We start from the raw sequence: 125,177 nt of genomic DNA, 5'->3' as shown, positions 1-125,177 counted from the left end.
GTGTAAAAAGAAAGTGGGCTAAGCTTAACCCCGTACTATAGGTAGGGCTAAATGGCAATTTAGCCCCAACTATAGTACAGGGTTAAGGAAATTTTAGCATGTGTAAAAAGGGTAATTGATTTGTGGTACTATCTTTTGGAAATATACGAATTCCTTGCTTCTACATTGGTATTTAGTAGTACATGTACCTGGTGTTTCTGATTGAATTAGAATACCTGATAAGATAACATGTATTTATGTTGATCGGGTAGGTCTAAACACTCCTATAGGAATCAGTGTCCTTGTGGGATCAGAGGACTCTGAGTGGGTCTAATGAATGATAATGATCGATGAAAGCTTTTTGATAGTTCACTACCTGTACAGACTATCGAATGTATGTGGAATGACTACAAAATATCATCTTAAAGGTAATATATCGTCGTAAACCCTGCAGATAAAGTGCATTAATATCTTGGTAGGAATATAAAGGTTGGTAACAAGATTTATATTAGTTGGTTATGAGGTACTTATGGTCTTGCTGGACTTTTTATGTGTTTTGAAGTACAGAACAATGGTCCAATTTCCAATCGTTCTCTTAACTGCAGGTTTCACAATGATGCAATTACCTTTGACTGAAAAGGTGTGAATTGTCAGTTTGTTATTGGCTAGGCAGAGTCCATCCCCAAAACAGGTTGATTTGAAATAATGATAGAAAACTATAAAACAAGAGTTATGCTTGAATTAAAGAGTTCATTAAGAGCAGATGCAAATAAGAAATTTATGACATTTCAGAGATATGCTCTTTTCATAAACTTATTAAATACATTCCCTAAAAAGCAAAAAAGGCTTATTATGCATGTAGGTGTATGCAAATGAACGAACCAAAGAAACCATCCATTCACTATTATGTATTGAATAACAAGGTATATGAGCTATGAAATTTAATACAAAAGAAATAGTATAAATGTTTTGTAAAAAATAAGGCCAATTACATGTACATCTGATAGTTTGCTTGTTACCTATTTATTAAAACCATCATAATGTTTAGGTGAATGTGAATTTTTAAGCAGAGCAATAGCAAGATTTTCTACACACCTCGAAGCAGTAACATTCAGTATATAACAGAAATGCTTGTGGTACAGTCGGAACTTTGAATAACAGCCAGGAGAAACATACTGAAGCTTTATGGTGTGCACTGAATGTTTTTGATGCACTCAGAAGCAGAACTTAGAATGGAGAAAGGCTTTCTATTTTTGCACCTTCTTTCTCCATCCCTTTGTTTCATTCCCAGGTTCTACTCATTTGTATACGTCAATGCTCTTAAGCATGTGCATCATTTATGAAGTTTATGTTTCTGTTTCTCCAGCTTTGAATTTGTACTGCCCAAAACAAGGTTTTGTCATGAACACTTTACAGTGTGCTTTGTTTTGAGTGATACACCTTGCGGTGGTGATATGTACCTCAGAAAAACACGAAAAACTTACGAGGAAAATCATTATGATCAATACTTTTGTGTGTTTATGGTCAGTGTTCAAGACCTCAAGATATTTGCTTCTAAAAGAAATACAAAAATAAGAATGGGTGCCACCTTGTAAGAAGCAATCGCATATCTTTTTTAGCTCATTTCGTATGCCTCTATATTTTTATCAAATATTTATGGTTACATGTACTATTCTCTCAATGGTAGACACCATAATGACATAGTTAGCACTAGCAGTTGTTTTATGAAACTGCTCCCTGCCCCCAACCCCGACATCCTCCAGCTACCCCAACTGCCCCCACCTCAGGAAGAAATATATTGGTGTACGTGTTATTAGGTAGCAGCAACTCTCATTCAGAAGTTAATGTTTCTTAACAAAATTTGACTTGCTTTATAAAGTTGATCTAAAAGTTGGCAATTTGCAGATAAAACTTGAAGTAGGTTGCAAATATGTTTCTAGCAATACCCCCTTTGTCTGTCGTCAGAGTGGCCTCTCTGAAAAACCTGCTTCTTCAATGTATGCTCTCATACTAGAGCAAACATTGTTGGTTAATGATGTCTTATAGGAAGAGATGACTGATGCCGACACAAGGATTGCCCTAATACAGCCACTGCAGACCACAGTAGACCACAGTAGACCAAAAATAACTGCTCTTTTATTTCTCTCAAAATTGTTGCTTGGGGGTCTTGTAGAATGTCTTTCATTGTTGTGGAGACAGTATAAGTGCTAGACTGTAATACATCTGAGGACCTTTAATCAACCAACATTGAATAATGTTAGCCATTGCTCTAGAGTGAGAGCACTTTAAGCTTGATCTACTTGGTTGGGAGGATGATTAAGAATTTTAAAAAGTGTTGAATACCAAAATGGCACATGTCACTATGGCTGTCAAGAGAAATGATGTATTGTAGTATGGTGAATTTGTTCAATGATCCTTTCATGAAATGAGGCATACTGTGTCCTTGAAATAAAGCCTGCTACCACATCCATTTTGGCTGACATTTTAGAATATAAGTATTGCTTTCCTAAATTTTTGCTAATGATGGCCCAAGTGTTTATACTGAATAGAAATTATGTGTCGCATGATTCTGGTACAAACAGTGTGTAATGATCAAAATATGCATAGCATTCTGTTGTAATAGATGGCACACTGAAAACCATGCATATTTTTCTGATAATTCAAGCAAGCTTTCACAGCGCCGTAATATAGATGACAATGTATTCATTTTAACTAGGACATATTATACATCAATATTGTAAGTGGATGTCAATGGCATTATTGATCTTTATCTGCTGTCCTACCAGTTCTTAAGTGTGTTATATGATGCATTCATGTCTGAAGGTTACTCATATTATGTACATGGAAAATTACATGCTCAAATTCAGACAATGGTGATTCTAGCGCCATAGTGACATAAGCTTGTATTTTTTTTAATGTGATGAGCTATATGACTGATTGTAAGTGCTTGTTTGTTAGAGTTTTATCTAAGTCTGTCTGCTCTTTTTTTTTAGCAGCTATGATACTGAAACTCCTCTACCAACAGACCATGTACATGTTTGGCATACATGTAATGTGCTATCCTTCTCCAATCTTAATGTTGAATGCTTAGCATGAAGGCAGAACGTCCTGTTTTTGTAAGTCATTGGTATGACTCAGTTGGGGATCAAACCAACGACCTTTTTATCTTAAAAATCTTATGGATCAAAGAAAGAGGAAGAAACCAATTGTATCAATAAATGCTAATGAAAAACATACATGATAATTTTATCTACTGATATATCTATTTTATTTATCTTGGGGAATTTTACACTTTGTTACCATAATATGCTTTTCATACGTTCTTGATTATTAACCATTTTATTTTTTTATCTGCTCAATGAAACACATCATATAATTTTATTGGATTCCTTCAAGGTTGCTTATAAATAGATCTGCTTACATCACAACCATAACCTTGGGTATATTTTTTTCCTCCAAAATTTTCACATTATTTATAATCAGAGTGCATGTAGATATACATTCAAGGAATGTTGTATAATTAATATTAAACCCAATAACGAATTGCAACCTCCATACGCATACAGGTGGAGTTAATTTTAAATTCTTCTAAATTCAGCTCTTACTCTACACAGGCCTCACATTGCATCAATTTAACAGCAATCAAGTTATTAAGAAGCAGTTTGTCCACAGAGCTAATTAGCAGTAATTCTTGAATAGCAATTAGCAGGGTATAAAAGCCTTTATACCCTAGCCCCTAGGGGATGATCAGAGCTTAGGAACTGACCTGTTTGATATGATGCTGTGCTCTGAGCCACATCGACCACACTGAGAAGCTTTATGTTCTCATAGACACAGATGGTTATAGAGTTGTCAATAATACCGCAGAGAAGAAATTCATGGGTCAATGAATGGTCCAGTCTGCAGATGGCATCCATGTCGGCTTGTCTCCAGCAGCCAACAGCCAAAATTTTCCAATATTTCTGGTATCGCAAATTATCCTGATCAGAATCTTGTCAGTATTCACTGATGATAGTTTACAATTGTTTTTACATTTTTGAACAGAATAAAAGAAGTGGATAAAATTCAAGATTAGGCTGATAAGCCAACTTTGGCTGATGGAGAACCACTTGTTTTCAAGATGGCTTTTCTCAGAATTTGACCAAACTTGGTCGTTTGTGGTATGCCCTCAATTTCCATTCTTTCTCTGACAGGAAATAGTGCAAGGTTGATCACTGTTTCCCTGATATATTCGATAGTAGAACCCGCACAGACGGTTTCATAATTTGTTTTCGAAAGTAACAAATAACTTTATAACATCTGAAACATAACAAGCCAGATCGTTTATGCAAACTGTTTTATTCAATGTGTCATATACCCTCGTGATTATTCATCATAAGTAATATTAGTTTTTGAGTACAGTAACTTTTGACACTCAATTTAAACATAAGGGTGATTCCCGCACAAGTTTTGTCTATTAATATATTGTAAAAACGACTTTTCTCACTGCAACTACTTTGGTTTTCATAAACTGTCGTCTCGATGAAACTGATTGACTCTACTGTGTACAAAGCATTTCCCTTGTGTTTTGAATCATGTGGTGAAGCTTATCTTCATGGCCTGTGAGCATGATTGTGTCATCCTCTTTGATCAGAATATTGGGATGAAATCTAATTAACCCATTCACTCCTGGAATTGAGTGATCCCCTTGTGAGGCCTGTGGAAATGACAGAATCTTATAGTCAGATGGTAAAGTGACATATGGAGTTCACAAACATGTTTCATGGCAAAAAAAGGTCTAGCATACATGTCAAGTTTCACTTCCATGAAATATTTTCAACACTTTAATATTTTTTGTAAATAAATTATTGTGAAATGCTGCTATCATGCATTTTAACTGATGGTTAAATTCACAATGTTTGATTCACAAGTGCCGATACGACGGTTTAGCTGACCGCGCGCATTGAAATCGCAGTCAGTCAAAACGTATCGCTCTTTTACAGTACACGTTTCCAATGGTGTTTGGGCATTTTATTAAAAAATTGTATGGCATCATCGTGAAAATCCTTTCATATCTCAGAAAGTAAAATAAATTGCTGCCTATAAATTTAGTTATGAATAGAGTAGGACTTGTACTTTCATTTTATGCAAAAATCTCAAAATCAAATTTTTGACCAAAACTGATACGACGGTTCGGATGACGGTCAACGACATGTACTAGTAGGTTATGATAAAATGATTTTATCAAGTATTGACCGGCATTTAATTTTGTCCCTGTTGCGATCCCAGCACAAATAATAAATCAATCCTCTCAAGTACCCTCATGGTACACCCTGTTAATATTCGGGTCGTGTGGTCCAGTGGTTAGAGCATTGGACTCATAATCGTAAGGTTGTGAGTTCGAATCCCAACTCTGCCATTGTCTCCACTTTGATAAAAAGGCCCGAGAGTGATATCTGTCGTCTACCAGCAAAATACTGTCCTGCCGAGTTCCTACAGGAGTTACCAGAAACAGAAACAGAATATTGTTACTTTGAAGTCATATCAAAAAAGAAAAAAAAAATGTGTCACTGTGAATGAGCAGATCATGATAATTCCTCCTCCTGCCGACAGGTTTTCCAAAGTTTGGTCATTTAATGTTGTCTTCTGATATAATTTGATGCATAGTTAGTGATCAAGTGGAGCATGTAGGGCATTAGCATCAGCCTGGCTAGCTCATGAATCCATAAATACATGAATGTTCGGATCCTCTTTTGAGCTATCTGAGTTAGATGTGAATATACTTTGCATTTAAATCCTGAATATTTATGTGCAAATTTAAGTTACTCGAATTTAATTGTCAAAAGCGTAAATCTAACTCATGCATCCATAAATACATGAATGGCTGAGCTCCTTGAACTGTCTATGTTAGATATGAATATACCTTGGAATTAGTTTAAAATCCTCAATATTTATTTTCAAATCTTAAATGATGTAGGTTTGAGTCTTTAAAATTCAAATTCAAATACATACTTCAATTTGTTACTATCACAGTCAATTTGGATTTATTTTGAAATCCTTCAGTTTAGAGTGTCCATCCATCTTGCAGATGAATGAAGATTTTTGCTCTGAGTCTATCTTGTATTGTGGTGTTTATAGCAGTACTCCATCTGTTGGTGAGAGATTGCCATGCATCCTCCTTACAGCATCTGGGATTTGTTGTGAATGTAATACAATTTTTCTTACACAATACTTGTGATTTGTAAGCTATGTGATATTACTTCTTTAAATAAATGGAAATGATTGAGAACATTGACTCTTGAAGGAGTGATGAGATTCGTTACTTTACTCTTTCTTGGAATGACAATAAGGATAACTCTTAAAGATTAAATCTATATTCTCCCTCTGTGATGACCATCTACATATAATGATCTAGTTCATCTCCTTGTAATTGAATAAGATTGAATTGCACCCAGGAAGTGTGATACATGTATATATGAATCTTAAGAACTTTTTATACAACAAATTTTCTTGCATGTGGATTAGTTCACAGACCACCTGGCCATAACTCTTGTCCTTTTGTTTATCTTTATAATTCACACTTATTTCCCGTTTACAAGACTATTATAGATTAGATATTAGCTAAACATAATTTTATTCAGACCTTGCATACAGTATTGGAAAAAAATGAAAAAACCTTGACCTGATCATCCAGAATTTACCCCAGTCATGAGGATCAATGCCGCTCCTGTGAGTCATCAGTTTGTGTAGTTTGTTGTATACTTGTGCTTTAAACATTTAATTTTACAAGACTAGGTATAGTTGCAAGAGGTCAAATTTTGCCTTGGCATCGATTATAGTGAGATTATATGAGACCAAGAACCTACAGGTAGAGGTATGAAGATAGGAATAAGATTATGAGATGGGGTATTTGACATGTATAACTAATGGGTACTTTGCTCCTGTAAGCATTCATAAGTTGCAGAATTTCCATCTTTAATTGCTATTATTAAAATTACTTTTTAAAAATCCGTCTGACCAAAAAAAGTAGGTGGAAGTGTATTTTGTTTTCAGTTGAGAATTACATGCTTTGAAATCAAACAGAAAAAAGTAAGAAAAATGGGGAAAAACATGGCAATTTAATAAAATCAAATACACTGTAGGCAAGGTAACGATTATTATTTTGGCTTCAGCTCAAACCAATCTAATGTAATCTGGGGATAATAAAACACTCATTCCCTTATACAAGAAATTTTTATATAAAATGTTTTTAAGAAGTAACGCAAAGGAGGATAAGGTGCTGAATGAGAAAAGAAAATTTAAGAACATAAGTATTGAAATTGATTCTTCCTAATTGTAGGTATTACAAACTGAACTATAGTATGTCTTGTGTGTGTGTTCAGTTTGTATAATATGTTCTGTTGAAAATAAAAGGTGCAGGGATAGAATAGAATCAGGAAATCTACAAATTTTGTGAAAAGGTCCCTAGTTCTTTGAGGTGAAAATGTCAGACTATGTAGGTTCTTGAGCAAGAGAAAAAAAAACATTTAAAATGAAAGGATATTAATGATTGATTGCAACTTCTTGTACATGGCTTGCCATAGCCGAATCAATAAAAAAAAAGAATAATAAATTTATATTCCCCCAATAGGGAAGACATCCAACTTTAAAATACAGTTGTCAAGAGGATATGGTAATTGCCCACAAGTCATAGATCTCTCCTCCTTACACCTTGAACCATGAGCCAATTTTCAGGGCAAGTGGTTCGTAAATCTCCAATCACTATCAAGTCTAAAGCTTGTCTTCCTGAAGTATGGCTTAAAGACGCTTGTGTCATTTAGCAGGCAGTTGGGTACACCCTCAAAGACGTATTGTTGTACGGTATCCTTAATGAGGAGACAGGAGGATAAAGATGTTACCTCAAGGAACCGAATGACGACAGCCACTTGGCACTCCAAATCTCTGTTGCCATGGCTGCATGGCTAAGTTTTTCCCTCATCAGCTCCTAAATCTCAAGACTTTTTCCTTCTTCCCCCTCTTTGTAGGCTTGAAGTTTCTTCGTAGCCTGGATGTGGGAAGGTAACCGTTTTTTCTGTGTCTGCTCCTCTGCGTCACACCCTCTCGAGTGGCGATCAAAGAAAGGGTAGTTTACTTCAAGAGGACGAAGCTCTCTCTAGTCATTACCTTTTGATTTACTGTCATGTTCTGCTGCCTCTTATATTCAGCTTCCTATCAGGGGCTACATACATGGAAATCAAGCTAGTTCCGTTTCCTGCATAATATGAGTGGTCCAAAAAAAGAACTAGAACATATCTCTTGAGGGGAGGTTGAGGCTGGATTTGCTTTAATAGTTTAGAAAAAGATGCAATTATGTTATAGTACTTTTTTAATTATCTATAAGACCTTATAAAAAAAAACCTCACAAACACATAATTACAAAATGAATAAGCCATTTTGTAATGCTAAATGTTCAATTCTATTTTTGTTTTAGGTATGATGATAAGGATGAAAAATTCATTGTTTCCATTATTCTTTCATGGTGAAATTACATCCTTCTAGTTTTCTGAATGAATAAGCAATCAAGTCCTTTTCTAAAGTTAAATAATGTTCAACTTTATTTTTAGGTATGATGATCAGGATGAACAATTAATTGTTTCCATTGCTCTCTCATGGTGTAATTATATCCTTCTAGTTTTCTGTTAATGTATTTTATGTATCATTGTATTTTGAGCTAAAGCAGGTGTAATAATAATATAGGCCTTTGAATTAATCATATCTAGATAGATGGTGCTTTATAAATCCCAATGGTAATTATCATCTTATTTGATTTATTTGAAAAGTTATCTACTTACGAATCATCCTGGATGAAAAAAACTACCTTAAATGCTCACATTCTGTGACTTTATTGTGTGTCTGAGTTTTGGTTTGTGATTTTACTATTGTGATTATAACTCAAGAAAATTGATTGAATGCACACAATAAGTAGTCTTCAGGCACAGACCCAGATTGAAACTTTTGTCAAGAAGTGGGTCTTCACACAAGACTGGCACAAAGAAAACTTTCTCATTCAATTTCATAAGAGGAACCACCTGTACGCAAGTTATTGGCACAGACTTTATGCTGAGTATTCAGACCCAGCAACATGCATTTCCATGGATTTTCCTTAAACTAACACAATTGTTGGCTCAGAAAAAGCCCCATCTATTTTACCTTTCCTGCCAATCAAAGTGCCTCATATCAATTTTCAATCTTCTCCACCTCAATGACATGTTTCCAATTCTTGCATGAATGATGCACAAACCTTTTTCTCTATTTCCTATCTTTCATAGAGGCTCTTTTACCTTTTGGAGTTTTCAAGCATAGAATGTTGCCTCCTAATCCATGTGACTTCTTGAAGTTAACCTTTAAGCATGATTGCAACATGTATCACTTACTCTATCCATTCTCACCTTATACATTCCTTTTTTTTTTTACAAAATTCTCTCCAACATTTTTGCTTGGAGAATTCCAATTACATTTTCATTTATTTTTGTAGATTCTATTTTGTATTTTGTAGGAAAAAGTTTGAAGAGCACATTTATTTGGTAATACCCCATACTAAATATTTCATTGGTTGGAAAAAGTTTGATCGTAATTACATATGTGACATCATACTGCTCTGAGAGTAAAAAGAAGAAAAGAAAGAATATTAAGACTTTATTTTGTATGACATGAGATCCAAATGTCTGTTTTCTATCACACAAGATTAAATACTGAAAATTCCTAAAATAATAAAAAAAGGCCTTTGATAAATGTAAAGAAATCTAAACAAAAAATTGAAGGTGTTTTCTACCCTAGGACCCAGAGTTGTTTGTTTCTAGGCTATCCTGAGCTTTGGACTCATCAATTTTTCTCAGCGATGAGTTTTCTTCAAGTATCTATAAAGCATTTAACATCTCTGACGTGTCAAGTGTTTGCAGCATTTTGCATGACGTCGATCTCCTGTTGGTATACACCTAAAAATACTGCAAGTTCACTCACTTTTGTGATGCTGAATGGTGTGTTTGTGTCTCTTTAGCTGTTGAGAAATACCTTCCCTTTGGCTTAATTTGATAACGCTCTCCGTATGATTAGGATGAGTACTCAAGTCAGCTGTGACAGACCTTAACAATCTTATTTGTTGTGGGCCCTTTTACGTCAAAACGCTCTTCTAGACGATTATGTTTTGTCATAGATTCACAGATGTGATTTTAACTGTTTTTCTGATTAATGATACATACAGTTAACAGTTGACTCAGATGAATTACCAAGCAAATATTTATCATTTTTTAAAACGGTTGTTTTCTAATCTGCTGAAAAACAGGTGTTGTTTAACTAAATTTGTTGGTAATAATATGTTTTTTCCACCCTTTGAATCGAGTTGAACTCTTCACATTTATGATTTAGAAAAGTAAACTTCATCTTTGCAGTTTGAAAAAATACCAAAGTGTTTCTGGTTGATATATATGATTTTTTTTAAGAAAGGAGAAGAGGAATATTTGCTATTTCTGTATGAAAGTCTTGAATTTTTTCTGGGGGGATGTTTCGTTATTTTAATTCTCAAATGATAAGAAAGGTGGCAAAATATGAATATAATGTATGGTGTTGGGATATGAGATACACTGGAGATATTTTAGAAAGAGAAAGAGATCAAGAGAGTGATATAATGCAATAGTGTGGACATATTGATGTAGAAATTAGAGAGGCAGATTGATACATAATGAAAAATTAAGCAAAAAAAGAGAGAAATAGTTGGAAATAGCACAGAAGTTACATTGCAACAAAGATATCAACAAACAAATCAGGGAAAAAAAGAGACAGATGTGGGGAGGTGGAGAAAAATCTTTAACCAGTAGAATATTAAGCAGAGACACTGATAGAATATAGTACTTAAAATCATATATTTCATACAAAATTCATAGCATACATTCTGTTGATAACTAAAGCCCTAAAACATATTCTCTTTTAAAAACTTTCATATGAGTATACAGTTGAAACAGTCCAAATTTCCAGTAGGTAAAGTGTGTGAAGAATATAACCTTTTTAAAATGTTAACTTATCGAGTAACTAAATTCATATAATTGTATATGAATATTAATTTGGGACACCCTTTCTTGTTTATCAGGGCTAATTGATAAAATTGAAAATAGCAACAATGTCATAATTGATTCATAATTCTTTTTTATTTCAAAGATATGACATTTAAGACAATGTTAATATTTTTTTAAAGAAACACAGTTATAGATTTTTTGAAATATCTTTTTATTAGAATAATTATTGGATTCAGAGTTTTCTTGACCTACTTACACACACTCTAACTAGTGAGGATTTGAAATAAATCTAGAACTATAGTGACCAGACAAATATTTGATCGAGATTAAACCTTGTCAATTTAAATTTAAAGCTTAAGTATTGTATTTGTAATTTGAAATCAAGTATATATGTCATGCAATCCTCATATATGAGAAGAAACTGTAGAAATTTTGTTCATATAAATCTTGAAAAAAAAAATGTTAATGAAATTAATGATCTGTCACCTTTTGGAATGTGTAATCTTTGAAATTTCTGTTTCATTCCGATGGTTTCATGTGTAATATAATTTGTCTTTTGTTTGAAGCCTTATGATAGGAGAGCAAACATCAAAACTGCATTACTATTCACTACTAAAACAGGGATGCATGTTCCATTCTGGTAAAATATTCACACAACGCACCCAACCTAATATTGACATTAGATTGACAAATCAGATCGCAGCAGAATTTAATAAAGTTTCAGACTTTCAAGTATTCTAGCTCTGCGGTGATTCATTCAGTCAAGCATTAGAAATGTTTCGTAACACATGGCGGTTTGCGGAATACCCCTCCCTTCCTATCCATTTTTGCATCTGCCCTTCTGGTTCATTTGTGTTTGGCTATATGGGGGGGGGGACTTCTGATGTGTTTGTAATGCAAGCGCTGGCATCTTTATTTGAGCTATCACTTGAGGAGTAACTAAAGACAGAGACAGAGGAGTTCAAAACAGGGACATCCCTCTTAATGTGGAAGTAAAAGAGCCAGTAGCTTTGAGAAAGGAATGAATCAAGGATAAAGATCTCACGTTACAAGTAGCTGGATGCAGGCTTGTTCCATTTCTGGCTTCTGAAATGGGGTAGGATTGAGAAAAATTGAGCAAGAGAGGAAGGAAGGATGAGGGAGTGAGAGAGAGAGAGAAGGAGAGACGGAAAGAGAATGAGCTGGTAACGCATCCCCCCTGGCCGTGTTCTTTTGGAGATAAACACGCTAGTTACGGAGTGCACCACCTCACTGTGTTGACGTGATTATTCTGAGACGCAGCTTGCAACCAAGCTCATCTGGCTGCACGCAGCTCTCCAAAGATTTTTTCCCCTTGTTTGCAAATGGAGAAAATTCCAAGTTTGCATTTTAATGTGAAGCCATATAAGTGGGATTTGATAGAGAAAAAGCTGTTGTTATGTCGACTGGAAGGGCTTAGTCGGTGGACGTGGATGCGCTGCAGCAGCGCATGTGTGGGTTAAATAAGACGAGTGGGCTCCAGCCTGCAATTTTTCTTTGGATGTATCCTAAGAAGGTTTTCTTCTCTGGCCTTAATTATTTGTTACAAAGGTCGCTCTCAGAAAAACAGTGGAACGCCGGCGAAAGGAAGACGGTTGTGAGTGAGCGGCTATCGGATATCACCAAACTCTGGTGGACGGATGGAGAGAAGTTAACTCTCTTTGTTTGCATGTAGTTCAACTGGTAAATGAGCTGTCAGTGCCTTCTTACTCCAGTGCTAAGACAATTTTCTAGCTGCATCTTGGTTATGGGGATGCGGGCCACCTTACTCTTCCCTAGATGACACTGTTGCTATAGTGATTGAGATGCTTATGCTGTTGCTCTGCTAAGGCATCATCTTCTTCATTGCTCGGGAGGAATGGCAACTGATTTGGCATTCGACCTCACTTTTTACGAGAGGCGTCGGGAACACAGGTCACCTTCTTTGCCAGTGATACGTAGTGACCTGACAGTAGAAGCATGCCTTATGCGAAAGTACTCACGGGGTGTAAGTACCACTAGACGCTTCTCTTTATGATCCAATTCGTGAAGGATTGAAGCAAACAACTTCCTAGTCCATTAACCACTCTTCGCATGCAGCTGTCTCCCAGGCTTTAGAGCTAGAAGGCTTTTTGTTTCAAAAGTATTTAAATTTGTTAATGCCATCTTGTTCCAAAATGGGTGTTATCTTGAATTAAGTTTGAGATCCAATCAAAGATTTCAGAATACAAGGTTTTCTCTCATTGCATGCTCTAATTATATTTTATAGAGAAAAAATATTAACAGAGGTAGTTTTATTTAGTTCTTTATTTGTTTTCACTGAATATCCCTTTTTTTGTGGCATTACCTTAGGATAGGACGACAAGTATGTTTATGCTCATTATCTTGATTAATCTCTTGCTATCCAGAACCAAGTGATCCCTATACAGAAGCTATTGAGCTTAAGAAATTCAAGAGTCAACAGTTAATATAACATTAAGCAAAATTTTTAATTAAAAAAATCCTTATAAAATGGGGGGGGGGAGTTCCCAGCAAATTCCAACTTATCACTATCAAGACAATGGGATATTTAAATTGGTTTATTTTAATTTGAAAATAAAAATATTGGAACTGTTAATTTTGCATTACACATTTTTTGATAACCATAATGCATGTTATCTCACTAACAGCATATATTCATTTGTATATATTCGAGCACATATTCATGTGTAATTTGATCTTTATGAGACTCTATTGTATTATACTCCATCTACATGGAATGCCCTTCCAGGGCACGCTTCTCCACACCTTGTATTCTGACGTTAGTTCCCTGCGAATGCAACAAGAAGTGTAGCTCCTGACATGTCCCCAAAGGCCCAGCTGTTTCCTTTCAATGCGTGCAGCACACGCTTGCATTGCAGATCTAATTACAGCTCTGATAACTGTCAGTTCATCAATTAACTACTACAGAGCAGCTCCTCTGAGGCTGCTGCGGCTCGCCTGTTGTGTCGGCCTTTATCGAGGAGTGGAAACTCTTCTTGCTAAAGTGCTAATTTTGCAATCGGCATTGTATCCAACCAAATATTTTTTTCCTCAAAATGGTTTTAACATTTTTGTATGTTCTGTGGATGGTTCTGCTTCATTCTGTACAGAGAATTGGCACCTTTCTCAAAGTACAGAAATTGGAATGTTATAGGTGAAAATTCTTTGATTTTGGCTTTTAATGTGAATTAATCACGTCTCTCTTCTAATTGGCCAAACAATACACCTCTATTTAATATCAACAAGATTTAATTATTTGAAGAAGCTGTTGCCTCTCTTGTGCTGCTTTAGTTTGATAAAGTAAATAAGTGCATTATGATGTCTGGGTCTTTTATTGAAGTTTTTTGATTTGACGACATGGTATTCATATTCGATGAAAGGATTTTAATGAAACACTATGAGTAATGCACTCGTGAAAAATGATGTTTTATTGAATTGTGTATTTACCCACAGAGACGGAGATTTACGCAGTGGAGGGTGATTTGAGATGGAAAAGAAAAGGATATGTAGACAGAGAGAGAGAGGGGGGGGGGGGGTAGAGAGAGGGGAGCAAGAGAAAAAAAGGAGAGAGAGATAGAACATGAGAAGTCAAGGTTTTGCGGCGATATGTTAGAGGTAAAAGACAAGAAGCGGGTATATGTTCCAAGGGATGAGAGAGAGAGAGAGAAAAAGAGGGAACAATGCAGGAGAAAATAAGATGTAAGAGTGGCACATTCTGACTTCAAGCACAACACAGCCAAGCTCGTTAGAAACGATATCAAGGCCCTTTTACTCTGCTGTCTATCCCCACAGGTGGTTTCTTTTACTGGGAAGGCAACCTGCCCGATCTTCTCCAAGGCACAAAGATCCCATTATGATCCTGCTCGTCCATATCTAATACTATTAATGGAGCAACAGTCACGTACATAGTCATATCATTCCAAAGATAGAAAATCTGTGCAGTCAGACATGTAGTGCAGATCCTTCGACTTGGAAGTTAGATTGAAGCATTGATTAGGGGCCCAATTTGCATTTCCTTGGGTTTTTCACTGTCTTCAAAAGTGATATTTTTTATTTTTCTAAATGGGTGGGTAATAAGATAGGTTAGACCGTAACATTTGGCTCGAGTCGGAGGTCTGTCAGTGCATATCATGTACATGGTATACCAGCCACATCCCTTCCTTCCTTCCTTAAAAAAATGGTAATGAATTGCATGATATCTTAAAATCTTTTGAAAATTGGTCTCAAATAACTTTTCTGGATTTCTGATGACCCTTTATTCTAAATGTGGACGTATGGGTAGAGTACTCTATTACTAGATGGTTAATGAGCGTGCAATGTGTACTGCAATATGAAGTTATTTTAATTTATTGTACTTTAAACATTAAATCCTCTTTAAAGTGTAAAAGTAATATTTAAAGCTCAAATTCAAACAAACTACACTGACATTGAATGTGTAAAATACAGATCAAAGTTTTACATATTGATTAATGTAATTAAATACAAATTTGATGTAATTTTCACTCACAGATTAAGATTCAGAAATCCTTTCTCCCCTTTTCATGTTCATCGCATTGTTTAAACTTAAAATTTTGAAATTTAAGGTAGATGTCAACCTATTATTTTACATATTGATTAATGTAATTAAATACAAATTTAATGCAATTTTCACTCACAGATTAAGATTCAGAAATCCTTTCTCCCCTTTTCATGTTCATCACATTGTTTAAACTTAAAATTTTGAAATCTAAGGTAGATGTCAACATATTATTTTACATTGAAATCATAGTTCATGAAAAGTAACAAAACGACTTTGTTCCATTTTGCCATGCTTATTAAATTGCATTTTATTTTTTATCAATTAGGGATAAATATGAGATATGTTTTTAAGGCTCTGAACTATATATTCTGATATATTGAAAACATCTCCCCATTTCTCATGTTCTTTATTTATTGCATTATGTTGATTCTTAAAGTGTATATGAACATTGCTCGAAATAACAGATTACCATCAAACCAATACAAACAAATACTGAGAACAAGTTATAACTCTGTTTTTGTTATTGCTTTATTTTCTTAGACATTTGGTATCTAAGGTAGATGTCAATATACTCTGTAATTTTTTTCAGTTTCATTTCATTTCTTTATAAATAACTTTCAATAAAAGATACATGCAAAGTAAAATGACAATTTAGAGCTAAATTAGACAACAAGTAAAGCATGATACATTCCTAAAAAATAATTCTATCTATTGCAAACAATAATATTATAATGTATACCCATCTGTTAACCAGAACATTGAAAATGCATACAAGACCCTCTTTTTTGTGACAATTGCGAAGGAAGATATGTCACAAGCTGCCTATTCTAGGCAGCTAACAAATGTGCTTTTCACAGGCTGGTGGTTTTACCAAGGTTTTGATATACAAACTTGCTAGTAACTTACCGATTCATAAGGATCGTATATATCTTCAAAGGGCCACAAAATTTTAGTTAGAGTTATTTAGGTAAACGTGTGCTAAAGATCATTGTTAGCGACATGTTTTTTTCTGAAGGTCTTTCTTCGTGTGATTGTGGTACTATTTGTGATCTTTACTACTAGTAAATGAGTATCAGATATTGCATCAGCCACCACCCCCTCCCAAAATAAGAAAATAGAAAATGAATAAAGCAGCCAATTAGTCAATAATCACTTTATTTATTTTCCTTGATAGAAAAAAGAAAGGGAGAGACAGGTAGACAAATCAAAAGTAGAAAATGAATAAGATTATAGCTCGTACCCAGTGGTTGGCTTTGTTGATTTGGTCTTGTGTGATATTTTACATTGATCAGTCCTTCATAAGTCATTCAGAGTATTTAACTCTTCAGCCCTGAAAAACGATGTGATCTCCTGATGTAATCATTTCGAAGGGATAGTGTTACATCGATGAAAGGAGATCTGAAAAAGCTTCCAATGATCGCTCAATCAGGGTTGGGTTCATAATCCCGCTAAACGCCGTGGTGGAGTCAAGCGCATGAATGTATAGTGTCCCTCTGTACTTTCAAGGCAGGGGCGTACTACTCTTGACATTACCGTCTCCAGTGAAGCAGATCGAAAAAGGAATTCTCAGTGTACTTTATTATGATGCCCATTGCTGTGATCAAACTACTCACCGTTAAGGGAAATTGGAAAAGGATTAAATGAGGGACTATGTACAAATATAGATGTCTGTGGAAGAATCAATGATTCCTCGCCTTTATCAAATGTTAGGACTCCAGTGATGCTGACAGACATTTCAATCAAATATTGTACATGTATCTTGTTGCATGAATGCAGAGATGCCATATGAAATAAGGATATTAAACCTGTTTATTAATTACCAAGTTTCTTCATTTTGATTAGGAAATAATGTTAGGCCACTGTCCTTGATATTATTTATTTATTTCATTCAAATGTTTGAAATACACCTTTCACAAGAAAATGCATTTTCACAGTGAGAATATGAATGAAATTCTACATATTTCAGCTTGAGCTAGTGTGAATTATCAGGAGGCTTGACATACTTGAGTCATTCGTTAGTCATTTACCAACTTCAGTATGATCCCCCTTCAATAGTCAATTGGCAACAGAGCTAATGTATACACCTTGACAAATTAGCACATGCAATGATATTGAAGTGCTTGCCTCATAATCCTGGTACCTTAAGAGCAGGAAAATGATGGGGGTATGACCAACTTATCCTTGCACCCCTATGCTACGCCTCCAGGGGTAGTGTTTGACTTCTTGATGCCGATGTTTCCAAAGATGTTTGCACAAACTGCTCCCCGGGACTCTTGGAGCATCCACAGCCAGACCCAAAGAGTACTTAAAAGAAAGACAAGAGGCAATACCCAAGAGATAAAAGAAAAAGAAGTCTTGTCTGAGAGAAGTGCAGTGCCATATAAACCTTCCTGCTCAGCACACAGGCACGATCTTTGATTATCTCGATTACTGGTCTATCAAGGCAAAGTAGCCTCAAGCAGACCAGCATATGGCTGTCTTTAGAAAACCTAGATCGCAACATTGGTCAGACTGACAATGATCGAGAAGTCATTTTCTTGTAGTGTTTGCCCAAATAATCTGTTAACCAGTACCTCAACTTTTAGAGTCAGTTATTGGATTGAGCAGTTTTTAGCTAAATCTGGTCATCGATGGGAAGACTGCATGTACATTCGTAGCAAATACCTTGAAGTTCTTTATCTAGGGTTCGCAGTATCGAGGGTAACGGTGTAGGTTGCTTATTTGTACATGTGTATGTCGGGAGATTTCAACAGGTCCCTGGGGAAGAGACATGTATGGGTAATCGACATATTATTACAAGATAGAGCTGATAATATAAAGAGCCCTGGTTGTCATGGTTATCCGGAAGAAATTTTACCTGGCTGGCTGCTGGCAGGGCAAGTTCATGCCTGGACTGAGCCGTGAATGAATTGGTTATTGAAGGCTAGACACTGAAAGGCATATTCAATGCAATTTATTTTTTTGCCAAGTGTAAATGTATAAGAACTGATAGTTCAGATCATTATTGGCATTTATTTGACCGATTTGGCATGAAAATCAACCCTGATTTGTTACCTTATTGCAACTGACTTCTTTTAGTTACCAGTACCGTAAGGGCACTAGTATTCAACCCGTTTGGAGGGTTTCCTCAAATATATAGAAACATAGAATTTACCTGAATTTCAGACCCATCTTATTTCTAAGAGCAAATGCTGGTTATTCTTTTTCCGTTATTTTTTTCTTCAACCAGTCGACTGTGTGCGCGGGCGATCGAATTATACGGCGACGGTTTTTTGCACTAGTATTCAACCCGTCTGCACTAGTATTCAACCTAGCGATGAAAGATGGTCCTGTCTCTTAATCTGCCCTTGTCCCATCCGACTATGGACTAGACCATTTGAGATGAGACCAAACAGGGAATTAATCAAACCAGAGACTTACATAGATCTAGATGTAATTTACCAATATAAACCCTTTTGAGATTTGCTATCTATCCTAACTAGGTTGAATACTAGTGCAATTCAGTGCAAAAGGCCATCGGCGCATAATTCGATCCTACGCGCATACAGTCGACAGATTGATAAAGAAAATACCGACAACAGATTACCCTGGAAATAACAAAGGTATGAAATTAAGATAGTTTCCATATTTCTAAATATTTTTGGAAATATGTCAAAATCTTTAAATTATGCCGGGTTGAATACTAGTTCCCTTACGGTACTAAAGACTATTGCTACCTTGTGTTATTAGCATGTTATTGTCACAATGGCAGCAATAGACAATTCAAATATGTGGCTAATAATATAACTTTGCATGCTTGTGTGTCTTTTTGACATCGGTAAGGATTAACATTAGATCAAAGGTCTATGTAGGTCTATAGTTGAAAAACTTAAGTTTTACTCTCCATGAACCTCCCTGTGACCTTTATACAGGAACATTCAGGTAGTCAAGGGTTTCAATTTCAAAGAATACATGTAGTTCCACCAAGATTGTTAACAACCCTTCAGTATTCTACACATAAATCACCTGTTATGCCAACAGACTTTTCACAATATCTCCCCTGTTGCTTGGGCAGACCTCTGCAAGCCCATGAATGTGCCTGCAGCGACTTTTGCCCCACGAATATGGATGAAATTGAATCATCTCACTTGGGCCAGTTTGACCAAAAAACCTAACCATCTTTTTCTTAGCATTGATGGATGATCACCAAGACTTCCTCCAGGAAAACATCAAAGTCGATCCATCATTGCAGTAAAATGAGATACTATACATATTTTTTTAGTATCATGTATCATGAGGAGAAATGCTTTTGCAGTTCAATATTTATCTTTCTCTGCCCTCATTCCCACCTTGCCATCCATTTTTTTTCTTGTCCTGTCAATTAATCTGTCTATGACTTTTTATTTCTAAACCCTGTTTACATTGTTAGATATCAAAATAGCTTTAGCAATTAAGATGTTTATTTTTAGTAAATGAATATTATTCATCTAGAATTGAATGAAGTGATGAGACTGAAAGAAAGATCTAGCCCTTAAATCATCTAATTAGTAAATACAGGTCTTGTTGAAAATAGACCAAATTCTCCCTGAATGGAGGATTTTGTGTTTAAATTTTCTTCAGTTGCACCTCCAAGGCTTAAAGCCTTTATATGTTATTTTAAAGCATTCCAGACATAGAATGGAAGGATTCACTTGTAGACTGTCCCTTCAACGCTTTCCATTATTTCAGTATATCCAGTGTGCCTGTAAGCCAGTATCGATTGACAGAGACTGACAATGATCCCGAGTTGTAGGGTTGCTGAGCCACTCGGTTTTCCCATAGCCGTCACCTCGGCAGATCAATGAACCCGCCTCCATGCCAGCCCATCCCAGGGTTCCTGCCGGCTCTTCCCACGTTGCCTCAGTCTCTCTGAGGTGACATTTAGGGAAAAGGCAGTGCCTGGAAGACATCCATTGTGTGGTTAGTTTGCATACATCTAGGAAATTAATACAAGTTCATTACCAAGGAGTGGTTTGTCCATGAACTGGATAAAAGAATCCGAAAGCACAACACTGGCAGCATAAATAATGAAAATGCTGATGAAAAAAGATGTATTTCTGTTACGTATCAATACTATCATTCCATCTTTAAGGATGTTCTTGCTCCGGCATGTGCATATTTATGTATTAGCCCTGTTCACACATATGCAGTGTAAACTGTCAATACAGGATAGAGCTGCTGGGTATTTATTGTCTACCCTGGGTGGAGAATGGCAGCAATCTGTATTCCTTTCATGCCAAGATATGGCAAGGTTAATGCTAGAACCACATATCATTTACAAATGACTATATAAGCACAGACTTGCTTAGAGAATTAGGAACATTTGGGGAGAGGTTCTCTGAAAACTGGAATATCTTTGATGAGAAAGGGCAAGAAAATAGAGAATTATTCAATATGATAAAGAGAGACAGAGTGGGAAACAAAAGTAAGTGAAAAGGACAAAAAATGAAAATGAAGAAGAAAAGGTAAGTTAAGAAATAAAAGATAGAAAACAAAAAAGTAAAAAGAAGAACAAATAATACAAAACTATTAAGAAAAGAAGAGGAAAAATTGATAAATGAAAAGAAAGAGGGAAAGGGATATTTGAAAATAGTGGCAGGTATTGTAATACAGATAGATTCAATGACATCTCCCAATGCTCTCTTTCTATGTAAGTTTACTTCTATTCACAGATTGATGCTATTGCTACTAGCTATGTGAAATATTCAAACTAACATTTGGACATTTGGTTCTTTGCCATCCTTGTCCGAAACAAATACACCTTGGTGGTCAGCATTAAGTGGTCACCCAACTTCAGATTGTGTCTTCTAGGCCATGTGGTGTTTATTCATGAGCGTTTGGTTTTCTCATCTACATTTTGTTTCGTTCTGTCCGTCCCTGATAGAATCTGATGGCTATCGGTCATTGACTGGCGGAGCTTTACAACTCGATAGACTCCTAATATAATAAGAATGGAAGAATGCTTGCTGGATTCACATTTTTACTAATGTACTTCAAAAACAACTTATTCATGAGTTCCTTTCATTTGTTTTCAGTCCTGATCAGATATCGGGTGCTCTAGATAGCTTATCCATATTATTACTGGATTATGTACTGTTCAATGTTAAACAAGTTCTTGATAACAAATTGAATGATGATCTGGGTGATAATCATTTTAAGCAAAGTGCATTTTAGCAAGTGTCTTGATGCTTTTTCGACTGACAAGTGATTTTGCATTTTAGGCAAGTTTTGAATGAAAGATTAGAGGAAAGGGTGAAAGAGTAAAAAGAAAAAGAAATATGGGAGACAGGAAGAGAGAGAGAGGGAGACTGATTGATTGTGTGCTTAGGCAATACAGAAAGTGAGAGGGGGAGAGAGAGCACACTGTATTTCCTATCCTTGAATACATTCGTTTTCCAAATATGTAACCAAAGGGAGATAACATTGTCAGGTTAGTCCTACCCTTCCCTCTTCCCTGCCGATCTAATTCGATACCGCGACAATATATTTGATTTGTATGCACAAGGCCCGGCAGTAATCAAGCACCTTCGGAATACTTGCCATATATTTTTATGCAAAAGCGGTGGATTGGGGTGAAAAGTACAGAAGATACGTTGAAGAGATTTATGACCGATGGTAAACCCCATGCTGCAGTGGAAAAGGTGAATGGAAAACCAGGCTATATGAATATATTCACTTCCTCTTCCCATCTACATCATGTATAATCAAATAGCACTGTGCTTAGATCACTAAGGTGCATTAGAGCATTATGCTTAGTTTTTACCTACTTTTTTTTCACATGGCATCATCTGATAAACATGTACTTGTGTCACTTTATTTCTGATTTGCCAGGAGTATACTTCATTTTCATAATATCCTTTGTTAAGAATTGCATCCATCTTATATAGGTCGAGACAGAGAACATTTATTTAATATATTTGTAGACAAATATTGGCTTGGTAATTTGTTAATTTGTTATAGTATATCATTCTTGCGGGATTTCCAGACACATAATTTTTACAATAAAATTCTTCCTTACCATCAAATCTATCAAAATTCGATACATTTGGTATTTCAAACAGTAACATAGTAAAGGAATGTAGTAAGTGAATGACATCATCAACTTGCTGAATTGAATACAAACCAGATTATCACTGTTTTGTTAAACAAAGCAACGAATCATATATTCGGATAAAATCATGTGTTATACTTGTTTGATAGTTTAATTGTATCTACATGTAAATGAGCTTAAGACTTTTTCTAAGACTTCTGGGATATAGGAACACTGTGTGTGTTATTACAGTAGAATTATGTCTGTAGCTGTGTTTCTACATCAGACAGTGTGAGCTTCATTACCTATGGCAAAAAAGAACACTTATCTCATTACATTGCTGTAAAAGGGAGCAAGGTTGACTTTCTGATGCTCGGAATAGGGATGAGAAGGCATGGGGGTGGGGTGATAAGGTTCTTGTTAGATGAGTTTCCCCCACTTGACATGTCCAAGATGTAACGTATTGATGATCTTATCAGCTTAAGAAGAGAGTAAAGTAGAGATACCTCGGAGACCTTGCTCATTAACTGGGATATTTGTATCATATTGGATTGCTCCGAATGGAATACCAGAAATATTCCAAGAGTTTGGGCAAATATTCCGCACATTGCAGATGAGTGGAATATTGGCTCTATATAGATGATAATAAGCGATATCCGATAGGAATGCAACCCTTTTCCCCCATAAATGCTTATTCTTCATGTTCATGTACATGTATCCTTTAAAATGCTCATTATTTAATCTACATTTTCTACCGATGCCATACTTCATGTGATTGCCATTCCAAATTTGTGAATGTTCTTAGCTTCATCAACAAGTGTTGTAAATCATTTTTCCTGCAGGAACTGCAAGACACATATTGCTTAATGCTTTGACTAGTCCACTGTAAATAATGCATTACAAATGAAGTGGATGAATATTTTAATGGGGAACATGAAAATAATAATTTTCTATTTTATTTCCTTTGATTTCTTTTCTTTTATTCAGTCGCTGGAGAGCACCCGGCGTATGCTGCAGATGGCAGAAGAGGTAAGATGCATTTGATAAACTACTCCACTTTAGATAAGTACTAATGTGAAGCTATTGCCTACTGAGCCATCCTCTCTTTCTGCTTAGACCCTTTGCAAAATGAAAATTATTAAAAATAGAATTACAAGAAAGTTGCTGCCCTGGGCTTGGCATTACTTGTAATGCAAGGATTAACTTTCATTCACTGATTAATCTGATGGTGTTGATCGGACCTTAGATTCATCATCGAAAGGATTACTTACATTACTTGGGAAATAAAGCGAACATGATACACTTATTTAATGTAGTTATCATTTCAGCAATAAAAAGTATGAAGGGATGGTACCAGGTATTACAAAGTAATAACTAAGAAATATACAATTCTCTTGTTGTTAACAACCCTGTGCAAATAAGTGATATACATTCACTGAAGCCCAACATGTCTTCTCCTTTGCTGCAGTCAATGATTGACATAGTTGCTCAAGAACCACTTGGTCGCCCAACATCGTTGCGAAAATTGAAACGTCTCGGACTTGGCAAGTGACTGCATTCGCTTTATTGGACTTGCAGCAAGGCCCTGGAAATGCACAAGGCTTGCATACTAATAGCAACAAGCCGGAGATCGTTATTGCTAAATGCTGTGAAATAGACCGCCTCGGGGCTGAGTAGCATGCGCTCAAAGACAGCCGGGGATCATGGGAGAGAGGGTCAAATGCCTCGTAAGACGAGAAGTCGATCAAGAAAGATGTGGTCATTTTGTTCCCTGGATTTGAGCCGATGAGGTTGAAGGGCCAAATAAAGAGCGGCAGATTGTGACTCGCCAGATTGTAGCATATGGAGATGCCATGCAGGGCTTGCACTGCAATCGTACCTGGGATCAGCGTAATTTCACTTCAGTCACAATCCCCAATTACCATATTAAAGTTTTAATTGGTTTTCTAGGCAGATTGACTAGGATGGCTAATATACAGTAGGTTTATTGGTATTTAAATCTTATCTATTGCTCATTTCAAATGCTCAGGACTTTGTTTCACAGAAAGTTACAATGAGTTGATTTAACTAGGTATGGAAAGCCATTCAAGCCACTGGGTCCTCCAATGGTTCTCAAGGAATACCATTGATCAAAGACAACCAAAACTGCCAATGGAAATGCAGTTAACCCAATTTGTGAATTCAGATTTCTTTGGATATAATGAACTAACAAATCTGATTATTCTGTTGGTTATACTCCAAATGAGACCTTTTCCTCATCACAACCATTGACTTGATTGGATTTCCATACATAATGTATGTTTGAACTTTGGTAAATTCTCAGTCTTTATGAAGCACAAGAATATTGCCTCCCATGCCACACACAGAGACCACCCTTCTGTTTTAAGCAGGTGTACATATGTTTTGACACTTGTGTTGTTGCCTAAATATTGGTGTGGTGGATGTATGATGAGAGTTGACTATGATTCATTCTTTTGTTATGTACTCGTTTTTCTTCTTGTCTTTGTGTGTTCCTTGTGTGATGATTTTTATTATGTATGGTCTACCCTGTTCATATATGCCAACTATCTGCAGAAAAGACACAAGTTGTGACAATTTTGTAGATATGCTCCTTTTAATGGCATTTGGGGTCGTCCTCGTGATGTAGAAGAATAATGCTCCATCTTTTTTGTAGGTGACTTGCATTGGATGTATATCACAGCTTTCTGTCTGACCTTGGCCATAATCTTGTCAAAATCTACAATTTTGTAACACTGTTGCTATATTGAGGCCTATATGAACTGGGGTTGGAAGTACTTACTAGGGTGTGCTGTTGGTGTGTTTTTGTATTTGATGTGATACTTTTCTTTCTCTTTTCTTCTTTTCCCATCTTGTCTTCACTTCTCCCCAAAATGACAGTTCAAAGCTTCAAAATTTGCTATGAATATTAAGAGTTATAAAAAAAAGTCATTACCCAACCAGAAACATGCATCACTTTCCTTCAAGTTTGGTATTTTGATAAAGTAAAACATTCTTACATTTACCAAAGCATTATGTAGCACCATATGTTTTGTTTGATTAATGATCATTTTTTTCCTGATTCCACATTCCCTTAGCACTTTAGTACATGACCAAAACTATCTGTATCTGTACAAATATTGTGCATAATCAAACTTCACAGCTTTTAATACATTAATATACATTAAAGTCTGAAGTACTTTGTAGCAGAAAATTGTTTAGCTACTGTTGACAAAAATAGCTCCACATCTTTTTTTTTGTTAAATAAGTTTACCTGTTATAGATTTATCATGAAAATCAATGAAGGGTTCCTTAATTTCTCCTTTCCATCCAATACCTTTCCTACAATACATCCTGTATTTTCAGCTTACATCTCAAGTCCGGGAGGAGGAGTCAATTATTCCATCTTGTATTATTCTAACCTAGATGAATATTACATCAGGGATGCACTCCACCCACCATCTCAACATCATCTGCCTCCTCATCATCACCCTCTCTCCTTTTCTTTTCATACCCCCATCTTATCCAACGTTGGTAATTACAATTTGTTCTGAGAGGATGAAATGTCAGAGCAAATCGTTTTCATACAAGCAGCAAGTTTTTATCCAAGATGATCCCCATATGAATATGCATTTAGAAGTTAAGGGCGAAAGAGATAACAAGTCAAAAACATGTTTGAAGGTTAGTTCCCTTTGAAGCAGTTTTGGTTTCAAATGTATTGAATATGGTGTCAAGTCACCATTTCATATAAAGATTCATGTGAATGAAATCACTATTACTGAAAGGAGCACAGTTTATTCCAAAACTAACACAACTTGACCCATGCCTTATCTTCCATGCAAAATCACTCTGATTCATTCATTTTTTTGTCTCACCTGCATAGCAGAGTGAGACTATAGGCGCTGCTTTTCCGATGGCGACGGCGGCGTCAACATCAAATCTTAACCTGAGGTTAAGTTTTTGAAATGACATCATAACTTAGAAAGTGTATGGACCTAGTTCATGAAACTTAACCATAAGGTTAATCAAGTATTACTGAACATCCTAGTAGAGTTTCATGTCACATGACCAAGGTCAAAGGTCATTTAGGGTCAATGAACTTAGACCATGTTGGGGGAATCAACATCAAAATCTTAACCTGAGGTTAAGTTTTTGAAATGTCATCATAACTTAGGAAATATATGGACCTAGATCATTAAACTTGGACATAAGGTTAATCAAGTATCACCAAACATCCTGCATGAGTTTCACGTCACATGACCAAGGTCAAAGGTCACTTGGGGTCAATGAACTTTGGCCGATTTGGTGGAATCTATTGAATTACAATCAAAACTTTAAAAGTTTTTGGATCTGATTCATGAAACTTGGACATAATAGTAATTAAGTATCACTCAACATCCTGTGCAAGTTTCAGGTCACATGATCAAGGTCAAAGGTCATTTAGAGTCAATAAACTTTGGCCGAATTGGGGGTATTTGTTGAAATACCATCATAACTTTGAAAGTATGTTGGTCTAGTTCATAAAACTTGGACATAAGAGTAATCAAGTATCACTGAACATCCTGTGCGCATTTTAGGTCACATGACCAAGGTCAAAGGTCAATGAACTTTGGCCATAATGGGGGTATCTGTTGAATTACCATCATAACTTTGCAAGTTTATTGATCTGACTTTTGAAACTTGGACATAAGAGTAATCAAGTATCACTGAATATCCTGTGCAAGTTTCAGGTCACATGATTAAGGAATGAATTTTGGCAACATTGGGGGTATTTGTTGAATTGCCATCCGATTTCTGTAAGTGTATTGGTCTAATTCATAAAACGTGGAAATAAGAGTAACCAAGTATCACTGAACTTCTTGTGCGAGTTATAGTAGTTTTCAAAGTCAGCACTGCTGCTACGTTGAATCGCGTGATGCAGGTGAGATGGCCAGAGGCATTCCACTTGTTTGCTATAAAAATCCCTCATTGAATACAATAAGTGTAGTGAATAAAATATATTCAAGGTGAACAATTTGCCACTCTTGATTAGTTTTAGAATTTAGAACAAAAACTTAAACTAGATACATGTACTTGTTTGCTTCCCTCCTGGATTGGATACAGCGTACAAGTAAACCAATTCCTACTTCCCAAGTTGTTCAGATCAGATGATTCAGTTGTCTATTAGCTACTTTCAAAATAATCTTGCTCATAGAATGTGTTAAAAATACACAAAGCATTAGGCAACATACCCCTACATTTTGAACAATTTTGAGTGCCCCCTTAAAAATGCCAATAAAAGATGTAACTTTTAATTACCAGAAGGAGGAAAAGTGCATGTAAAGGTAGAAAAGGTAAAAAAAAGTTTTTTAATAAGTCATTCTGTGCTAAATAAATATTGATAATAATGAATATGAGCAATACATACTAAAACTTGACAAAAGAAGGATATGGTATGAGAGGGAATTAATCTCACCCCCTTCCTTACATCTACAGTAGATATGAACATAGCACATATCTAGACCCCATTTCTTACTACTTGTTGTAATTACAAATAGGCAGTAACAGTTAAAAGCTACTGAAATCAATCAATTTGATTGGCTGATAGTGAACTTGTCATAGAATTTGCTTAATTATTATTATTATAGCAAGTCTTTTTAAAACAGGATGCTTTTGGGTTCATAGCAAACCATACCATCCCTCAACAGAACAAGTGGCTCAAATTTTGAAGCAGATAAGCAAAAAAAGTACCTTGGATAAGCCACAGGATTGGAGTCAATATTTTGCAGATTTCTTGCTGAAATCCATATTAAGATTTTCATTTCTACTTATGATAATCAATGAAAACACCTCAATATTCAGCTCTTGCTAAAAAAAATCTTTCCTCCTTGTGTAATAATACAATTGGAAAATTGAACGGTAAAAACGGTAAAAAAATAATAAGATACATGTAAATTGTTTGCCCTGCTCCTGAACCCAGAATGGTTTATGAATGCTGTATTGAACAGAAAATTCTTGATGCACCTAATACATAGTCAACAAATATCACAGCTTAACCTGCTTCAATAACAAGTCTCCCTTTCAGTCTGTTTCTCTATCCGTATCTCTCTGTATCTCTGTCACTTCTACTCTCAGTCTCTCTGTCTGTGTCTCACTGTCTCTTGTCTCTAAGTTCTTTCCCTGTCTCTCTCTTTCTCTATCTCTCTCTCTCTCGTGAACCCTGGCTTTTATTGTAAATCAAGCCCCTTGCACTCTCGCCAATCGCCGTCGCAGGTCGGGATAAATACTCCTTGATTCTCCACGGATATCAATATTTCACACCGGCTGTAATGACACGGGACTCGTGTGAATAGAAGTGTCAACATTAAAGTTGCACAGGGGAGGCTAGACATCTTAATACAGGCCTGGAGTTTATGGGGCATCTGAAAGGTTGACATGAAAAGCCAGCAAGTCCAGCTTTATTCAGTGAGCAAAGATAATTTCATCCTTAGCTTTGGGTATCCCTTGTAAGATTATATGTATTTCGAGTGCTTAATTGATTAATTTGTCATTTGCAATTTAGTGATTGTGTTACCTGCAATCCCCAATTTTGCATTATTAATGGCTAAAATAATGTTCACTTTCATAAAAAAATCATTATTTGAAAGATGATAAAGCATGAATGAAGCATGATTTAAGAAATACTTAATACTCCTTTCAGTCATGAGCCAATGTATTACCCTATGTATGTCAAACATTTATAGACATTTAAACAGAGATATCATTAGATAACACTATCAGTATTGTAGAAAATGTAAACTACAAACATGTTCAAAATATGTGCAGCCTCCCCCCATGCCAAAATTTATAAATAATAATAGATGAGTAACAAAATAATAATATAACATGAGAAAAAGATGAGCTTTGTAGTATTTAGATGATGATTGCATAATGCCTAAAGCCATTGTCCTGTTAATGAGAGCATTTGCTCCATCATTTCTGCATTGTGGAGACCTCGTACTCGAAATGAACTCGTGTCCCCTGTCAAGATGTCGGGAGCTAGCATAAAGATTCAATTTTACTATTTGTGCATGAGTAGGGAGTAGTTTCCACCAGCTTGACACACCAGCATCAATGTTTGCAAGGAGCGTTCAAACACTAACCCTGGCTAAGCAGGCATAGGTAAATTTGAGAAGATGTCCAAACAGCGTTCATTCTTCGATTGAACCTGGCTCTCTGGACATGAAGCTGCTGCTTGTATTACTCTCACTTTCTTCTCCGATCTCATAATCATTTTTATTTTTGCTTATTTTTCCATTTTCACTCTTTACTTAAAATGAAATATTCCTATTTTTTTCTTCTCTTTTTTAACTTTCTTTTCCCTCTATTCCAATCTTATTTTTTCTTAGTTGTTTATATTGCCCTCCTGACACCCATTTCCTTCCCTAGCTGCCTCTATTTTTTCATCTCTTCTCTCTTTCTATTTTTGCCTATCCCTCCGACTCACTTTCTCTCTTGCTTTCCTTCCCCCCCCCTCCCCTCTCTCCCATTCTTTCCTTAATGCTCCTGCTACCTCTCATTCCTTTTTTCCCTGACTCTCTCTCTCTCTCGATCCAAGGCTTTGTCATCAGGTCATAATGCTGATGTTTCTTTGAATTAATTTTCTCCTAGAGATGTTTGAATAAGATGTATAGCTAGCTAGCTTGAGCAAGGCAATATGAATAGCAAAGCATTCCCACAGGCATTATCCTCATGAACTTGATTTTTTTCACACACATTTTTTTCCCGTAAGACAGTGATGATACAGTCCTTTCATTCAGAGCCATTCATTTTTTTATTTTTTGTGTTCTCTCTTATCTTATTTAATGTATTCTGTATTCATTTCAATTTTTCTAATAGAGTGCAGGAGGAAAGAATAGCTTTGTTTATTTTATTTGTGTGTATATGTGTGAAGGGTGCATGTTTCTGTGTGGGTGCGGCTTTGCTCTAATAATCATGACAAAAGAAAATCAGAATTTAGAAACAAAAATATTGATATCTTTTTATATATAGCGAGTTAGGATATTCCATTTATGGTAACAATTCATCAGCATTCATCCAAACTGTCATTTCAGTCAATTTTGAGATTTTGCAGAAAATGAAAGTACAAGTCCTACTCTATTCATTATAAGTAAATTTCTAGGCAGTAATTTATTTTAGTTTTCAAGATATGAGGGGATTTTCAAAGTATAGTAAATTTGAATTCGATTTTCTCTGAAATGGGTTTCGCACTGTCGTATTGTGATACAACGGTTCGGATGACTGCCAACGAATTGTGTGGTTATGTAATCTTTGATATTAATAGGCTTTTCTTGTCAAATAATACCCATGTTGATATTATTCCAGATCTCGAGCCTTTCATATCTAGGCAAAAATAATGTAAGCAAATGGCAAGATTGTTAGAGCAAAAAAGACATGACATTTCATTTATTTAACCTGCCACCAAATTGATTTTACAAAAGTATAAAAAAAAATGAAATGAGTTCAAGATATTCAGCACAAAAAAAGAGGAATACTCCAATGATGAATATTCCCGCCTTGTCACGCTTTCTCTATTTGCCTGTGATGATTTCATGTCTTGGTTGGAGTGCATGCATTTATCCCTTGAAGCCAATTCTATGTATGTTACGTGCTAGTTTTTTCCACTCAGTCCCATAGGTGTGTTTCTGTGTGTGGTGGTATTATTCTTGGTGTGACATCTTATTTCCATCTTAGAGTCAAGATATGGGCATCAAGACATTAGTAATGCTGGATGAGCAAGGAGGTAAGAGAAAAAAAGGGGGCTCAAGGGCTCCGTTTAGAGGGATGCAGTCTGCTTTTCAACATTTTTATCACCATGTTTATCCACTTATTCTTCACCGGGGTTTTTTCCCCCAACTCTTATTCATTCTTGTTTGCATGATGTGGTGAAATGCATTGTTTTCAATCTTTGATCAATTTTGTTACAATATATTTCACTATACGAGGGAAGTAAATGTAATGTTTTGAAGCAATAAGGTGACTGGACATGCACTGTACCTGATTCATCGGGAAAAGGCATTCCCTTTTCGTATCAACCACAAGCCGATGATGTATTACACCACAAAGTGCTCAATATCATGAAATGTGTCCCATAATCAATTTCTTACAGTGTGTTTTCAGCTCACTTTCTTGCATTACAACCTACATTTACTTAACAGGGATTGGTTAGTTGGTTTACCGCTGCGGAGAATGATTCAGACAGTCCTCTTTCTAAGAGTAAATCACATACAAAAGAGTATGTGATTGTATGAATAAAATATCAAGAAATTATCCATGATAATAATATTCGTCCTTGCCATTCACTTGTTCTGAGTTTTATTGATCAAAGATTGCAAACATGCTGTTGGATGCATTTTCCTTTGAAGTTCAGTGCTTCCATAATTTTCTCAAAATATTTATCAGGAAGAGGACTGCATCATTCTTTGTGTAGCAATAATAAAAGCTAACCAATCAAAAAGCAACCTCAAAGCATGATTAATGGTATGAGGAAGAATTTTTTTAAAGTGATATACTTTTTAAGCAGACTGCAACATTAGGCAATGATGAAAATTATGCTGATGCTAAGAAAAGAGCTAAAACAGTCCAATTATTTCCATGAAGTAATGAACATTTATTGCAATTGTTATTTCTGTGTTGATTTCTTTTCTTAAAGGACATCTCACATTGTTATTTTTAACCAATTTTCTGAAAAATTTTACCCATTTGTATTCATGCATTTTGGAAACATTGTGCAGTGGTACACTTGCATGAGATCCATTGCCTGACATTGCAGTTTGCTGGAAAGGTTGCAAAGATTTTGTGCAGAAGAAAAAAATTGTGTCAAATCTCAAAAGATAACCCATTAACATGACAATGCTCAGCAACAAAAAAAACATAACAGCTTTATTCCAAGAATTAACTGTGTTATATTGCACAAAAGCGAGAACATCTGTCATGTTATATGCTCTGCATTCATGTGAATGTAACCAATACTAATATCTATTTATATAATGCTGTGTTTTAAACCACTAAATCTTGACACATTCCATTTTCCTTTTTGCCTGTAGCGAGTAGAATCATGGTAACAGGGTTTATTCTATTCAAATCAGTTGTATTTTTATTCATTTTTTGTTCTTTGTTCTTTCTTCACTTCTCTTTTCTCCCTCCTCCCACTCTCTCTCTTTCTTTCATTTCTTTGTTCCATTACATTGTTCTTTTTATTGACGTGATTGCTACCATCATCAATGTAGAGCAAGGAAGCGGGTATCAAGACATTGGTTCTCCTGGATGAACAAGGAGGTGATAAGATAGTGACTGTGCTTGTCCCCATGCCCCCATCACACCACTCCTTGCTCCTCATCCTTACCCCCCATCATTAACCCCAACCTTACCCTCATCATTAACCCCACCCTTACCCCATCATTAACCCCACCTTTACCCCATTATTAACCCCACCCTTACCCCATCATTAACCCCACCCTTACCCCGTTATTAACCCCACCCTTACCCCATCATTAACCCCAACCTTACCCTCATCATTAACCCCACCCTTACCCCATCATTAACCCCACCTTTACCCCATTATTAACCCCACCCTTACCCCATCATTAACCCCACCTTTACCCCATTATTAACGCCACCCTTACCCCATCATTAACCCTACCCAACTCCTAAATCGTAGTTGTGATGGCGTAGTCTATAACATAACCTGTACAGTTACAACCATTCCCAAATGTAGTGTAGTGTAGCCTAACATGTATTCCGTAATCATTGCTAATCAAAGTGTTGTTAATTGAAGTTTAGTGTTAGTGCTTAGTGCTCAGAGTGTGTATTTATTAACACGTGTGTGTTGCTGTGGACTTAAAATAACATGTTTCCAGCTTAAATCCTTTTTTTTCTTCAAAAATACTAAACATGTTTTAATGTATTTATTAACACGTGTGTGTTGCTGTGGACTTTAAATAACATGTTTCCAGCTTAAATCCTTTTTTTTTCTTCAAAAATACTAAACATGTTTTAAGATGATAGAAAATTGTAGGTGATTTTAGAGAAGAGGATTTCATAAAACAATTGAACAAATAAAAATTCTTTTGATTTTATAAAAGTAAAATATGTGCATAATATTTTTTAAAATGTGAGGCTATTGAAATGTCCTTATATTACATACAAATGTAGGTGTAATAGGTATGCATGCATGTACATGTATGTAGTATGCTTAGACTATATAAGAACCACATTTCCCTTGAAGTTTTACTAGTAATTTATTTCAAAATAATGAAATTCCTATTTTTCCAATATTTGCTTTAATATGGAATCAGTTTAATTCCTCAGTTGTTTGTTCAAAAGAAAAAAACATATTTCAAAGTTTTATTTATGTTTTTTAACTTGAAAATTGAAATATAAAAAAATCAACAAGTAATCTTTTCAGAATTCAGGTTGATAGATTGAAAGGATAAGATGACGAAAATTTATTAGTCAACAAGAAAAAAGAATCAACAACATATCTATTGGGTATTCAAGTTGGAAAACATTGCAATGTTTCTAAGTAGAATTGATTTTTTTGTTGTGTTTGAGAAAGTTGATTATACTTGTACATGTATAGAATTTTGAATTAATAATGACGCTCCCACATCATTTTCCAAGAAACACGATGTTCCTTATAGAAACAAAATGTTTATTATTCTTCTATCACCTCTTTCATATAAAGTAAGATTAAGCTCAGCAACTCACAATCACCTCACTTATGCTAATCAATGAACATTGCATGCATCAAATCCCCAAAATTGTTGAGTTGAGTAGACTAATGTGTGTAAGTTAATGTTATGAATTTGTCCCCAAAACCTGCACAACTCAAAGTTTATTGATGCTAACTATCGTTCTAATGGGGCATTGCAAGAAACTTGCGATCAATTGCAAGTCTATTTTTGTTCTTGAAATCAAGCATTTGCCTTGCAATTAATTGCAAATTTGCGATTGATTGCTAATCTGCTCCATGAAACAAGGATTGCAATCTGATTGGCTATAGTTAAAAGTAATCAATCAACTGTAAAATTACAACAGAATATTTGCGATTGATTGCAAACATTTTCTTGCAACACCCCCTAAGTATGATCGGGCAACAGCTTTTTTTTTTGCCTTGCTACCAACAAAATCTTTCAGTCTAATTTTAATGCTTTGTTTTTCCAGAAAATGTTGCTGGACTTTGTTTCTAAGCATTGCACTATGTCAGAATGAAGCTTAATTGACCTGATAATAATATAGAACGTTCACTGAGCCGACTAAATGCAATATCCAACCTTATTCTAATCCATCCCTGCAACTAACTTCCATTTGATATTAATCAGTTCTCTTTTTTTAAAGTTTTTTGTAAAGATAGCATTTTTTAAAACATAATTTAGTTTATCACAAAGTTATCGTCCATGAATTGCAAAGTCATATAAATGCTATATGAAGTTTTTGAAAGACATAAATTATTAGCATTTTCAATCATGTCTATTTTCTTCTTTCTATATATTTGTTTTGAAAATTTATAGAATTGCAAAGTGCTCTCAAATATGTTTTTCCCTTAATAGTATTCCTATTTGGAAATAAAAATATTCAATATGTTACAAGAGAAATTGGTCCGTTTAATGGACAGTATATGCTATTCAGAGAAACTTTCTAATGTTATTGATTTCATTTCATTTCATTTATTCAATACTTTCATTAAAAAACATATACATGTAAACAATGTAGATATACATACACACATGTAAAGGAGTATAAAGAAAACATATAAAAACAAACAATACAAATGTACAAATGAAAGCATTAGGAGAGGCAGAAAGGCAAAGCCTTATATAAAAGCCAATCTCCATACAGATAAAATATTAAAAATTGAATTGTTGATTAAGAATAGCAAATTAAAATGAATTGAAAACAGTACATTTAAATCTAACACCCATACATTCACATCAGCACACATACACCATTTATAATCAAACACCAGCAAACACACACACACACATACATTCTTATTTAAAATATCAAACTGTTACAATTTAAAGGTACCTATGTAATAGTAAAAATTTCACTTTTCTTTTAAAAGTATTCAGCGTTGGACTCTGTCTTATTGTTAATGGTAATTCATTCCAGATTAATGGACCCTTATAAAAAATTGTATTTTGGTAAGTTGAAGTTTTTGTTAAGGGAAAATGAAAATTGTTTGAATGCCTAGTTTGATATTCATGAATATTTCTGTTCAGTTGGAAATATGATATGATAGATGTTGGTAATAATTTGTGGATACATAAATACATGAATATTGCACATTGGTAAACATATATATCAGGCATTTTCAGAGTCTTTAGAGTAAAGAATATAGGGCTGGTATGGGCAAGGTATTGGCTATGATAAACAAGTCTTATAATTTTCTTTTGCAGCACAAAAAGTCTATTAGTATTTTGCATACTAGAGCATGCCCATGTAAGAATACAGTAATACATATGTGGCAATATCAATGTGTTGTATAAGATCATTAGAGTTTCTTTGGGAAAAGATTTCAGTTTATAAAATAAACCGATACGTTTGGATATTTTATTGCAGATGACACTAGTGTGTTCATTCCATGTTAGTTTATTGTCAATAGTTACCCCTAAAAAAGTTGTCTGTTTGACTTGACATATGAAAGAGTCTTTGATTTTTAATTTTATTTGGGTTGCATCAATATGTTTTTTTGTGAAAGTCATGAAATTTGTTTTTTTTATGTTAAGTACAAGTTTATTATTATTAAGCCAGACAACCAGTTTGTCAAATTCAGTATTAAAGTTATTTTGTAGAGTAATGATATCATGGTGGGACATAAACACACTAGTATCATCCGCAAATAATATTGGCTCAAATTGTTCAGAAATATTGCACAAGTCATTTACAAATAAAAGAAATAATAATGGGCCTAATATTGAGCCTTGGGGCACTCCACACCTTACTGTCATCATCTGAGATTCACATTCATCTAATAATACATACTGTTTACGATTACTTAAATAATTTTTAAACCATTCAAATACAACACCTCTAATTCCATATCTCTCTAACTTTTTTAATAAAATATTATGATCCAGAGAATCAAAGGCCTTACTAAGGTCTAAAAACAACCCAATCATTATTTCTTTTTTTTCAAAGGCAATTGATACTTTGTGTATTAACTCGATAATGGCAGAAGATGTAGAGTGACCTGCACGAAAACCAAACTGCTTTGGAGTAATGATATTGCACTTGTCCAAGAATTTATATACACGTATATACACACATTTCTCTAAGATTTTAGAAAAGAAGGGGAGAATAGATATAGGTCTGTAATTTGATATACTATCTTTTAATCCACTTTTATGAACTGGAATGACTTTGGCGATTTTTAATTTGTCAGGTACAATACCAGTATTCAGAGATAAATTGATTATCTCACATAAAGGATGACATAAAATATGAATAACACTTTTAACCAATTCACCACGTACTCCATCATAAAGCTAAGATGCAGTTTGGAAACTAAAAGGATCTCTTAGGGAGAACATTTGAAATGTTGAAACCACAAAATAAAAACCTATAAGTTATGTTCAGACATCCAAATCACCAAATTCTTCCCATATAACTCACGACATCCATAATGTTTCCTACTTGTTAAAACCCTGGTGACAATGATTTTGTTTCCACTTGAGAATTCACTCACTGTCATTGCCAATAAACATGCATGTCTTTGAGGCGTAGCTGGAATTATCGATTTCAAGATCACTATGTTAGATTTAGTTCAGTGTTTCCACACGAGGGTGAGAAGTCTTCATTGCAATGAAGAAGCATAGTCGTTATATTTGATCGAATACCAAGCATCACCTAATACCACATTTGGCTGAAATATGCCATTTAGTATTCCTGTACATGGCTTGTGTCTAGGTATCTACCCAATAAAACATGTATGGAGTAATAAAGCAGAGATAGACCAGCCCATGGGTGTACAGTTCATGGGAGTATGTGGATAGAATGTTGGTCCCACTAATGTTAGGGTGTATGTATGCTTCCTATTTTCAAGCCAACATTAGGATTTTGTTGCACATTAAGTTAAAACATGATGGCTTCTTTTCTCATTTTCATTTAAATGCTGATCATAAATTTGCATAATTTATGATCAATGTTTTTCTAAAGACAGTCACTTGGGAAGCATTAAACAAACACTTCTGTGCTGATTTTGTTAAAGACTGTTCCAATTTATTATGATTGCTTCCAGAGCTGGAATTTACACTTGCATATAAACCTTGATAGTACAATGAAATATTCTTATTTTACAATTGCTCTTGTGTGAACAAACTCAAGAGTCCCATTCATCCCCAAAATGGATGACCTTGGCCTTGCATCATACTAGGTGCGCAGCTTCTCACATCAGGAGTCTATGGGGGAAACGATTGGGGGAGATCAAAGGATGTGCAAAAAATAGGTTATCAGATTAAAGCCTTTTAAAGTTTTGGTAAATCCCTCCAAAGTGCATGTCACTATTCCAATTGATTACCAGATGTGCCTGCCCTACAATAGTTATGTTGTGAAGTATGAAAATTCAGAAAACTTAATTTATTTGATAAGATTTGTGATTTTACATGCAAATAAATTCATTTATTTGGAGAATGCTGTCACTAATTTGCCATACATTTATTTAATTAATAAGTTGATCTGTTCAACACTTTGTTTTAATGGTGATAATAACTTTTACAAAAATAACGGGATTCAAACCCTTGTTATTTATTTGTCTCAGAAAGACAATTCCTGAAAAATCTCAGAAAATTGTCAACATAGTATAGACTTTCTTAATCATAACAGGAAACGCGATACCCTGATAATGATCAATGGATAATTATACACTTCAGGCTTGAAGACAAGCAGCCTGACTGAGACTGATAAATAATGAAAGGAAAAATTCTCGGCCTGGTTGAAGTAAGATAGTATTTCTGACATGCGTTACCCTCAATTCATACTACAAGGCTCTCATATTTGTGATGCCAAATTGGTGAATCAGTATGTGTTTTGAGGATGCATTCTCATTCATTCTATTCTAAGATAATCAATAATTTTCTTATCTTCCTGTATCTTGGCTTCATATGCTGATTTAGAGAAGCTTAGCGTATGTATGATCACCGTAGAGTAGTGAAGGATATATTTTAGGACAAATCCAGTCAATGTATTGATATGATTATTATTAGATTTATAAGGAAATACTTCCAGAATAGTATTAGTAATGACAGTCGTAGATGTGAGTAAAGGGTACAATGATTATTTATACACTGATGTCTTTTATTAACGAATATTTTAGCTTGAAATAGTCTTGGTGTAGAGCTTCTATTTTAACAGTTAATGTCTACTTCAGTATGTATCTAAAAATGGGTTCACTTGAAAAGTACATTTCCCTAATGTAGGATAGAGCTTCTTTGTCAGTTATAGTTTTGCTATTTAATTTTCCCATGAACTCTTTCACAATTATTTTTCTTTACAACATTGTTGTGCAACAGATGGTCAAGTATTTATGAAATATATTCTGAAATAGGTTGCTTATGAAAGAAAATTTGGAGATAATGCTGAATATATAGAACTGCTGCTTAAAATGTCAAGAACCAATGTAATAACCAAGTAGAAGGCATAAACACATCTTTATTTCTGTTTTGGTAAAATACTATAGCCTAATTTCATCTCTGATAATGATTGCTATTTGTTCTCTGTCAAGATGAATTAAAGTTTAAATAATTAATTTTCTGAAGTTCCTTGAGCTTTTGCAGTCACAATGGATCCTGACATAACAGAATGTGATATTTCCATGTGTTGTTTATAGTCTGTCCATTGATAAATGGTTCATTCATCTCATTGTTCACTTGTTCTCATATTGTCTTAAGTAGTCCACATTAACATTTGGCTTATCATTAATATCCTTCAATTAATTCATTTAGAATTATGATTGTGATTTAATCTATCCAGGTTACATTTTAGCAATACATTGTTAAACAATTTTGTATTTCCCATATGTTAATTCATCCATTGTTTCATATGCATGCATACAGCTTTTATCAAAGTTGGAAATCTCCATTTATCATGAATTTAACACAATCACTGCATGCAATTTTAAATTTCATTTTCACAATATTTTTAATGCATGTTTATATGATATTTATATTTGTCTATTTTATACAAAAGGCCAAGTCTGCTCCCCATCAAGTTGATTTTGATTTTGAGGAATAGAAAAACTTAACTAAAAATCAGACATAAACAAAAAGAAATTAAATAATTTGGTAGTATCTTATTTTGCAAATAATTAATTCAATTAGCATGCAAATGAGGGAGCAGATAATGTCACATAATTTCCTTCTCAGTTTTAGTTTATGTAGCATAGTTATTTCTATGAAATTCAAAATATTTTAATATTTTTGCTCCAATAATGAAACTCATTTGACAACACATTGGCATTGTACAGTGTCAAGAGAGTTGAGAGTTTCACTATGAAATAAAAAATACATTTGAATTGAAATACAGTATATGCAAACCGAATGATAAAATAAAAGAGACATGATGATATTACATCATGTTTTATATTTCTATGTTTTTTATGGATCTAGGTATCATTTTGAATAGGTATTTTAGGTTGCTCTATTTGGATTTTAACATATTTTGATAAAAAGTAATTCATGCATGTAATTGCAAGAGTAAACATATAGAATTAACATGCTATAGATAATGTGAATTCTTGTATGCAGTGCATTTTTTAAGGTAAATTTTTATAATATTAATTGTTATACTGTATATACTTTTCATAAACTGTTTTGTTTTTACATTGATTCTTTGTATTTTTATTTATTTTTCCTGTTGTATGTGTTTTTTTTTCATTTCTTAATTTTTATTTATATTATTATCTCTGTAATATTAATAAATTTATGTGTTTTTGTTTATTTACTTCTTTCTTTTTTAATATTTTAGTTTCTTATTTTTATTGCTTCAATTGTTCTTTCAGGGTGGGGGTAGAAAATATGCACTTGGCTCAGTATGGACTATTAAAAGGCTCTAAAAGGGTCACTCTACAATGTAGAATTTTGAATTATATAATATTGCCAATCAAATTCTGTGTTATAATGAAAATAACTTTAATAGTCTTGAATAATCGAAAAATAATCATGAATGTGATTCAAGCTCCCCCCCCCAAAAAAAAAAAAGAAGATGAAAGAATACTCGTCTTGGAGAAAGGGGATTTTTCTGTCTGTTGGTAAAATTTAGGTACAGGAAGCTGAAACGTTTGTATCTAAAAATGGGTTCACTTGAAAAGTACATTTTCCTAATGTAGGATAGAGCTTCTTTGTCATTAATCATAGTCTTGCTATGTAATTTTCCCATGAACTCTTTCACAATAAATTTTTCTTTACGACAGGTGCACTGTTGTGCAACAGAAGCTGAAACGAATTGACCCCTTCTTTTAACAATATTCAAAATTATCATAGCATATTAAATAATGAAATTGCACTTAACCAAAAATAATGTATAAAACTATGACTGTAATGAATACATTTTATGAATACATTTCATGAAATCAATTGAGCAGTCAAACAGTTGTTTATAGCTTTAGTGTCTCTGTTTGATATTATGGATGCATGCTTAAACCTTTGTGTGTGTGTTTTTTTTTTTTTACAATTGTCGAATAATAGAGCAACTTGATCGGATTGAAGAGGGTATGGACCAGATCAATACAGACATGAGAGAAGCTGAGAAGAATCTCACTGGATTAGAGAAATGCTGTGGAATCTGCGTCTGCCCCTGGAAAAAGTAAGTTCTCTTTTATAGAACCACCCATTCACTATGATAACACAGTGAAATGCTTTGGATGAAGTGGCAATATTTCCTACCTTGAGATTCCTCCCAAAATTAAGTAGATGCAGCCAACACAGACAATTTTTTCATTTAATATATCTGTGGATGAATTGCTATTTTGACTGGACTTCAACAACGAATAAAAGGCCCATAAAATAAAAGACTCCCTGTGCCAAGCATCTCCCTCTTATCCTGAAAAACATCCTGTTCGGTAAATCCGCATCCTCCAGAGTCAGGGTGGGGATCAGGCAGTGACATGATCTTAACCTCAGATGCACTTTGGTAGACAAGGCCGAGCCACTACAAACTCTCATTCAATGAGGGGCTCGGTCCGTCATATTGCATCGCCAAAGCCGAAGATTTCTTCACAATATTATTGTCCTCTCTTCTTGGGCAGTGGTACGTCGTTGTGACGCCCATCTCGTACTGTCGCACATCATTGTGCTGCGTGATAAAGCTATACTGACATATTGTGCTCTTAGCCTAAATTGGTTTGATATTGGCGTTCATGATCAAGGGAAACGGGTAGAGAGAAAGCTACGACCCTTTCAAAGACAACCTCCCCCCATACCCACATACAATCTTTTTGTTTGGCAGATAAGTACATTAAGGTATTTTACCCACTCTTATTTGCATTTTGATTGAATTTTGTTTATGTATATGGGTGGTATTGCCAATCTGTGCTCTGAGCATTGAAATTGAAAGATGTTTCTTGTTATTTGTTCTGTTTTGCGGGTCAAGGAGTATGAGCCGGCTTGATTGCTAATACAAATTTATATCCAAAGATAACTACATTAGCTTTTTCAGCATGTTCAAATAATCATAGTCAGATTTGGATCTCAGTTGATACATATTCAATTTGTATGCCACATGTATATCTCTCTGAGGCAAGTAGCTGCTCTCTTTTTTCTGACTTTGTTATCTACCCCCCCCCCCTCCCCTTCTCTCTTCTGTCTGTATTAGCTGTCTTTCTTGATTTTTCTTTGTATTTCATTTTAACTTTTTTATTGCTTTCTTTTTTCTTCTTTTCTCCTGTGCTTCTTTTCTACCATATGCTATGTTCTTTCTTTTTATTTATTTTCTCTTTAAAAGTGTTCATGCTTTTGTTGCCAAATCTTGAACAGTGCAGACTTTTAACAGTACATCAATACATACATGCAGTACAGTTGTAGAAATTTTGAATGCTTTTCCTAATGATGCCAACTTGTAGCCATTCATCCAAATTGTTGTATCAATCGGTTGGGGTAAAAATATAGATATTTAGATTTTTGCAAAAATTCAATGTGTGAGACTTATTCTGTATGTGGAAAAAAGATGTAATCTTCTTGCAATAAGGAAAGATTTTCAATGCAAGGACATGTAAATCTTGTACAATTCACTTACCCATTTCGCACCATACTGCCATGTCGCAACCGATTGTTTGGATGAACCTCAACAGAGTATGCATGAAAATTATTGTGAAATTAAGCATAGCTACTCCTTTACGAATTCAACAATTTCTTGTGAAAATGATCTTAAATGCTGACTGATGTATGTATCCTGTAAAGCTTTGATCATTTTCAAAACACACCCATCTAGGTGGCCATGGTAGATCAAAGATACAAAGTCATTGACATCAGGGGCCTGTTCAATAAAGAATTACCACTGTTGTAACTTTGCCATTATGGCAACTACCTTGGCAACCTTGAATTTTGATTGGCTGCTGAGCCCTGTTGCCATGGTAGTTGCCATAATCGCAAAGTTACAACAGTTGCAAGTCCGTTACGAAACAGGACCCCTGTCTTAAAATCTTTCTCTCAAAGAGAAAAGAAATATTAAGCAATTTTTTATTCATTTCGTATGAATGATTTATCGCATTCCTTGGAAGGAATTTAGTATAAGCAACCTTTAAAATGTGTTTGGTTACTAACGATGTCATGGATTTGCATTCTCTAAAAAATTAATTTGTCAGATATGAGTTATGAATTTTACTCCTAGATCAAAGTGATGTGATAAGTCCTTCCCCCTCCAGTTTATTTCGATAATTTATCCCACTTCATATGATAATGTATAAGAATTATGCAACATAAAGTCAATTTCTATGAGAAATGCTATTCTCATTTTTACCATATTCACTACTTAGCTCAAGATTAAAAAGGGAAACTCCAGCTCTTGCTGCTTGATATCCTCTCTCTTTCCCCCTCTCTAATTCTTTCTTCTCTTTCTTTCTCGTCCGTTGGTACTTAATCATATAAAGAATTTTTTCTCCAATTTTGCTGTGAACCGCCTGACATTTTTCAAAGTGTTTGATAGAGTGCACTCACTTTGTCTCTGCAAAAATGTTATTGGAATTCCCAGTACGTAGATCAAGTTTCCAAATGGATAAATATAATTCCATTTTAATACTTCAGTCAAACTTATCCTCAGACAGCATTTTAATGAAGATTTATTTACCAGCCATTTCTCGCTCTTTCACTCATTTCGTACTGTCTTTCTGCCATGTCTTTTTGTCAGGTGGAGTGAAATAAGATTGCTCAGTTTTGTCAACAGTCGGGAATATGTATTGTGTGCATATGAATGTCATACAATATTTTAATATTCCATTGCAAACTACCCCAAAAGAAGAAGGAATGGAAATCACTCAATGTTGAAACATTTATATACCTTGATATATTAAGAAAATAAATGTCTTGATTGTGAATCTATTCATTTAATTAATATTTATTATAAAGTCTGATTGCCCGACTTAAAAAAAGTAGAAAAGGGGATTTTAACAAATTGGCTGCATTAGGAGTAAAAAAAAAATCATTTCAAATTAATTTTACAAGAGAAATAATTTTATGAAGAAAACTTTATAAAAAGGCTCACTATGATAATTTCCAAATTTATCAAGGCAGAAAAAAATTAAGACCATTTGGATCACCAGGGATGCTTATGTATAGGAGAAGACTCATACAAGGCCATCAATTATTTAAAGCATCTCCATTGTTGTCAGCGTAAAGCCTGCAACTGCTGGACAATTAGAATATTCTCTTTCTCTCATAGTTTGCTCATAGGCATGTCGCCATATCTGAATTAATTTTAGAATTGACCAGAACGTGTTGTTGGTCAAAACTAAACGTCTGAATAATGCTGAACGGCCCAAATGCCCGAAGGTGTAAAAGAAGAAACGTGTAGAACTTGGTTCTGTGGGTGAGTTCACACAGTGAGTATGAAAGAAGATGAGTAAGTAGAGAAAATGAAAAAAGTGAGATGTATGATATGGGTATTTAGGATACTAGGACTGAAATAAGTAAGACATAGACACCGTTCTCATTATACTTTATAAAACTGGTTTACTGGAAACCAGTTCAAAAAAACAGTTTAGAAGATTGCTTTGCTAGCGTTCCCATTTGATCACCTGAAAGTGGTTTTCAACACCACTTCACGTAAAGCAGTTTTGTTGCTATGGGAACACTCAGTGGGGTGACATGTTTTGCACGAACTTTGAAACCGCAGTGTTGGCATTCCACACACAGTGTGTAGAGAAGTGTGCTCGAAATTTGCGAAGATCGCTTCATGAAGAACTGTTGTGTCCTCACACTAAAACCAGTTTAACGAGGCTAAAGCGATCTTCAAAACTACATCGCGAGGTGGTTTTATGAACCAGCTTGAAAGATCGCTTCCAAGACTGCTTTGACCATTCTCATTAGTTTCTAGTTAACTAGTTTTAGGACGGTAGTGAGAACAGTGTCTAAGACAATAAGAGAGTGAGAAGGAGGGGAAGAAGAGGAAGATTTCAACAGAGGAAAGAAAAGGAATTTTCAGATATTACAGTAGATGAGTAAAAGAAAGTGGAGGAGGACGACAAGGAGAATTAGAAGAAGTGCCATACTCTGTGTTTTGAACTATTAGTGATCAACAGTAGCATTTAAGAAACAATGTGCCCCCTGAAAATCATGGTTTTATTTAAGGTGTAACTGCGAACACAGTTAGTGTAATTTTTTCAGGGTCCTGTAGTCAGGATCCCTTCTAAACCCTTAAAGGAGTTCTGTGCTGAATTTTACTAGTCTTTTCTGTAATCTGTTTCAGCGATGCTTCACAGAGGGAATATTCCCATAGCACTGTAAGACTTATCTGTTATTCAAGTACACAAGAGAATCTCAAGGGGTAATCCAACAAACTATGAGCCAATCTCTGTTTTAAGCATTTATCAGTGTGGTTATGGAAGCAGTTGTCAACAACCAACTATACTCCATGATTTTAAGTTAACATTTTGAATTTAGGTTGGTTCATAGCACTACCGACCTGCTCACTATGATTTCCTTGACAGAAATGGAGAGGTTTGCAGCACGGCTCGGGACATCAAAGCAGCCGCGGCAGATTATGGTACAGTAGACTATGTGCAAAGCTCAGATTCTAGCTGCTCACATGGCTTCAGAGTTATTTTTATGTAAATCTATGAAGGTTGTATTCTCTGTAGTGAATTCTGTGTTTGTGACTCAGAATTTTATGAACACTGCCCAAAACTGCTTTCTGGAAACAAACTGAATGGATGTTAAGGATGTCCATCCATAGTAATTCTAGGAGTGTTCATCCCTGTCTCACAAGTTTCTTTGTTAAAGTCACAACTCTATTCTCTCTCTTTCTGTTTCTGTAAGCAATATGGGACAATATTGATTATACTGCTCCAAGGCAATTGGCATTTTGAAGGACACATGGCCTGTACTCTACATATTCTGCTGTTGTGGAGTGCCTGCGGTCACTGCTCTAACGATGTGTAGGGGGACATGGGACTGGTTCACATGATTACCATTGGTGTCAAGGCTTTGTATCAAGCTCTATTTACAAAACAAACTTGTGTCCTGTAGCAAGATGCTAATCTGCATAAAGCATTTTACTGACAATTTCTTGTATGCATTGTTTAGAGGCAGGTTTCTTTTTTGTTTTGATGACTAGATAGATAATCCATCAAACAATGTCCTCTTTGAATCTAAGCTCTATTTCTATTAAGAAAATTATAGAAGCTATATCACCATGTCAAAGAGATACAACTTGATGTGCCAGTCATTCCCAACTCGGGGCCTTTCTCACCTTGACCTACCAGTTATGCAAGTTGCCATGTACTCCTTCAAAATCATGTGAGGTCACACCAGTGTGACACATCTGAGAGACCTCAAGTACTTGGTGATACCCAGGGCTCACTGCAACATTACTGAATGGTTGTTTCATTTGGAATGATGTCTTTGCAATATCTTTTTTCTTTCTTGCAGGTTTTACAGTGGTTTCTTGTGCTGTTTCTCAAGTCAGGGATATTGCCAAACCTGCTGAAGACTTTCCTTCAGAATTATTTGCAAAATATACTGATTATGATGATAATGACAATAAAAGAACCAAGTATATTTCGCCCCCCCCCCCCCCATGACCAGTCAGAAACCCAGCTAGTCAGGCCTTAAGATTCTACAGTCTATGTAGAAGATTACCTGTTACCAACCAGTCCCTAGACCAGTAATCCACCTTTTTACCAATTAAAGGTAGTGCTTAGCACGGACACAGGAGCCGGCACTACGCTACTTGACACTATCACCTGATTTGGTCATGTGTTTGGACCTAGAATTGCAACATATTCCATGAAGGTCCATGCACTTCCTTTTAAAAAATAGGAATATTCCATGTAAACATAGCTGTTCAGTAGAAAGCAGTGGAGAGTACTGTCCTATTAACCATGTAAATTCAAGCTGCCTGCTTGTTGGGAAATTTGCTTGCCTTTGGTGCGACTGTTTGTGTTGCAGTGGTTGAGTAATGCCACATTTTATTGACTGGCAATTATGTTCAGTGAGCACCAGAGCTCTTCCTGTCTTCGTAGCTTGTTAGCTGCTACATTTATACAGGGGTCACCTAGTTCCAGTGTACAAAGACTATGGTCTTCTCTGTTGTGTCCTGGGATAATGAATGCAAGACAGTTGGATTATACACAACACCTTCCAGCATCTATGTCACCCAATACTTGAGTAATTTCCCCAAATAAACTTACAAAAAGTAAAGATGATTAATTATTTCATAAACAGTGTATTTTTGAAAGCTATTTAAGGTGTAACATAAGATCTTAAGATTTCATCCTTTGAGGAAACACTTGCGTTTGGTACCTTGGCATTCTATAAAAAGGTGCTTCTTTAGGGTATGCAGACTGTGATTCACCTGATCAAGATTAAACATTGACACATCAGGTTTCTCGGAAATGGTTGAAAAGCAACTATTGACACTTCTTCTGAGTACATGTTAAAGTCAGAGCACATGCCCCCAGAGGGCCAATGGAACAAAGCTATGATTTCCACCGTAACTCTATTCGCAGAGATGTTTATTAAAAAGCGATGTAAAGGACATGATTCGTATGTCTAGTAGATGTTAATGGGTTTCTATCAAAGTGTTTGATTATGTATTGGATTTCCATTTCAGCATGACAAAGAAACACATGAAAATCCAGCAATTTGATATCTTGATATTTGATTTGTGAAGTAATTATCTTACCATCACATAAATGATTCATTAGATTATTCTTTAGAAAATGAAATATGTAACATCCACAATCCTTATATGTGATATAATCTGGTAATGCTGAACATTACTCAAAAATATTGATTAAGTTTACTTTCTCAATGCTTTTTGTATTCTTTCTTTTCTTAATACTTGTTCATCAGGATTGCAATTATAATTGAGTTACCAGCTAAATCATTTGTTTTGATTTTGAGCTGTGGGCACCTTTACTAATTATCTTTGAGCAAGATGTACAGCAATGGGTGCTTCAACATTCTTTAAAAAAAAGAGAACTTACCTTGAGCATTTTGGTGGTCATTTCATTGGATTCTGTACGAACTCATTTTGATATCGTTACCAAAACTAGCATTTACCTTTAAACACTAAATAACTAATTGTACATCTTTTTACCAAACATGAAATTACAATGCATAAACATGTTTTTAATGTTTTCATCTCATACTCAAGGGGGGGGGGGGTCAAAATTTGTATTATTATTGTGACTATGGAATGATAAGTGTGGTAGCATATTTCATTTCGGGTATAATGCCTCGGTCTGTGTTGAGGCAATATACATCATTACACAAGGCATCTTCTCAAAGGTAGCAGCCTCAATGGCTCACTCTTCAGAGTTCATGTTGTTTCTATGTCACCAAATCTTCTAAACATTTCATGGAAAAACTTTAAATACATACATGTACATGTGACGTTCTCAGAAATATAGGGAAATCTTTACAGATTGTTATTAACTTTAACAGGATAGCAATCTCGCAAATACCCTTTCTCAGCTGATTGCCAGAGTTTTCTTGCCTGTGTGGCGATTTTAAAATTCAAGGAATCATTGCTTCTATATAAAAATATTGAATGTTTAAGGATCATTATTGTTGTTTTATGAAATAATATTCAAATCACTCAAGCAGGTGCAAGTAAAACTGTCCATCTGCGTTAACTCTGGAAAAGTCCTCAATGTTTTTCTTTATCACATAAGAACTGTCAAAGGTGGATGTTTTTTCCCAATGCCCTTTGCAATGTGCATTATTTATGTACTAATAGAGGACTGAGAAATGGCGTATTTTTGCTTTGATTGATTATTTCTCACCATTGTTCCTGTACTTGTATTTTCAGATTGGGTAACTTTGAGAAGGGTGATGACTACAAGAAAACATGGAAAGGAAATGACGATGGCAAGGTCAACTCTCACCAGCCAATGAGAGTGGAGGATGATCGTGACGGTATGGCAGGCAACCAAACCATGATTACAAGGTAAATCATCAACATTTTCTATTCTGGGGCCCGTAACACAAAACTTAGCAATGATCGTAGAACATTTTTCTTTTACGATTGATTCCATTGACAACAATGTATAATCAGTCATGAAAATCAAGCGTTCGATGAATCCCTAACCTTTGTGTTACGGGACCCAGGGGTCTGTTGTAGCAATCAAAATGAACATAAAATTTGATTTTTTTTTTAACCAATCTGAAGCATACACTTTGCTCTTAGATTAGATTTGCTCATTGCATTCAATGGCACTCTCTGCCACTGGACCCAAAGTTTTTTTTTTTTTTTTTAATTTATGAATATGCCAAGCTATGAGAACTATCATGGTTGGATTGATCATTGTCCAATTCCAATCCAGGTTTAAATTGCCTTGCCATTGATGGCAGAATTATAATCATTTGTAATTTTTATCAACTGGGAGTGATTCACCATGTAGACCAATGCAAATGAATAAGTACTCCCTCAAAACAGACTCTTACTGGCTCTTCTTCAAAAACATCTTGTAAATGGTGTTTTAAAAATGATCGCTTCAAGGCTATGGAAGTAATGAAAGATTACCATGAAAATTCTAGCATCATTTTTTTATAATAACTAAGAAGTGGGAGTACGGTCACTGTAGAAGTATTTACTCATATAATGTATGCATTATAATTGTAAAAAAATGAGAAACTGGTGTAAATCACAATGTCACATTAAAAAGATTGCTATCATCAACTGACCTAAGCACTAAAACCAGATACTTTCAGTCCAGCTTTTTCGTTTTGGAAGGCCAAGGCTGCTTGATATAGCAATTTATCCCAGAAGACTTCATACAAGGCCAAGGTTAGCGAAACACAGCCTCCAAGCAAAGTTAATTAAGCATTTTACAACAGGTTTGGCAAGGCCCAGGTTACTTTAGATGTCACCTGTATGCTGCCATCTTAGGCAGCATTTTGTTTCCACCTGTCCTATCAAGAAAATATCTGTAAAGCATTGATACATGATAAGGCATTCACACCTGCCTGTAGCAGATGAACTTTTTGTTATGAGCCTGAACATGACTTCACATCATAAAATTCTGCTTACATCTCATGAAAGGTTCTCCTTATTTTTACAGTGCAAATATCCCTATCATCTAGAATACTCCATGTGAAGGTTCTTATAATTTTGAAAAGTAATCTTCGCTTCATGGTTATTTTGTTTGGGGAGAACAAGTACTTTGCTTTCATAATGGGACAGATGTGTGTATACTGTATAAGTTCATCTAATGGCATCAACTATTGTATCTGTGTTAATGATTCATTGCCGCAGAATTTTACTTGAGGTTTATTTGTTTTGCCAATGTATGCAAAAATCTGCATCTGACCAAATGGAAAAAAACAAATTAATTAATTTTATATTAAAGATTTATTCACTTTGTTGATTTTGTTATATGATCAGCCCCATGAGGTTTTCTTTCGGCAGGTGTCTAGATAGCTCCCCGATAGTATGTATTGAGTTTAAGGGCATATTTCAGAATCTAGTTCTCGGTCAGAGTAGTGTCCTTTTCAGTATGCATTGATAAATCAATTTGTGTAGATATTGTGCATTTACTTTCTCTTTGTGGCTTGCAACGCTCATTGTGCTCCTTTAAGAACAGTGGTCAGTATAGAATATTCATGATGTTTTGGTAATGTCGATTGTGCACCACCATTTTGTGTTGTTTTTGAGGGGTGGAGAGGAATAAATCTTTCATGCAACATGAGCTTTTTGAAGCAGTTGATTTCTGGGACCTGTTCAGTATTACTTTGAATGGAACATTCTCAACTACATAAAGTGCATATTGTTGATGAAGAGATAGGTCACTTGAAACCTTCCAGCAAATAATCCAATGGAAGGTGAATTGCTTGGTAAATAGATTTTCATGAGCATAAAACTATACATGACATGCATCAGTGTAGACAAGGCAGACCTATTCAAAAGATAGTAGTGTAGTAGAAAATTTGATACATGCAGTACCGCTGATGATCATTCTACAAGAATTATACCACTTATACCGTATAAAAGATAATGGAACACACTATGGATCCCTACCAATAGGTCCATTGTATAGGGGAAGGCGGGGTAAGTTGTGACAGTTTTTGCTTTTTGCATGTTAGAACTGATATGATTAATAGTCTTGTCGAAATAAGTACCTTGCTTTGAAATTTCATTCTTCTGAAATATTTTCCACCTATATATAACTTTCTACCCCAACACTGAAAGTCATCGTGACCTTTGAAAAAACCGATGTCAAATGGCTCAACTTGCCCCATATATGGGGTAAGTTTGAGCCACCTTCTGGGGTAAGTTGAGCCACAAAAACTATGTACAAAATGTATGGGGGAGAACCAGCATGTCAATGTTTTGTTTAAAGTCTTTTCACTTGCTAATTCTCTATAAATACTAACATCCTGTAAAAGGAAAAGAGCAGTCATGTTAATTTGCTCCTTTCAGCCTGTATATTTCAATCGAATTTTATGGTTTGTTTTTTTAAGATACATTACCATAGGAATTACCATGGCTCAACTTGCCCCATGCTGTTTGGCTCAACTTACCCCAGTCCGAACTTAGTGCAATAATTTTGTATCCACACATTTATTATGCATCCATCATATAAAAGACTATGACAAGAATGAAGATCCATACCTGGACTAATAATGTTGTTATCATGTCTTTATTATATTTAAAGACGTGTGTGTTTATAAAGCACTTATCTATTTCACACTCTTTTTTACTTTTTTGGCTGAAATTCACATTTTTCCCTCTAAAAAACTACTTTTTGTTTCAAAGTTGGAAACAATGTGGTGGGGTTAGGGGTTATTCTATGGGTCATCAATACATGACACCACCACAATGTCTGACTCATTCATTATTGGCCTGCAGCTGGTGGCTCAACTTGCCCCTATGCTCAACTTACCCCGCCTTCCCCTACCCATTTTACACAGGAATCTAAAAACATGTTCATGAATGATGATGCAACCATACCACATGGAACTAAAGGTGTGTACAGAAAGAGTAGCCTACCAATGTATCACATGTACAATGTCCACCTATATAGGGGAAGGCGGGGTAAGTTGAGCATAGGGGCAAGTTGAGCCACCAGCCCCAGGCCAATAATGAATGAGTCAGACATTGTGGTGGTGTCATGTATTGATGACCCATAGCATAACCCCTAACCCCACCACATTGTTTCCAACTTTGAAACAAAAAGTAGTTTTTTAGAGTAAAAAATATGAATTTCAGCCAAAAAAGTAAAAAAGAGTGTGAAATAGATAAGTGCTTTTATAAACACACACGTCTTTAAATATAATAAAGACATGACAACAACATTATAAGTCCAGGTATGGATCTTCATTCTTATCATAGTCTTTTATATGATGGATGCATAATAAATGTGTGGATACAAAATTATCGCACTAAGTTCGGACTGGGGTAAGTTGAGCCAAACGGCATGGGGCAAGTTGAGCCATGGTAATTCCTATGGTAATGTATCTTAAAAAACAAGCAAACCATAAAAATTGATTGAAATGCAGGCTGAAAGGAGCAAATTTACATAACTGCTCTTTTCCTTTTACAGGATGTTAGTATTTATAGAGAATTAGCAAGTGAAAAGACTTTAAACAAAAAATTGACATGCTGGTTCTCCCCCATACATTTTGTACATAGTTTTTGTGGCTCAACTTACCCCAGAAGGTGGCTCAAACTTACCCCATATATGGGGCAAGTTGAGCCATTTGACATCGTTTTTTTCAAAGGTCACGATGACTTTCAGTGTGGGGATAGAAAGTTATATATAGGTGGAAAATATTTCAGAATTAAATTTCAAGGCAAGGTACTTATTTCGACAAGATTATTAATCATATCAATTCTAACATGCAAAAAGCAAAAACTGTCACAACTTACCCCGCCTTCCCCTACTGATGTAGTCTGTACAATTCCCACCCGTTCCCCGTATAAGAGACTGACGATGTGCATATGGGAAAGGAAGACTACCAATGTGTATTCCTGTGCCACATAGGAAGCCCATGATATCACATACAGATACCAGTTGAGGGAGTCATATACTGAAAGTATCCCCTCATACTTTGTAACTGTAAAGCACTTTTGTGTAGGATTTTATTATAGAATAATTACTACAATAAATATTGTTGGTCTTTGTCTAGAATTAGTTAAATTCTGAAATTAGAAATAAAAAATAAATCCAATTCAGTATATTTTTTTCCAAAAATTAATTAATATTGGTTATAAATAGAGATAAAGAAAGTTTTATTAATAGTTATAGACATAATAATTTATTTCACAAACTAATGTCACTTATTTCTGTAATGCTATCCAGATGACTTGAAGTTAATGTAGGCCCTTTTGTCAATTTTTTTATGTGTCCAACAACAAAACGGGTTCAATATATTGATTAATTAGTCATTTTCAAGAAATAGATAATGTATTGCCTTTTTCTAGGCAGGTGTCAAGCATTGGATACATAATGTCTTAGTTAAGATCCAGGAATTGATCTCCAGATCTCAATCAGGAAATACCAAAGGTTATGTACCCTTCAACTTCATGGATACATTTCAAGGGTTTATTTCCGAGGATGGAATGTAATTCTGAGCGGATACATCGTACTTCAGAGAGATCCCTCGCAGTATTTTAGTGTGCATCTGCGTGTACAGGTCTGCGACTGTAAATGACTGTATTTAGATTATTGTATAATGTGCACATAATAAGGGCAGAGATAAGACAAAATTGTGATCATGGTATCCTAAAGGGAGGTTTAAGTTGTGTGGAACAGCTGAAAATAGTCATAAAGACCTGTATTCTGAACTTGGGTTTAAAGTTGTGGTTTGATAGCCAAACGTTGCACACCTGTACATGTTCAATTTATTATCTCCTTTGACATTCAAATTATTAATAACTATCTGGCAATGCTACTGAAATATTGTTTTACATCATGAAAGAAAAGGGATACAAAATGTAAACATAGTCTTAGTAAGTATATAACAAAAAAAGTATTTTTTAGCTTCCTATAATTTTATCACAGAGTTAGACTATGGTCTAAGTTGAACTGGACTTCAAAATTCTGGCCTAGATGCATTTTCAAATGCTTCACAATTCATTTTTTCTTAGGAAGAAGGTAATAATATTGAAAAAAAAATGTCTATTTCAGATGCCCTCTCATTTAATATTTGTCAAAATGTCGCCTGGTTGCAATAAACCTGATTATAAGAAGCATTCACATTAAAGAAAATAGCATCCTTAGAGTGACTGTTAAAATGTTCTCTAAAAAAAAAAAGCTTGGACATGACAAGTGGTAGATTGATGAGCCTATGATATGACAAGATGTGGGACTGTCCTCTTTTTCACTTGTGCGAAATGAATAGACTAGTGAAGAATGTAATTATTTAAAGTCCCCCACCCCCCCCCCCAAAAAAAAAGGAGGGGTGTAAGTTTCCATGGTTTGTGCTATAAATCATGAGCAGAATAGGAAGAGAAGAAGAAAGCGATAGATGATAGAAGAAGAAAAGAGTGGGAGATGAAGAGGAAAAAGAAATCTAAAACATAGGTGAAAGAAGATATTGGGAGAACTCCGGTGTAGCTTAAACTATAGTCTAAGGTCCTGAAATTTTGGTAGTCAACTGTTATACAAATTTCCATAACTAGCATACTTTGTACTTAAATGCTGCAAACCATCTTTAAATGGTAAATAGTTTTCTTCGCCATAATTAAAATATGGGAAACATCCCAGTGTACTCACAAGAAGCTTACAGTATCAACAAATATTTGACAATAATAAATTTGAAATATTTTAGCCTAGTTTAGAAGATCGCTTCCAAGACCGCTTCGATCATTCTCATAACATGTTAAACTAGTTTCCACTAAACTAGTTTTAGGACGGTGGTGAGAACAGGGTCTAAGTGATTAAATTGCAAGAAGTTAATTTGTTGGTATTCATTGATAATTCATTTTTATTTGAATATTAGTGTCTTTAGGTTATTACGTAAAAAAGATGGGTGTCATCAGTGACATTTTAAAAGTGGTGATGCATATTCTTCCCAATAATTTGGGGGGGGGGTGGGTAACCCACTCTGTCCATAGTATTGACCAGTTTTTATATCGAGACTTTATCTGAGATAAGCATTGTTTACATTTGATAATACCTGTTACCTGATATTTTGACTTTATTCAAAGATTTCATCTTGGGTTGACGTATTGTAATTGACTGATAAACATAGACATGCATCACCTGTTATATGCCAGCAAAGAGAAAAACAGATACACACATATTGCTTGTACGTGATGAATCACTTCTTATATTGTGATTTAATTAATTTTTTGGTACATTTATAGTAGTTTGAGAGTAACAGGACCCGGGCAGGTGCTATCAAACCTTAAGGCAAAAGCTGATGAATGGATTCATTTATTTTGTGTCGGGAGAAGAGAAATACCAAAGGTTGTCAACTTGATAGCTATACGCACAGACTTTAGCGCGATAAGGATGGAGGGAATGTCTGTTCAACTTGTGGTCTGCTGTGTGGGAAGTGATGTTTTTTTTTCCTAACTAGGAGAAACAAAATTGTGAAATTTTTTTAAATTAATCAACCACCGAAGCAGACAGTAGGTTCTCATTATGCATTAAGGTATAAGATATTGTACTTAATTTGTGTTGCAAAAAATCTTAATTTAAATGGCACATAATGTGGTATTAAAATTAAAATTGATTATTTTTTCAGATTTGGGTATTAGAATAATGATGTAAGCTAAGAATTACTTGTTGCTATTCTTGATTGACATGAATTATCCATGATTAGTTTTGAATTTTTATGAGTTCAAATTTTTGAGCATTTTTTGTGTTCTGGCTAGCCAGAATCTGATAACCAGTAATTATATTATATTGGACGGCTAGGAATGGAATACCAGAAATGTTCCAAGAGTTTGGGCAGGAAAATATTCCAAGAATCACAGATTCGTGGAATACCAGTATTGGCCCTAACGAGTGGAATATTTATTATATTCCATGAAATAAAGCCATCCAATATAATTATCTATCTCTTCCCCCCCCTCAAAAAAAGAGTAGGAGAAATTTGATTGAACAAGACATATCACTTAAGACATATGCATTTAGATTAAATTTGATCTTTACATGCAACTTACAGGTAGCTCATTATGACATCATTTACTGTCATTGTGCTCTATGCTGCACATCACATTGCTCTTATTGTTGTATATTTCATGCATTGGTGCATGCGCACTAGGCCTTTGAATATATTCTGAGATTCAACGGCAAGTTTTGTACAGGAGCCCTTGGGATATAATTCAGATTTCGGTCCTTTTAGGGATATGCTTAGGTATTGAACAGGCAATTGATGTAGACCAAAATAAGCGTTTTTAATGTATTGCTAAAACTATATAGATGATAATGAAATATCTGTGAAGCACTAGAAAATTAGAATATCATTCTTATGAATATTTGATTAGGTGCAATAGGATAATTAACCGTTTTTATCTGTTTGGACGTCATGTTTCTTTAGAATAACAAACGATGCTCGCGAGGATGAGATGGACGAGAACTTGACCCAGGTGAGCGGCATTGTGGGTAATCTACGTCACATGGCCATCGACATGCAGAGTGAGATCGGAGCCCAGAATCAACAGGTGGAACGCATCACCAGTAAGGTAAGATACAAGCTCCGTTATACCAATCCCATCATTCCTAGCTCTTATACCGCATCCTCCATACATACTACATTAAGTTGTGACTTCACAATGAAATTGGTAGGTTTTGGATGCATCTGTGCATGCAGGCGCACATGGCTTATCAGCAGATATCTCCGCAAAAAAAAAACTATTAAAAATTTGTCCAAGTGTTGAAAGCCAATGCAATCAAAGCAGGCCATAGCCCATTCATTATTGCTATCTTTTATGAACGTAAGGGCATGTGTAATTTGTTCACACCATATTTTTAATATTTTATTTACTTCAATAACTCCATACATCTACTTGATTTGCTAGTTCAGCCCTCTGGACTGCCATACCCGAATAGAACTCCCAAGGATTTAAAAAGCGCGAGCGCGCCCTCTCCCGTTCAGGCTTACTACCCATGATCACCGCGCAATTAGCGTCCATCTTCCTCTTTTGCTTTCGGCAAGCCACCTGTCAAGACGTGCTCAGATAAGTCTCCTAAGAGCTCAAATCTTTTTGAGCTTTGGTATATTATTTTCGCTTATCTGTGGTGCATTCTCCCTTTTTAATTTCAATCTTTCCATTTGTGTGTAAGATTGTGTTCAGAATTTACACTTGGCGTGACTTTTTAGACGTGTTTTTGGTGACACTTAAATTGTTTTTCTAACGTTTGAGTTCTCGTCGCGCCGCATCGCTAGCGCGTTCGCGAGGCACCGGGCTTGGCCTGCCTACGTGGCAGCAAGCCTTCACCACCTGTCATGGTTATTGTTCTTCACGTTCAAAGCGTGGTGGCTTTTGGTGCCGTTTTTGAATTAAACTCTAGACAGCCTCTACACTTTGTTGTCGAGGGTGTTATTGTTATTTCTTTTTGCAGGTTGGGATCTTCAACTCTGTTCCTTCCTTGCTTTCTGGAATTGATTTATTAAGATTTTCGATTGATTATTGATTGATTAATTCTTCAATTCTCTTTCCTTTCTGTTCTGAATAAATTTCTTAATTGATATTTTATTCACAGGCGGATCTTAAAGCTCAATTCGTTTTTCCTTCTGTTCTGAATAAATTTCTTGATTGATATTTTATTCACAGGCGGATCTTAAAGCTCTATTCCTTTTCCTTTCTGTTCTGAATAAAATTCTTGATTAATATTTTATTCACAGACGCTTCGGGGATTGTTTAATTCGGCTTACGCAATTATACCTGATGATTGTTTGGTTATTCAATCCCCCCCCAAAAAAAAAAAAAAAAAAAAAAAAATTTTTTGTTCTTTACAGGTGGGGTCTCCTTCCTGTTAGAATTTTTTTTGACCAGTCCCGGAATTGTTTTCTTCGTTCAATTCCCTCTTCCCTCCTAGTCTTATATATTTTTTATTTCGACAGGCGGGCTCTACGATTCCCTTTGAGGATTTACTGTGTCGTTCTTCCTCTTGGAATCGTTACTAGAGACGTTCCTCCTTCCTCCTGTTCTGAATTTCTTTACCTTTCCACAGGAGGTTACTTTTTTTCCTCTTGGAAATTATCGTAAAATTTCTCTTATCTGGAATTATTTGTCTCTCAATCCCTTTTCTTCCTGCTCTGAAATGCTTGTTTCTATGTTTCTTCGCAGGTGGAAACTTCGTTCTCTTCTAACTTGCATTCATTTTTGAATTTTTGTTTCGAATTTTTCATTCGCAAAAAAAAAAAAAAAAAAAAGAGAATATAGTAGGGGAACCTTGTAGGAGTTTCTTTTTCAAAGTCTCCGACCTCCCTTTTATTTTCTTACAGGCAGATACCTAAACTATTCTTAGGTTCTTCTTCCTCCCTACCCCTCCCCTCTTGTTTTGTTCTGTTTGCTCAAACAAACTCCTTTTAGGAGGAGGGAAAGACCACTCCGGTCTCCACCTTTAATCTAAGCGAGATCTTTGTAAAAAAAAAAGAAAAAGAAAAATTCTTGTTTTTTTCTTTTTTTAGGGTAGAGAGAGGTATCTTTGAATGGGACTAACACAGCCCCAGAGGACCTGGTGCCCTCCACGGGGACCGTCCCGATTGCAAGTTACAGAAGTCGGCCGCCTCCAGGCGAGCAGGAAGGACGCCGCGGTGAGCGCCCAGCGGCGGTGAGTATGAGGGTGCGTCGATCAGCATTCCGAATTTGCGGTCGGATGCTAAGAGAAGGAAGGCCGAGACTGTGGTGCCACGGTCTCGGACAAAGGAAAAAGTGGTAGCCAAGGCTTCCAAGCCTAAACTAGGTCCTGCCGCCGCAGCACCCATAGGGCTATGCGACCCACCGGCTACCGGGTCACCAGAAGTCCGGAGGGAGAGTGCGGTTCTCTCCCCCCGGCACAGGTCAGGATCTCTGCCGTATAAGTCGTCCTCCGTTGACAGCATCGGGAGAGATCGCCCAGCCCCTGACCGCGAGAGGCGTCACACAGACTGTAACCACAATCTGATCGTGACCACAATCTGACCCCGTCAGATTCGGGTGAAGTTTCGTTGTTGGCGGCCGCCCTGCCAGGGGCGGCAAATCGTAAGAGATCACCCGTGCCTCTTGTGCCTTCTTCTGCTCCGGCCACGCCGGCGGAGCCCGCAAAATAAGAAGAAGAAGAAGAGGTCGAAGGAGAGGTCGGCCAGCCCTGTTGCCATGGGCATTCCTCCTTCAGACCCTCTTATCGGTGGCCAGATGTTACAGTCATACATGTTATGCTGCTATATTCTGCTACCGCGAGAGGCGTCACACATCGGGCTGTGACCACAATCTGACCCCGTCAGATTCGGGTGAATTTTCGTTGTCGGCGGCCGCCCTGCCAGGGGCGGCAAATCGTAAGAAATCACCCGTGCCTCTCATGCCTTCTTCTGCCCCGGCCACGCCGGCGGAGCCCGCAGAAAGAGAAGAAGAAGAAGAGGTCGAAGGAGAGGTTGGCCAGCCCTGCTGCCATGGGCGTTCCTCCTTCAGACCCTTGTGTCGGTGGTCAGATGTTACAGCTATTCATGCTGCTACATTCTGCTACCGCGAGAGGCGTCACACATCAGACTGTGACCACAATCTGACCCCGTCAGATTCGGGTGAAGTTTCGTTGTTGACGGCCGCCCTGCCAGGGGCGGCAAATCGTAAGAAATCACCCGTGCCTCTTGTGCCTTCTTCTGCCCCGGCCACGCCGGCGGAGGCCGCGAAGAAGAAGAGGTCGAAGGTGAGGTCGGCCAGCCCTGTTACCATGGGCGTCCCTCCTTCAGACCCTTGTGTCGGTGGTCAGATGTTACAGCTATTCATGCTGCTACATTCTGCTTTCGAGTAGTGCGGGTTCACCCCACCCTCGACGTCTACTCACCCCGCTGATGCCCCTGAGCATCAAGCGAGACAAGTGGGCAATAACCACCAGACACCCGGGAAATCCTCGAGCGATTCTGTTAAATCGCCAGCCAGTGCACCGACTAACCGGGTGCCCCAAGATCGCGTGTGCTTTCCAGCATTTTCGTCGATCTCAGAGCACGTGTCCCAGCCGACACGCGGGGCCACCCCGGCGCTTACTGGACAACCCCCCGGTTCAGTCCATAGAGCGAGACTCCCTTTACGAGGACAACCCCTATCCCGCGGTCGACTTTTCAGTAAGCGCTCAGGCGCTGCTTGACAAGTATCTACCTCACATCTACCCTCCGAGTGGGGGTATTGATGAAGCAAGGGAGTCCATATTTTCTCGCCCCGCCTCTTCAGGCGCTCCGAGCTCAATCGGCCGAATTGGGGGTCTCGGAGAGTGACGGGGTCGCTCTAGACGAGGCGGCTCCTACGACGAGGAAGCCGCCAGCTCCGTGGGTGTAAACCCACCCCCGCTCTGCTGCTGCCCGGAAGCGCCAGGCTCCGGCGCCGCCGTCTCGAAATTTTCAAGCCTCTCGAGGCTAGCGAGAAGGCAGAGGCAGGGGGGGGGGGCGATTATTATGCAGGTTCTCCCGAATTCGCCCTCTACGTCAAGCTCACATACGGCGACGACTCCTTCAGCGGTAACTCTCTCCATTCTTCCCCTAAGCGGGCCCGTAGATTGGAGGTATGAATCTCTTACATACCGCATGCCGCACTTCTCTCGTGAGAATGTTTGGCTGCTTTGAGAGGACAACCTATCACGTCCGCGGACCGTCCGCCCAGGCGACGGGACCGTCGCTTTTCTGGCCTGAACCTCACTTTCTATTCGAAAGTAAGGGTGCCCTGTCTTACTTAGCTCCTACCCTTGCAACGCCAGAGTCAGGGCTAGTACAGACACCCGCTCTCCAGCGATCGCCGCTGAAGAGAGGGCGACTCTGATATGAGCACCATCACCGCTCAGCGGTATGTCTCACTATCTCATAGCTCTCCGAACTTATGAGTATGTATATCGGATCTGAATGTCACGGCGATTAAAAGTTCTCCTGTGCTTAATAATCGCTATGCCTTCACCACCCGGTGCATTATGGTTATGTTAACCTATTTGTCTCGTATTCGGGCGGCTCGTACGAACCATGCCCGAGCTGCCATCACCGGTCGTCCCCCCGGACACCGCCGGCAGCACCCGCACCGAATACGTGGAAGGAATCAGCTTTTCATATGCTAGATATCCCTCCTGTTGACATTCACAGCTGTTCCCCGAGTCTTTCCCGGTTGGGTAGACATCATCTCGGAGGAAAGTAACCGCCGTACATCTCATGAGATTGTTGGCTATGTACGCGCGTTCAAACTTGTTTAAAGCCCCAGGATTCTCTGTCGGCATTCTATGCCTACTTTCTGGGCACACCCACCGTACCGGGTCGGCGAGTTCACACCAAACTGTACACCGCCAGACCATCGGTCGAGCTCTAACTGTCTATCTTATAGACTGCCCTCTACGTGGGTCAATCTTGCGGGCGTCTCCGCCGCTCCCTCCTTGTGCGGAGTGGTCTACGGTGGATGTCTTTACCGTGCCCGTTAGTCGAATCGGCTTCTTTCTTAGAAATTTTTTCACGGCACACTCGAGTCGCCCCGCATGCTGCTTTCATCCTCCTTCCATGCAAGGCATGTGGCCAGGGTCACCGCACGACCGAGGATGATGTAACAGTGGATGGTTGTATGCTTATGCCTTCCTAACCACGATCACTACGACCCGCCTTCTCTCGGGCCGACTGTGGATGAGCCTCTCCATGTAAGTGATTTACTTCACTGGAGTTCTTCTTTTAGAAATTTAGATTCTCATCCCCCGCTGCTTAGGGCGTCATTTTTGCCGCCCCCCGCAGCTTTTTGGAGCTCCTTATCTTACCGATATCGGACTGTTCCACGCTGCCGCAACCGGCGCCGGCGGTGCTCGCTCTTACGATCACCTGAGAAACAGGCCTTGTGACTGTTTTCATAAACAACTGGTTCTCACCGCAGACTGATGGAAATTTTGTGATTACTTCCTCAAGTCTCCTTCGCTTGTTTCTTCAAGCGAGGACTTCGACACTCTTAGCCAGTTTCCGTCCCTAACTTGATAGGACAGGGCCGTTGCTACCTCATTCGATTCCGTTGGGAATGTAACGGTTGAGGTATCATGTCTGGCGATGTCTGTTCGTTTAGAGCATCTCTTGATGGTCGTTTACACGTAATATCGTGACAGATTTTTTTTCGCCAGCTCCCTCTGGCGTACACTTGCTGCTGCTAGGGATTCCCCCGCCCAGCGGACAGCAATCGCAGCCTAGCCTCACGGGCTCTCTCGGCGATGGTGGCTTGAGCCAAGCCACCTCTTCCACCGCGGGCACTGCACCCTCAGATGGGTGCTTCAATCTGTATGGGAGAAAGGGGATCCTGAGTTCTCTCTCGATCACTCGGTCTAACACACTTTTGTCGTGATGTGTACCGCGCTGTATCCCTGACACGCCCGGTTGAGCTGTTTTGACCAGACTGCTCTATTCTACATAGGCAACATGTCCGCGGCATTCCTTATTAACAGGATGGCACTCAGTCGCTTTCTCGACCCTTGTCTGCCTTACGAGTGGTTTTCTTCCTAAATCCCTACTCTCCGTCGTTCCTGGTCCCCTTCGGACCGCTAGTAACTTTTTACCACAGCTCTCTATCAGAATTCTGCAGATTTCTGCCCTCACGCATTTGAGACAGATATCGAATTCTGGGCGCTTTCTCCCACGCGGAGGCTTCCCCTACAGAAATTTCCAAGCTTGCGGGAAGCGTGCGACTAGCTTGCGCAAGCTTGCGGCATGCTAGTAACTAGCATGCGGTTAGCTTAATAAGCGTGTGATATGCGTGCAGAGTAATAGTTAAGCGATCTTTTAGCGAGCAGGGACTGTTCGCTAGCATGCACTCGCTTATTAAGCGAGTGCCCTGCTAGTCGCATGCTAGTTACTAGCAAGCGGTACGCTTAAATTTCGGTAGGGGTTCTGAGATATCTCGCCTTCTCAGATTGGTCGATTGATCACTTACTGAGCCTTAAAAGCTTCAGTTTTCCGATCACGATTCTTGTTGAAATTTTCAACAAATTTCGATTCTTACGCTCTAGTCAGCAGGTGATGTTGTTCTCCTGACACTAGGCCGAGGGCCCATGATACTTAGTATTCCTGAGTATACAGGGCATTCCTCTCGAGGACATTTTTGAGGGCCGCCTTTTGGCGCTCAACTAACTCCTTCACTTCTTTCTACTTGAAGGACATTCCGTCCAGCGAGGCGAGATTTGCTGCTTCGGCGCTTAAAGCATCTGCGGCTTTTTCCCCCTCTCCCTAAATTTCGTTGTTTTTGTTTTTTTCTTTTAAATTTTCTTAGGCTTACAATTGAAAACATGCCTCCCTACGGTTGGAGTCCGTGCTGGTCTAGCAAATCAAGTAGATGTATGGAGTTATTGAAGTAAATTATGAAAATACTTACCTGATTTTCTTATTTACGAGATAACTCATACATCTACTTGATACCCTCCCACCGACCCTCCGCCTTGCGTAGCAACATGTTTCAACGTATGGGCTTGCGAAAGGTGAGGAAGATGGACGCTAATTGCGCGGTGATCATGGGTAGTAAGCCTGAACGGGAGAGGGCGCGCTCGCGCTTTTTAAATCCTTGGGAGTTCTATTCGGGTATGGCAGTCCAGAGGGCTGAACTAGCAAATCAAGTAGATGTATGAGTTATCTCGTAAATAAGAAAATCAGGTAAGTATTTTCATATTTGGTTGCTTAATTGATATGCAGCAAAGCAAACATATTTTAGTTGCAAAATACTAATGGATTTATTTTTCTTTCCTGAAGTTAAAGCTGGTCAAAAGCATAACATGCACTTTCAAAGCCTTAAAAAGAAGATTAGGTGGATGATATATTAAGTTTATAATGACATGATTTATATACTGTCTCCTAACCTATCATCACTATTTGAAAAGCTCCTTTATATTTTGTCCAGAAATACATTTGCCAAGCATTTCAAAAGCCTTAGAATTCAAATATTCCCTTGCTACGCACTGAATAGGTTACATTTTATTACTTTTTTTGTAATAATGTGAAAACTAGGTAATGTGTATAAGTTTTGAAGGGTGTATCATCTGTTTATTTTTCACATTAGATGGTTAATTTACTTTATTAATTATTTCCTGCCAGGCAAATGCAATAATCATTTTATGAGTAAAGGTTGCTTCATTGTTTTTATGTAATGATTGTGACCAAGTGTATAAAGAAATGATGTTTGTCTAAAAAATTCTAAATATCTGAAGAAACTGCTAGAAAATTGTTACCCCCCCTTTCCGATAAACCATCATGAATTATTCTCTGTTAGTTGTAATAATGTGGAACTAACGTTTCCCATTTTGCTGACAAGTGCTCAGTTTTGTTCATATTAGGGGGTGTTTCACAAAGATGGGATTACATGTTGATATCATGTGCACAAAAGGCACCTGAGCATGCTATCTAGTGAGAATTACACTTTGTGAAACACTCCCATGTCACATATTGATCATATTTCATTCATCAAATAATTTTGGTTATAAATCACAAACTCATGCACCTCCACTTGCCTCACATCGTTTTAATTCACTTTCATCATCGTAATTATTCTTGATTGAATGCTGGCATTGCTTGGAACAGTTGTAGACAGTTTAACATTTCTCATTTTTTTTCATATTTGTATACATGTGCTTGGACATACATTCAGTACATTCATTTTAAACATCTGTGTACATTACAAGTAAACATACATAATGGCAAATGATCCTGCAGATATTTGGATGCTCTTTGAATAACTCTGTTTCCCATTTTAGTTTTCTTGTTTTATTGAGAGATTTATTATCTGAGTAGCTGACTACATCTATGTTAGACAGACCAATCATTCTTTTTTTAAGCACTGAAATCCAAAGAATAAGAAAGTACTCACCGTATATCAAAATAATAAAGTGCACCATTCTGTATTATAGTCAGATAAAGGCTGATCATGGCTGGAGAGGTCATTTCCAAAAATGATAATTCAATTAATGATTATCAAAGACCCATGATTTTCAAAAAAAAAAATTATTCCACTTAATTTTTTTTATTAGACTTTGGATATTTCCTTTTCCAAGGTTATTGTATGATTTTTGAAAACACTTTGAATTACTACATGTAAATATCCACCTTGAATTTCATCCACATTTATTCAAAACTCCATATATTTCAAAGAATATTTTATCAGATCTTATGGTATGCAACTGTTGTAAGCGATGCAAATTCTGTTTAGGCTTTGATGTTTTTATTATTTTGTATTGCCTGACATTGCACCAGGGACTTAAGCACACTTTTAAGTATCATTTTCTACATCACCCTATGATTGCTTCATGTTCATATAATTTTTTATTATTATTATTAAGTATCTGAGATTGTTCTTTGTGTTTAATCTCTCCTAAAATCATTCTGAGGTTAATGCTTTTTTAATGATTTTATTTCAAAATGTTTTTATAAATTCCTTTAAATTTTAAAACTTGTCACCTGAGAAATATTATGCTTGAAGAAAAAAAAATCAAAGTAACTCAAATTTGATCAACAATGTGATAATGCATGGTGAATGTGTTTGGGTTCAGTAAGAATTGACCGATAATTAGTGGATTCATTGATAACTGTGTGATTTCTTTGTTTGAAATTTGATTTGTAGGATTGATAGACGTTATACGATGTTGTTTTTTCTGAAATAAATAATCCCAAAGAAGTGAGCTGGTTGTCATATTTGGACTAATTAATTTTTAATATTTGTAGGAATTTGGTTTATGTTTGATACTGATGCGCAAAATACTTTGTCTTTAAAAAAAAAATAGTTAAGGTGTTTTAAAGTCAAATCAGCCATGTCGACCCATAGTTATGACAATATATGACCTTCAAACATGACAGAAATGTCACATTGGCCTTCTAACTATTAAGATTAAAAAGACTTATTGATGAACATGCATCTCAAATAGCTAGGGTATGAATAATTTTGTGCACGTTAGAAAATGTCAACTCAGAAGAGAAACTTAAAAAAAAACTTTGAGAAACTTTTGTGACTGACATGAAAATACGAAATAATTTCAAGCTTAATACATCATGCAGGTCTATCAGCCTGTTGTTTTTTAACACCTTATCATGTTTCAAGCATGACATCTAAACTTTAGAGAGAGAAAAAAAATGTATGCTTATGTAAAACTGCTAATTTTAGAACTTACCACCCACACGGGAGAGAAAAACAAAATAATTTGACAATTTCTGTGCGTGCATGATGGATTTTGCGCTATCCCACACACCGACCCAGATGCATTGATCACTTATTCCGTTCAAATATCATCTTTGTTTCCCCCATGTGGCTTATTCAAGAAGTTCAGTCTAAGCTTTCCACTGCTACTTCAAAGAAACAGGATGAGAAAGAGTTATGCAGGATTTTGAATTTTACACCCACTCACTCCCCAAAGTGTTTTCGTGCATTTGAAAAATGACATCATATCTATTCCTTGTCCATTACATCAGATTTAACTAACCATGGAGATGATTATGTGCATGCTTCTTGATAATAAATCAAATTTCTCATTCAGCATTGTTTTGTTTTCCTGTGAGGGTTAAATAATAATGTTGGTTTACGGATATCGATTTCACCAAGGGTGCATGTGGTGTTTGTAGCATACATATATGTATGGGTCTAACCATGACCAATTACATATTTAATAATCCATGTCAAGAATTCCATTTCTTAACCATGTTTTCACCCTTTTTGCATCATGGAGCTATAGTTTTGAATGATCAGTGTTCTATGAAAAATTACACTTTGTCATTCATTGGTTTTTCTTTCTTTCATGATTTTAACTCATTCATTCTTTTTTCTTTCCATTTGTTTTTTTTTATATCTGTTTCTCCCACACCCTACGCTGCACACACTCACGCTCGTACATCACACGGTTTGCTTGTTAATGTCGTCTTTCATTCTTTCTTTAACCCATCTTCATTGTCCCCCCCCCTCCTCCAAACGTGTTTTTACTTTGTCAAACATCTTTAGGGTGACTCTAACGTGGAGCGCTTGGCTGTAGCTAACAGCCGTGCTAGCAAGCTTCTGAAATAAACCCTTACATGGATTGCTATGTGTGGGGATGGAGATGCACACCACACCCAGTGGAATCGTCCGAGATGAATAGAAGATTAACCATCAAAAGCAGTCAATACATTTTTATTTGATTTTAGTTATCCGTCAGGAATACCACAACTGCAATGAAAATAGTTTGGAGTACTTTTTTTTCTCTCTTGAGAATGATAACACTCAATACTAAATTTTCCGTATGTCGTATATCACGAATGCAATTTATCAGACTTGATTATTTCATGAAAGCAAAGTAGTATTTTGCTGGGTAGTGTATATTTTCTCAAGCACATCAGTCTGAATTTACACATTTTTGCCTTCCTGTATATGAATGGCTATTCTAAATAAACCTGACAAAATACAAACATTTTTAGTTAGGCACAAAGCACATCATGCTTGGGATCCATCCATCTTTTGAATTGTGTAGATCCTAGATGTTTTCAACCCGAAATATAAAAATTAAGAAGTTTTGAATCTTCCCATTCACACTTGAAATTAACCAAATATCATCGTGAATAAAATTAAAATTTTTCCCCTGCAATATTTACTGTGTCATTTTTTTATTGTCAATGAATGAAAGAAACTTCAGTTCGAGAAGCAAGAACACAAATCAATTTAAATTATGTCGAGCAGCCTCGTAGAATATATAAGATTCAGAAATAATGTGAAATTGCAAAATAACTGTTTTTACATGTTCTATCAAAAGAAACCATACAATTTCAGTATTCTAAATATTAATAGGGGATGTACTATCAATCACCATAGGTATTATTTTGTATCAGAAGATCTGACGCAAATTTAATATATATCTCTTCTGGGTCCTGTTGCATAAAAGTTACTATTATGGTTACTACCATGGTAACGATGATCAACAGCCAATCAAAATCAAGGATTGCATAACAATGCTAACTTTTATGCAAAGGGGCCCTGGTCCCCTTCCTGAAGTCATTAATTAGTCAACCACAGCTTGTTATAAAATGGTTTTAAAATGGGTTTTACCTTTTGAGAGTCATTTGGATGAAGCCATGCTTAGAAGACATCTCCTGATATTGTTTAAGCTCACAGAACAAACTTCCCTGCAATAAACCTTTGTATTTAATCATTTCATATTTCTATTTCTCAAGTATCTGTGTGGTCCCTCATTCATGTTTCCGTTTTTGGATAGTGGTTTGATAATTGTTTATCTCACATAGTTTAGTCCGACCCCTTTGCTTCTCATAATAATCTCATATCTAATTGTATTCTATACCTTTTCTATATATCATTTTATAGGACATGTCCTTACTTAATCCCAGTGTTCATTTAATAATTGTTCTCCAGTTCTCTGTAATCTGGCAAAATGTTAATCTGTCCTTCTGAAAAACTCTATGCAATTTTCTGAATGTTGAATGGATGTTTGAACATAAAGTGATGGTAATACTGAAATTGCTCCCCCATTTTGTCTTTTGATGGCATCTAAAATTGTTGCAGATGTAGTACGATTTCGGAAAGGATTTCTGAGTTGCTTAATCATGGTATAGTAGTGTAAAGTTTGTGACCTTATTCTCAAAATTGGCGAAAAAGTTTTGTATTGTTATTAATTATATTAGAAATGGGTTAAAGTGCTTATCAATTTATGAAAAAAAAAATCCTCACAAGTCTTTTTGAAAGAAAATTGAGTATTGAATTTTAGGAGTTATAATTTTTTGATAGAATTATCCTTTTGTATATTTTATCAGACAGCAGTCTTTCATTTATTGCACCATTGCGTGGGAAATTCAATCAATTTCTGAATATATTTACCAGATATTGTTGGTTTTCATGATCCATCATTCCTCCCACCAATTGTTCTTGAAAAAAAACATCTTGCAAAATTTTATATGAAAAAAAACAGTTTGGCCCATGTTACAAGAATTTTACAGTTGGAAATAGAGTGCCTGAAAAAAATTTAGCAGTTTGGTAGAGCATTATGAAAATTTTTCATACAAAATTTGTCATGAACTGGTTCATTGTGTCCTAGGGTATGGCCACATGAGTATCTGATAATTAGCAGAATTGAAGAAGTGTTAATTATTTACTCCTCGTTCATTGCTGTTTAGAACCAGGCCAATTTATAATCATTTCATTAAGACCAAGCAGGTATTCATGTGGACACATAATGTGTTATCATTAGACAATTCCCTGAAAACTTGGGCTGTGGATGATTTTCATCCTGCTCTAATGGGATATGGTGTCCATAATGCCAAAAATTCCCCCCAAAACAAAATTTGATGGAAACACTTAAGGATCTATTACTTGCATGGTCCTAATTAATGCCTAACTTGATCTGTGTACGTATTAAAGTGTAGTATATTTATAGGCCTATATGTATGACATTCCACATCAGATTCATATAGACCAATATTTAAACTCCTAAACCCTTCCATGGCAAAACCTTGCTATACCCTCCCACTCATTTATACATCTAACTTGATTCATCCTTCCTACTAGCGTCTTGTCCGACACCTACTCCATGCATCAGCCCTACCGTATTATTTTTGTGATAGATGTTAGACCCATCCACATTCTTTTATTATTCATACCAATTTTTATGAACCTAATTCAGACTTTACCAATCCTTTCTCTCCATATATCAAATTTCTCACCTCCGATGCATTGCCCCAAGCTAAAAGACATACCCAATCACCTCATCGTTTCATCTTTTCTTCCGTATACTCCTTCAAGGGTCTATATATCGTCCTCATTTCCTTCCTGTTTTCCTCCTTCAAAACAAAGATCCCCATCAAGTTATCCCCCATCCTTTGCCTATTTTAAGAATGGCTCGGCATAATATTTAGCAAATTCAATAATATTGGCCTGGATTTGGTTCAAACGATTTAACCCAACCGGGGATAGAAGGAAAAAAAAATAGAGTGAAAATCTGCCCACGCATTGAAGGAGGAAAGCATACAAACAAACTTTGATACAGGGTCATATGAAATGGGGGATTTGTAAATCCAAGAAGGGAACTGCTGTCAAGTTTTTCCCCATGAGAAATTTCCTATTTTGGGTGAACAAGTAATCGATTTGATGGGAGTGATATTTGGTGAGAAGCTATGTAATGTAGGTGAAAACATTGGAATGCTTACTTCTTAAAAAAAAGAACAAATTTACATTCTGTTATTAGCTTGAAAGCAATATCAGTTTTGGTTGACATTTTCCTCAAAGAAGTTACTTTACAAAGATTATTAATAAGTTTGTGATAGAAAATATCATTTTCCTCCAAAAGCTCTAACAATCTTATATAATCTGAAAGGAAATGAGATAAAGTTTATCATGGAATGAACCTTCTCCGGGACTCAGAGATTTGCTTGTAGTATATTTATTGGACATGCTTCCTATTTTCCCCCTTTCGGGTTGTGTTTTTAGGAGTACCATAAAGTGAATGATTATTGGTTAACGTAGGATAGCATTATTAGCATACATGAGTGTGAAAATAACTCTAGTGCACAAGACCAGTTTTAAGTACACTGCCATGAATAGGATGGAACAAGCAATAGCTAGAAACGCTTTTCCTCAAACTTGCCATGATTGTGTATGTATGTTCCATCGTGCTTGCCACGCTTCGTGTGTATCGTCATCTTCCACCTGTCAGATGGCCACTCAGTCTCATGCGACCATAGGGCCAATTATTGGTAAACACCGCCCTCTCTCTCCCCCACTCCTTCTCCATGTATATCGTCACCACACCGCAAGCACCATGCCTGATATATATTTTCGTCCTTTGCCAAAGCAGCGCTTGTACTCAAGCACTGACGTTATGGCCTATGATGAAAGCTGAAAGGGCATCGACTCATATTACAGTGCTAATTGTTAGCTTTCCTTCAAGGAGGTGCTAAAAGTCTGGCATCTTGTTCTTGAAATGTTGACTATACCACTCTTTGGTTTTTTAGGAGTCAATTTTTTTTTGAAGTTGTCATAAGGGAGCCAACTCCATGGAGTCAATTCTTTGTTGATGTCACCACAAAATCTATGCAATGCAAGTCAAGATTTGGGTTTGTTCAAGGCTTACTTTCTTTATTATTTGGAGTCATGCTGGCCCTGGTCAGACCTGAATTTACTCTTTGCCTCGCCAAAACACTTTTACATCAAAATATGGCTGGCTAAGAAAGTCTTGATGAAAAAACGGGATATGATTTCAGTGAATTCTCCCTTGATAACATATCTAGATAGGGAATGAAATTTAATGGACAGTCACATTCTACCCCAAATCCCCATTCCACTGCTGTTGATGGCAAGATGTAAAATATTTGCCATCTTCTTTCCTTTCTAATAGTAAGAAATAACCCTGTGACTGGGTCTGTAATGTTATCACATGAAATGCCATTAAGTTTGATCTATTCTTTGTACCTTGTTTGAATGATACTACATGTATCATCTATGTGCCCTTGAGTATGATCTCTTTCTATGTTATGTCCTTTTAGTATGATATCTCTCCATTTACCTCTTTTAAGTTCTGAATTTAAGCATAGTCTTGAACAATTACCGTATCATGAATGTAATTGTTGCCTGTAACTCACATTCACAACGCTTGCATGGATTTCTTGTTATTGCATCTACTTTTCACTAATTACTTTGATGTTCATGTCAGTTACATTTCAAGTTTATTTTATTGCCTAGATGCTCTTATGACATTATATGCATGTTAAATCATTTTTTTCTGTCAATAATAATCATAATACTAACCACCAAGTCAAGAAATGCCAGCCATGATAATTACTCAAAATGTTATGTTCTTGTATATTCATTCCAGTGCAGAAACAATGCTGCAAGTGTAATGCTGTGTAATAATATTTAAACTAACCATTTCCTTCTTTTAAAGAGAGAACAGTGCGCAGTGTTTATGTCAAAATCGTTACCTTTATGTCTATTCATTATGGAATGGTTATGTTTGTTTGCCAAACTGATACTTGTGTAACATGCAATATATACTCTTATGTTGACCCTCATGTTGCTAACTACTTTGTCTACCAATCAAGATGTGCCGTCCCACCAAATAATGTCATGTTCTGTCTTTTTTCCCCTTTCTCTCCTTTTTTACCCTCTGATCTCACCCACTCACTTACAATCCACACCTTCTTCACATTATAACCCCGCCCTCCTGACATATAACCACGCCTTCTTCACATCATTCCTCCCTCATAACATGACCATGCCTTCGTCACACATAACCCTGCCCTCCTAACACACCACACCTTCTTCCTACTTAACCCTTCCATCATAACCCTACCCCTCATTCTTTATCCATCACTCCCATGATGGCTGCTCACTTTGCCCCCCCCCCACCTCCCCGACCTATGACTTCTGACCTTTGACCTGTCATGTGACTTCCCCTGTCTGCAGGCACGCCTAAATGACACCCGCATTGATATGGCGAACAAGCGTGCTACCACAATTCTGCAGAAGAATTGAAAACATGACCACTATGCACTGTCACATGACTTGATCGATCATTGTCACCTGTTCTCTCATACATACACGTATATCTTGTATGTACCAGTCACATGTGCAGTGGTTTGTTACCCTTTATGACATGAACATTCATAATCATTCATTCATTGTCACTCATACTTTGAACATATTCAGATAAGTGCTATGATAGGTCAGATATATTCTATGATCATTTGTTTTATGATTAAAAATAAAATGTAAAGTTAGGCAAGGAATAATGACAAAACTTTTTTTATCAACTGAAAATGGGCATGAATTACCAGCTGCATTCACTTTGCAATGTGCAATATTCAAGATATAGTATGTACACAACAATTGATTTCCATTCCTCTGGTGAATAATATTACGTTGATATTAAGAAAACCCCAGGCTGAAATATGTTTGTAAGCTAAAGAAAAGTAGAAAAAAAAAACAGTTAACTTTTTTTTTAAATTTAAAACAGTTTTACAGTTAAGCTTGTAATTATGTTTTCCTGTCAAATTGTTGATTTTTTTAAAATGAGAAGTGGAATATGGATTAAAAAAAATCAGGGTATTGTACAACTAGGGTTTGATTGTCTTCATTCTTTTTAGAATCCGTATTTGGGGCAAAAAAATGAAAATGAGAAATGCTGTCATTCTTTTTGTTTGCTCAGTGTGTATCTTCTGAATGTAATTTCCTGCATTGGTGCAGCAAAAATGCAATATTTATGGAAAATTCCAGCTGAGAGTTTAACAGTGTAGAATAGGCTATTATATTTATGAATTTGAAGAGTAGGATTTTGAGGCTGAGCTTTAGTATTAATTGCTATTATCCTTGTGTAGTTAGCTCAGGAAAGATAGAGATATTTTATTGATTAATTTGCCTAGAAGTATATATGTATGATATAATCCTGAACTATCTGTTTGTAAATAGTTATATGTAATTGTGTATTCTATATCAATAACTATATTATATGCATATAATATACAATGTGTGTTTGCTTTATATTCATAGCATCGAGAGATATATATTCTATATTATGAAGTCATGTGCCAATTTCATTTGGTAGAGGTCTATTCAAAGTGCTAGGACTTGTGTGTCACATACTAAGTGAAAAAATGTTTTTAAAACGTTTTATTTTGAAGTATGTGTCTTAACTGAATTCTTGCAGGAGAAAGTTATTTCTGAAGTTTTAATTAGGATTTGGGGCCCTTTCATAATTAAATATTGAATAGCTTAAAATCATATTTATGATTTGATTCTTAGTACAATATGAATCAAGTTAGATTTATTTCCACAACTTTTACCAAAAAAACAACAAATAAAAATACAGTGCCTGAAGGGCTTGACTTTTGCTTTCAAATTGTAGTGTAGGTTTTAAAGTAGCTATTTGAAAATCTTTTAAAAGATATGAGTATTTCTACTTTATTTCTGAATTTTTGTTGTTGTTTTAACGTTTGGACTCTTAAATGAGTTTTTTGTGAGAAAAAAATGTTTATCGCCAATTTTCTTGTAACTTTGTCTTGTCAGAATAGATTGGAGATTAAACATTCGGTTAATAGCAAAATTCTTGCACTTGACCTGTAATCATTAGTAGACTTAGAATTAGAATTAAGGAATGTAAATAATTCATGTGTGAATTTGCTACGTCTGAGTACTATTCAGACAGACTATTTATTTTCCCTGTTGGAAGTGGTGCAACAACTTCAATTTGTACATAGATTCAATGAATGAATTTTCTTTCATGAAAGCTCGATTGTGATGTTGCGACATGATTATTTTATTTAATTTGCAATTTTTCAGCATCCTGAGTCTTATTGTACGTTCACTGATAATTATTAAGTAGTGTTAATTTCGATTAAAATCGTGAATAATTTAGTGTTCTTCCTTGTTTAAATTGATACTGTTTAGCATTTTGTTTGTACTGTGCTAAATCTTGAATACCACAAAATAAAATACAGAGATTTAAAAGAACTTAAAAGCAAGTCAAAAATAAAAGTAATGAAAACTAAATATTTTGTTTTTAAATTTGACTTCTGTGCTAATTGTTGAGTGTAGGATAAAGGATTGGGTGTTGTGTGAATTTGTTGGGTCATAGTCTAATGGTTTAAAGAAAGATAAATCCTTACTTTATACACAGCAAAATATGTCAGAACTACACCATCGGTGTCTTGAGAATTACACCAGTGTTTCATTCAACACACTAGTGTTATAATATTCTTTTGTTATTGTATTTGATATTTTGTTCAATTTTTTAAGGTGTGGCCATATTAATCTATACAACACTGTCCACTTTTCAGAGTGCATAAACTATATCAGAAGCTAAAAAGTTTTAGCTAGCATTTTAGTTTGATGAAAAATCATCACATTTGATGGCAGTGGAACATTTTGACCAGACAAAGGTTTAGAAGAGTGAGCCATTATTGTCCCTCTTAATTATTTTTTTCCTGATCAGATCATTGCAAAGAGTTTCATGTATTGATATTTCATTTCCTAAAACACAGAATATCCTGCAATGATAAAAAAAATAGCAATGAAGATGCTGTGATATAAATGTTTCTATACTTTCCTTTGCCTATTTTCTTTTTGATTCTCTGTTAGTGTTTTTTTTCAATCTAAAATGTTCTGTATTAAATCAGTATATAAATCTATAATTTCTTCCTTATTTGATTTTCTTTTGAACTGAGGATTCTTTTACATATTCTATGCTTTCTACCGAGTGAGAAAAAAAAGAACTAAAAAAATAACCCAACTTAAACCAACTTTTTAATAATGGTGAATAGCTTGAACACATCTGTGTTGTGAATGGAATGTCTTTTAAAACCATACCTATTTTATTTTGCTTAATATACCTATCAGAATTTAACAAATGCCCATTCTAATGTCAATGGACAATTCTTACCAGTATTAGAATCTGCATTTTTAAATCCTGATGTGTAAGTAAAGCTCAATAATGTTTGATCCAGGCAAACATTCCAAGGGTAAAAAGTAGATTGAATGTAGCCTGTGGTATTAAAGCAAATCCCTTTAATTGGGGAGAAATGTTTAAGCCCTCTTCAACGCTGACAAAAGGAAATGCATTTTATCTTCTTGGAGCCCTGAGAATGACGGATAAGTGGAACAACTTTACAATATTATCAATGTTTGATGTTGTAGAAATAGTTTGCTACAGTTTAATCTCACTTATTTTGTTGAGTAATGTTTATCTTATTCTTTTCTATCTTTAGTATGCTCTTTTAAAGTATATCCTATGATTTCCTCAAGTTTTAGCTTTCTTTTGTTAGTTTATGTCTCGTAGATTTATTTTTCTAAGAAACTGAGTGAGTGTAAAAAACGCTATGAAAGTTTGTTTAAATAGTATTCAAAATGTTGCCAAAGTTTGTAATTTAATTATGTATTGTTATTAGTCTGATGACTTATATAAAAAAAATCATATAACAATACATATGCCATAAAATCAGTCACTTGGCTGTATAATCAGTTATATTTATTCATGCTTGATTTCTGTCAGGAAGCTTGGGGATGTTGCATTTTACACTTATTCATAAAAGTGACTTCATCACAGGCATTTCCATTATTAAATAAAGTTTTGATAGCACCAAAAATTAATGTGTCAACACTTGACATGATGAAACTTGATGTACTTAAAATCGAAACAAGTTCAAGAAAAAGTTGAGGTATTTTCAAAAGTGTTTTGAAGTTTGACTTTCATCCATGTGAACATTCACTTATACTCAATCCATTTCCCAGCATGAAATATTTGTTACTCTTTCTGTGAAAAGTTATTTGCATGCAAGCAATGTACATGTAAGCCTATTGTCCAAACAGGAGCTTGTTACTTGTATTGATGTACCATTTTGTGTATAATTTAGATCATTGTTTGAATATGTTCTTGGTTATCTGTAAACAAAGTTTTTTTTTATCAAGTGTATCCATGAACTGTTGTACTTCACTGCACTTTGCAAGTGCTGACAAAATTCAAAGCCATCAGCCAGATGAAGAAATCATGTGCATGTTCACGATCACGGCCATCAACCCAAACTTTAAAGTTTTTACACCGCAGCTTGCCATTCTAATGAGTCTATATTCTGTTATCTTGTCAAATGTCTTTCGCTGATGAGCTTACGATAGCTCAGCATGTCAGAGCGTTTCCGAACTTCAAGCGATCAGTGTGGCATGAAAACCACACCATGCTTCTTTGAGAAGTTTTGCCAAAGCATTATCATTAAGACAATTTAACCGTTGATTGATAGATCTACTCAAGACCTAGAAAGATTGAACCCTTTCAAGACAAGATCCATTTTTGAGAGTTAATTTTTTCACACTTTGTTCTTCAAATTGGCAATGATAAATTTTGTCTTGTTGCTGCATTATGTAGATCTATGCAATATCTCTTGAAATAAGTTAGTTGTCTATAGCAAAAATGGCAATACTTTGAATTCTCCAAATTTATTTTGAATTATGGTACCAATATCATAAAAATCAACATAGTCATAGAACAATAACAATCTATGTTAGAGTAGAAGCTGTTTCCCATTTCGTCTTGCGTCAGACATTATTTATTAATTGTTTTAATATTTTTTTTTTGGGGGGGGCATCTTTGATTCAATATTTATTTTATGAAATAATGGAATAATGGTTTTAAAAAGGGGTTAATATCATCATTTGAATATTATCCATCCCCTTCTTAACCTGTCGACAATCTAATTCTACAATTCACCAGATTTTGTGTAAAAAACTCTGTTTCAGTAGACAATTGATTAGTTTGATAAAACAATGTTTCCCTTAACCTGTATGTGTTTTCATGTTATGTTTGTTCCTTTGAATGTATGTTTGTAAATGAATCTTGTTTTTTTTTAATCTATCTTCAAATCTTTTCCACTCTTCGTTACTGAAAAGATATTCTATACCTGTATAAGGCAACTGCTTTAGGGTTTGTTTGTTTTTTCATTTTAGATTTGAAAATGTCATTATATAGTTTTATTAATTTGATTGCATTTTTATTAACATTTTTATTGGCTTATAATTACTATTCTGATCAATTTCTACATGACTTAATCACTAAATGTCATGCAAAATGAGATTAGTTACCTCAGTTCGATATTAAAATGCACAAGGATTAACATCTTGACTAAATATTTTTTTCCAGGAATTTAAACTTTCTCTTGTCTATACCTGTATCTAGATTGTTTCATGTATGTTATGGTTATTCTTGTTAATAGAGTAGTATCCATAGTGTGAACATATTTTATTTTGTTTATATTTTCTTTTAGAAAAGTTTTTACTTCTCTAATTCCTCCATGTTGCTATTCATATTTTTTCAAATTTGACCTTGATTAGTCAAAATTCTTTTCTTTCAAATTTATATTTTCTTATCTTTTATGTTTCATTTTTGTTCGAACTGTTTGATATTGTACTTTACATAATTTATTTTTAATGTACAAAGTTCTTGAGCGGAATTTAAAATTAGATAATGATATTTAACATTTTTTATATTGTTGCCAATTTGAAAAGTTGATCAATTCAACTTTTTCTGGAAATTGTCTTTAAAAAATGAAAAAAAAAATTGTAGGATAACACACCTGGCAAGCCCCTTTTATGAAAAAACAATGCTCCCTTGAAACAATCCTTTTGATTGCAATCTTTTGCTGAATGTATTTAAACTTATTTCCACTTCCAGAAATTGTCTCCTTCATATGATGAATTTTGCCTAATATATTCCTGATTGCATTTCCAATTGATTACTTAAATTATTGATAATAGCTGTCATAATGCATGATTAACTCTTGTCTCCCTTTTTTTTCTTGGTCATCTTTCATTTTTCATCCAGGCGGAATCCAACGAGCAGAGGATTACCAGCGCCGACAAGAGAGCGAAAAACATCCTTAGAAAGCAGTAAGGGGTCACCTGACTGATCACATGATTGAACATTGGAAGTGTGAATGTGTCACCTGACTTGCCAGGGCCTGTCCAGATTTGCAGCCGTCTTAACAAAGGCCCGATGAGAGCGGATGAACGCAGCAGCAGCAATATCTCTTTTGCAACAAGAAAATAGATGAATAAATAAATAAAACTTGATAGATGCAAACAATAACATAGCTATTTTTTTAAAGGGAACATTGTTTTAAGAAAAGGTTGAGATTTTAAAGGGTTGTGTATCAACTGGCATGGCAGTTATTTATTTTTTCACGATACTTGCCTGTGTTAGTTGAATATCATTGAATATTGTTGTTTGCGTGTAACAAGGGACGTGTTGCTTAAATTTCAGCTACTGCCCCCCCCCCCCCCCTCTTTCTCTGTATAAAATCCTCCCATGGATTTATCTGTATCTCGCTAATTTTCTGTCTCTTCTCTCTCTATATCTGTGTCATTCTGTATATTTTTGTTTTGTTTTCTTCTGCCTTGCTTCTCCCTCTCCTTCACCCCCTCTTCTCTTTCTCTTAGACTTTCTTTCTCTCTCTCCCATCTGTCTTTTTCCTTTTTCTATGTCCCTTTCCCCGTATACCCAACTCTTCTCTCTATGTCTCTATCTTATGTTACTCCATCTGTGGCTTTCAGATTTTCTTTTCTGAATGTCTTTCTACCTTTCCCTCTCTGTCTCTACCACCCCCCCCCCCCTCATTTCTAATGTCTCTATGCTCTTTTAGATTGTCAGTCTAAATGTATTCAATATTATACGCAGATGATATTTAGCAACAAGGTGTGACAGAGATCTATTCTTGGTTCAATAAGCAGATTTGCTTCCATTGTTCAATATACATAGATATACAAGGCAAGTATATGGATACCATGCCCTCGCTCTCTTTCCTCGAGTCAACCTAGCTGGTTTTATGATGTGGCATTGTTGCTGTATAATGCAGTTGATTTGTTGAATCAGAATAGAATAGATAGGTTAAAAAAATAACCAGCTTCAATTATAATGCTTAGATAATCGACTTTGTATATTTATGTCACATTATTAATGTTGTACCTGTAGTTTTGTCCTTGTCGGTTAGAATCATTCAATCTGCTATGAGATGAGCTGTACTGTAGATTAATTGCCCTCAAAAACTATAGAAACCTAACATTCTTTACTGAAAATTGAGGTGGGATAGTATATGAGTCATATCACAGATTCGATCTTTCATTTTATCCCAGTTTGTTCTATTTGTAATTTTAATATTAGGTAACATATATAGCTAACACAACAAGTAGGGTATCGTATTCTTTGTTTCATAAATAAATTTATGAATAACAAAGGCAAGAATTTTTGCAAACTTATCCATTCAAATGGCATAATTTCAGTGATATATATTATTTTTCAATTTTGAATTAGATATTTCCATGTTCTATAAGTGTTATGTTTTGTTTTATAAAATCTAAACTTAATGAACAAGAGAGCCCACAAAAAATAAAAAGTGTGTGACATTGGTTTAGTTGAAATCTTTTTAAGGTGGTTTTAACAAAGAACCACTCCAATTATTCCTGATTTGAAAAAAAAAATGAGTTCGAATCAGTTTGTTTCTTTTAAAATTTACTTGGTGAGATCAAAGATTTGCAGAGAAATATCAACTGCCATTTGGTGCTTGTACAGTTTTTTTTTTCCATTTTGTTTATGTATAAAACAAAATTATATAATTTTACCCTTTTTGTCTGTACAATTTACATGAATGCATATGGAAATAATTGCAGCTAGATTTCAGGGAAACTCTTATTTCAAACTCTCAGTTGACTACCGGTAGTAACATTACAAGCCCTTTTGTACTCTTCTTTTTGTTAAATGTAAGAATGGATATAATTTTAATCATATTAAGGACCAGCATAATAATTATGAAAGAACTCAGTCACAATGTATACTTAATTATTAATTAAATATATATGATGAGTTGTTTTAGGTCGTCTTCTTAGGATAGGTTTCCATACTAAATTGCTATTGAACCCAAGAGTCCTTGTATAGTCTTGACTTATTAAACACAATTTGATTTTAGTATGAGACACATTTCCAATAGACCGAAGCCCACGTTACTCATCCATAGGTTCAAAATGATGATCCTGTTTATAATACAGTATTCAGTAGTCAAAGTTTGAGGAGAGGAGCTTACCAATGAATCTGTTCTATACAGAGCCCTCATTCAGCTTCCTATCTGAAGGACATGGTGGTAATCACTAGCTCAACAGAGCCTCGGCACAACCTAGGTTTCATTTCTCCACCCAACCACCATGTGTTGTATTACTTGAAAAGTTACGATTAACCCGTTGCCAACTGGAACCGGGTTATACCTGTACAAAGTCTATGGGAATGACAGAATTCAGTATTCAACAGGTTAATTGTAACTTTGATGCAATGAGGTCCAATGTTTGGGAATAGAATGGGTATGGTTGTTCACATCATGGTAATATCTTCTGTTGATTTTGTAGGCAGTATCAACAAGTAGAAGAAAAAAAAAAAAGGGGGGTATATTACTCACTTTTGAACCATTTTGATAATTTGTACTGCAATCAGAAGATTCTCAATTCATAAAAAAATGAACTCAAATCAACATCCCATTGGCTGATAAAGAAGATAACATTTCATTGAACCTCAATCGATTTTAAATAATATTATAACAATATTTATAAAGCGCAACATATCCATCTCTAAGAGATGCTCAAGGCGCATACAAATAACAAATAACAAAAGAAAAATTAACAAACTAAACATAAGAATAAAGAACTAGACTGTAAACTGCTGGTATGATTTAGCAGTATGCATTAAGCATCAGGTGAGTTTTAAGTGCTGCCTTAAATGTAGAAAGAGTATTAGCTGTCTGAATAGACAGCGGTAACCTGTTCCACAAAAAAGGTGCAGCAGATGAAAATGCTCTATCCCCCCAACTTCGTTTAGTACGTATTTCTTTGAGCCTTACATTATTTGAAGAACGCAAACCAGAACGATTTTATATCTCAAAATCACTGTTTTGGTTTTTATTTATAATAACATTCTCAATTTGGTTGGCCAACAAGTGCATTTGACAAAATAACAACAATAAATAGATTTGTAGTATATATTATAACTAAGACAAGCTTGGATGGAGAAGAGAAATTACCCATTGATATTCTTGCATGAACCTCTCCCTTTGTCACAACATGGAGAAGGACTACCTGCTCAGATTTTTGCACAATAGAATGAGTGACCTGGTAGTATAATATTTATATGAAAAGGACTGTTATGGTACATATGCTCTTTCATATTTATTTAGACAAGGTCTTCCACTTGGACCTTGTTTAAGTAAATTTGGTGAGTCATGTTAGGAGTCAGTTTACGTATCTTTTTGAAAATGTCTCTGGTCAGCTGTTATATGATTAGGAAGACTGGTTTATATAGCATTTCATATAATATATTAATTTGATGCAAGTCTAGTACTGAAGCAGTAGTTTCCACTTTTGTGTATTATAAGTTGAAATACATGTACAAATAAATAACTGTTCAAAAGAAATTATTTAAAGCATATATGAAAGTGTTTACTTCACATCATGCATGCCTGTGTGCTATTCCTGGTCTCTCAACCAAGTAATATCTCAAAAACTCTTAATTCACAAGGATTTAGATTAAGTCCATACAGATTTGAATTTAAAGCATCAAGAGTTGAATTCACATCCTTTGAGATTTAAGAATTAATATTTAAAATGCAAATTAAATTGTTTGACTGTTTGCTATTCACAACTGCTCCGGATTTGATTTAAATCCTTGTGGTTTGTAGGGTAGTAGGGCATTACCGATGAAAGAAAACTAATTTCAATATTCGCACAACATGATATCTATGTAAGATACGATGATTTGCCAAATTGCAAACATGTTTTTAAGCTCTGGACTTATAGGGCAATATTGACTGCAATTCCTTGATATATTATTGAAAAAAATTAAAGTTAAGATTTAGCATCTACATTTGCATGACTGTCATAAATATACAGTATTCAATGAATGTGGAGTATACTAGTAATTATATGATCTAAAGACTCTCTTGTAAACTGTACATTAACATTATTGGTTGAATATGCAAATCATTCCACTTTTTTTAAATGGCCATCTTAAACATCTTTCTTCTTGTAATGTATTGCTTAAAAAAATCAGTGCCATTTTTCCTCTGCATAATTTTGTATTTTAATTTAATTCAAGAGCAAGATAATTCAAGCCTTATATAGCGCAGTCACATTTCGCCTAGGATGGCCATACGCCAAGTCAAAAGTGGCCATTTTTATCATCTTTGTACCAGCTTCCTACGTGTGGTTCGTATAGAAATCTGTAAAATGGCTGTTTTCGACTCACCTTGCAGACACCGCAGGGGATATGTGACTGTCATATTAGATTAATAGATTGTTTATAAAAATGAATTGATGATTTTTAGATAAATTTTCCAAAAGAATCTGCTTGTTTTTATAAAACATTTGTATTTTTTACATTGTAGCTTGTTAATAATTATTCATATTTATTTGTAACCTAACTTTCATCTCATTTCCTTTCCAGTATATATATTCTCTACTCATGTTATCATTTAGAAAGAAACACCCATACCTTTTGTTATTACAAGTATTTTCCCTTTTCATTTATTAGCTTTTGCAAAAAACACATGTTTTAAGTAACCAGAAAAAATGAATTAATAGATTTGATTATTTGTTTTGACTTTCTAATTGAATAAGATGTCAACTTTGGTTCTTGACTCTTGATTTATTTCAAAATGTTGCATGTAGAGAGATTAAATAAACAGTGTTGTTCTACATGTGAAAATGTGCATTGGTGATAACATTTGTATAGAAGGTTATACATAAGATATCTATATATATATATTTCATTTGAATTGTGCATATTGTGAATATATATTATACTATGAATATGCGATCAATAATTTTGCATTCCCTTAAAATGTGTTATGGAATTTATTTCTTGAAAATAAATCTGATTAAGCTTATAAGCTTGTACTTAAGACTTCTTGAGAGAATCAAATGCTTTTTTTTAATTGTAACACTAGTTTAATATATATATATATATATATATATATATGTATATGATTGTTGAAGTGAACATGAAATGATTGCAACATAATTTGCTCGACTGTACCCCCCCCCAAAAAAAAAAAAATGAGAAACAGCATATTCAGTTTTCCTAACACTTCTTGGGGGGGAGTGATGATGAATGCAAAACATGAGCAAATTGTGTAAACCCTTGATAAAAAAATAATATTCAGAGTGATTATTATTTAGAATGATATGTGATGATGATGATGCCGATGATGGCAGTGGTGATGGTGATGTTGGCAACAATGGTGATGTTTTGGTGATGATGATGATGATGACTATGATAATGATGATGATGATGTTGCACTGGTGGTGGTGGCGATGGCAGTAATGGAATTGGTGATTGTAACAGTAGTGGTTGGAGATGGTGACGATAATGGCTTTGATGGGAGTGGTGATATTCAAAGATGTTTGTGATCATGAGGATGAGTATGGTGATGGTGGTAGTGAGAATGGTGGTAATAGTTTTTATCACAAAATGTGTTTTTCAACTTCCCTCCCCCTCCTAATCTTGGATGAACAAGATGTATTCTTGCTCAATTCACCCGGTGTTGAAAGCCAACTATATTATATACATGGTCTGTTGTTTTCTCGCCCTTCAAATCTAGTCCAATGCATTATTTCCTCCACATGCTACATGCACTCAACCCAGGTGAGGTAAATATTTGGTAACGGGACTGGTATGACTTATTCCTTGAATGCTTTAGCACCTGTTGCGTCTCGGCCTTAGATGGGGAGATCATGATAACATGTATTTAAACCATGTAAACGTAGAATTTTAGCATAATAGCTGTACTTATATAAATATATTATTATTTCTATAAATATTACCAGCATTATTTTAAATTAGAATATTCAGATATTAATATCGGAGGGTTTGAACTATCCTCTTCGTGAATCAACTATATGATTTTTTTCTTGTAAATGAATCATTTGTTATTCTTCATAAAATCAACTCGAGAACTAACTCGCAACTAATGCAATTGAGTTATTTGCAATAATTATTTATTCAAAACAAGAAGAGTGTACTTGCTTCTAATGTGCACTTTGTACCCTACACACACGACACACCCCATCCGAAATGTCAAATAGTTCAACGTCAATAAAGTTGTCTTTCTTTCCCTTTTTCCAGCATCAAAGGCGACGCTATGGATGAACGGTCATCCAAAATACAAATAATTTTGCAAAATCCATGAAAACACAATTTCATTATTCTGATATTGTGACGATGTAGCCCGTGCCGGTGGCTGGGTGGTACGTATTCGATGTACGTAGAATCATCGTTCTTTTCTATTAGAAACACAACACTCCTTTGGTGGGACTGTTTCACTGGAAAACTTTTAATGACTGGATTTTCTGGCTAGGTTTTAATTGTTCATAATTCATAACTGCTCTGCGGAATTGTCATTTTGACATTTTATTCACAGATTGATTGGTTGAAAATCTTTAAAAGATGAAGTCGATCCTCTGTTTTCCCTTGCTTCTCTTGCTGATGTGTTTCACTCGAAAAGGTAAGTCATAATTCGCCGCAAAAATCTATATTTTTATTACATCAACTGCGTCTGTTGACGTTCATTTTGCCACAATCTCCTAATAACTGCAGTATTTTCAGATGAAAAGGAGAGATATAAATAGATCGGCCGTAGATGACTGTCATCCCAAGAAAAAATTTTATCCAGAAAATCTATTTTTTATTATTTTGACTACTGATTTATTCCATGACGGAAGACAAAATGCTTTTCTTAGTGAGGGGATTTTGAGGATTTTTAGTGTGGTTTGAAGGAGTTTACAAAACGCCTCTTGATAGTGCCTAAGATTTCTTTTTGCTCCTGTTTGCTTCTATACGTCAGGAGTGGTTAGAAGGAAAGTACGCCCACAACATGATGATGATTATAAAATACATCATTTTCACCGCTTTGGCGTTCATAATTCTCAAAACACAGTGATTAGTTGTCTACCGAGGCTTGTTAGTAATACTGCTTATATACATCAAGCATGTTAAGGATAATATTGAGATTACAAGTAATAGACACTGGTTTTGTTGTTAAATGTCCGTTATTTGCCCTCAATCTTATATAATGTGCATTGTGTAAATAAAACGTGTCTGTGGTTGATCTGGAATGATATTGAAATGACTATAATTATGAGAGTTCTAACTTCTTGATTTAAGACATAAGAATTCATTAAAGCCGACATTTCTTTCAGGTTCCAGTATTTATTTCACATCAAAATGTGCGTAATGCAGACTAAAAGTTGGTGCAGTAATGTATTACATACCCCCCCCCCCCACGGAAAAAAATAATGTGAAACTAAATTTCTTTGAGCATCTAAATGTCAGGTATTTTGACTTTTTTTTGGGGGGGGAGGTTGTATATTCCTGCTCCTTCTTCTTCTTCCACTTCTTCTCCTTCTTCTCATCTTCTTCTTCTCTAGATCTCCTTCCCCTTCTCCTTATTCTACCCCATTGGCACCTGAAGCGGATAGGGGCAGGGGAAGTCACCCTAATTAATAAGCCAAGAAGATGAGTCCACCTGAGCTATTTTCCCCTCCCCCTCCAATTGCTTCCAGTGCGCGCCTGCTTCCTCCTGTCCATCTAAGACTATTTATTTTGTTTATTTATTTATTTATCTATTTATTTATTTATTTATTTATTCATTTATTTATTCATTTATTTGTTTATGTATTTACTTATTTATTTATTCATTCATTTATGTATTTATTATTTATCTATTCATTCGTTTCATTTTTTATTCATTGATTGATTTATTTATTCATTTATCAATTTATTTACTTACCTTTTTTTAATGATCAGTGTATTCGAGTCACATTGAAGAGACTGGTATGAGCGATGATGAGATGGAGCGAAGAAGGACCTACTGTATCCGTATCTCACGTGTTAGTAAGAGAGATACCCTTGAACTACGCCCAGTTCATTGCCCATCAGGCTTCGAGTTCTGCTTTACGTCTACCACTTGTTGCTGTGAGCAAATTCCAGAGAAAATGAAGTAAGTTTTCCACAACAATAAGTCGCGACGGTCCACCGTTATAATCGCGATATGAATACATAATATTCCTAATAAAAATGTTGCAAGATAAGTTTATCAGGTTCAAAATAAAGTGTAACTGTATTATGTTTTTTTTTAAGAGGGCTTTTGAAAAAAGTTGTATTCCCAAAATGTAAAACTCAAAGCACAAAGTGTATTAGAAGTCCATCATTTAATGAAGATATTTTTACGGCCGACACTGGATGTGATGATCACGTGAGCGATGGGAAGCATCGACAGTCGAAGCATAATTGTAAAGATATTTTGAAAAAATGTTTTGCCCCTTGATTATGATGATGATAATAATGATGATGATGATAATAATGATAATAAAAATTACTATTATTATTATCATTATAACAATAACAATGATTATTCTTATTTACACATTGGGTAGCCACTTCAGCTCTTATGAGCTGTAAAGCAGGCCCCGATTTAGCATTCGGGGTCGCCCCCATTTTCATTCCATTGTTACTGTCAATTTTTGATAGGTAAATAGCACACAAACAACAAAAGAGTATCAAAACAGATTTTCTTTTTTCTATTGTTTTCTTAGTCTAAACACGTTTATTGTCATTTAGTTTAATCCCATCATGAATGACAATTTATTTTTCTTTAAATAGTTCCAAGGCGTTAGCAATTGGTCTAGGAGTTGGTGGGGTTTTTCTCTCTCTTATCATCTTCCTCGCTTGCTATGTGTGTATGAGAAGACCAATGATGAGTGGTAAGTAAACTGATACGTTTGCATCATTCACGTTCTCTCTGGGATTCATCCCTCCAAAATTGAACGGGAATTGTCAGTTATAGTATTCTGCATGTTTTGAGCGAAAAACTTGTCCACGAAGTGCTCATTGAAAGAGCGCCATCTGCGGCAAACATGACAGATTACCAATTTCATTTGACTGCTCCAACTTCAGTAGCAGAAGTGGTGCAATGGATGAGGAAAGCATAGGCGATGTGTCACTTTAGATCTGTAAGTGATTAAAGTATAATAAAAAAGGAACAAACGAAAAAATAATGGAGAAATTCGAAAAAAAAAGAAAGAAGAAAACATATTGGGGAAAAGGGTGTGGAGACGTTTGCAGGTATGTAGCCTTTTAACCCTGCACATGCCGCAACATACTGTCCACAAAACAATTGGTTAAAATTTGCATATCTCTAGGTAGTTTTCAACCAATACTGTGTAGTTCTCACCCAAAGCACACATTATTGGTTTAAACTAGCCAAAATTGGACAAAGTTTTAACCAATTGTTGTGTAGACATATGTTGCCCAACACTTTTAAGAGTGTACCTTATGTTCTGGAAGTGCGACACCCTCTCTTTTCCATAACATAAACAAACATAATCACCTGGATGTATATAAAATTTAAATTGATTGGTTAAAAATATTGAAGTCAATTGTCGTGATAGTCTGAGACTAAGACACTAAAACATGGCCAAGTTTTCATTAAGATATATAGGCCCTAATATTTGTTTTTGTTTGTCCTACTGTTTTTATATCGTAATAACGTATTTTGATGTGTTTCTGTGCTGGTGATCTTTATAAACTGAAGAGAAGCAAGAAAAAAATTAACACATTAGTCCATAATGAAATTAAGGTATCGAAAATATTCCAACAAACCATAAAGATATGGGAATAATTACGATGTCCTTTTAATTTTTACGGCGAAAAAAACTTATTCTTTGTGGATCATCATTGTAATTTTATCTAAATAAAAAGAATGCCGTGATATTTTGAAAAAAATGAAACAAGGCATAGATGATCAGTATAACAGACTATAGGCCCTAATTATGTATGAGTTATCATTAAAATGTGAACAAATTAATATTGGCACAATCACAATTAGATTAGAATTCAAATAAAGAAGTAGGTAAGCCTACAAGCAGAAGTTTGATATGTTTGATTTGATTGATTTATTTATTTCAGTTCAAACAAAAGATATAATCCAAGTACAGTTTAAATACATGTTCAAAATAATACATACAGTTCTATAACATTTCATAACAAATATTGAAGATAGAATTATCTTAACGTTAATTATCTGAATTATCTGAATGTTAATATTCTGTTTAATTTTTTCAAAGTTCCTCCTCCTCTCCATCCTCCTCCTGGCAACGCTGACCGTCGATCGACCAGCAAACCTCCATTTTCAGACACAAGTAGTATACAGAACTACACATCTAAATATGGCTCCTCTCCTTCCTCTTATTACGGAGACCCGTCGGAGAAGTACGGGCCGCCGTCGACGAGGTACGGCTACGCTCCGGGGGCCATGGATGGTGAAAGTCTGGACGGTTTCGATGTAGGGAAAGTGGCGCCGCTATCCATATCGGGCAATCTCCCTCCACCAGCTTACAGCGAGCATTCGTTTGCTGTCGGGCCCGGTCCGGCCGGGCCAGTGGTACTCTACAAACCTGGACGAGGTGGGTAGGCCAACATTAATCCCCTATCCTCCCCTTCAAATAATTTTTGAAAATCAGATAAGATCGTTTTTGTTTTCTTTTTCTGTTGAGCTATGCTGCTGCAGCTTCCACAATAGTATTTTAAAAGTTGGTGGGCGACGCCAAACGGGCGTCTGGGCGAACTTGTCAAATACAGAGCTGACGCTTAGAAAAATGCTTATTTCCTCGTATATAATGTGCTAAAAATTAGAATAAATTGAAAGCTAGACGGGTGAAAGGTAGACCTTTTGATTTATTTCCCCTTTATAAAGTGCCGTTTAATCTGTTTCAATTTACGGCTCTACGAACATCGCCTTTTTATGTCAATTCTGAAAGCAAAATTAAATCAAAAAGTCTACAAAAGTATACGAATCCGAGAAAGTTGTAACAAGTCTTAGACCAAAATACTTTCATTAATTAGTAGTCCTTTGTACCCCTACATAAGTACTTGCCCTAAAGGAAAGGTGGCATTCTCAGCTGTAACTGTATATTAAAGCTCTCACCCCCCCCAAAAAAAAAATAAGATAAATAAAATACATAAATAATAATGAAATGCAAAAATAAAAATGAATAAATACAACAAAACATATAAAAGGAAATAAAAGGGAAAATAGACTAGAGAAACAAAACAAAAAAACAACACAAACAATAATGATTATAACATGTTATTGGTCGAGTCATGAGAGAGAACAGGTATAGACCAATTTCACAACGTGAGAGGGCAGCAGACTGGTCGCCATGCTGCGGTGGGCGAATCAACTTTTATAGTACACAAGTCAATAGAATATTTGGTACATTCGTTCTATTTTTTTTTATTTTGGACCAATTGAGCAGATTTCTTGTAAGATTCACAATGAGCATTAATCGGAGAAGTTCAGGTCGCAGCTGTGCTGTGTTCAATTGCCACAACAATTGGAGAAAGCTTCAGGATTGGAAGCAAAGTGAATGTGAAATTCACTCGCCTTGGACTCATGAAGCCTGTTTGTGTGTGAAGCCGTACTCCCTGCATAGGTTTCCAGGCCATGATGAAGGAATGCGTCGCCAGTGGCCCTCTCTTCCTCTTCCTCCTTTCTCCTTCCTCTCTGTTTTATTCTCTTGCCTTGCCCCCTCCTTTTGGATACTTATAGGCCTGCATAAAATGTGGTGGTGGTGGTTTTTTTTGTGGGGGGGAGGGAGGGGGGGGGGTTATTTGATCATGCTTAGATGGAAATATCAGTCCCTCTCTCCCTCTCTATCTCACACTATCCCTCTCTCTCTCTCCCTCTCACTATCCCCTTCTCTGTATAACAACATCCCCCTCTCCCCCCTTTCTCACACACTCTCTCGCTAGCCCCCCCCCCCCCTCTCTCTCTCACTACACCCCCCCCCTCCTTTCTCACTATTCCCCTCTCCCCTCTCACTATCCCCCTCCTCTCACACATACTTTCTCCCCCCCCCCCTCTCCCCTCTCTCATCCTCTCTCTCTCTCTCACACACTCTATGTCTCGTTCACTCTCCCGCTACTCTAACACAATTTACTAGCAACAAGAAGTGAGCTTCCTGATGAAAACCAACAGCGATTCTTGGTCATCATCAACTCACTTTTACTGACAAAACTAAGGGGAAAAAGTAGCCAAAGTGCAAAAATTCATCATACCTTCATCGGTCAGATATGGCCATTGTCTTACATCGTCTACCCAGGTGTCCATGCTTTATTTTATTGATTTATGATGAAGTTAATGACACAATATCAGAGCTTATCTGTAATCTTTCATTGAATTTGTACACAGAGCCAATCGCGGTCAGCGCACTTGCCCACCGCAGCAATGGCGTCGCCGATAGAGGGCCAAATACATAAACCGGCCGTGAAATTGGTCTATAGAAAAAAAACCTTATCCCATTATAATTCGGCGTTTTTAATGTTTCTGTATGAGTCTCTCAGACTGGTCAGTGGTTTGATAGCCCACAAAATGTACTTGAATCAATGCGTTGCAACAAATCTTTTTAATTGATTTTCATAACAGGAAGTGACTTGAGTTCACGCGGCTACAGTAAACGTTCTTCTCGACCATCATCAGTCACTTCTTGGCTTAAAACACAAGAGGGCGCCCACTCTCAACCTCCTCGTCGCTCCTCTGTTGGCAGCGAACGTTCGGTGGTGAGGAACTCCCGTCCTGTCAGCCGTGCGAGCAGCGTCATCAACGAGGGTTTCGAACCCGAGGGCGACCAGCGAAGCCATTTGAAGACGTCACCGAGTGTACGTTCTAACGGTGGTTCGACCGTGGCGGCGAGTGAGGTCATCTATAACTCAGTAGGGGCGATGTCCCAGGCTGACCGAGCCTCGACGGTACACGACGCTTAGCTGAAAAAATAGGGGCCAACTACTAATTATTTTTAGCAATAAAAGAACAAACACATTCAGAAGAGTTTGATGATGTTTATGAAAAGTTGATACAAAGTGGTGTAAATATTCTTAATTACTGGGCTTATCATTAGAGGCCCTAATATACACACCGCAAAAAAAAATTGTTTAAGCATTATCTTTTCGAAGGGGTACTCGCGAAAACAAAATTTTAATGGGATGGTCCAAGCTGACAATATTTATATCTCAATAAATAGAGTAAAATTCACAAAGAAATATGTTCTTTTATATTTTATTGTATGAAATTAGGTTTATTCACAATTGTTTTACCAAGAACTAAAACAACTGGATTGACAACTGATGAAATGCACTGTTATTTATTGCTGCAGTCAGTCGGCAAGCCCCTGTGTTAATGAGCAAATGGGCAAGATTTATCAAGTCCTCTCGTGGCTGAATTCATGTCCCTGCAAAATCTCGTGAATTGTGAGACTTTCTTTCTCAAAGAATTTAACCACTTTCTCCTGGAGTAAAATTAATTATTTTTGTACCATTGGGAAGAGTAAATGTTACTCTTTCATATTGGTTATTTCTTTTGAATAAAATATTTTGATAAATAAGTGATTTTTTACCAGAAAAGATGCATCAAACAGAAATTTCTTCCTCTGTTTTCACTTGCAAATTGTGCAACATTTTGTGTTTTAGGCACCAACATTATTTATATCATCAAAAACATAAAATCCAGAGTTCTGATTGGCTGAATAATGTTTTCACAACAACAGGCGCGGGTTATTTGAAGAGATTACCACATGGTGAGTGTGACCTTGCAGAGGCCCAGTGTGGGGAACATTGGAATTTGCGTGGGTGTGTGGTCTCTGTGACCAATCAGAGTGCAGTATTCTTGTTTTTGAGCTGCTAAATGTACTTGGCCTATGAAAAGCTGGCTGCTGACCCATCTAAGATACATCTTCTTATACAAATTATATCATATTAAAGCGTAGATCTTCAGCTTTATTATGATCTAAAAATCATTTGTGCTCAAACAGAAATCAAGTGTGAAAACAACAACATTTGTTGCATGAAAAAAAAATCATTTTGTTTCATGTTTTATATCAAAAGTTTTCCCTATATTACAACATTTTTTTTAAATTCCAAACACATGATCTGAAAGAATGATTCTTCTTCTTTACAAAGATACCAAAAACATGAAATTTGGTTAATATTTAGAGCAGCAATGGCAGAATAAAAAGAGGTGTTTTGGTTCGCACCAAGCTCATTAATAATGCAAAAACCCTATAGTCATGAATATCACTTGGATAAAAGAAGCTACTTTTTCAGGGCTTGCCGACTGACTTATTTCACCATAATGGAGAAACATTTACACATTTTGACAAAATGAAACAATTACGATTTCATGTAATATCATAAGAAAAGGGAAAGTGGGGATGTGACATAATCAGCCCACTTAATGAATATTCATAAAGACATGCCTGGAACTGTTTCACCGGAATAATGCAAATCTTTGAAATTAAATAACTCCATTATTTATTATCCGATTTTGATGAAATTTTCAGTATTTTGCTTTGTGAATATGACTCTATTTATTTCGATATAAATATCTTCAGCCCGGAGTATCCCTTTAAGAAATATACAAGATTCTTGTCAAAACAGTAGGTTTTAATCGTTCAAATGACAAGACATTTGTCGTTTTGACAAGAAATTTCCCTTTTTTATCATTAATTTCATGAAATGCTCCATGATAAAATATCAATATGAATATTGAGTGTACAGAATGTTAGGCTACGCATGTGCAGCGATTTTTTTTGGGAGAGGTTTTGTCATAGTGAACATGGTGAAAGGGGAACAAAATCTCTGGCGGTTGGGAGACAACAATCTTTCATATAGGCAGCTGTTCAAATTCAAAATTTTAGAGGGACAATTCCCCCGCTCATGCACGTACGGCATGAAAAATCGGTGTGATATTGGATATCAATTCATCTTTTCCTTTTTGAAATCCCTCAATTTCCGATGATTTTTTTTTCTTTCACTGTATAATAGGCCTATTTAGAAAAAAAATGTATATACAATATATACCAGGCTGGAACTGCTTCAGGGTCGATTGTGATGATATTGACTCGGTAGTATCATATTCAAATTTCGTTTTCATGCCTATTTTGTTTAACAGTACTATAAAGAAGAAGTAAAAATAAGAAATATATTTATGTTAAGACTGTATGTAATTCTATGATATTGAATATAATCTTGCTGTTTTCAATGCCTTAGTTTTATCATCATCTTGAATGATACAGCTTTAATAATGAATACAGCGTTTACTATCAGAAAATTGTTTAAATTTACTTGAAACATATAAGTACGATATATTATATCTTTGATATTTCATTTGATAATAAAGTCCATCTATTATGATGGTGAAATGACAACATTGATTTAGTTTACTTTGGATGGCGTTTTTCTATTGTTGCATTGTTGGTCGATTAGATAATTATGAACAAAGAACACAGGAGATAAGCCATGTGAGAATCGAATTGAGAGAGTGGATAAATCAAATATACATTACATGCTATACTTTGTTTATCTGCATTATTTTGAGATGAAATAAGATAGTATCACAACCATGGGAATTCGTCTGGATTGAAAACAAACAAAGCTCGTTTGACAATAACAGTATACGTGACAGATATAAACATCAGCAATTCTTTTTTGTTTGTTGCCGCTTCCTGAACTATTGTTTTCGTGTTGATTTCAAGGTACAGTGTTGTATAATAATAATAATAATAAAACGGGGGGGGGGGGGTGCTGAGAGTTTGCTGGATACGACACACCGCTTTGAAAACAAATTGTGAGAAAACGAACCGAGAGAGTAAAAAATCCAATAGATAGTTGATTTTATGATATATTTGCCATGTAAAAATCAGTGAGTTATTCCAGGTAAATTCTTTGAAAAATAATATGAATTTGAAAATGCAATACAACGACCCAACCTCAAGTATCACTTGTATGGTAATTTTGGGAGGGGTATAGTAAGTCAGTGTGTTTCATCTTCTAAAAGAGGTGTATTCGAACTGTAAATTCCATGATTCCAAGGAGCGTAGCGACTTATAGCCCTGGGGCCCGTTTCATAAAGGACGTAATAAAGGACATTTAACTGTTGTAACTTTGCCATTATGGCAACTACCATGGAATCCTTGATTTTGATTGGCTGCTGAGCCCTGTTACCATGGTAGTTGCCATTATGATAATGACAAAGTTACAACAGTTGCAACTCCTTTATGAAACGGGCCCCAGATAGCAAGATGTTTAAGTTTACCTGAGTGTATAATAAATGGTCAATAGGTCCGTAAACCGAATTATTGGAAAATACTTAACTGAAATTAATCGCAAATTTACAATTGATCGATATGGAACTGAGCTTTATGTCAATATTTTCACTTCTGCAGGCTTTTATGTTGTCTCGAATAAACTCGGATCGAAATTCCCATCAACGTTGCCCATGCACAAAAGCTTGGATATTTTTTTTCAGAAAACAATGCGATTGTTTGCTGACAGTTGAACATTAATTTTGTTTACTTTATACGCACTAAAATAAAATAATAAATACAGTTTTTAATCACCGTGTGTCCATTATTTTGATCGAAAAGAACACTTCTTTTTTTTCTCGAATAGCACTACCGTATTCGTGAATAGAATTTATATCACCGAAAAACACAGACTGTGATTGTATATTGTGTGAAATATGTGTTGAAGATCGGAAGTTACACCCATCCTATCGGAGTGCAATGACAATGTGTTTGACCCGTTATGACAGAGAGCGATTTATTTATCATTCCTGAATTTCGGGATCCGGAGGGTACACATAATATGGGCGGCCATAAGTGCCAAAATTACCGATTTGAGAAATATATATGTACCGTTGAAAATAAACTAAAATGCAGAAATATATCTAAAAATAAAGAAATTTTTAAAATAATTAAGATAACAAAAAAATAGAAATTCACAGAATCAAACATTAGTGCAGAAATAAGGACAAACACAAAAACAAGACAATCGCAAAGAATAATAAATGATAAAAAAATACGTAGATAACCATATAATTGAACACAATCACAGAAATATAGGTTCATGCAGGAATAGAGAAAGACTGAGAAATGTAAAGACATTCATAGAATTAAATACAACTTCAGAAATATAGACAACCGTAGAATTGAAGAGAACTACAGGAATAATAGAGACCACAGAAATAAAGACATTTTCAAAAATATAGACAGCCAGAGAATTGTAGACAATATAGACAATCTCAGAATTTAAGAAAACTTCAGAAACATAAACAACAGAAATATAGACAACCTCAGAACACAAAAACTTCAGAAACATAAACAACAACAGAAATAGAGGCAACCTCAGAAATACAGACAACCGCAAAATTAAACAAAACGACTGAATTATAGTCCATCGCAAATAGCGCTACCTCGTCGAAAATAGAGACTGCAGAAATTCTGGAGAGCACAGAAATTCTGTAGAGCTGAGAAATAAAAGTACAGCACGTCAAACATACTGGAAATGAGAGGGCAATAGAGGGCGTACTACCACCACGCACGTGTATGATGCATGCATGCGACGAGTGCGATCGAGCATGTGCTATGGTTTTCATCGTTACCGGTATTTTGTATTACATTATCCCACTTGTTTTGGGATTTAATTTCAACCTCTATGGTTGATTACGTTTGTTGGGCCTGAACTTGGTAAAGAGGACTTCGTGAAACAGCGGACAAGTAGCTCACTATCTCCGATTCAGTCAAGAAGTTAGACTTATAACGGTGTTGAGAAACGGGCCCCATGATGTCTAATCTACGATGACCGGCGTGAAGTTGGTTGGATATTGGATATTCGATATTCAAACTGTGAAGTTGGTTGGATATTCAGGTTCGATATTCAAACGCGTGTGAAGTTGGACAGATATTCAATATTCGATATTAAAAAATTAGGGGTTTTGAAAGCTAGCTAGGGGGTTTAAAAGGTGGAACACGTCTCGGGCAACCATAAAATAGCTGGCTTGCCCTAATACGAGGATTTTTTAGGGGACAAAAGTCAGTGAATAAAAGGGTTGGAAATTTCTAATTTAATTGTTTTTTCAAGGGGCCCCCAGGGATATCCCGACGGCCTAGCCAGGGTAACCACCTATCCTAACTTGTAGAACTCGATTCGGGTAACAAGATAAACACCTGCTTGACCCGGCGTATGTACATTAAGGGGCTCAAATTAACAAAATTAAAGGGCTATTTAGACCATTTTTTAATTAAAAAAAGTATTTTTTTCAAGGGGCCCCCAGGGATATCCCGACGGCCTAGCCAGGGTAACCACCTATCCTAACTTGTAGAACTCGATTCGGGTAACAAGATAAACACCTGCTTGACCCGGCGCATGTACATTAAGGGGGCTCAAATTAAGAAAATTAAAGGGAATAAAGGGCTATTTAGACCATTTTTTAATTTAAAAAAGTATTTTTTTCAAGGGGCCCCCAGGGATATCCCGACGGCCTAGCCAGGGTAACCACCTATCCTAACTTGTAGAACTCGATTCGGGTAACAAGATAAACACCTGCTTGACCCGGCGCATGTACATTAAGGGGGCTCAAATTAACAAAATTAAAGTGAATAAAGGGCTATTTAGACCATTTTTTAATTAAAAAAAGTATTTTTTTCAAGTTGCCCCCAGGGATATCCCGACGGCCTAGCCAGGGTAACCACCTATCCTAACTTGTAGAACTCGATTCGGGTAACAAGATAAACACCTGCTTGACCCGGCGCATGTACATTAAGGGGGCTCAAATTAACAAAATTAAAGGGAATAAAGGGCTATTTAGACCATTTTTTAATTAAAAAAAGTATTTTTTTCAAGGGGCCCCCAGGGATATCCCGACGGCCTAGCCAGGGTAACCACCTATCCTAACTTGTAGAACTCGATTCGGGTAACAAGATAAACACCTGCTTGACCCGGCGTATGTACATTAAGGGGCTCAAATTAACAAAATTAAAGGGCTATTTAGACCATTTTTTAATTAAAAAAAGTATTTTTTCAAGGGGCCCCCAGGGATATCCCGACGGCCTAGCCAGGGTAACCACCTATCCTAACTTGTAGAAATCGATTCGGGTAACAAGATAAACACCTGCTTGACCCGGCGCATGCACATTTAGGGGCAACTCGGTAAAGCATCTCATCAGCAGATTTTATTCATTAATGACACTCAGTCCTAATTCCTCCGCCACTAACATAGTTCCGAAAACCGAGTGATACATGTATTTTGTTTTCGCACAAAGTTTGTTGAGTTGTTAACCATATTTTTCTTCTCGAATCAGTCTAATCATTATACATACTTACTTTTTTGTAATCAGATTACAAAGTAAGAAAAATGAAAATGGGTTGGGTCGAATGATTATCTTTAGCCTTTTGTTGTAGATCGGCTGTCTCTGCATGCTCTTGCAGAAAATAGGCATACCGAAAAAATATGGGGCCGTATATCGATACAAAACGTCTTGTTGAAAATATGAGTTTAACGTTCTTCTAATCTTCAAATAATTCTCAGGAAACATTTTCTATGGCACGTGTAGCCTTCAATTCAATTAATCAACAAGGACGGAGTTATACCCCTAAAAAATAATTGTATTATGAATTAACATGTCTCTTTTATACGATATCGCGTGACTAATTATTGATTGATTGATCGGCTAAATTGCCAATGCGACCATCACATAATTTGAATTTATATTTAAAATCTTTTTAAAAGGCCAAGATTTTCGAGCTCGCTTCGCTCGCTGGTGACTTATACAAATTTTCCACTTTTGCTATGTTTTGCTGCTTTAATATATTTCGTTTATTATCCGCACTGAACTGCTTTGAACTTAAAGGGATAGTCCGGGGTGAAAATATTTATATTTTGATACATAGAGTGGTATTCACTGAGCAAAATGCCAAAAATTTCATTAAAATCGGAAAACAAATACTAAAGTATTTGTTATTAATTTACCCAAGCCAAATTCTAACAATTGTAAAAGGACATTTTTCTATCGGGGATATCAATTTATAATCGATTGCTCAATGAAATTCATAATGTACCAACTTTAAGTTGCTTTCATACTCTATTATGATTATTTAGATTGAGCATTTGTATTTTTACTTCTTTCTTTTTGTTTTCATAGTTTTAGTAAGTTTTTTTTTAACACTTTTCTGTCAATGTACTTTACTTGGAAATGTTTTTCTTTTAGTATTTTTATTGGTGTATATTACTTTGGTAAATGTAGGACCCCAAGGAAGAACAGCAGTATTTTGCAAATACAGCTGAATTGGGCGATCCTCCGTTATTGTATCTATATTGTTATGAAATAAAACAAACAAACAAGTTTAAAGTTTAGCAATATTTTGTGAAAACAATCATCATGAATATTTATTAGATGGGCTGTGGATGTTACATCTCAACTTTCATTTTTCTTAACGTGTTAATACATAATTTTTTTCCCCGTTATTTCATACTTGTGTGAATAATGTCTCCCTTATAGTGAAATAAGTTGCAGCAATAAAATAATATCAAATGCAATAAATCAATGGACAATCCAATTTTTCTAGCTCTTGAAGGAAAAAAATTTGAATAGACCTAATTTCATATAGTAAAATACAAAAGAACAAGTGGAGATGTGACATCATCAGCCCACCTAATGAATATCATGACCATACTGTTTTCACAAAACATTGCTAAAATTTAAACTTCTTAATTTGTTATCCGATTTTGATGAAATTTTTGGCATTTTGCTAAGTGAATTTTACTCTATTTATTAAGCTATAATACTTTCAGCCCGGACCATCCCTTTAATATAATATGTGGTGTATATACCCGCGATATGATAAAAAAATGTTGGCCATCTGCAAAGTTTTAAAATATCACGAGGTTCCGGGGGCTCCGCCCCAGACCAGTGGTGGCACCAAAGGATGAGGCCCAGTGAGTTGCCCAACCCCCCGAAATTTTGAAGAAAAAAATGTTTAGTAAGCATTGTCATAATTCTCCAAGACTTTTTTTTTGTTCTTAAAATTTTGAAAATTTTCTCATCCATTCACCTTTAGCATTTAGCTCCCGACAATTTTGGTCACTAACATAGATCTTTCAGGTCATTATATAAAATTCACGATGTCGCTCGCGCTACGCGCTCGCAGTAACTAATAATTGAAATAAGTAAATTATCTATTTACATGGGTCTTAAAAATCCAATGTCATTAGAGTTTTCATTATTTGTTTTAGCGAGATACATATCCTGCGTGTCCACAATTTTCATAACTCAAATATTTTCAGCGAATTAGATACCCATTCAGTTCATGATGACAAAAAAGGTGCTTAGAACGTCCAGGTATCATCCCTTCGCGCTCACACTATTTATTTGGTGAGATATCATCTTCATGACCCAATTAATGCAAACAGCTAGTCCTTAACAGGTCGCTTTTCAAGTCAGGAGGGACACCATTATTTTTGAAATAAAATTAGCTCGCACTTCTCGCTCGATTTAAAAAAATTGTGTGTCACCCCCCCCCCCACCGAGAATGTTATTTTGCCTCCTTATAGGATAAAAACCCTTGTGCCATTATTGTTCCGGACCCCATCCGATAACACTGCCCCAAGCCCCCCAAAAAGTTCTGAAACTGGGAACAAAAAAGAAATGACAAAAGGAAAGAAAGGAAAGGAAGATGAAAGATATATGGTGTTCATTTTCTGCACACCATGCATGTCTAAAACAATCTCAAAGTTGCTCGGGGAACAATCCTAAAGTATCCTGTTCATACTATTATGACCTCTCCGTTCTCCCTATTTTTCTTTATATTCCCCCCTCCTTTTCTTTGCTCTCTCTCCGAGTCCCTTTCCCTTCTCTCTCTTCTATTTTTTTATCTTTTAAAGTTTTTATTGTTTTTTCATAATTTTGTATAAAAAATCAAATATAATTAATACAATATAAAAGAGTAGAATAAATGATATCTTCTATTTCATTTTCTCCCTTTTCTTATTGGTTTTTTTTTCTACTCTTCCCATTGCCGGCACTAAGAGATAGGGAGGAAGTCGGGGCAGTAGTTCCCAATGCTCTAAATGGCCCTTTATTCCCTTTAATTTTGTTAATTTGAGCCCCCTTAATGTGCATGCACCGGGTCAAGCAGGTGTTTATCGTGTTACCCGAATCGAGTTCTACAAGTTAGGATAGGTGGTTATCCTGGCTAGGCCGTCGGGATATCCCTGGGGCCCCTTGAAAAAAAATACTTTTTTAAATTAAAAAATGGTCTAAATAGCCCTTTAATTTTGTTAATTTGAGCCCCTTAATGTACATACGCCGGGTCAAGCAGGTGTTTATCTTGTTACCCGAATCGAGTTCTACAAGTTAGGATAGGTGGTTACCCTGGCTAGGCCGTCGGGATATCCCTGGGGGCCCCTTGAAAAAAATACTTTTTTAAATTAAAAAATGGTCTAAATAGCCCTTTAATTTTGTTAATTTGAGCCCCTTAATGTACATACGCCGGGTCAAGCAGGTGTTTATCTTGTTACCCGAATCGAGTTCTACAAGTTAGGATAGGTGGTTACCCTGGCTAGGCCGTCGGGATATCCCTGGGGGCCCCTTGAAAAAAATACTTTTTTTAATTAAAAAATGGTCTAAATAGCCCTTTATTCCCTTTAATTTTGTTAATTTGAGCCCCCTTAATGTACATGCGCCGGGTCAAGCAGGTGTTTATCTTGTTACCCGAATCGAGTTCTACAAGTTAGGATAGGTGGTTACCCTGGCTAGGCCGTCGGGATATCCCTGGGGGCCCCTTGAAAAAATACTTTTTTTAATTAAAAAATGGTCTAAATAGCCCTTTAATTTTGTTAATTTGAGCCCCCTTAATGTACATGCGCCGGGTCAAGCAGGTGTTTATCTTGTTACCCGAATCGAGTTCTACAAGTTAGGATAGGTGGTTACCCTGGCTAGGCCGTCGGGATATCCCTGTGGGCAACTTGAAAAAAATACTTTTTTTTAAAAAAAATGGTCTAAATAGCCCTTTATTCACTTTAATTTTGTTAATTTGAGCCCCCTTAATGTACATGCGCCGGGTCAAGCAGGTGTTTATCGTGTTACCCGAATCGAGTTCTACAAGTTAGGATAGGTGGTTATCCTGGCTAGGCCGTCGGGATATCCCTGGGGGCCCCTTGAAAAAAATACTTTTTTAAATTAAAAAATGGTCTAAATAGCCCTTTATTCCCTTTAATTTTCTTAATTTGAGCCCCCTTAATGTACATGCGCCGGGTCAAGCAGGTGTTTATCTTGTTACCCGAATCGAGTTCTACAAGTTAGGATAGGTGGTTACCCTGGCTAGGCCGTCGGGATATCCCTGGGGGCAACTTGAAAAAAATACTTTTTTTAATTAAAAAATGGTCTAAATAGCCCTTTATTCACTTTAATTTTGTTAATTTGAGCCCCCTTAATGTACATGCGCCGGGTCAAGCAGGTGTTTATCTTGTTACCCGAATCGAGTTCTACAAGTTAGGATAGGTGGTTACCCTGGCTAGGCCGTCGGGATATCCCTGGGGGCCCCTTGAAAAAAATACTTTTTTAAATTAAAAAATGGTCTAAATAGCCCTTTATTCCCTTTAATTTTCTTAATTTGAGCCCCCTTAATGTACATGCGCCGGGTCAAGCAGGTGTTTATCTTGTTACCCGAATCGAGTTCTACAAGTTAGGATAGGTGGTTACCCTGGCTAGGCCGTCGGGATATCCCTGGGGGCCCCTTGAAAAAAATACTTTTTTTAATTAAAAAATGGTCTAAATAGCCCTTTAATTTTGTTAATTTGAGCCCCTTAATGTACATACGCCGGGTCAAGCAGGTGTTTATCTTGTTACCCGAATCGAGTTCTACAAGTTAGGATAGGTGGTTACCCTGGCTAGGCCGTCGGGATATCCCTGGGGGCCCCTTGAAAAAACAATTAAATTAGAAATTTCCAACCCTTTTATTCACTGACTTTTGTCCCCTAAAAAATCCTCGTATTAGGGCAAGCCAGCTATTTTATGGTTGCCCGAGACGTGTTCCACCTTTTAAACCCCCTAGCTAGCTTTCAAAACCCCTAATTTTTTAATATCGAATATTGAATATCTGTCCAACTTCACACGCGTTTGAATATCGAACCTGAATATCCAACCAACTTCACAGTTTGAATATCGAATATCCAATATCCAACCAACTTCACGCCGGTCATCGTAGATTAGACATCATGGGGCCCGTTTCTCAACACCGTTATAAGTCTAACTTCTTGACTGAATCGGAGATAGTGAGCTACTTGTCCGCTGTTTCACGAAGTCCTCTTTACCAAGTTCAGGCCCAACAAACGTAATCAACCATAGAGGTTGAAATTAAATCCCAAAACAAGTGGGATAATGTAATACAAAATACCGGTAACGATGAAAACCATAGCACATGCTCGATCGCACTCGTCGCATGCATGCATCATACACGTGCGTGTGGTAGTACGCCCTCTATTGCCCTCTCATTTCCAGTATGTTTGACGTGCTGTACTTTTATTTCTCAGCTCTACAGAATTTCTGTGCTCTCCAGAATTTCTGCAGTCTCTATTTTCGACGAGGTAGCGCTATTTGCGATGGACTATAATTCAGTCGTTTTGTTTAATTTTGCGGTTGTCTGTATTTCTGAGGTTGCCTCTATTTCTGTTGTTGTTTATGTTTCTGAAGTTTTTGTGTTCTGAGGTTGTCTATATTTCTGTTGTTTATGTTTCTGAAGTTTTCTTAAATTCTGAGATTGTCTATATTGTCTACAATTCTCTGGCTGTCTATATTTTTGAAAATGTCTTTATTTCTGTGGTCTCTATTATTCCTGTAGTTCTCTTCAATTCTGCGGTTGTCTATATTTCTGAAGTTGTATTTAATTCTATGAATGTCTTTACATTTCTCAGTCTTTCTCTATTCCTGCATGAACCTATATTTCTGTGATTGTGTTCAATTATATGGTTATCTACGTATTTTTTTATCATTTATTATTCTTTGCGATTGTCTTGTTTTTGTGTTTGTCCTTATTTCTGCACTAATGTTTGATTCTGTGAATTTCTATTTTTTTGTTATCTTAATTATTTTAAAAATTTCTTTATTTTTAGATATATTTCTGCATTTTAGTTTATTTTCAACGGTACATATATATTTCTCAAATCGGTAATTTTGGCACTTATGGCCGCCCATACACTTATGGAGAGGTTGGTTGGTTGGTGATTGAGAGAGAATTATACATGTAAGTGGGAGAGGGGAGGGTGAGAAGGGGTATGGAGTGTTTATTTCTAATTTTCTATTTCTAATGCCAATTCGTCCAATTGCCAACTCGTCTACTACCATTTGGTCTATCATCAGTTCGTCTACTTATCAGTTTAGTCTAATGCCATTCCGACGGTTGGTCCAATAAACCATTTAGTCCATATACCATTTGGTTTAATTAAACTTAAGTGTTAATCGTGCAAAATGAAGAAAAATAAAATGGGAATTAGACGAACTAGTTATTAGACGAAATGGTAATGCACGAAATGGTGATTAGACGGAATGATGATTGGACCAAATGGTTATTAGACCTAATGGCTGTTAGACGAAATGCTGATGGACGGAATAGCATTAGACAAAATGAAGGTAGCCAATGTGGTGGGTGGACGAGTTGGCAGTTGACGAATTGGCAATTTACCGGTATGAAGTATAGGAGAGAGAGGGGGGGGGGGGGGGTGGAGAAAGGGAGAGAGAGAGAGAGAGAGTGAGTGAGTGAGTGAGTGAGAGGGGGGGGGATAAAGAGAAATGTAATGACGATTCGAATATAATAAACAACAACTAAAAACAAATCACATGAGAACGAGAGTGGGATGGTGTATATATATATATATATATATATATATATATATATATATATATATATATATATATGCGTTAATTACCCAACAGAATCACATTCTAAATTCCTCACAGATGTAAAATTCAAAAGGCACTTCAAGGAGACGGTTTGGTGATGATGCGGCTGTCCCCAAGAAGTTTTGTATTTTAAAAATTATTATTTTATCTATGTATTTTTGGAGGGGTGGGGGCGGGTTATTACACATTACCCATATATGTGATACAATTTATCTGATTGTTATGTTATTGAACAAACTTCCGATTAAATTGGGAACATCCACCATTATAAAACCATGATTGGTAAGACTCAAGGTGAAATTCGAAAGCTCCCGTAACCAGTCACATATTTTCACTTCACTTACATTAGGAAATGAGATTGGTATGAATCGGAAGAATCGGCGGCCAGGAATAATTTTCATCAATGAACATCTTGGATCGTAACCATACGATTCACTATAGAATGAACCTTTGATAACTTTCCATAATTGGTTTGAATTGTTTTGTTTTTCGGCAGTGCATATTTATGTATAAAGTGGTACATACCAACTCCATTGTGTACTTCAAATGAGACGATTGTCCTATATACGTATTTCAAATTCTATTGCTCCCACCTTATCTTCTTGAAGACCGTTTAGGCCTGTACTGACCGCACAGAAACGTTGTTAGCGCTATAGCAGTGCAGTAACAGAGGTCCTGTTACAACCGGTAATGTGGCGGCGATGCCCAATGTTACAACAATGCATTTCTCAAACATTGACATGAATGTTTTGACTGAGTTTTTCTGTGCGGTCGGCACTGGAGACTGCAGGATGACATTTTTTATTCATTCAAATGCAATAAGCCAGTTCGTAGTTCCCCGGTAGTTCAACTCTGCGCAAGATAAGAAGATTCTGCGCATGATCAGAGGTAGGCATTGGTACTAAAGTGACAATGTGGTTTAAATTTTATTTAATGAGATAAGCACCAACTCTGATGTCTTGATTATTCATATATTCTTTTGAATTGTGTTTTTCAGATCCACAAAAAACACCAATGTGTCCACAACGACTGCAGTATTTCACAGTTTGCCAAATACACCATACAGCATGCTATAATATGCATTCAAAGTAGAAATGCAAAAAATACCTTCATAAAGTGTTCATTGATGTGCAATTCTAATCACATGATCTAATCAATTTCTCCACCCTTCTATGTAAGGCAAGCTTACGTAATATCTTGCTTTGAAATCTGCCTATCACATTGAAAGAAATGAATGGTCATTTGACCAAAAATTGTCCATGAAGTAACTACGAACTGGTCGATTAATACTGGGGACGTATAGACTGAAAGAAGAGAGGTGATTCATTAACCTGCCAAATGCGTTGCTATGTCAGCTATGTCAGTGTATAAGGATTTCAATTTTGCCATGTTGAAATTGCACGAACAACAACAAGTTTCCAAACGAAACCCGTTTTAAAACCTCTCATTCTTAAGCATACAATCAGCCTGCTCTTATGGTCAAAATTTGCATTGGATTGCTGGACATAGCAACAAGTTATGTAGCATAATCATGCAAGCTGGATTCCAAAGCGTTGTATTTTATTCATTCACTTTGAGCAATTAACATAATTATATCTTTAATCTCTTTATTAGGTTTCCAGGAAAAGAAAAACATGATCATGAAAGCCTGCGCAATCCTGCAACACAATTAGAACTGTGTATATTACCCGTTTAGCAACATATTCAAATTTCAATGCATCATTTTCCTACAAAAGTTGTTCTTGACATCATAAAAGCATGTCAGACATCGCAACACGTAATGTATGCAAGCTGAATTCCAGGTGCCGCAGTTCATACATTAAACAGGTCGATGGAATACTTGGTCCAAAGGAAAGAACCATCCATACAATTTCAAATCACCATGATCACTGTAAACAGGTCTATTGAATAACTCATTTTCGAGCCTTGATATGGCATTGTTTGGTAAAAAAGAAAACACACACACAAAACCTAATATTGCTGGTTGCTAGGTCAGACAAAGACATTACCGTCACTTTAATAGCGATCTATATATTATTTGTCTATAGTAAGAGGGCAGTCAATGTTACTTGCATATTGCAATGGTCCGAATTCAAGCTGCATAATTATAATGTTTTTACGTCGGGCAATGGGGTTTCCATTCTTAGCAAGTACAAGTAAACTGAAATTTACAAAGGTGCCATCTGGTGAAGAACAATGATATTATTTGAGGGATTGGACATACTCCAAATTCTTAATGATTTTTCAACCGAAGACGACAAGATCCGTATCCATGCATGATTTAAACATTCCCGAAGTGATCAGATATTACTATTGTTTTCCTCCTGTAGCAAGGATATTACAACCATGAACCATATTGTACCTGGAATGTTGATGTGTCTCCAGGGTCATTGTGTTGGCAATCGTTTGCAGGAATTGTCAACGTTTCAAGAGAAGTATTTTATAATGCAACTTTTTATTCTTTTACAGCCTGAGAATCAATGGTATAGTCGACCTATCTATGTCAGGAATTCACCAAGAATGTATCACTTTGAGGTGCGAGATGGCGAAGAGAGTGTATAAATACTGCTACCCAGGCTCCTTCGCCACACTTTGTCTTTAGTTGGTCCTGGCTGGTCGGACGTATCTCTGTGGGATCTCTGTCAATCTGCTCAAGCACCAAGCAACCTCGAACTTGACCATGCAGTCTGTTGTCGCCTTTCTAGCCGTCTTGGTCGGGGTAGCCGTTGCCGTCAACCCGACTCCGAAACCGGCGTCGTCGGACGATATCAAGCAGAAGAACCGAGAGATCTCGTCCACCGAGTACCTGAGGAAGATGTTGGAGAAGCCCTCTTCAAAGTTGTTCTTCAGTCCCATTGATGTGTCCACCCATGACGACGTCCTCGACTTGTTGGAAATCCTGGGGCTCGGTGAGGCATCCAAGATCGTAGAGCAGGTTAACATGAGGCAGATGCTCAGGGACGAACAACTTGGTAAATTTCATTTTTCTGCTTATAGGGTCGTATAAACAGGGATTTTGGGATTCACTAAATACCACACCCTCTAGAACACCAATTATGAAAACAAGACGATGTGGAGTTGATCTCTTATTGAGGAAATACACTACCGTTCTGCTACCATTTGTCGGCCGTTCTGCCATTCAGAAAATCTTTTGTGAACCCCCTTAAAGAAATTATTCATAATTCTGGAATATAAAATGTGAGTTAAATGCAGAGCAACCTTGTCGGCATTGTAGACCTACCATGATTAATCCCTCTCCAAATCGTACCTTTCATAGAATAAACTTATCAACATTAAATAGCCATTTTCTTTACCATTAACCCTTTATATACAACAATATTTTCACAGCGTCCGTCACGCTATGCCTGCCCAATGACGAGGCTGTCCTAAAATGGAGGAGTGAACTTTCTGACAAGCTGAAACCAGACCAGGCTTCTCTGAAGCAACTTGTCAGGGCGTGGGTGATTCCAGGAACGATCAGATCTACGGATGTCGTCAACAACCAGAAGGTCCAAAGCTTAAACGGCGCCAAACTTCGATTCAATGTTAACCAGGTCACGAAGGTGTGTATTTCTCGTGTTAAGGAAATGTGGAACGAGGATTCCTTTTCAGGGAAATGAGCATTTAAACAATATGTTGTTTTTTTTTACTTTGTTAATCACAATCATTGGCGTCAGAAAGTGTTTTGGGAACATGACTTGTAATAGTAGGCATTTTTGAAAGTGTAGGCCCTATGTAGAATACATGATACAAGGAACGCGGAACGGTTTTGAAACTGCATGGAGGGGGCTAACCATGCAAAAAATAACCTGGCGACAATTTTTTTAATGAAATGTACAGTTTTGGATAAAGGTGGGGAGGGGGTGGGGTCTAAAACCCAGCCCCCCCCCCTCGTTTCGGCGGCACCTGGAATATAAATCCGTAGTGTCGGTTGCGAAATAAAAGGGACCAAGTTGGTATCGGACCCAGTCAATTATTGAAATGCCTTGGAAATCCGTATTGTGGTAATTCAATATTTTTGTGTTTTATCTTTTATTTTGCATTTCCATATACAGATGGTCACCGTAAATGGAGCTAAAATCGTTAAAGCCGATAATATAGCGAGCAATGGATTCGTTCAAGTAGTCGACAAGGTAATCTATCCACTTCCGGTCGGTAACGTCATTGATACCCTGGATGACAACGAGGCCTTCTCCACCATCTTCGCTCTCCTGAAACGTGCTGACCTCGTTGATCTTGCAGGTAAACCAGAACAGTCACGATACAAGAACACTGCATTAAAAATCCCCTGAATGGTAAATTCGTATATCTTATTAGAAGGCCATTCAACGTTCTAAAACAGTTTTGAAAAACTTATGAATTGATCTCGAAAGTATAAAAACACAAGCACAATAAAGAAATCGACAAATTAATTTGTGGTTGCACCCTGTTTAAGTATCTATTTGTAAATTCGTCTTGCAAATTGTGTCATTTGAAATATATTTTGAAGTATCAAAGTGTAACTGTTTAATTTTTATTTCCAGTATCGGATCCAGTCACCGTTCTTGTGCCAACAAATGCCGCCTTCGATGCTCTTCCATCTGGAGCCCTGTCGAACCTCCTGAGAAACGTGACTAAACTACGGAATATTCTAAAGAACCACGTGATCTCTGACGTCAGATACTCTGCCTCACTGTCATCGGGGCAAAGGCTTCGAACCTCTCAAGGAAGCGAGATCTCGGTCACCATTGAAAACGGTAATTATTTATGTTTAAGAAAAGGTTTATAAAATTTGTTAAACCGTGATAGACGCAATTTCGAATAATTTAATAGATTTCCAATTTTCTACGGAGCAGCTCTCTACAACGAACTATTGGGCTCACATAGACCCACATCCACTAATGTGTTAAAACATAGCTAATGAATCAAGCCCACGATGATTTTTTTTTAATTCACTGACAGTCACATTTAATAGTACATTTAAACTATTTAATTATGTTAATCGGGTACTTGTCTATCTCAATCAAAAGTTAAATGCCCTAAAAGTAAGACAACATAATTTCGGCCAGTTCATTGCCAGAAAAAAATATCTGCATTGTGGATAATGATTAAAATGAAATACAAAAATGCAGTCTATAGCCTCAAAGGCCTTTATTATGAAAAGTATGAACATGACACTTAATCTTAAAGGTTATGTGATCTTACGCCTGTCCGGCATGCTTTGCGGGAGGATGAATTGCTCTCGTGTGCCATATTCCTTTGAAAATGCAAGTCGTCAAGTTCAAAGCCGAGGCATTTATCAAAAGCTGAACCAGTACAGCAGCAAAATCTCTGTCAGTAATGTACTGCGCATGACTTTGTCGAAACTTTGGCCCTTTTCCATAAGCTATGCATTTTTTAGAATCAATACTATTCATATATGAAAGATTATTTTATTCTATATAGGCACTCAGGGGTTGCGCAAAATAGGCACTCGGATGCGCTTTATGTTATTCCAATTCTGTTTAATATTGGTTTGATATGTCAGAACTTTCCAAAGTAAACCAATGAAACCTCTGTAACCCACATGCAGGAAAAATCATCCTGAACAAAGAAAGAGACCCGTCTAAAGCAAGCCAGGTAATCAAAGCCGACATCCCGACCACCAACGGAGTCATTCACGTCATCGATCGGGTCATCGTTCCATCTCAAGAACATTACGTCCTCTAAGACTTCGTGGCGACAATTTTGTACTAGTTCAATTTAATTGACCATTTTTAGTAAGTTGATCACGTGGTAATGACATGCAGCCAAACCCAAAAGTATAGAATACAATACATGATAAAATTATACATAATGAGATCAGACATCTAATGTTTATCTTTCTCATTCGATTGCTTAATGCTACTATCACAGTAATAATGTTTCTGATATTTCATATCCCTTGCCTGTATTTGAAATGATTTTTTTTTTCAATAATAAATTTCCCTCAGCATAAGTCATATCGCACAAGACTTATTTATTATAAATGTAAATAATTTTTAAAAGGCGAATGAAACGTGGAGAATGAATGTGTATGAATAGACACTTATGATTTGATTAGAATGTGTGAAATGATGGATGCATTTGTGTGAAATGATTAGTATCAAACATTGATGTTCATCCATGCTGTATTTTGTGATGTCGACAGATTACAAAATTTCAACCCCTTTTGGATGTTCAAATTTCCGTTTCTCTCGACACAAAGCATTAATTCCTGTAACGTATAGTGGATAACTGAAAGGCTTTTGTCGGTCAACCGGGACAGCAGTTTCTCGTGACTCTGGACACATAACATTTCAGATTGTTCTTCCGGTCCATCTTTGGACGATCTGTTGTCCCGGTCCACCAACATTCGACAAAAGCTCCTCGGTTCTCCACTGTGATTGGACTTTAAATTTCCAAAGGAATTGGTGCCTTGTACGAGTGGCCGCGTCATACACGGCAAAAACTGGTGTAAACCGGTGTACATAGAGGACCACACCAGTTATTTTACACCTAAGTTTAAATTGGTGGTGTTAGTTTTACACCTATAGGTATCTCTAGGGTATTAACACCTCGGGGTGTGCTTTGGTGTTAGTTTTAGCACGAGTTTTTACAGTGATATCCAATCCCTACGCAGACGCTTTCTAAAGCATTATGAATCTAAATACAACGGTTCTTTCAGCAACCTTGTCATTTCGGTGAATCGAAATCGCATTGTATAAGCAACTATTTGTAAATTTTCATCGACTCCTAATAGATTCTCATGTTCTTAAAGAGTCTGCGTACTAGTTGTAAAATCCCATATGGTAACAGCGACAAGTTTTATGCATCCGTTATCCAGCATAAGGTAACCAATTCACGCCACAAATCTAACAATACACTCTTAAAAAGACGTTGGTGTATATTCGGTGTCCAATGCACCCGCACAAATGGTTACAATCACACATTTCTTCTCTAAATTCCAAGTATTTAAAAAAATCAAGATCGGTTGTGAATGTTGACCATAACAATTTTTTTTGGGCATCTAATATTCGGCTGTTCACCATTCACAGCCGATCTAGATTTATCGGAGTGTTAGAATCTTGGTTTGACACAATTTTCATCGGTCAGACACATAGTCAATTCATAGACAAATCGCTAGGGTGTAGAAATTTGATGGCGCCGCTATACATGCTAACATCACTAGGTGTCTCAATGCCATTAAAAATCTAACATAAAATTTTGTCTCCTGTAAAGCAATGAAAGGAGAATTCAGATTTTGAAGACGGATTATGATTCGGCGGCATTTAATATGAAGCTTTTGAAATTTAAAATCTGAAACTATATTCATATAAACATTATATAGACCAGTCAACTTTTAATTGTCTTACCCGTATCGGGGACCGCAAATTGGGGGGGGGGGACTGCACCCCAACACTTAATCTTATACGAAGTATAAATTAATTAAATTATGATTTTTTGCATGGTCAGCCCGCAATTTCGGCTCAGCCTCCCTCAAGTTTTGACAACTGCTCATTGAGTACATCATATTCTCACGTTGTATGACAAAAAACAATGGTCATTCCTCGTCAATCGAAGGAAGCGTTTGCACAAAAGCAGGAAAAACGCAATGAGACTAATCACCAATTGACATCCGGGGCAACCGGATAGTATACAGGTAACGCCAAATTTCTGGTTCTTGGCTTTCTTCCAGTAAAAAAGAAAAGAATGAAAAGCACTTGTATATGTTTATAATGGGTTTCCACTCCCTGCCCCTCGAAAATATAAAATGAATTAAAAATCACTTTTATGATGTTGTAATTCCGTTTCGACTGTCCTTTGTCTTATTCCTTGTGTTAATGCATTTTCATTCACTTTCCTTGATCATTGTTTTATATGGCTCGGGTAACCTAGTTACATTTGACTTGATATCTTGACCAAGTCCGAAGACGGTGCGTTTTGTAATATTAATCATGGATTTGGGTCTTAGCTTCATTATAAAAGAAAATTAGAGAAGTGAAAGTTTTTTTCTTTGTTAACTTTGACCTAATTTTACCTTCGTGCAGTCCATGAATGCAATGCGAGGTTCTTCGCCTCATTTGGTAAGACAATGATTGTAAAAGAGCGAAAGTAACATTGTCTTGATAGCTTTGTTTGAAACCCAAGGTTAAAAGTCATCGTTGTGCAGAAGGATAGCGGAAAAAGGAAAAGATAACGACATTATATTTCTGCTCTTATTCAACTGATATCTGTCCACCTGCGATTCCAGAAATTCATAGATCAAGAATCACGATTTTTCCATAATGAGTGGGTTGAAAATGAGGCAAAGGAGGACAATGTGAATTTGGGACGGGGTATTGGGTGGGGGCATAATAACCTTTGTTATCCAATGATGACAAAATAGTATGATTTCTCGAGAATAATCTTTAAATACAATTCGTTTGATATTTTCATTAATAACAACAAAATTATGTTAAACGTAACATAATCATCTCCGCTCATTTTCGTGAGATTTTATTTTATTGAATATCTACGACACTATAGAAGTTACATGCGTCTGTTCTGTAAGCAAAATTCGTTTCTTTACCGATGCAGATAATCACCCATTCTACATGTTCTATACCCAAGTATAAACTTACGGACGTTTGGTCAGCACTTATTTGTGGTATTTATTAAATGAATCAATTATTCTGTTATATAATAATACATTTCGCCAATGTCTACGAAACCTCTATATTTTCTTATCACGTGTTATAAACTAAATGGTTATTCATCTATTAAATGTTTTCCCTCGCAGGAATCACTGTTCGAATGGTAAAATATATAATCAAAATCCATTCAATTGTCTCTACTCCTTAAGTTGGATTTTATTCCAATTCGTCGCGGTCAGCTGCAGGTTTATTTATCAAATCAGTTTTGGGAATTTGGTTAATTGATTACGTCACATACAAGCCTTTGTAAATGGTTTTTGAGAGACTTTAAAAAGTTTGCGTCCTTAACGCAAATCGACAGAAATACTATACAGGGACGGGTCCACAAGCGATTACCCCAAGCAGTAACGTGAAGAGGCGTTAACAATACTGAAACACTCAATAAACTTGCTGGAAAAACTATTTTGTTTTACATGTATACTAGTAATTCGAAAAGTTATGGGCTGAGTAGTCTCGTACATCGAAGGAAAACCATTTATTTTCTTGTTTTCTTCAATCTCTCCTTTGGTCCTTTATTTTTACTTTGTGCAGTGCAAATATCTCTGCTCGCATGCAAAATGATCTTATTGAACCACTGAAATCCATTTCCAAGCCACAGCCACAACCGTAACCATGGTAACAGACGAAGTCAATATTTTCTTGATAAGACCTAATAGCCTACTAATTCAGAGAATTTAGGAAGTTATACAGCGTAGTGCTATTCTCACCCTCTCGCTTGTTCTGTTTTGATTTTTATCTTGGTTAGTTTGATATTGACCTTGGCAAGATGTGTCTGCTATTACAGCAACGATAAATAAACAAATCTGAACATTTACTACGGTTTGTATGAACACAAGACAGTTTCCGAAATATAGGATGTTTTTATTGGAGTGCGCCTGTTAATCGGCCAATCAAAAGACCGCGTATATGTAATACCTACCAAAAAAATATGAAAGTTCATTGAAAGATAATGATCATGGGTGTCAGCCGAGTTTTGCAGTCCTATTGAATCTATAACAGTATGATTTCACGTAGTACTGACTGAATGAAACAGCGTGTACATCAGTCGCGCGATGAGCCAAACATTCGAGGGGACTAGATGATGTATCGCATAAAACTGATAAAACGTTAATTAATAAAATGTTACTCCCAGATAATAATGTAATGTATACGTGTAACATAATGTGACACACTGGTGCAACACTCAGCTATCATTTAACATGTCTTTTCACACCATGTGAGACCATATTTCGTTGAAATGGGGAAAATCGAGATTCATGTGGATGATAACGTGTCTTGCAGTAGAGTACCGCGGCAAATACCCAGAGCTCTATTTTGTCCCTTCCCCGTTTTCCCTTCCTTTTCATTTTTTCACTTCTTAAAATTAAAGGCAACGGTCGCCCGTGTCTTCACTTAAACATAGATAGACCTACTTTTTTATATGCACTGATGTGAGAGAAGTAAATACATTGCAACCTTGTATGCAGATTATGCTAAGGCATTATAGGGGCTAATTACTCTTTTCAATTTTTGATAGTTTACAAGGTAGAATGCAGAGTACTCTTGCTTACAGATTTAAAATATCAGATCTCTGAGTAGTGACCTTTCCCCTATACGTGTAAACCGATTTACATCAATGAAAAAAAAAAAATAAGCCCTTGATGTTGTTTGGTAATCCCTTAACATGATGTCTTGACATTGATGAGTTTACCTCATGTATCTTATAAGTCAATAAATAAAGGTCGGAGAATTGTCCATGTTTATTAAAACGTTTTCTTCTTGAAAACAAAATATCAAAGTAGAGTCATCACGTGTTCTGCCATGAGGAGACCCATGACACCTTCATAATTCTTGGGAACTTTCTCCAAAGATTTGTGGCCAAAGTATCGTTACAAATTCAGCTGAAATAGTTTTCATGTGAAACACACACATAGGCAGTAGGTCTACAAATCTTGACTATCGCAATGAATTCGACCAAGACAGTGGGGATATTGCCTTGCAAAATCTACGATTTGAAGAAGAAAGTGCCAATTTATTTAAAAGAAGTCATGGCTCGGGATGGCTTCTCCGACACTCAGATCGGATACACATTATCACCTCTACTATTAGGCCTATCAGTCAACAATAAATAACCATTGTCATGAATTTGACCGATAAGTATATGATACCCTCCCCCCCTTTGGTAGAGGAAAAGTTTATAAACTGTGAGAACGGTAATTGGTGAAAAGTTTACTGGGTCAAAAAACCCAGCTTCCCGGTGGAAAAGTGTCTATTTCCGCATGCGCAGTGCGTCCTTGGGTAGTCTTCGAGAAGGCGGGTCAATGTCGTGCAATATCATGCAAATATTGCCCAGGTCGGCAAACGGAAACTCGTAACAGAAGTTTGACAATAGCAGGGAAAGTATAGTTTATGGAATCCAGTCGTTCATGTTTGTTCGGACTCAGGTCGAACATCTACCGGCATCCTGAATAAAACAAATCAACTCAAATTTGAATCATTATCTTTCATATAAAGAGGCACTTATAAACTATACGGGTCAATTCAAAATGACAAAATTACTCCTTTTGTTAATTGAATCTTATATCAATGAGAAACATGTATAACTTTGTAATATCAATCGACTGATTGTCCTTTGTTTTTTAATTTGAGAGGATTAATTCAGGGTGTATTCTCTTTAAATAGCTTTATTCGCGATTTCAACGCCATGATGATTAAAACGTTTGCCCAATATTTCGTTCATATACTTCGATGAAATAGCCAGCTCGTTTTGTTAGAAAGTATTTAAAACATACCCATTTTCAGTTAAATCGAATGTCTATGCTGTAATATTTTCTTAGGGCACCCGCCTCTAGTGCGGGAGGATGTGGGTTTAGTGCCTACTTTGGGAACCTCCTTAAGCCTGCATGAGTTTTTGTAGGGAGCTCAAATCAATCACGAATGAGTTTTATTCTCAGGATTGCAATGATGGAAACAAAACTAAAAAAAATAGATTTAGATTTATTTATTTCCGTTCAACATTTTTTTTTTCAAAATATAATCAAAGTAACAACACATATTCAATATAATCGATAATACAGACAAATCAATGAAATTTCGTAACAAAATAATGTTGAATATGAATTAAACAAAACTACAATGTGTTGCAATAATTTTATCTATGAAAAGAAAGTAGAAATGAACGGTGGGACTTGCCAAGAAAAGCAAAAGCTCGTAGAGAAGGCTAGCCCCTAAACTTAGTTTCAATACTAATTATAAACAAACTATACAAACAAATTACAAACAAACAAATACAAACAAATTACTTTCACAGCAGAAGATTCTCCATTCACAACTATCAGTAAAAAAATGAAAGGACATACAAATTATTTCTTTGACTCTTGAAACTCAATAAAGACTTAAATACAAAAAAATATACCTCTTAGCACCAATTGATTTCCCTATATCAATCCCCCAAAATAATTATGAAAAGGCACAACATGGCGTATTTGGGAATTTTTTCACAGTATATACCTTTTTTAAATGAATATCTAATTGTTAGATGGATTTTGACATAATTTTGAATACTAGTAGATTCTGTCATATTTGACATTTCATTCTTCAATTTTTCTTTCTTTTCTCCTTCATTTTATTTTCTTATATGTTTTTCTCGGTTACGAAAATTCGGGTTTCGAGCCAACAAGAACCCCAATCTGTACGCCAGTGCTTGCCCATGTAAGCTGTGCTCTTCTACATTTTGAAGGATAATAATAAAAATGAGGTAACAACGAATAAAACATACAGAAATGAAAAGCATTCTTAGTCAGTGTGTGTTTACCCCCCCCCCCTTTTTTTTAAAGGTAATCATCATATCAAGTTTTGAAGTCTGTCTGCTCAGACTGTCAAAAAGGTGGAATAAAGTACATATTTGGGGATTGGCGGGAATAGGTGTTATGGTCATTGTCTGCAGACGACTGAAGGCCAGACAACGGGAAAATGCGCGCGCACCAAACAAACTTGGGAAAGAAAATTACTTTCACACCACGAGCTACTTTGATTTGCTGTCAACAAAAAAGACTTTCAGGCAACAAATTTTCATAAAAATTGAGAACAACAAACTATGTTTTCATGTTAATAGAGTATATTAAGGTGGAACATTTCCGTGATGAAATAATAGTTTGTGCACCAAAAACAAGCTAAGAATAATCAAATTATATATCAAATCGCCATAATTATAAAATGATGATTCTATTTTAACTAAATTATCAGTTTTGATAGATATTTCATGAGGTTAAATCTGAACATCATAAATACTGCTCTGCAATATATTTTGAAGAAATTAAGTTGTCTCGTCAAACTGACATAAGTATGTCAAATGTTAATTTAGATTAAGATTTTTAAGGTAGGCCTATATAAGAATCCTTTTATAGATAGAAAATTATTGTGCCATTGTCTGATTAACAAATATGTTTTTTGTCATTGCTAAAAAGTACTGCATTAAGCTTTCAGATTGTGTACCACCACTCGTCGAATTAAATAGTTGTGTATGACAATGGAACATTGCTCATTAGATTATAGAATTGATTATGTGCCAAAAAATGTGATGCTTAATCGGAAACTTTGGTAAAAATGGTGGAAACTATTTTTCAAATTAATGTTGTCGGTTCGATAAGTGAAGGATAGGGCGCAATAGAAGGACAGTTAAAACAAAACGTAGTATTTTCAAGATACGCCATTGGTTTCAGTAATAGCCAGTCCTGTTTTGAACCCAATGCTCGAAATAATTAATTTCAATTATTTTGTGCGCACTCGCTTCAACGGTTAAAGGAGAATGAAACCTTTGGAACAAGATAGCTTGTGTGAAAACTGAAATACAGATTTTTAAAGAATAAATCATGGATAAAGAGTTTGTATCACCATAAGAAAAAGCAAAAAGATACATTTTTTGGGGTATTGTATAGTCCATCAAAGGGAAAGTTGTTCACAAGTCATGTGACATCACACATCCTTGTCGCATTGCCAATGGGAGGATGTCCATGGCATTAGTGATTGCAATATTCAAATGCTCATAACTTTCTCATTATAATTTTGTCTGATATTTCTCAAACTTTCTTTGTTCTTATTCTTTGATTTTTCTGTTTCGACACAAGCCTACTTGTTGCAAAGGTTTCATTCCCCTTTAATTAACTTTCAGAGATTGTACACCATATCCTAAGTGTCCGTCTTTCTTTTGCTAACTACATGCCATTTTAAAGGTTTGGATAGGCATATATAGGTCCATGGAATAGGCAACCTTGTGTCCAGCCGATCAAACAAAAAATGTAACGAATATAACACTATACAATTGAATCAAACTGATTAAACGTGAAAGAGGGAATTTCCAAAGAAACCTCGCCAAATTCCCTTTTGGAAAAACTTTATAGCAATCAAACAGTTGGAATATATTTAAATAGGGGATCGTTCAAATGTGAACGTAGTCCGCAAAAAAGAAGAGCATTTCAGTTTTTCCCTTTTCCTCGAGGGGGCAACTTGTTGGTCAAGTTGATTTATCTTAATTAAGAATTTGGACAAATTAATTTCACTTTGTCTTCTCAACATTTCATACCCGATGTAATTTTTCAATGGGGAAGGGGAGTGGGGAGCTCTTTGTCATTTTTCAAACAAAATCTATCCCTTTTAGATAGACTCTATCAAACTTCGAGGAAAACTTAGTCCATTGCACACATTTTACCAATTTGTGTTTTATCTTGCAATTCGGGCGTCGCCGCTATTTTTTTTTCTAATTGCCAAATTTGGACTTTAATCTCTCTCTCAAAAAAAAAACCTTTCACTTGAAAGGTTAAAACCTTTAATTGCGTTAGGTGGAATTCCACCTCTGTACTTTTGCCACAGTTTCCCCTCTACACGATAAATGAACTAGGAGAGGAAATAATCGAGATAAATTGTAAAATCAGCTGGTGTATAACCATTGTTTCAAAACTTTAAACACAAGCTACATGGTGTGGGTCAATGCAAATCTCGAACACTAACACGATACTTATTAGTTATTGATATATCAATCAATTTTCCCACCCCGCTCACCCAATTTTCTATTTAAATGTTATTCAGATATACTATGATTTGAGGTATACAGAAAACTAAATTTTATTTCATTTCTAAGATTTTGGGAAATCCAAATTAAAAATCAATTTCGAATTTATTCATTTTCAAAGAAAATTATATTACATAATTACATAGCATACATTCAAAATATGATTCAGTAGCTTTACTGATAGTAAACAAAGTGTACAAAATATAAATAAGTTCAAATAGAATCGTGTCAATTTAATGTTAATTATCATAAAATCATATATTTTAGTTAAGTCATGATACATCAAGGATTAAAGCAACTTTCATGCAAGTCAAATTTGATTAAAAAGAAGGGTGGGGAAAATTTTATTTCTTTGCATGGCTCCTAAACCGTATTCGTCCATTCGCAATATAAGAATGAGCTGTTGCCTACAAGACGGACTAAAAGAGAGAACAGCTGGTGGTGGTATTTGTTTAACATTGTTTCAACATCATACAAACAAAACATACACCCAAGACATTGTTCTGCTTTATCATATATCTTTCCGATGTGAACTTTTTACCTCCTAATTTATCACTTGATTTAAGATTGCAGACGGTTCTCAATGTAGTTCCATTGTTTAAAGAATTAGGGTATCAGAAAAACCCACCTTTATATGATAAAGCGTAATTTTGTTTCAGGTTCAAACAAGCTCACTTTAATATCTAGAATGAATTGGAAAACCCACCCCCAAACAAAAAGATGCATTGTGATATTTTCGAATTTCGATATTCAACAGACGTTAATAAGATTAAAATCTTGCAAATATCTTTTTGAAATACGAAAATATAGAATTTGATCACTCTCGATATGCGTTAGTGTACTTGGAGGGATTTTAGACTGCTGAGTCCCCCCCCCCCCGAAAAAAAATGTTTTTTTTAGGGAAAATTGTATTTGCGTCACTTTCTTTATAATTTATATTTTATTGTAAGAAAAAAAATCAGAATATGAAAATTATAATTGTTGATACATTCATTTAACCAAGAATTATTTTTTTTTGCTAAATCGCCTGTCTTTCTCACAATGTTTTTCTTTCAATAAAATGTTCACCGTTTACACATTGATTGGCTCAGAAGATATCCACCGGCTTCTGGACACATTCTAATTCAATTTGGTTTATCATATCAAATCATGCCAATGCTATTAATATACATGTTGTTAGTCTAAATTGCCTCGTGTTTGATTTTACATTTTTCAAATTTTCTCTTAATCGATTAAGGATGTGAATAAAAGTGATTACGTACTGCTTACAGTTTGCCTTACATGACTGCAAAGTAAATGATTTACATGTAAAGTTCATCAATCCCCTCTCCGACCGTGGCTTGTCTGTAATAGCTCTTTACACTTAAAAATTTGATTAATAAATAACGATTTATCTAATCACTTTTGAATTTTCGATTTGATTTGATTCTATTTCTGCATTCACATCAGAGATATATATATTCAGAGGTATTCAATTTCAATTCAATTTATTCAAGATAACAACACATAATTATTAAAAATAATAATTTAGATGAATGCAGAAGACAGCCATCATGGGCGATTAGGCTTGATAATTATGATCAATTAATCATAGACTAAGGGTCTTTTTTACACGTAAATCTTGAATCATCATTATGATCAGTGTAATAATGATTGCTATTGCAATCATGACTGTGATTAGCGTTCGTGATTCTATAATCATGTTCTAGTTTGGTTTCACACTTCGTCAAATTCGTCATCAGCCGTATTTCTCACTTGAATCCTCATTCAAATGACAATTTTTTACCGTGTGAAAGGGGGTTTACACGTTATGACTAGCGGTCCTTATGACCAGTAAGTATTATGCCTTATGGTCCTTATGACTGGCGGGCTTATCCCGTGAAAGGGAGGTAATTGGCGTTAGACCAAGTAGATGAACTGGTTGTATAGACGGAATATGGGATTAGACCAAATGGAAATTAGATAAAGTGGATGGAGACCAAGTGGCACTTTACCGTTAGGCCTGCAGTAAGTGCGATTTATATTGCATGTGGTCATTCAAACATGATGGAGTGTTTTATTCAAACATAGTATCTGACATCTTGTTTATTTGTGGTTGAATCTTCGAAATTGACGTTCAAAGGTCTTTTTTTAACGATCTAACGGTCAAAATTTATTGAGAGAACGGACAATCGGCTCGTGGATATGTCAAGAATGACTAGTCGGAGAATCCAAAATTTGAGGGGTATTTTTTAAAGAAAAATGCTGTATAGTACATACATGGATGTGGAAATAGGAATATAAAGAGTAGATATATCTAAAGGCGATTGAATTTGCATACAATGCTCAGTTTGGATTCAACTAGGTGAACTATGAACTATTGTTTAAATTATCATCTATACTGCATATTATATATGATAAATCGAATCATATTATTTGGCGAAAACCATTCATGTTAACATCTCAAATTATTGGCAAGGTCAGATCTATGGAGTAACGAAGTTCTCCTGCTATCATAGAATAATCTAATTTTTAGTCCAATCTATGGAAGCTTAAAAGTGCCACCGAGATGTTGAGATGATTATCTTGGGAAGTCGACATCATGATAGCAAAAAATTAAATGACGAGATCCCGGATCTCGTCATGTCGACATCTTTTTAGAAGAGATGATCAGATGACAAGATCTTCTCTCTCGACATGTCTACATCCAGTGGAAGAGATGATCAGATGACATGATCATGGATCGAAGATCTTGTCATCTGATCATCTCTTCTAAAGGATGTCGACATGACGAGATCCGGGATCTTGTCATCTGATCATCTCTTCTACAAGATGTCGACATAATAAAAACTTCTTGTTCTTTTTTTCTGTGTTTATATAACCACACTAGAAATCGAATGCTGAAAGGCTTGTATTCAGGGAATGAAGCGCCTCAGGAGATGGCCATGGATTTTTCCATATATGGCCATATATTTTTTAAGTTATCAACAAAAGCAAAAAAGAAAGTAAGGAATATAATATATTAGGTCTTGCAACAATATGGATAATTATCCTCATGACAAAAAAATTAATATAAATACACTTAAACAGGTTATCTTGCCTCCTCCACTATACATGTATAACAATAACCCGATGCCGCCTCTGATTATGATGAACTGCAAACATAACTGACTGATACCATGGACATGCTGCACTGTATAAGCGCTTATGTTAAACACGTTGTTTAAACTTTTTAAACAAGTTGTTTAAAAAGTCTAAATAATTACAAAAAAGCTTTAACAACTAGTTGTTAGAGTGACAGGCTTAAGCAACGTGCTATTTTTTTTTTTTAATTTAAAATGTGTGATACCTAGTTGGGTAGATGTATATAATAACTTAAAATGATGATTTCATTGTCTAATTCATTCGGTGGAGACAATTTATCTAAACAGATCTTGCAGGTCAAGTCTGTACCCCAGCCAGCGGATAGAAAAATATTCTCATCAAATTTGGGTGTAATGTAAAAAAGTTATGTTTCGCTTAATATTTTCATGAAAACAGTCACATGCCTAACACAGTTACTATGCACGAAAAGGAACCAATTAACATTGAACGTGCAAAATCCAATTCTATAATATAGGCCTATATGAAATATGACCTTTCTTAATTTTTTTCCTGCTCTAATACATTATATTGGTATCACTACACTTGAAAATGTGTAATCGCCATTGCTTTATCTCAAAAGGATTCAGCCGAGGACTAATATCAAATAAACATTATCGAATGTCATAAAATAAAATAAAAGGGAAAAAGTGAGTGGGGGACGCCATCGGACCTCTATTACCCGTGGTGTGTAGATTATGCAAAACCTTTGTTATAAATTCCTTATACTACATCTTCTTTTCATGATATTTTCTGTTTTATTCTTGTTTGATTTTTCTCTTTTTGTTCAAATCATCTTAGTTTGGGGTACACGGGCATAATTACTGTATAATTATCTATCAATATGTGACTCCAAAGCGTAATTGATCACCAACCGTAAAATAAGAATCGAATCGATTTTTTAAATGGAAATTGGGGCCTACACACACCACAAAATCGTTTACCCCTTAAAATGACTTAAGAATGGTGTATTTGATCACTGCGAGACACGTGATACAGTTCAAATATCAAATCAAATAAAAGATGCCCTAAAATGAACATCAAGTGCACTGTTCATGATCATAATTATATTATATCACGGGGTCTAGATTTTTATTCCAAATGTACGTTATATGCGTTTCTGTGTACAGACCTGCTTGAATACATACTTAGAGTGCTACACAAAACTTCAAGGCGATAAAGTCTGTATGTATAATGATTTTAGAATTGTGATAAAGGGGACAAAGACCATGAAACGTCTTGACAAACTTGAGATTGTGAGCAAAATAAGAAAATTTATTCTTATCAAAGGTCGATGAGATACTATGTCCTACTTTTTCGTTACGTGGATGTTAAGCAAATTTGATGAATATCTGTCAATTTTGTTATCGACAGTGCTTAAAATCGAACATAATTATTTGAGGTGAAAATGTAGATTGTGACGTCACAATACCATTGATAAGTGATCGAATGCCGTGATAGGGAGATTTAACATTCGAAGACCAAACAAGGCTTAACAGAAATTAAGGGATGAATCAAAAGATTAACAGTAAAACAAATCATACAACAGTATAACGCACACACAAAATAAGTCAGCTAGTGTGATATTTTACATGTCAATAGCTCCATTCTTTAGCTAAAGTCAGTATATGCCCAAAGCAATTAGTGAAACTTTAGTTATTTGTTTTCTGTTATCATTGGTAAATTTGAAAGTTTTACTTTTTTAATGCTGTACCAACGTACTGAAATTGATTGATCGATTGATTCCTTAATTATTGATTCAACGAAAAGGACCCCCAACAATAGGGGTGATATTGTACACTTACGGGAAGTTATTTTAACTTTATATTTAAACAAACTTTGGAGAAAGGCCATCCTGGGCTCCGTAACACAAAGGTTTGCGATGGATTACAAATATGAAAGAACCGCACTGATTGGTCCCTGGTCAGTATTTTGAACCAAATGCGCATGTAAAATTGATCTTGATTTGTCAGTTCATTTAGCGATTGATCGCTAATCTTTGTGTTACGGAGCCCTGGTTTCGATAAGACCATGCAGGCAAAATAGAGAAACATGAACATTTCATGAATATAAACCAAATGACTACAGAGTTAGGAACTTCTTACTTTGTGACGTCACTTTCGAGCTATTTCCCCATACACTGCCATTATGATATGGATCATAAATTCCCTAAAAATATTTTTCATGGTTTATGATGAAAGTTGAGGGGTTTTCTCTTTTAAAGAATCGCCAAGGAAGTTGTGCATGAGCGTTCTCTTTTTAATGCACAGGTAAATAATTAGACATAATTTTTAATCGAAAAAGGAAAACTTCTAAAAATCATAGATATCTTTTCATGGGAGACTATTGACGATTTTGTTACACTTCGTAATTCCGAAGGTTCATAATTTCGAAGGTTCTTTATTCCGAAGGTTCGTAATTCCGAAACACGTAAAAGGGTTCGTTAATCCGAACATTTGTGGCGTTATTCCGAAGGTTCGATAATCCGAAAACGAAATAAGGTTCGATGTTCCGAAGGTTCGTTAATCCAAAACCGAAATAAGGTTCGTCGTTCCGAAGGTTCGTTAGTCCGAAAACGAAATAAGGTTGGTTAATCATTTAGTTTTCGGACTAACGAACCTTCAGAATTACGAACCTTCGGAATATCCGAACCTTCGAAATAACGAAGCTTCGGAACGATTTTTGCAAG

The 125,177-nt window shown here is 35.8% G+C and overlaps 3 protein-coding genes across 6 annotated transcripts; all 3 read left to right on the top strand.

Annotated features, from left to right (window-relative positions):
• The first annotated feature begins 12,257 nt into the window (after positions 1-12,257).
• On the top strand, positions 12,258-79,399 carry LOC121418685 (synaptosomal-associated protein 25-like). Of its 4 annotated transcripts, none has more exons than XM_041612667.1 (7): positions 12,258-13,011; positions 23,579-23,620; positions 31,301-31,349; positions 41,290-41,407; positions 49,070-49,207; positions 56,752-56,896; positions 78,657-79,399. In XM_041612667.1, the coding sequence occupies exons 1-7, from the start codon at positions 12,883-12,885 to the stop codon at positions 78,723-78,725; spliced, it is 690 nt and encodes a 229-aa protein (XP_041468601.1). In that variant the 5' UTR covers positions 12,258-12,882; the 3' UTR covers positions 78,726-79,399. The 4 variants fall into 4 exon arrangements, with proteins under 4 accessions (XP_041468601.1, XP_041468602.1, XP_041468603.1 ...); XM_041612668.1 differs by lacking the exons at positions 31,301-31,349; positions 78,657-79,399 and adding exons at positions 32,836-32,884; positions 72,758-76,416 and having other exon boundaries at positions 12,260-13,011; XM_041612669.1 differs by lacking the exons at positions 31,301-31,349; positions 78,657-79,399 and adding exons at positions 32,836-32,884; positions 67,319-69,257 and having other exon boundaries at positions 12,261-13,011.
• A 5,651-nt stretch (positions 79,400-85,050) lies between these two features.
• Positions 85,051-91,960, top strand: LOC121417979. Its single transcript, XM_041611686.1, has 5 exons — positions 85,051-85,368; positions 86,670-86,862; positions 87,525-87,625; positions 88,988-89,326; positions 91,348-91,960. The coding sequence occupies exons 1-5, from the start codon at positions 85,311-85,313 to the stop codon at positions 91,683-91,685; spliced, it is 1,029 nt and encodes a 342-aa protein (XP_041467620.1). The 5' UTR covers positions 85,051-85,310; the 3' UTR covers positions 91,686-91,960.
• Positions 91,961-107,195: 15,235 nt separating this feature from the next.
• Positions 107,196-110,606, top strand: LOC121418683 (transforming growth factor-beta-induced protein ig-h3-like). The gene is made up of 5 exons (XM_041612665.1): positions 107,196-107,622; positions 107,999-108,213; positions 108,706-108,892; positions 109,174-109,386; positions 110,202-110,606. The coding sequence occupies exons 1-5, from the start codon at positions 107,331-107,333 to the stop codon at positions 110,336-110,338; spliced, it is 1,044 nt and encodes a 347-aa protein (XP_041468599.1). The 5' UTR covers positions 107,196-107,330; the 3' UTR covers positions 110,339-110,606.
• The last annotated feature ends 14,571 nt before the right edge of the window (positions 110,607-125,177 follow it).

Source organism: Lytechinus variegatus, chromosome 7 (genome assembly GCF_018143015.1).
Source record: "Lytechinus variegatus isolate NC3 chromosome 7, Lvar_3.0, whole genome shotgun sequence".
In the NCBI taxonomy this organism is placed as follows: domain Eukaryota; kingdom Metazoa; phylum Echinodermata; class Echinoidea; order Temnopleuroida; family Toxopneustidae; genus Lytechinus; species Lytechinus variegatus.
This window is presented reverse-complemented; position numbering and strand designations above follow the sequence as displayed.

Excerpts from the sequence above, each read along its gene's own strand:
- LOC121418685 (XM_041612667.1), top strand. The coding sequence starts at position 12,883 with ATGGCAACTGATTTGGCATTCGACCTCACTTTTTACGAGAGGCGTCGG. Across the intron at positions 41,408-49,069 it reads TGCGTCTGCCCCTGGAAAAA|ATTGGGTAACTTTGAGAAGG; the intron begins GTAAGTTCTCTT and ends TTGTATTTTCAG. Across the intron at positions 49,208-56,751 it reads AACCAAACCATGATTACAAG|AATAACAAACGATGCTCGCG; the intron begins GTAAATCATCAA and ends ATGTTTCTTTAG.
- LOC121417979 (XM_041611686.1), top strand. The coding sequence starts at position 85,311 with ATGAAGTCGATCCTCTGTTTTCCCTTGCTTCTCTTGCTGATGTGTTTC. Across the intron at positions 85,369-86,669 it reads GATGTGTTTCACTCGAAAAG|TGTATTCGAGTCACATTGAA; the intron begins GTAAGTCATAAT and ends TTTAATGATCAG. Across the intron at positions 89,327-91,347 it reads ACTCTACAAACCTGGACGAG|GAAGTGACTTGAGTTCACGC; the intron begins GTGGGTAGGCCA and ends TTTTCATAACAG.
- LOC121418683 (XM_041612665.1), top strand. The coding sequence starts at position 107,331 with ATGCAGTCTGTTGTCGCCTTTCTAGCCGTCTTGGTCGGGGTAGCCGTT. Across the intron at positions 108,893-109,173 it reads TGACCTCGTTGATCTTGCAG|TATCGGATCCAGTCACCGTT; the intron begins GTAAACCAGAAC and ends TTTTATTTCCAG. Across the intron at positions 109,387-110,201 it reads CTCGGTCACCATTGAAAACG|GAAAAATCATCCTGAACAAA; the intron begins GTAATTATTTAT and ends ACCCACATGCAG.